Source organism: Schistocerca serialis, chromosome 10 (assembly GCF_023864345.2).
Source record: "Schistocerca serialis cubense isolate TAMUIC-IGC-003099 chromosome 10, iqSchSeri2.2, whole genome shotgun sequence".
NCBI lineage: Eukaryota > Metazoa > Arthropoda > Insecta > Orthoptera > Acrididae > Schistocerca > Schistocerca serialis.
In genome coordinates this window covers 209,217,873-209,338,577 of record NC_064647.1, presented here as the reverse complement: position 1 = coordinate 209,338,577, position 120,705 = coordinate 209,217,873, and the positions used below count along the sequence as shown (strand labels likewise).

Below are 120,705 nucleotides of genomic sequence, written 5' to 3'. Positions count from 1 at the left end.
CTTTTCATTCCGATTTTTCTGCTTTCTGTTGTTTACCTGCCGGTTCTCAGCTCATAGGCATGACGGTGACAAACAGCTTTGTAGCTCTCTCACAAAGAACTTAATCCTGACATTTCATTCAAAATTTTACGGGCGTGTGATCTGCTGGGCAGTGGTACACGCTGGCGTCTGAATAAAATCCATAACAAAATATTGCACGAACCAGTATATTACAATCCAGTATCCAAAAACAATGAAAGTCTCACATTCGTAGAAAGTACGAGGGCAGTTCAATAAGTAATGCAACACATTTTTTTTCTCGGCCAATTTTGGTTGAAAAAACCGGAAATTTCTTGTGTAATGTTTTCAAACATTCCCGCTTCGTCTCGTATAGTTTCATTGACTTCCGACAGGTGGCAGCGCTGTACGGAGCTGTTAAAATGGCGTCTGTAACGGATGTGCGTTGCAAACAAAGGGCAGTGATCGAGTTTCTTTTGGCGGAAAACCAGGGCATCTCAGATATTCATAGGCGCTTGCAGAATGTCTACGGTGATCTGGCAGTGGACAAAAGCACGGTGAGTCGTTGGGCAAAGCGTGTGTCATCATCGCCGCAAGGTCAAGCAAGACTGTCTGATCTCCCGCGTGCGGGCCGGCCGTGCACAGCTGTGACTCCTGCAATGGCGGAGCGTGCGAACACACTCGTTCGAGATGATCGACGGATCACTATCAAACAACTCAGTGCTCAACTTGACATCTCTGTTGGTAGTGCTGTCACAATTGTTCACCAGTTGGGATATTCAAAGGTTTGTTCCCGCTGGGTCCCTCGTTGTCTAACCGAACACCATAAAGAGCAAAGGAGAACCATCTGTGCGGAATTGCTTGCTCGTCATGTGGCTGAGGGTGACAATTTCTTGTCAAAGATTGTTACAGGCGATGAAACATGGGTTCATCACTTCGAACCTGAAACAAAACGGCAGTCAATGGAGTGGCGCCACACCCACTCCCCTCCCAAGAAAAAGTTTAAAGCCATACCCTCGGCCGGTAAAGTCATGGTTACAGTCTTCTGGGATGCTGAAGGGGTTATTCTGTTCGATGTCCTTCCCCATGGTCAAACGATCAACTCTGAAGTGTATTGTGCTACTCTTCAGAAATTGAAGAAACGACTTCAGCGTGTTCGTAGGCACGAAAATCTGAACGAACTTCTCCTTCTTCATGACAACGCAAGACCTCACACAAGTCTTCGCACCCGAGAGGAGCTCACAAAACTTCAGTGGACTGTTCTTCCTCATGCACCCTACAGCCCCGATCTCGCACCGTCGGATTTCCATATGTTTGGCCCGATGAAGGACGCAATCCGTGGGAGGCACTACGCGGATGATGAAGAAGTTATTGATGCAGTACGACGTTGGCTCCGACATCGACCAGTGGAATGGTACCGTGCAGGCATACAGGCCCTCATTTCAAGGTGGCGTAAGGCCGTAGCATTGAATGGAGATTACGTTGGAAAATAGTGTTGTGTAGCTAAAAGATTGGGGAATAACCTGATGTATTTCAATGCTGAATAAAACAACCCCTGTTTCAGAAAAAAAATGTGTTGCATTACTTATTGAACTGCCCTCGTATAAAATAGAAAATGTTACTGATTTGCGAGTACAAAAAAGCCGCTAGAGTTTTCCCTATATGCTATCTTTGGCGTAATATTTAACACACACTTACACGCTCGCACGCACGCACGCAGTTACACAATAGCTAAAAATCAGCAACTTACAAAAGCATCATAGATAGTTTATGAGATTGTGATGTGGGCGTATAATTAAATGTATTTCTATGAACATATTTTGTTCAGCAAATTGACGGTCACAATATGTATTGTAGCTACATATTACATAATCGCTTCCTTAAAGCCAATAAATAAATAAAATATTGCGTCACAGCTACCGAAGGTAGCATTCATTTGTTAGTTCATGCTTCTACTTCAGCTTCCTTTCCCAAAATTTCTTCGGTTCTGCAAACACTCTCTCGTAGTTACACGATATTTATGAGGCGTAATACTCATATCGCTTTTCCCTGAAACGCGTCAAAAGACGCTTATGCGGACTCGTAACAGATGTTGGCATTTTATCAACGATTCGGGCTAAAATAGTCCAGACGGCATTTGAAGAGATAATATTCACAGAAGCGCGAAGGGCGACCACTTGATACGGCAGAACGTTTGGAAACAGTCCCAAACAACACTTACGTCATCCCATTAATCTCCCACTAAGATCGAACAATTTCGCAGAATCCTTAACTTTTCCCGCATGTTTACAAAACCTGTTGGTTAACAGCAGTGCAGCATTTTTTTGTCATTTCCGAAAGATATCTTATATAATAAGTCACTGCTGCAAAATACTAACACGAACTCCTACAGACAAATGGAATAATAACTGGTAGAAGCCGACCTCGGGGAAGGTCAGTTTGGATTCCGTAGAAATGTTGGAACACGTGAGGCAATACTGACACTACGAGAAGATAGATTAAAGAAAGCCAAATCTACGGTTCTAGCGTTGGTAGACTTAGAGAAAGATTTTTGCAATGTTGATTGGAATACTCTCATTCGAATTCTGAAAGTGACAGGGGTCAAATACAGGGAGCGAAAGACTATTTACAATTTGTACAGAGACCAGATGGCAATTATAAGAGTCGAGGGGCACAAAAAGGAAGCAGTGGTTGAGAAGGGAGTGAGACAGCGGCGTAGCTCATCTACGATGTTACTCAATCTGTATATTGTGCAAGCAGTAAAGGAAACAAAAGCAAAATTTGGGGTAGGGATTAAAATCCATTGAGAAGAAATAAAAGCTTTTAGGTTTGCCAACGACAGCAAAGGACCTGGAAGAGCAGTTGAACGGAATGGACAGTGTCTTGAAAGAAGGATATAAGATGAACATCAACAAAAGCAAAACGAGGATAATGGAACGTAGTCGAATTAAATCAGGTGAGGGTGAGGGAATTGGATTAGGAAATGAGACACTTAAAGTAGTAGAAAATGCTTGGAATTTCGCATCAATTTTATATTATGTTTATGGAATTGTATTTAAAAATTATTAAAATTCTGCTATTTGATGTATTAAAAAAAACTTCACGATAGAAGCTTACTATATGCAAAGAGATTAAACAGAGAAAATCTTGTAGAAATCTCTAACAGTTTCTGAGAAAAGGCGTCATACATAATTTAATGAAATAAAAATTTTTTAAATTCCATATAAAAGTTAAATATACATAACGCAGGGAATTTCGTAGTAAATGTTTTTATTTCATGAAAGTATGGTACAAAATTTCATTGCCGTATCTTCGAAATTGTCGATTGGATGGTGCATCTTTTAAGCAGTGCGTGTTTTTCAGGAACAGTACATTGATTCTTTTTTGTCAGTGACAAATATCAAATAAAATGGGTCAAATGGCTCTGAGCACTATGGGACTTAACTTCTAAGGTCATCAGTCCCCTAGAACTACTTGAACCTAACTAACCTAAGGACATCACACACGTCCATGCCCGAGGCAGGATTCGAACCTGCGACCGTAGCAGTCGCGCGGTTCCATACTGTAGCGCCTAGAGCCGCTCGGCCACTCCGGCCGGCAAATATAAAGTAAGATACTAGATAAAAAATCTGAGATGGAATGGTGCTGCGTAAATATTAATGTCGCACTGACGTGTCGATGAATAGAGGCGGGTAACGAACTCTGAAACAGTTACTAGAAAGGAAAGAAATTCGTTTCTATGATGATACGTCAAGAGAAATGACAAAACAAATTAAACTGTCACATAGGACCACAAGTTTAAAGTAACATGGCGCTTTGAGTTTCAAAAATGGTTGATATCATGAGTGAAGGTAGCTCTCATAATGACAAAACTAACAGAATTAGACAGCCGGTGTGGCCGAGCGGTTCTAGGCGCTTCAGTCTGGAACCACGCGACCGCCACGGTCGCAGGTTCGAATCCTGCGTCGGCCATGGATGTGTGAAATGTCCTCAGGTTAGTTAGGTTTAAGTAGTTCTAAGTTCTAGGGGACTGATGACCTCAGATGTTAAGCCCCATAGTGCTCAGAGCCATTCGAACCATTAACAGAATTATCAGGGAAAAACGAATGCTCGTCCGATAAATATTAATTGCATAGAGCAGTTTTCTTTCTGAGACAGTTACACGAAACAACTTTGTCTCTATTTTCACTCGAATTCGATGTTCAAACTTTTTTAATCTATGCCTGCATTCTACTTCTGGCATATTTACTGATGCTTCTAAAACACCCCACGTCTACACATGCGTGATTCCACAGTTCCGACAGCATGCCTTGGGCGAACCATATGTGCAGCCCATCACAGCACTGTGGTAGGAACAGTGCTGCGACGTTGGACAGATTTGAATGTCAGATTGACAAACAAGACAAGTGTTTAATTAATTCGTTCTCGACTAACTTGTTTATACATTCAGTATTGCTGTCAGCGCACATGACATTTTATTGATTTACTACATGATAAACCTGGCATTGCCGGAGTTATCTTTTTGCGTTTTCTATTACAAATAAAAATAAGAAGCAACTCTGTTTTTAGTGAAGTACCGAAAACATTTCATTTTCGTGTATTCGCGAAAATACGTTTGAAATTGTGAAACACCAGTATAAAGAAATATGCATAATGTACAAATGTAACCGTACAATATTCAACTTAAGAAACATGATTTTCTGTACATTGGGTGCAGCTGCTTCGTCTGTCTACAACGGGATTTTATGAACGTCTGTATGGAAATGTTTCATTATAGCTCTATAGATAGTTATCGTTTTCTCCTAGAATCGTCTGCGCTTGCTAGTTGAAAGCTGTCAAAAGCGCTGCTAGGTATCGGGAATTTCCTTAAAGTCAACTGTAGGAGTGTCTTAGTAGTAAAAAATAAATAAGTTAAAACGTCATGCAAAATGCGGATTTTTTTTCATATATCTCATTGTTTATGACTAGAGTAGTGCAATGACACATTTGTGTAGGCACATTCAGTGGCATATTTGGATACTGTCTGCGAAATGTATTGCGAATAGTGGCAACGAATCAATAAATTTAGAAGTTATATACAATGCGGTAATTTTTCACGCGTCTCATCATAGGTTGGTGGTTCTTACCCCACAACGATTGTTCCCTGACTGCAAAGGGAAACGTGTACCTAGTTTGATTAAAATCGATCCAGTGGTTTAGGAGGAGGTGTGGGCGTGGAACACACACACACACACACACACACACACACACACACACACAGTACTTGCATTTTTAAAATGTGTATGAATTCCTTACAATGGACCTTGTTACCTCTAACTTAAACACAGGCTTCTGCTATAAATAGTCAATATTAATTTCAATACATCGCCAACTGATGAGAGCAGAGATGACATCGAAGAGCCATCTTTTGAGAGAAGTAGCGTTACAGCAGCTAAACAATGAGGCTCCTCACAGAACACTGGCGTTTAGAATTCCACACAGGAAGTGCCTTGTTTATCCTTCTTTTGTGGTTTCTCTTTCTCTATTTTGTACAAAGCAGTAAATCAAAAAAGAAGACTGTAAATTCAACCTACAGCTGGAAGTGATTTGTCACTTTGATGCTGAGTAGCAATCGTAATAATGGTGTAGTCAAACTGCGAATTTTGTTAAGGGTTACAAGATGGTGGTTATTTTATTCGAGCAGTTGTGCTTTTAAGCCATTTTTCTGTTCTAGGAGAATACAGGGTGGGGGTGGGGAGGGAAGTTACATGCTTTCAGGGGCGTTAGTATTAGCGATTCTGAACAGAAAGCTACATATGGACATAAAACCCATTCCGTATGGCTTCCGAGATAGAACATATTTAATATGACCTCTGTACGTTTTTCTTGAATACCTCGAAAAGCGCACCTTGCAGTGAAAACGTGTTGCAATAAAAAATGGAACTATATTAAATTTCCTACAAAAAAGGCGCTATTAATTTGCTCTCTAGGACTAGTAGTTTCGCGTGAAGCGCATCTGCCGTAGCTTAGGTAGTTTTTGTAGGCCAGTTCGAGGCTATTTCCCGACCTGATAAACCCATAGTGGCCTGTATCAAACTGTTCGTCTCGGCTTCCTCTTACAGTGCTGCGGTACGTTGTGAACAATGACCATATTTGAATAACACGGAAAATAAATAACGATATCATTAAATGTGTTCTCTATTGGAAACCATTCGGAAGAGGGCATACTTACATTTGAAATTTTTTGTTCAGAATGACCAATACTATCAGCTCTCAGAGCATGTATCTTTCCTCCTGACTCACACTGTGTAACAATAATGTATTAAGTCGTTACATTACGGAACACAGCTATTGATCGAAATATAGAGCATATTTCACTCTGTATTCCATTCTGACAGGTCCCACTTGTAATTCTGAGACAGCAGTGACGCTAATGGCATGTGCTTCAGGAATTTTAGGTGAATCAATCGTTCATAATTCACTTGGTTTATGAACCCAAATGGGAATCTCTGGAGGAAAGAAGACGTTCTTCTCGAGAAACCAGTTATCACTGGTTTTTCCGTCTTGAGCTTATTACAGTGTAATTTAATTAAAAAATGGCTCTGAGCGCTATGGGACTTGACTTCTGAGGTCATCAGTCCCCTAGAACTTAGAACTACTTAAACCTAACTAACCTAATGACATCACACACATCCATGCCAGAGGCAGGATTCGAACCTGCGACCGTAGCGGTCGCGCGGTTCCAGACTGTAGCGCCTAGAACCGCTCGGTCACCCCGGCCGGCTAATTTAATTAATTCTCTACCAAATACACAAGACACTTTCACTAATTTACACTACCCCACCGCCTCCCCCACCTCTCTCTCTCTCTCTCTCTCTCTCTCTCTCTCTCTCTCACACACACACACACACACACACACACACACACACACATACATACATGAATAAATAAAAAAAATAAAAAATGTAGTTCCACAGGTTTTCAACTCTCGCAACCTCTACGAAAACAAACGAACAGACATAAAAATTGTAATACTATGCAGAGTGAGAAGCACACATAACCTCAGTTCGATTTACAAAGGTGAAGCGTAAAAAACCAAAATTCGGCACAAGAAAGACTGCAGAATTGCAAAAACTGCGAAGTGTATATGTGAACTGAAGTCTTTCGACATCAACCGCTTCTATCAGGGAGGGGAAGAAGCACTGCTTCGGAGAATATGTAAAAAAATCCGTAAATAGTTGCACTCCAACTTCATAAACAAAACGCTGTTCTTAATTTATAACAACCAAAAATGTGCAAAAATGTATATCCGATTTGCAGAATAACCACGGAAGATGCTTTCTAAATAAATGCAAAGGCGTCTGGTGTAAAATCCTCCTTAATTTCATTGCAGTAAGTTCAAGACGGAAAAATCAATAATAATTGATTTTAACAGCTGCTGCGGAAGATGGCCGTGCAAACAAAGCTGTTAGGAAAATTGAGTGAAATAGCGTTTACGACACATTGCTGAGGAATCCTGCTGCCATCAACGTTCATCTCATGTAAGGATCTCGAAGGTAAACTAAATTAGGAAGCTTTTAAACAGTCGTCTTGCACTGTCCCCTTGGCGAGATGAACGGGAAAGAGAATGATTAGCAGTAGTCAAAATAGCCTGCGCCGTGCGTCGTGCGATGACTAGCCTAGTATGTGTGTGTGAAGCCGCTGGTTTACTCTGCAACAGTATCTCGCCAGCAGTGCTACGCGGATATGGGAAAATCGGAAATTTGTGGTAAGGTCATCTGGGACCAACCTGCTGGGGTCATCGGTCCCGAAGCTTACGCACTACTTAATCTAACTTGAACTTACGCTAAGGGCAACACACACACACACACCCACGCTCGAGGGAGGACTCGAACCTCCGACGGGAGGAGGAGCTCCGCAAACCGTGACAAGGCGCCCCAGAGCGCGCGGCGCAGAGACGGGAATATAAACTGTGTTGAAAGGCTTTCTCCAAATAGCGTCGCACATAAACACAAAGCTACTGGCGGAATGCTCCTTTCACAACAGTCCCACATTCTTTCTGTTTAGAATTCTGGTTGCCAAAATACACACTGGCCCACAACTGTTGTGGTTGTGGATGTTTTAGGTTTTGCGGCAGGCATGCACTACATACAGAATAGTTCACAGTGACAAAGACCATTTGCGCAGTAATGTCATTAATTTATGCAGTTTTATCCGATGTAAAAATGGTCAGGGAAATGTGAACATATGAAAAGCGAATCCTACAGCTGCGACTCACTGCGGAATCTATCTACAGCTTTTAATCGCACAGGTTTCTGCGACGAGAGACAGTTGATATAAAAGTTTCCTGAGTACGGTACCGCCTCATAATGAAGAAACTGTACTGGAGAAACCAAAGGTTCCACCACGGTTACAGTGGTCTTCTTCTGGGACTGCTGATGCGTTTTAGCTGTGTAGAGGCATTCATATTTTGTTATTATTGCTCACTAAGCGTAGAATTCCTTCACAGTTTTAAAAAGATCGTTGTTATAATTGGTCTCTTAGGGCAGCAGGAGTTAGAACTTTATTGTAATTGTCCGCACTCGCGGTCTAGTGGCTACAGTTGCTGACTCTGGATCACGGGATCCCGTGTTCGATTCCCAGCCGCGCCAAAAATTTGCTCCGCCCGGGGACTGCCTGTTTGTGTTGTCCTCATCCTCATCACTTCATCATCATTCGGGAAAGTGGTCAGACTGGACAGTGAAAAATGGTTCAAATGGCTCTGAGCACTATGGAACTCAACTTCAAAAAAATGGTTCAAATGGCTCTGAGCACTATGGGACTCAACTGCTGAGGTCATTAGTCCCCTAGAACTTAGAACTAGTTAAACCTAACTAACCTAAGGACATCACAAACATCCATGCCCGAGGCAGGATTCGAACCTGCGACCGTAGCGGTCTTGCGGTTCCAGAACTCAACTTCAGAGGTCATCAGTCCCCTAGAACTTAGAACTACTTAAACCTAACTAACCTAAGGACATCACACACATCCATGCCCGAGGCAGGATTCGAACCTGCGACCGTAGCGGTCTCGCGGTTCCAGACTGTAGCGCCTAGAACCGCACGGCCACTCCGGGCGGCGACAGTGAAAAGATTGGGAATTTGCACGGACGATGATAACTCCGCAGTTGAGCGCCCCACAAACCAAATATCATAATCATTTATTGAAATGTGGCGTCTGTTTTATTGGACGTGTCAGGGAGAACAGACACGACGCAAATATGTATGAGCATTGACCGTAATGGTAACTTCATTGCGGATGCACACTATGTCCATACTCTTGCGGGATACAGGTAAACCGGCCGAGGGGCCGAGCGGTTCTAGGCGCTACAGTCTGGCACCGCGAGACCGCTACGGTCGCAGGTTCGAATCCTGCCTCGAGCATGGATGTGTGTGATGTCCTTAGGTTAGTTAGGTTTAAGTAGTTCTGAGTTCAAGGGGACTGGTGACCTCAGAAGTTAAGTCCCATACTGCTCAGAGCCATTTGAACCATTTGATACAGGTAAAGCTGAGAATTTGGATTGGAACTGAAGCCTGTGTAGATAGCCAAAGCGCTTAATACAACAGCTCACGTAAAGTGGGAAATCCGGGTTAGAATCCCGGTCGGGCACAAATTTTCACTTGGCGCCACTGAACTAAAATGCGATGTCCACGTGCGGCTGTGATCTGTATTTCTCTAAAAACCGTGTTTATTGGACTAGGTTATTATGCAGGAGGGAGTGAAGATCAGCTGTTATCTATTGTTTCTCCCACAGTGTACCATGTCTAGTGGTCATCGACGGATGAGGTGTGGGCTCCTGTTTTCCTCCTACTGGACGGAGAACACCTTGCCAAATTTGTGGCGGTACGCTTTACCGTTACCACTTGTAAGTGGAATGGTAAGAACTGGACTCCGTTTCCTGGAGCCTGGGAGACAACGTACTTGATCCCATTTGCATACTTAAAGCAATGAGTGTAATAACAAACAGCGAATGGAAATGGAACGATCACACACAACACAACGAAAAGACGAAAGATAAACACATAACAACAATTGGTAACTATCCATTGTAGACACACACACACACACACACACACACACACACACACACACACACACACACACACACACACACACTTCCCTACAACACCATACTGATGAATCTTCGATGTCTGAGAATATGTCCTATTAACCAGTCCCTTCTTTTAGTCAAGGTATGCCACAAATTTTTTTCTCCGCTTTTCTGTTCAGTAGCTCTTCATTAGTTACGCGATCTACCCATCTAATCTTCACCTTTCTTCTGCAGCAGCACATTTCAAAAGCTCCTATTCTCCTCTTGTCTACATCGTTTATCGTCCATGTCTCACTTTTATTCGATACATGGATATACCCCAGGCAAATACCATCATAAAAGAGATCCTAACACTTGCATTTATATTCGATGCTAACAAATTTCACTTCTTCAGAAGCGCTTTCCTTGGCGTTTCCAGCCTCCGTTTTATATCCTGTCTACTTGGGTCATAGTCAGTTACTTTACCCCACAAATAGTGAAATTCATCTACTACTTTAATGTCTCATTTCCTGATCTAATTCCCTCAGCGTCGCCTGATTTAATGTGACTACATATCATTACACTTGTTTGGCTTTTGTTATTGGTCATCCTCCTTCCAAGACACTGTCTTTCCATCCAACTGGTCTTTCAGGCCCTTGCTGTCTCTGACAGACCTCAAAGTTTTTATTTCTTGTCCGTTATTTTAAATTCCTTCTCCAAATATTTCTTTGGTTTCCTTTACTGCTTGCTGACTGAACAGATTGAATAACGTCGGGGACAGGATACAACCCTTTCTCACTCACTTCTCATCCCTTCATGCCTCTCGACTCTTATACCTGTCGTCTGCTTTCTACACAAGTTGTAAATAGCCTTCCGCTATTTTCCAAATTTAAAACAGTGTACTGCAGTCAACACTGTCTTTCTATAAGCTCACAAATACTATAAACATAGGTTAGGCTTTTGTTAATCTATCAATTATGTTAAGTCGTATTAATGCCTCGTTGTTTCCACATTTTTCCACAGCATAAGCTGATCTTGTCCGAGGTCGACTCCTACGAGGTTTTCCATTATACTGCAAATAATTCGTGTATTGTTAAACGGATAGCATTATGCCTCCCTGCTCGTCGTCAGATATGGGATGTCTAGGAAACATGAGTTTCGGATCGCTAGACAACATTCAAACAAATCATTTAATGAGGAGGTTCTGTGCAGAATTGGAGAGGAAAGGAATATGTGGAAAACACTGATAAGGAGAATGGACAGGATGGTAGGACATCTGTTAAGGCACGAGGGAGTGACTTCCACGGTACTAGAGGGAGCTGTAGAGGGCAAAAACTGTAGAGGAAGACGGAGATTGGAATATAGCCAGCAAATAGTAGAGGACGTAGGTTGCAAGTGCTACTCTGAAATGAAGAGGTTAGCACAGGAGAATTCGTGGGGGGCCTCATCAAAGCAGTCAGAGGACTGATGACCCCGAAAGAAGAAGAAGAAAAAATCGCTGCTATACAAGTGCCTAATCTTAAAGCTGCTATTCAACTGGGATGCGACCAGTGGAGCGCGGCGCTACAATCGCACCAAAAAGTATTGGCACAGTTATATTTTAGTGGCTGCAGGTTAAACGAAATATATAACAGAAGCCAGACACGTGCCACCTTACATTACATAGGTTACAAGTATGTCCAAATTACGTGTCCGTAAAGTAACATACAGTGTTACGAAAATAAACATCGCTCTTCTGCATCCAAAAAAGTATTGGCACACGCGTATGAATCGGACAGTGCATTCATTTTCTTCATTGATGTTCACCTTCTAATAGCTAGTGTGCATCCCTTTAGCATCTACAACAGCACGTAAACGCCTAGGAATGCTTTGTATTAAATTCCTGGTGATATCGGGGGTAATTTTCGACCATTCCTCCAGGAGCGCTTTCTCCAGGTCGTTTTTACCGGACGGACGCCTTTTTCTGTCTTGTGTGTCAAGATCAGCCCACAGGTTCTCAATGGGGCATTGTACAGTAACCAGTATGTTTTGGGTAGTTGTATGGCAGGAAATGAAACACCCCAGTAAGGCCCAATGTGTGTGCACTAGCGTGTAAATTACCTCGCAACACGTCGATGTATCTCATATGATACATTGTACAGTGGATTACAGCTAAAGATCCAACGCCGGACTCCGCAATACAGCCCCAGACCATGATACCGCCCTCACCGTGTTTGATGGTGGGATGCATGTGTTTGATGTCGAGGTGCGTATTCGGCTCGGGCCAAACTTATTTTCTTGCCTCAAATCCGAACACAACGAACTTCGATTCGTCGCTAAATATCACAGTGTTCCAAAACTCCATCAGCTTGCTGATGCAGTCCTTGGCGAACTGCAGGCGTTTCTGCCGGTTAATTTCCGATATGTATGGCTTTTGCCTGGGACAACGTCCGTGCATGTCAGCCTCATTCAACACATTTCGTATTGTTTGAGCACTAACCGTCTTGTCGGACATTGTCTGAACAACCTCAGCAATAGTTGCTGCACTTGTTGTACGTTCCTTCCGAACAAGTGCGATGATACGGTGACGCTCTCGGGTTGTAAGCACTTCTGGACGTCCAGGACGACACTTATTTACTGTTGTTCCAGTCTCTTAATATTTATGAATGATGGCTCGTACCGTGGCGTAGCTAACAGACACCTCTGCTCCGATTTGTCGATAGCTTCTCCCTTGTGGATGGAGTAATACCACTCTCTCACGCAACGCCGCTGAACGTTGCTTCTTCTTCGGCCCCATGCTGAACACTATCGCGCAATACAGCAACACACTAGCGGCTGGGCCGTCAACAACACGCAGTGCCTATTGCGTCAGCAGATGGCGTTCCGGTACCTGAAAACCCAGCAATACACCGAGAAGCCACGCTCTGTGCCAGTACTTTTTGTGTGCAGAGGAGATACATGTTTGACCTTGTTGTTGTTGTTGTGGTCTTCAGTCCTGAGACTGGTTTGATGCAGCTCTCCGTGCTACTCTATCCTGTGCAAGCTTCTTCATCTCCCAGTACCTACTGCAACCTACATCCTTCTGAATCTGTTTAGTGTATTCATTTCTTGGTCTCCCTCTACGACTTTTACCATCCACGCTGCCCTCCAATACTAAATTGGTGATCCCTTGATGCCTGAGAACATGTCCTACCAATCGATCCCTTCTTTTAGTCAAGTTGTGCCACAAACTTTTCCCCAATCCTATTCAATACCTCCTCATTAGTTATGTGATCTACCCATCTAATCTTCAGCATTCTTCTGTAGCACCACATTTCGAAAGCTTCTATTCTCTTCTTGTCCAAACTAGTTATCGACCATGTTCACTTCCATACATGGTTACGCTCCATACAAATACTTTCAGAAACGACTTCCTGACACTTAAATCTATACTCGATGTTAACAAATTTCTCTTCTTCAGAAACGCTTTCCTTGCCATTGCCAGTCTAGATTTGATATCCTATCCACTTCGACCATCATCAGTTATTTTGCTCCCCAAATAGCAAAACTCCTTTACTACTTAAGTGTCTCATTTCCTAATCTAATTCCCTCAGCATCACCCGACTTAATTCGACTACATTCCATTATCCTCGTTTTGCTTTTGTTGATGTTCATCTTATACCCCCCTTTCAAGACACTCTCCATTCCGTTCAATTGCTCTTCCAAGTCCTTTGCTGTCTCTGACAGAATTACAATGTCACCGGCGAACCTCAAAGTTTTTATTTCTTCTCCATGGATTTTAATACCCACTCCAAATTTTTCTTTTGTTTCCTTTACTGCTTGCTCATTATACAGATTGAATAACATCGGGGAGAGGCTACAACCCTGTCTCACTCCTTTCGCAACCACTGCTTCCCTTTCATGCCCCTCGACTCTTATAACTGCCATCTGGTTTCTGTACAAATTGTAAATAGCCTTTCGCTCCCTGTATTTTACCCCTGCCACCTTCAGAATTTGAAAGAGAGTATTCCAGTAAACATTGTAAAAAGCTTTATCTAAGTCTACAAATGCTAGAAATGTAGGTTTGCCTTTCCTTAATCTAGCTTCTAAGATAAGTCGTATAGTAAGTATTGCCTCACGTGTTCCAATATTTCTACGGAATCCAAACTGATCTTCCCCGAGGTCGGCTTCTACCAGTTTTTCCATTCGCCTGTAAAGAATTCGCGTTAGTATTTTGCTGCCGTGACTTATTAAATTTATAGTTCGGTAATTTTCGCATCTGTCAGCACCTGCTTTCTTTGGGACTGGAATTATTATATTCTTCTTGAAGTCTGAGGGTATTTCGCCTGTCTCATACATCTTGCTCACCAGATGGTAGAGTTTTGTCAGGACTGGCTCTCCTACGGCTGTCAGTAGTTCTAATGGAATGTTGTCTACACCCGGGGCCTTGTTTCGACTCAGGTCTTTCAGTGCTCTGTCAAACTCTTCACGCAGTATCGTATCTCCCATTTCATCTTCCTCTGCATCCTCTTCCATTTCCATAATATTGTCTTCAAGTACATCGCCCTTGTATAGACCCTCTATATACTCCTTCCACCAGCCGGCCGTAGTGGCCGAGCGGTTCTAGGGGCTACAGTCTGGAACCGCGCGCCCGCTACGGCCGCAGGTTCGAATCCTGCCTCGGGCATGGATATGTGTGATGTCTTTAGGTTATTTAGGTTGAAGTAGTTCTAAGTTCTAGTGGACTGATGACTTCAGCAGTTAAGTACCATAGTGCTCAGATCCACTTTTTTTTTACTCCTTCCACCTTTCTGCTTTCCCTTCTTTGCTTAGAACTGGGTTTCCATCAAAGCTCTTGATATTCATGCAAGTGGTTCTCCTTTCTCCAAAGGTCTCTTTAATTTTCCTGTAGGCAGTATTTATCTTACCCCTAGTTAGATAAGCCTCTACATCCTTACATTTGTCCTCTAGCCATCCCTGCTTAGCCTTTTGCACTTCCTGTCAATCTCATTTTTGAGACGTTTGTATTCATTTTTGCCTGCTTCATTTACTGCATTTTTATATTTTCTCCTTTCATCGATTAAATTCAATATTTCTTTTGTTACCCAAGGATTTCTACTAGCCCTCGTCTTTTTACCTACTGGATCCTCTGGTGCCTTCACTACTTCATCTCTCAAAGCTACCCATTCTTCTTCTACTGTATTTGTTTCCTCCATTCCTGTCAGTTGTTCCCTAATGCTCTCCCTGAAACTATGCACAACTTCTGGTTTAGTCAGATTATCCAGGTCCCATCTCCTTAAATTCCCAACTTTTTGCAGTTTCTTCAGTTTTAATCTACAGTTCATAATCAATAGACTGTGGTCAGAGTCCACATCTGCCCCTGGAAATGACTTACAATTTAAAACCTGGTTCCTAAATCTCTGGCTTACCATTATATAATCTATCTGAAACCTGTCAGTATATCCAGGCTTCTTCCATATATACAATCTTCTTTTATGATTCTTGAACCAAGTGTTAGCTATGATTAAGTTGTGCTCTGTGCACTTGACCTTCACACTGCATTTCTTTGTTAATGATAGGCACTGTGGGCAGAATTGTAGTGTCTCGTATGTGAGGCAGCTCGTACATGTGCTGTGTACCGGAAGGTGCGGCGTTTGTAACCAGCAACGATAAATGCGCACGTGTGCCAATACTTTTTGGTGCGATTGTATGTCTTCCCGTAGTCGTCGCCTCTCTATCGTTCCAGACTGGGGGGCCGGCGCTTGACTTTACGCCGTAACAGGTAGTTCGGTAATATCCACACCTCTTAGCAACTGCTCGCTCTGGAACTGGAATGACTACATTCTTTTTCGAATCTTATATCACGCAAATTTTTTTTTACTTGTCTAGTGAGAATTTGTGGTCACAACTACCCTACTCGCAAAGTTTCCGACTTTGATAAAGGTCGGATTGTAGCCTATCGCGATTGCGGTTTATCGTATCGCGACATTGCTGCTCGCGTTGGTACAGATCCAATGACTGTTAGCAGAATATGGAATAGGTGGGTTCAGGAGGGTAATACGAAACGCTGGTTGGATCCCATCGGCCTCGTATCACTAGCAGTCGAGATGACAGGCATCTTATCCGCATGGCTGTAACGGATCGTGCAGCCACGTCTCGATCACTGAGTCAACAGATGGGGACGTTTGCAAGACAACAACCATCTGCACGAACAGTTCGACGACGTTTGCAGCAGCATGGACTATCAGCTCGGCGACCGTGGCTGCGGTTACCCTTGACGCTGCATCACAGACAGGAGTGCCTGTGATGGTGTACTCAACGACGAACCTTGGTGCACGAATGGCAAAACTTCATTTTTTCGGATGAATCCAGGTTCCGTTTACAGTATCCTGGTGATCGCATCCGTGTTTGGCGACATAGCGGTGAACGCACATTGGAAGCGTGCATTCGTCATCGCCATACTGGCGTATCACCCGGCGTGATGGTATGGGGTGCCATTGGTTACACGTCTCGGTCACCTCTTGTTCGCATTGACGACACTTTGAACAGTGGACGTTACATTTCAGATGTGTTACGACCCGTGGCTCTACCCTTCATTCGATCCCTGCGAAACCTACATTTCAGCAGGATAATGCACGAGCGCATGTTGCAGGTCCAGTACGAGCCTTTGTGGATACAGAAATTTTCGGCTGCTGCCCTGGCCAGCATATTCTCCGGATCTCTCACCAATTGAAAACGTCAATGGTGGCCAGCAACGCGCTCGTCACAATACGCCAGTCCCTACTCTTGAAGAACTGTGACATCATGTTGAATCTGCATGGGCAACTGTACGCATACACGCCATCCGAGCTCTGTTTGACTCAATGCCCAGGCGTATCAAGACCGTTATTACGGCCAGAGGTGGTTGTTCTGGGTACTGATTTCTCAGGATCTATGCACCCAAATTGCGTGAAAATGTAATCACATGTCAGTTCTAGTAAAATATATTTGTGCAATGAATACCCGCTTATCATCTGCATTTCTTCTTGGTGTAGCAATTGTAATGGCGAGTAGTGTAGCCAATGTGGAGAGAAGTGGTCTTGATATTTGTCTTATGGCCCATCTACAAAACGTACCTACTCCTGCGCCTGTACGCAAAATGTCTTGACAGTGAAATTTGTTGTGGAATATGAATTGTCCGTAATACGTGTTTAGAGTTATCAGAAATAGTATCGTTGTAAAATATTGCCATTACGCCGCTATCGTGCCATTTTCTTGTAAGTAGATTACACGTTTGCGCCGTTTTGCTGGTGACAACTAGATAAATACTAATTCCAAAAAGTTGCCATAAAGTTTCGACTTCATTGTAACTGGATAAAAAAAATGGTTCAAATGGCTCTGAGCACAATGGGAGTTAACTTCTGAGGTCATCAGTCCCCTAGAACTTAGAACTACTTAAACGTAACTACCCTAAGGACATCACACGCATCCATGCCCGAGGCAGGATTCGCGGTTCCAAACTGAAGCGCCTAGAACCGCTCGGAAACACCGTCCCGCCAATGGATCAAATACATACTGTATACAAAACAAAAACGGTGTTGTTTAAACATCCTTCGAGTGGTCGTATACCGTTCACAGCAGGTTTTAAATGCAGCTTGTTGTCTGGTGCTGCCTTGGGAAACCAACATCCTGCTGATATACGTAAATAGAAAAAGCGTCGGGTTTCCGTCCTGCTCTGCTGTGGCCACTACGCGTCTGCAGTCAGCTTCACAGCCATGCGATTCGTCCTTTCGCACTTGTTTTCCTAAGTCACTGGTAGTGAGTAAACAACTCTGCTGCCCCAGCAGTAGGGAACGAGACACAAAAAGTAGAATATGAGTTTTGATGCCGTGAGGGATTAGCCGAGCGGTCTAGGGCGCTGCAGTCATGGACTGTGCGGCTGGTCCAGGGGGAGGTTCGAGTCCTCCCTCGGGCATGGGTGTGTGTTTGTCCTTAGCGTGTGGGCTTAGGGACTGATGACCTTACCAGTTAAGTCCCAAAAGATTTCACACACATTTGAACATTTTTTTGGAGTTTTGCTACTTGTGCAAAATAAGTGACGATGGCCGAAGTAGAGAAGATGTAGAGCGCAGACTGGCTACAGCAAGAAAAGCAACTCTGAGAAAGAGGAATTTCTTGACGCCGGATACAAATGTAAATGTTAAAATATTTTTTTCTAAAGGTACTTGTCTAAAGTATATCCTTTTACGGAAATTAAAATAAGTACAAATGTGAGAGAAATCTTATGGGACTTAACTGCTAAGGTCATCAGTCCCTAAGCTTACACACTGCTTAACCGAAATTATCCTAAGGACAAACACACACACCCATGCCCGGGGGAGTATTCGAACCTCCACCGGGATCAGCCGCACAGTCCATGAATGACGCGCCCGAGACTGCTCGGCTAATCCCGCACGACACGGTAATGAAAAGTGGACGATGAACAAATCATCGTCAGCAGGAGAGTGCTGAAGATTTGAGCCGGCCGTGGTGGCCGAGCGGTTCTAGGCGCTACAGCCTGGAACCGCACGACCGCTACGATCGCAGGTTCGAATCCTGTCTCGGGCATGGATGTGTGTGATGTCCTTAGGTTAGTTAGGTTTAAGTAGTTCTAAGTTCTATGGGACTGATGACCTCAGAAGTTAAGTCCCATTGTGCTCAGAGCCATTTGAACCATTTTTTTGAAGATTAGATGGGTAGATAGCTTAACTAATGAGTTGGTACAGAATCTAAAAGGCGAAAAAGTAATTTGTGAACAACTTGAATAAAAGAAGGTATCGTTTGACGGTCACATGCTGAAGCATTGAGGAGTCTTTAGTTGGTAATGAAGTGGAGTGTATAGGGAAGGAGGGTGGGGGGGAGATGGGGGGAGGGAATCGTAGAGGGAGACCAAGATACGAACACAGTAAGCAGATTCAGAAGAAAGTAGGTTGCAGTAGGTACTGGAAGATAAAGAACCTTGCACAGGATAGAGTAGCATGGAGAGCTGTATCAAACCAGCCTTTGGACTGAAGACAATAACAAGAACCACCACCCCAGGAGAGGAACGTCATTGTCTGATCTCAAGTTTCGGAAAAAGCGATATATTTTCGTAATAATGGCCAAGAAGTGGTGATACATATTACAGGTGATTTTCTTTTCACGAGTTCCTCTGGTAAGTTATCCTGCTAGCAGGGCAATGAGGAAGTGACTGATAATGGAAGTTATTTGAAAAGCAGCTGAACGCAATTTAGGCTGAGTCTCAGTCATGGCTCTAAACTGTTGATTTAAAATAACACTCTCGGATAACAGTTATGATTCTACAAGTAACTGTGAAACATTCATTGCGGGAGACACTACTACTCGTCCGCATCTCGTGGTCTAGTGGATCACGGGGTCCCGCGTTCGATTGCAGGCAGGGTTGGAGATTTTCTCTGCCTGGGGACTGGGTGTTTGTGTTGTCCTCCACATCTACATCTACACGGATACTCTTCAAATCACATTTAAGTGCCTGGCAGAGGGTTTATCGAACCTCCTTCACAATTATCTATTATTCTAATGTCGTATAGCGAGCGAAAGGAATGAACACCTATATCTTTCTGTACGAGCTCTGATTTCCCTTATTTTATCGTGGTGATCGTTCCGCCCTATGTAGGTCGGTGTCAACAAAATATTTTCGCACTCGGAGGAGAAAGTTGGTGATTGGAATTTCGTGAGAAGATTCCGTCGCAACGAAAAACGCCTTTCTTTTAATGATTTCCAGCCCAAATCCTGCATCATTTCTGTGACACTCTCACTCATATTTCGCGATAATAGATACGTACTGCCTTTCTTTGAACTTTTTCGATGTACTCCGTCAGTCCTACCTGGAAAGGATCCCAGCAGTATTCTAAAAGAGAACGGACAAGCGTAGTGTGGGCAGTCTCCTCAGTAGGTCTGTTACATTTTCTAAGTGTCCTGCCAATGAAACGGCCTTCCCCACAACATTTTCTATATGTTCCTTCCGATTTAAGTTGTTCGTAATTGTAATACCTAGGTATTTAGTTGAATTTACGGCTTTTGGATTAGACTGATTTATCGTGTAACCGAAGTTTAACGAGTTCCTTTTAACACTCATGTGGATGACCTCACACTTTCCGTTATTTAGGGTCAACTGCCACTTTTCGCACCATTCAGATATTTTTTCTAAATCGTTTTGCAGTTTGTTTTGTTTTCTGATGACTTTATTAGTCGATAAACGACAGCGTCATCTGCAAACAACCGAAGACGGCTGCTCAGATTGTCTCCCAAATCGTTTATATAGATAAGGAACAGCAAAGGGCCTATAACACTACCTTGGGGAACGCCTGAAATCACTTCTATTTTACTTGATGACTTTCTGTCAATTACTACGAACTGTGTGACCTCTCTGACAGGAAATCACAAATCCAATCATATAACTGAGACGATATTCCATAAGCACGCAATTTTAATACAGCTGCTTGTGTGGCACAGTGTCAAAAGTCTTCCGGAAATCCAGGAATACGGAATCGATCTGAAATCCCTTGCCAATACCACCTAATTTCATCATCATTCGTGACAGGGGCTGGATTGGATTGGGTAAAACAAAATTAGACTGTGTAAAAATTGGGACTTTGTGCGGGCGCTGATGACGGAGCAGGTGAGTGCCCCACAAACCAAACACCACCACCACACCGCTACTCATGGAGCAGTGATTTCCGATCTTTCTGAGATCATTACCCCTGTGTGCAGCCAGATTTTAGCTAGTCCTCCCTCCCCCCACCCTCACCGACGTAAGCGCATAGCTAAACTCCGATGTGAGAAAGAACTTCGTTTGATCACTCATTTTTAAAATGACGAAAGAGAAATGACAGTGTTTGTAGGCATTTTATTAAACAACGAACTGATGACTCAATGAGACATATTGCTACTATTTACTTCTAACAACCCTTTCTTTCGTAGAATAATTAGCTGTATCCCGACACACTTTGCTGTAGTTCAATCTGCTTAAATGCAAAGACAAAGAAAACACAAAGCACAAATTTCTAATGTATAAGAGAATTGGATATACGTCATAATCTTCTTCTCACCTTTCTCCATCTGATCCTCCTGCCACCTCTCTCAGTTCATAAATTTCTCCCCTTTTTCTCTGTATAATACACTGGAAAGTGTATACAGTACTCTATATGTGTCTACAGTGTTATTACAGTAACGTGTAAAAATTTCAAGTAAATCGGAAAGGTATATTTTGAGATTTTTTGTAAAAACGTTCTCCCTTTATATATATAAGTTCATATTAGAATTGAACGTTGTTAAAAGCAAACAGTCAAGAACTTGAACAAACCAACATTTACCTTTTTATAACGTTTCCCCTTTTATGATGTACATGATCCGTATATAACAGACGGCGTTCCAGTCGATATATAAAAACACTTCTGTATTCGAATGCAACGTTGAGTCACAATTTCGAAGCTATTCATGAACAGCTTTCGGAGATTTGAAATTTTGAAGAAACGAACATCTATGTTTGTACTTATATACAAAATGCAGATGTTCCTAATCGTAGATCCCGAAAGTTTTTGACCGATTGCTTTGAAATTTTGACACAACGTTCCATTGGTACCGTGCGTATTTTTATTTACCTATCTTTAAATATACAGGGTGTTACAAAAAGGTACGGCCAAACTTTCAGGAAACATTCCTCACACACAAATAAAGAAAAGATGTTATGTGGACATGTGTCCGGAAACGCTTAATCTCCATGTTAGAGCTCATTTTAGTTTCGTCAGTATGTACTGTGCTTCCTCGATTCACCGCCATGATTTCATACGGGATACTCTACCTGTTCTGCTAGAACATGTGCCTTTACAAGTACGACACAACATGTGGTTCATGCACGATGGAGCTCCTGCACATTTCAGTCGAAGTGTTCGTACGCTTCTCAACAACAGATTCGGTGACCGATGGATTGGTAGAGGCGGACCAATTCCATGGCCTCCACCCTCTCCTGACCTCAACCCTCTTGACTTTCATTTATGGGGGCATTTGAAAGCTCTTGTCTACGCAACCCCGGTACCAAATGTAGAAACTCTTCGTGCTCGTATTGTGGACGGCTGTGATACAATACGCCATTCTCCAGGGCTGCATCAGCGCATCAGGGATTCCATGCAACGAAGGGTGGATGCGTGTATCCTCGCTAACGGAGGACATTTTGAACATTTCCTGTAACAAACTGTTTGAAGTCACGCTGGTACGTTCTGTTGCTGTGTGTTTCCATTCCATGATTAATGTGATTTGAAGAGAAGTAATAAAATGAGCTCTAACATGGAAAGTAAGCGTTTCCGGATACATGTCCACATAACATATTTTCTTTCTTTGTGTGTGAGGAATGTTTCCTGAAAGTTTGGCCGTACCTTTTTGTAACACCCTGTATATAATACATTAATTTACATAAATTTAATAATAAGGAAACGTTGTTACGAAACAAATTTCAAAGAGTTACGTATATAATGTGTATCATCCATTAAAGAAAGAGGCATTCAAAACACACCCGTATTAGAGCGTAACATTGTGTCCAAATTTCAAAGAAATCGGTGAACTTTCGGAGATACACGATTCTGAACAAATGTTTACATTTTTATTGATGTATATCAAACAATAGAGCCCCTTTGTTTTTATCCCTTGGAAAATCATTTATTGATGTATATCAAACAATAGAGCCCCTTTGTTTTTATCCCTTGGAAAATCATATATTACCCCTGAGAGGGTAATTACCCTCGAGCTGAAAACGACTGACGTAGTGAATATTCGGTTTCTGTTAGCAGTCACTTTTTAACTACCGGTTTGCTGCCCTGAGCTCACCGAGTTCAAACTTTCTTTTCTTATACATTTAAATTCAAAGAGCATGTATTCAAAAAATGTTTCAAATGGCTCTGAGCACTATGGGACTTAACATCTGAGGCCATCAGTCCCCTAGAACTTAGAACTACTTAAACCCAACTAACCTAAGGACATCACACACATCCATGCCCGAGGCAGGATTCGAACCTGCGACTGTAGCGGTCGCGCGGTTCCAGACTGAAGTGCCTAGAACCACTCGGCCACTGCGGCCGGCTACCATATGTTAATACACTGTTTTAAAGCAGCACATTCAAGGCAGAGGGATGAAACATAAACAATGTTCGATGCGTGATTTGCAGGATGTTCTTCTATTGCTATTTTTGTGTACTTTTAGTAATTTCATATGTGAAGTGTTTAGCTTTAGACATAACGACTTTGTCATGTTACTGTAGCACATACGGAGGTCTACACGACCTAATTCTGTCCATATTGTGTATCCCTCTATCCTCCATCAATGCCGTCACTTTTATTCAGTGACCTTAGAACGACTCATGAAAGCTGTACAGAACGCTTATAAGTAAATTGTTTCTCTGTAGCTACCATGGTTCCACATACATTTTATTAGATTAATTGGGTACACGTATCATGCCTTCTATCATCGTAGGAAGCAATCATCATAGCAGGCAACGAATGCAAGAAGAAATCGTCGAAAAGTAAACACCCAGTCGTTTTATGGAGATAGTTTAACTTTGGAATCACTGAGACATTCAGTTTTCAACAACCCATCATTTCATGCGATACGGCTGAAAGTAAATTCGCAGTTTTCTTAGGCAAAATTCCGCATTTCGAAACTTTCATGAGCTCTTACTGCCTGAAACTAACTATAGTCCTAAATAATATGCAGAAATGGGCCAAAATTTAATAAATTTTGTATCACAACTAAACATACTGGTCCAGTGGTTTCATTTCCATAATATTCATAAAATCAATGGTACAAACTCAAATTTACCGTTTCAGTAGCATTAAATATAATTATTTTCACTGTCAATGGTCTCCTCAATACGGTCACTATAAGAAATAGGATACCTCATGTCACAATCTCCAACCATCATATAGCACAATCCCCACCTCAACTGTTGCTTTGAACTCTGTAGCTGCTTCAATGCAGTACATTCGTAGAAGTACCTCAGTGTGCCACTGGAAGTCTCTGCCTTGCAATAAAACGGATAGTTTCATGCGAATGGCACTATTGTTGAAATTGTGGTTTCAGACAGAAACCACTGGGCAGTGTTGCCAATTTAGCGACTTTCTCGCTAGAAATGGCGACTTTTGCCTTCGTCTTAGCGACAAAAAAAAAACTTTTTAGTGACAAAAATTATTTAGCGACTTATCTGACGACTTTTGGAGTACTGACGACTTTTAAAGTACAAATCAAAACTACTTTGGGCCAGTATTTTCATTTACAAAACTAAGATTTTAACTATAGAATGTGTACTACACTGACTTTGTTCTAGATGTACTAAGTTAAATTAAGTTCTTAGCAGCTCATGTAGCATTGTTCAGCATTTAGTAAACCTGAATGTGGGAATTGCTTACAGAGTAAGAAAACCTTGACTATAGAACAATTCATTATTCATTACCCACTAGCCTGTTATCGTCGATAGCGATTCGATCTATAATTCTTCAACTTTTGAATTCCCTTTATTTTTCGAACTGACAAAAAAACATACGTAATATTAAGTATAATAAAATACATTTCTGTCCAGAAACCTCTAATTTTTCGAAATGTTAACTCGCAGTTAAATTATTACCACATGCGCAGTGGTAACGCAAGAACAATTCGGTGGGGGTATCTCAGACATTATTACGTTTTAAACAGTGAACAATAGGACTGATATCGAGTTACCGAGTGAGTAGTTTGTTTCATGACCTCTAGTTCGCCTGAGTTTTAATGTATTTTCAGTGATTATAAATTGGTGAAACTTATGTTGTGGTGGCTTACATAATGGATTTACCACAGAAGAAGAAGCAGTACGCTCAAAATTGTCGGGCTGCGTGGGAAGCAGAACCTGAATTCAATGGGTGGCTGAAACCAGTCGTTGGAGACTTATCCAAGGCAAGATGTCAAGTATGTGCGACAGAGTTTTATGCTAAATTGTGTGATATTAGTAAACATTCGAAAACTATTAAGCACAAACAAAAAATTGATTAAAAGAACGCAAACCACCTTACCTGTGAAAATTGTTCCGAAAACTACAGTTAGAATAGCAAGCAGAGCGGAAGGCGCCCTTTCTTTATTTATTGCTGAACATTGTTCTATTTTAGCTGTAGATCATTTAGGAATACTGTGCAAGAAGGTGTTTTCCGGTGATGAGGGCGCTAAAAACATGCAATTACATCGTACAAAGTGCACTAACATTATAACTGAAGTTTTGGCTTCATATTTTACACAATCCTTGGTTGAAGCTATAGGTAACCAAAAATACAGTGTACTAATAGATGAATCAATATCTAAAATGCTAGGTATCATTATACGGTACTATAATGTAAACAACCAAACCATTAGACCAGCATTTCTCAAACACGCTGTAGTAGAAACAGTAGATGCAAGAAATCCGGCTGCTGTTCTTGTGAATTCTTTGAAAGATCTCAAACTTCCAATCACTAATATCGTAGGAATTGGCACAGATAATGCTTCCACAATGGTTGGAATAAACAATGGCCTTTTGTAACAACTCAAGAGAGAATATGGTTTGAAGCGTTTGTTACTGATCCGTTGCATTTGTCACTCTCTTCAGCTTGCAGTTTCGCACGCCTCAGTGAATACCATACCTAGAAACATAGAGCTTCTTGTACGGGAAACCTACAATTGGTTCTCCATTTCACCCAAAAGACAAGAGAAATATAAAAAGGTTTATGAGACAATAAACTGTGGAAAACAGCCACTAAAAATTTTGAAGGTCTGTGCAATACGTTGGCTTTCAATTGAACCAGCAAGAATTCTGAAGCAGTGGGAAGAACTAAAGCTACATTTTTCACTTGCCATGGTTCAAGACAATTGTTACACTGCCGATCTTTTGTAGAAGATGTACTGTGACGACTCAAACCATCTTTACATGTTTTACCTTAAACATGCTTTAAAAGACGTACAAATAGCTATAAAAGCTTTTGAAGGAGAAGACAGTGACCCCACTAAATTACTAGATACACTTGTATTTTTCATGAAGTCACTCGGACAAAACATAGTTTTTCCACCTGTTGATTTGTTGACACCAGTTCCAAGCGAAGGTATGTACGCAAATCCGAACCTTGGCTTTATGTTTGAACACAAATTGTCTGAGTCAAGTTTGTCTGAAGAAAATAAAGTTTATTTGAAGAAGAGATGCATTCAGTTTAGTCTGAAACTCATAAAAGAAACTCAACAAAGACTGCCAAGTAACGTGACTATCTTGAAAAAAATGTCAATGCTGAATGTTGAAGAAACACTAAAAGTGAATAAAAATAATGCTGTAGCGGATGTAGCCAAATAATTGGGTTTTAGTGGCGATTTCATAGACTGTATGTTGCAAGAATGGCATAATATCAACTTGATTAGGTGGAATAACACTACTAACACTGTTCGATTTTGGAGTGAGGTTTTGCAGTATAAAAATGCCGCAGGGGAGAAACCTTTTTCTTTGATTTCACAGCTAGCAATGACTGTTCTATGCCTACCGCATTCAAATGCGGAAGTGGAAAGAATATTCAGTTCTATGAACATTATAAAAACTAAACAACGTAACAGATTATCGTTAAAGACGATTAATGCTTTGATCATATTGAGAGACCAGCTGAAGAAACAAAATAAAGATTGTGCATCTTTTGACATACCGTCAGACGTATTGGAGCTTATTGGAACGAACAAAAGTTACTCTTTTGCGACAAAACCAGTCGAACTGCAACATCATCTTTTGAGCGACGTTCAACCCTCTACATCAACTAAAGTTCTGTCAGAGCATGAAACAGAAGAGTTATTCGATCTTCTGAGTGACGACGAAGAATAGCTCACATACCGGTATGTATATATTTTGTAACCTAATTTGAGTTCTTGTTTTCTTTTGTTACAAATATAGTTGTATATTTCTAGTATATTTGACTACTGTGATTGAAACAACAATTTATGTGTTGCGTCAGTTATGATAACATATTTAATTAAACGTTAGCGCATTTTATATGTATGTTGTTGCAAGCGATGCGTCATTTAATTAAGACAATATAGCAATTACGTATGAGACAAATTTTATTAATATTTTATTACCCTCCCCCCCCCCCCTTACTGGCTTATTGCACCATTCAAAGCATGAAATTTCCCAGTACACCCCTAGTAAAATCAGTTTTAGCGACTTTTGATATTGAATCTAGCGACCCGTATTTTAGTTTCAGTGGGGTCTACAGCCACAAAATATGAGAACGACACCACAGCCTAACATACGAGGTGCATTCAAGTTCTAAGGCCTCCAATTATTTTTCTAATTAACTACTCACCCGAAATCGATGAAACTGGCGTTACTTCTCGACGTAATCGCCCTGCAGACGTACACATTTTTCACAACGCTGACGCCATGATTCCATGGCAGAGGCGAAGGCTTCTTTAAGAGTCTGTTTTGACCACTTGAAAATCGCTGAGGCAATAGCAGCACGGCTGGTGAATGTGCGGCCATGGAGAGTGTCTTTTATTGTTGGAAAAAGCCAAAAGTCACTAGGAGCCAGGTCAGGTGAGTAGGGAGCATGAGGAATCACTTCAAAGTTGTTATCACGAAGAAACTGTTGTGTAACGTTAGCTCGATGTGCGGGTGCGTTGTCTTGGTGAAACAGCACACGCGCAGCCCTTCCCGGACGTTTTTGTTGCAGTGCAGGAAGGAATTTTTTCTTCAAAACATTTTTGTAGGATGCACCTGTTACTGTAGTGCCCTTTGGAACGCAATGGGTAAGGATTACTCCCTCGCTGTCCCAGAACATGGACACAATCATTTTTTCAGCACTGGCGGTTATCCGAAATTTTTTTGGTGGCGGTGAATCTGTGTGCTTCCATTGAGCTGACTGGCGCTTTGTTTCTGGATTGAAAAATGGCATCCACGTCTCATCCATTGTCACAACCGACGAAAAGAAAGTCCCATTCATGCTGTCGTTGTGCATCAACATTGCTTGGCAACATGCCACATGGGCAGCCATGTGGTCGTCCGTCAGCATTCGTGGCACCCACTTGGATCACACTTTTCGCATTTTCAGGTCGTCATGCAGGATTGTGTGCACAGAACCCACAGAAATGCCAACTCTGGAGGCGATCTGTTCAACAGTCATTCGGCGATCCCCCAAAACAATTCTCTCCACTTTCTCGATCATGTCGTCAGACCGACTTGTGCGAGCCTGAGGTTGTTTTGGTTTGTTGTCACACGATGTTCTGCCTTCATTAAACTGTCGCACCCACAAATGCACTTTCGACACATCCATAACTCCATCACCACATGTCTCCTTCAACTGTCGATGAATTTCAATTGGTTTCACACCACGCAAATTCAGAAAACGAATGATTGCACACTGTTCAAGTAAGGAAAACGTCGCCATTTTAAGTATTTAAAACAGTTCTCATTCTCGCCGCTGGCGGTAAAATTCCATCTGCCGTACGGTGCTGCCATCTATGGGACGTATTGACAATGCATGCGGCCTCATTTTAAAACAATGCGCATGTTTCTATCTCTTTCCAGTCCGGAGAAAAAAAAATCGGAGGCCTTAGAACTTGAATGCACCTCGTAAGGCACAACACTGCGAGTTTTCTTTTCTTACCCACAACAATAGCAGCGCGCTAAGCGGACTGCACACGACACTTCTAAATACATCAAGTGAGGGCGAATACTATGGCTTATATTGATTTGTAACTTAATTTATATAATAGCGAGTGTCTGTAGTGCCATAAAAACTGACAACCACTAAAAAATGACGACAAATTAGTCATTCTTCAGTTTCCTAAGCACCCCGACAGGTATGAAACAGAACATTACAGGACAGTTTATTTACGGTTCTCTTATAACGTATAGATATTTACTGAAGAATATCGTTTTTCTTTAACAACAAAAAATTGCTAGTTAACACCAGAAAGCCTGATGTTTCGCATAAAGACATTCTATATCTTCCCAACAATGTCGAGGTTTATTAGATGCAGTTTCAGCCAAATCAATGAATGTGTAAAGTAGAAAACATGTATGGAATATAATACCTTCATTATTATGCGTTCCAAATAAGCCATCACATTTGAAGCTGAAGGGAAAACCATACAGACGTGATGATAAAACGTCACAAGCAATAAAACTGCTTCTGGACACAGAAGAAACCATTTCCACAACTATTGTTATATCTGAGGCACAAATGGCAAGATTCCCTTTTGAAGCAAAAGTAATTACGTTTAAAAAACTATTTGCATATCAGAAAATTGAGTGAGGTGAAAGAAATGGGCGAATCATTAGATTCTATAAAATTTCTTTGCATGGCAAAGAAAGCGTCTATCATCATGAAGAACAAACAACAACTGAAATATATACAGGGTGATCAAAAAGTCAGTATAAATTTGAAAACTTAATAAACCACGGAATAATGTAGATAGAGAGGTGAAAATTGACACACATGCTTGGAATGACATGGGGTTTTATTCGAACCAAAAAAAAAAAGTTCACAAAATGTCCGACAGATGGCGCGTGAAAGATATCTCGCGCGCGTCGTTTGGTGATGATCGTGTGCTCAGCCGCCACTTTCGTCATGCTTGGCCTCCCAGGTCCCCAGACCTCAGTCCGTGCCATTATTGGCTTTGGGGTTACCTGAAGTCTCAAGTGTATCGTGATCGACCGACATCTCGAGGGATGCTGAAAGACAACATCCGACGCCAATGTCGCACCATAGCTCCGGACATGCTTTATAGTGCTGTTCACAACAGTATTCCTCGACTACAGCTATTGTTGAGGAATGATGGTGGACATATTGAGCATTTCCTGTAAAGATCATCATCTTTGCTTTGTCTTACTTTGTTACATCAATTATTGCTATTCTGATCAGATGAAGCGCCATCTGTCGGACTTTTTTTTAACTTTTGTATTTTTTGGTTCTAATAAAACCCCATGTCATTCCAAGCATGTGTGTAAATTTGTACCTCCCTATATACATTATTCCGTGATTTATTCAGTTTTCAAATTTATAGTGACTTTTTGGTCACCCGGTACTTCTCATGCCTGAAATGTGTGTTTATTTTCTCTTGCTTTCAGCAAAATAAGCTTAAATGATACACATATTCGCAAATATTTCTTCATGAGTAAGTTGTAGTTTACATCACTGAATCAGAGAGATTCGAAATTTTCTACATTTATCTTGCTGTCATTCATTTCTTCTGATATTACAAAAACATTTGAAGGCAAAAAATAAAATTCGTATTTCGCAAAATCACATAAAAAAGCGATAAAAACAAATATTATCTTTACGGTGCTTGTGATTGTGCTTTCTCACCGTTTGGAGAGCTGCTGCCTCTCCCTCTCCAGTTGTCAAATCGCAACAACTCCCGTCGCACAAAGTGTCGTGACTGTATGTATTAGACTATGGCGACACCTCGTGGCCTATTGATCAGAGATACACTTGACCGGAAGGATAAGCTCTTTGTATATTCTTTGTTAGCCACGAAGAGAGATAATGCAATATTTGAGTTGACAGGAACTGAAATAAGGAATACTGTTTCTTTATTGTGTGCGAGATTCACAGAGACGCCAACAACCTAATTAACTAAATAGATAAAACGGTGCAGAGTCACAGCTACATCTACTGGCTTCTAGGGGTAACAAAATTTGATTTTCATTATGTCATCTAATTAGTGACCGAATTCAAAGAATAAAAACGCTGTCGTAATCTACCCATTAAGAGTTATACTTTTACTGTAAGGGTGACGGAAAATAACGCCAAGACCAAAAAATAATTAATGCAGCGTTACAAAATTTTAGCAATACGCTCGTCTAGGTAACATATTTAAGCGATTTACATTGCTCGATTACAGCTCAATATAAGCGCGAGATAAGCCATTGCAAATATAAAATGCTGATACATTGACAACCGGTGTAACCGCTACATTGTTGAATGCAAGCATGCACACGTACGTGCATTGAGTTGTACAGATGGCGGATGTCAGTCTGCGGAATGGAATTCCATGCCTGGTCAACTTTGTCAATCAATACAGCGACGGCTAATGCTGTTTGTGGATGGCGCCGGAGTTGTCGTCCCATTATGAACCATATGCGCTCGACTTGGAGAAGGTAACATGTCGATGCTCTGTGGAGCATGTTGCGTTACAGCAGCGGTATGTGGGCGATCGTTATCCTGTTGGAAAATACCCCCTTGAATTCATGAATGAGAGCACAACATGTCGAATCAGCAGACTGACGTGCAAATTTCCAGTCAGGGCGCGTGGGATAGCCACGAGAGTGCTCCAGCTGTTATACAAAATCCCACCCCAGACCACAACTCCCGGTGTAGGTCCAGTATGTCTAGCACGCAAACAGGTTTGTTACAGACCCTTAACTGGCCTCATCCTAAACAACACACGGCCATCAATGGCACAGAGGCAAAACCAGCTTTCATCAGTTCGAACAACACGTGTTACCAAGATTCTCGACGTTCTTTTCGAGAAACACTATTGAGAAAAATTAGTGAATTGGCATTTGAAGCCGACTGCGGAACGATTCTACTGTCGCCAATATACAGGGTGTAAATTTTAAGTTTACAAACTAGAATAACTCGAAAAATAAGCTTCACACGAAAAAATGTGTAGAATCCAAAATTGATTATTTTCGAGGGGGACATCTGCTGGTGCTAAAATTAACCCGCCACCCCGGCGCCTTAGGGGTGGGGCGGGAGGCAACTTTAAAATTTCAAATGGGAACACCCATTTTTTATTGCAGAATGAGATTCTACATAAAAAACTAAGTACATTTTGTCTTAAACATTTGTTTCGATTCTCGGTAGGTAGGTGCTGTAATTCAAGAAAATCCATTTTCTCATTTTTGGGTAAAAAATGGTTACAAATAAGTAAAAAATAGTTATTTACGTCGTAAATTTTGATTCGCTAAAATAAAACCCTCCCTCTCTCCCCATATTGGGATGATTTGTTTGATAATTAAAAGTTGTGTGGCCTCGTGACCACGAAACAAACAAAACTTATCCGAATCTGTGGAAAAAATTAAAATTTGGGTCAACATTTCTAAAACTCTAATTTCTCTCTCTCAAACCCCACCCAATGGGGAGAGAGGGAGAGTTTTACCTTTAGCGAATCAAAGTTTACGAAGTAAATAAGAATGTTTTGCTTATCTGTAACCATTTTCACGCAAAAATGAGAACATGGATTTTCTTGAATTACAGCGCCAACTACCAAGGATCAAAACAAACGTTTAAGACAAAACGTACGTAGTTTTTTATGCAGAATCTGATTCTGCAATAAAAAATGGGGGTTCCCATTTGAAATTTTAAAGTTGCCTCCCGCCCCACCCCCAGGGGGCTGGGGTGGCGGGCTAATTTTAGCACCAGCAGATGTCCCACTCGAAAATAATCAACTTTGGATTCTACACATTTTTTCGTGTGAACCTTATTTTTCGAGTTATTCTGGTTTGTCAACTTAAAATTTGCGCGTAAGGACATCGAAGATACGATGCGAGAAACTAGGTCTCATACGGAGGCAATATAGATAGTAGTTTTTCCCTCGCTCTCTTTGCGAGTGGAACAGTAGGGAAATGACACGTAGTGGTACAGGGTTCCCTCCGCCACGCACCGTCCCATTGTTTGGGGAGTATCGATGCAGATGTAGTGAAACTTCAGTATCAGGCACAACGTTCTAATTTATTACTTCTTTACTACTACCTCTGTTCGTAAAACAGTTCGGAGACAGTATTCGCATATCCCACTGACTGTACCTGCAAAATTATACTATAGTACAACACACAGCTCAGGAGATGTGACGTCATAAACAGATGCATAAAAAACTTCAAACGAGGCGCAAATTACATCGACCAAATTCATCACGTGTTTGATAATGAGAGCACTTAGCAACTATGAACGAACTCCAAGCAAAATCCGAAACACTTTTGTAAGCTACTTCTCACTTACAGCCGCAAAAGATAATGAAAGAGAAACAGTTTTGCGTCTGCAACCATAAACTTTTTACATGCTTAATTCTATCATGGGTTATGGGAGATTCCTTAACCAAATTTGTGATAATGCGTCGTACGACTTTTGCACGCTCCTGGCATCTAGTGGTCGTCTGCTGCACCAGCTCTGCTTTCTGTCTCTAGTGAAATACAGCGTTTAAAACCGTAGAAAGTATAATGTTGTCTTAAGTAGCTTTGGGAAATATGCTTACCACCAAAATAACTTCTTCAAGAGGCGTGGGAAGTACACTTACCATAAAATTAATATTTTTATGGGTTCTGGGAAGCATAATTACCACCTACTTAGTGGTTTCACAAAGACAGTGAGAGTATGTCTTACCGCAACTCGGTATGACTGACGCGGTTCCAGGTATGTGAACAATCCTACAACAATCAGTTTCCGTTCGTCGTGAGATCACTTGTAGGTCGTTTCTGCAGGACATATTATTGTGACTTGCATCTGCTCGTTTCTTTATTGTGTAGTAAATGATGTTTCAACGAAGTTTTTAAACAGTGATAAGTAAATTAAAACGCAAAATGCTGTTTTTCATTTTTTCACTATTAGTGACCCAAAAGATGATAATGGGATACCCACTTTTTCCGTACTTTAAAAGCTCACAAAAGGGCGGTGGGAGTTATACATACCACCGTAGTTTCTGATCCCAAATCACAAGAATAAAATTATCAAACAATAAATGCACCTGGTCATAACTGTAATACGACACATAAGAAAGAAAGAAAATTACTTTGATGAGTCGCTTCGAAAAACGTCCCCTCCAGAGGGTTAAGGCCAAATATTGAACACATTATCTCATTTGTACAGTAATGAGACGTTTGCACTGGATGGTAATAATTAAAGTGCAGCTATTAACGAAGGTCTAGTGTGGGCTGCAATTATCATATGGCAAAGAAACGTGGTAGACATTCCAGTGCGTTAATGTGGAACAGATATACGCTGGAAAAAAATTAGTTCCAATTTCGGGCACCAGGTGCAAATCTGGTGCCGTACTGCACCTCGCAGACGTATCCACTGAACAAACTGTGTAAGCTGCGGTTCATAATAAACTCAACATTATGCGTTTCTCACTTGTTTGACCTTTTCTGCCCACATCCCTTTCCTAAACCATCACGTACAGAAACATTTCTATACGTCTTTCTTGTATCCATTGCGAAATATTTGCACCCGGAGGCCAAAACTGCTAATAGTTTTTCCAGTATTACACATCAGAATGACTAGGAAGTTTCGCTGCCATACGATAATTACGGCCCAAAGTGTACATCTATGAGTAGTTGAACTTTAATTATAACCATCTGGTAGCCGTTCTGTACATAGTAGTTTGATTGTTTAAGGAGGGACGTTCATGAAATTGAACTAAAATGTTATTTATCAATTTATTTTTTTGTTTATTGGTAGAACTCATGCGCAATAAATTCCTTAAAAAGACATTAATGAAATCACATCCGAAGTACATGAAAAATAATTAAATGTCACCCAATTTTCGTGCCACGCCCACTTCTTGAAGCAAAACTTCAATACTGGCTTGGTGAACAACGATTCTGTGGATTACTTTCAGCCGAACTTGCACGGGAGTAATCTAGAAGGCTGCATTGGACACATCCAGAAGAGAATGGGCTCCCAATGAGGAAATCTGTGAGTGATATGAAGGACACAAGTTTGAAAGATGGAAACGGTATTGGTGGACACAACAGACTTCCAAAGATGATGATAGACACACTTCAAGTGCATTATGTAAAGGCTGTCAGACAGAACCTATCCAGTGTAAGTGACACGAAAATTGCGGTTTGTGCTACATATCTCCACATCATGTGAAGAGATGAACATCCCATTCATCATCTCTGTGACACATTAGCTTGCATAAATATCTACAGATTCATTCAGGTAAGAACTCCTACATTCACAGGAGGCGCTTCCAGATTGCATCCTGGATGTTGTCAAACCCACGTAATGATTTCTGGCCGATCCTGAACTTCTAAAAACGTGTGTTCATGGCAAATCCCATAACCCAAATGAGTCTGTAAGTTCACTCATATGGAAATGATGCCCTAAAACCACATTTTCATCTTCTACAGTTGTCAAAATTGCAACTTTAGATGCATTTCTTGTGATTAATGATGAGACGTTGGGAGGATGAAGGAATTGGAGAGAATGGGCTTCAAGATAAGAAATTTCACTCAAGACATTGCGAGCAAAATAGGTTTACAGCGCCTCTCTGCAGCTGAAAAAGTTAGTTGAAGACCTGGTAAAGGAAAGAAGGCTGAAAACAAGAAACCAGCCTTGAAAGGAAAGCGGATCCTGAGTAATAATCTACAGCCACCTGAAGAAGTGACATAACAAAAAACCTTAGGTTGAACTTTACATTGCATTTCCTGAAAATTATATTTTTTAAAGTTTATGTACACTTTTCCAATGCCTGGTTGAGTTTAAAATTGCATTTCCTGAAAATTGTAGTTTGCAAGGTTTATGTACCTTTTTCTCATAATCTATGAAGACTAGAATTACGAAATTTTGTACACTTATTTCTGCAAGCGCAATAAATGTTGTCTTAACAGTAAATTTAGAAATTCTGAGTGTATGCTGAAATATAGGACAAAGTGATTGGAATTGTGCGTAAGTTTTATATAGTAATTACGCAGTTATAATTTTTAAAAAAATATTAAAATTCTCCTATTCGATATATTTACAACACCTCATGTGTGAAGCTCACTACATGCAAAGAGATGAAACACAGAAAATATTGTAGAAATATCTTGAAAAGTTTGTGAGAAAAAAGGTACGTATACTATTTTTTGAAGATAAATTTTTTTAATTCCATAAAAAGGAGTTCAATATACAACCAACCGGTCGAAAATAGCTGTTTGGTACACTGACTTAGGTTTCGACACCTTTAAGGATGTCTTCATCAGAATGAAGTTCCGAGAAACCGCAAAAATTACATCGCGGGAAAGCAATAGTTGGAGTCAAGAGCAGCCTAGCTTGTTGTTCAAAGCTAGGCATACGTGCCAAAGTCTGGAACGTGTTTTATTCTATTTTTTGACTTGAGCGTATCTGCTCTTAAGTCTGACCATTGCTTTCTCGCAATGTAATTTTACGGTTTCTCAAAATTTCATTCTGATGAAGACATCATTAGAGGTGTTGAAACCTGGATCAATTCGCCAATCAGTTATTTGCAACCGGTTGGCTTTGTGATTTCTATGTTGAAGCCAATATACTGTTGCTGAGAAACAGTCATGTTTAAAGCTGGAAGTTAAATATATATAATCCAAGGAACTCAACTGTAAATGTGCTAATTTCGTGTTAAGTATGGTACAAAATTTCATTGCCGTACCTTCAGAATTGTGGATTTGGTGCATATTTTTAAATACCGTGCGTTTATCATGAACTTCGCCATAAAAGACAATCGAGCTGGGCGCACGGGAGGTGGGGGTACTGGTATCTATTAATTGCGACATTTCTGAATACAGACGGACACCTTCGCACGCTGGCGAATGAAACCACGTCGAGAAACGTAGTGCAGCTGGTGTAGAAGACAAAGGATGAGGAGGAGGAGGAACGAAATAAACAGTACGTCACAAGATCCAGGAAGCGGATGACAGCGTGCGTCACAGGATGTCGTGTGGTCGGACAACTGGGCAAGCCGGTTCCAGTCTTAGCGAGAGACGCTTCTCATCGCACGCTGTCTGCTCACCCACTGCTACAGGTAGGCTACAACGACTCGTCGTCATAGTCATCATCATCATCATCATCATCATCGTCATGAGTGTCATCAGCCATTTGATATTCACTTTTCGATGTATTACAGTATTCAGCTACCTTTTAAGAATTGGCATATCACCAAAAGGTAGTATGCGACATTTTAAATGTGTATATAACAACTTAATTAGGTAAAGAACGGTTAAAATTACTATGTTAACATTACACATTTCTGCAATTACCATCTTCAGATTAATTAATTCATAACAGCCTCGTCACGATATACAAGAATTTCATTTATGCGTTTTCAACATCACGAAATCGTCTAAAATATGTCAATGGATGTTGTTGTTGTTGTTGTTGTTGTTGTTGTTGTTGTGGTCTTCAGTCCTGAGACTGGTTTGATGCAGCTCTCCATAATACTCTATCCTGTGCAAGCTTCTCCATCTCCCAGTACCTACTGCAACCTACATCCTTCTGAATCTGCTTAGTGTATTCATCTCTTCGTCTCCCTCTACGATTTTTACCCTCCACGCTGCCCTCCAATGCTAAATTTGTGATCCCTTGATGCCTCAGAACATGTCCTACCAACCGATCCCTCCTTCTAGTCAAGTTGTGCCACAAACTCCTCTTCTCCCCAATCCTATTCAGTACCTCCTCATTAGTTATGTGTTCTACCCATCCAATCTTGAGCATTCTTCTGTAGCACCACATTTCGAAAGCTTCTATTCTCTTCTTGTCCAAACTATTTATGGTCCATGTTTCATTTCCATACATGGCTACACTCCATACAAATACTTTCAGAAATGACTTCCTGACACTTAAATCAATACTGGATGTTAACAAATTTCTTATCTTCAGAAACGCTTTCCTTGCCATTGCCAGCCTACATTTTATATCCTCTCTACTTCGACCATCATCAGTTATTTTGCTCCCCAAATAGCAAAACTCCTTTACTACTTTAAGTGGATCATTTCTTAATCTAATTCCCTCAGCATCACCCGATTTAATTCGACTACGCTCTATTATCCTCGTTTTGCTTTTGTTGATGTTCATCTTATATCCTCCTTTCAAGACACTGTCCATTCCGTTCAACTGCTCTTCCAAGTCCTTTGCTGTCTCTGACACAATTACAATGTCATCGGCGAATCTCGAAGTTTTTATTTCTTCTCCATGGATTTTAATACCTGCTCCGAATTTTTCTTTTCTTTCCTTTACTGCTTCCTCAATATACAGATTGAACAACATCGGGGAGAGGCTACAACCCTGTCTCACTCCCTTCCCAACCACTACTTCCCTTTCATGCCCCTCGACTCTTATAACTGCTATCTGTTTTCTGTACAAATTGTAAATAGCCTTTCGCTCCCTGTATTTTACCCCTGCCACCTTCAGAATTTGAAAGAGAGTATTTCAATCAACATTGTCAAAAAGCTTTCTCTAAGTCTACAAATGCTAGAAACGTAGGTTTGCCTTTCCTTAATCTTTCTTCTACGATAAGTCGTAAGATCAGTATCGCCTCACGTGTTCCAACATTTCTACGGAATCCAAACTGATCTTCCCCGAGGTCGGCTTCTACCAGATTTTCTATTCGTCTATAAAGAATTCGCGTTAGTATTTTGGAGCTGCGACTTATTAAACTGGTAGTTCAGTAACTTTCACATCTGTCAACACCTGCTTTCTTTGGGATTGGAATTATTATATTCTTCTTGAAGTCTGATGGTATTTCGCCTGTCTCATACATCTCTCTCACCAGATGGTAGAGTTTTGTCAGGACTGGCTCTCCCAAGGCCGTCAGTAGTTCTAATGGAATGTTGTCTACTCCGGGGGCCTTGTTTCGACTCAGGTGTTTCAGTGCTCTGTCAAACTCTTCACGCAGTATCTTATCTCCCATTTCATCCTCATCTACATCCTCTTCCATTTCCATAATATTGTCCTCAAGTACATCGCCCTTCTATATCAATGGATGATAAAGGAGTCTAAAGTCTTTCCTGGATTACAGAAAAGTATTTCTATGAAACTGTGCTAGATACAGTAAGATATCCGCTTAGACATGTGGAAGTGTATCCATAAACAAAACTTTATTATGAGTTAAGTTACCATTTGCAACATACTGCAGCACATTAAAGAAAAAAGTTTTGCAGTAAGGTAAACACATTATGTAGATCATGTCACACAGTCATTCTATTTTACGATGTGATGACATGACGTTGGGACTCAATGACATGTTTCAGGCGACTTCATGATGTTCAAAGTGCATGACTGGAATTCTTACGTATCATGATGAAGCTGTTAGGGGATTCATCACAACTGAAGAGGGCAATCACTTGCCGAAAGTGGTAATGTGAACAATGCAGTTATTAAGCTATCTTCAAGTAATAAATTATTACATACGGTATTGAACTACACTCGCCTCTGTTGCTTCAAGCACGCTTTTCAAATGCCATCTAAGATGGACGAAACGCCTAAAATAAGAAGACTGGTCGCTTTTGAGCGGAAATGAACTTACGCACCACTGTTTTCTTCCTTTCCGCCCAGTATCTCTTCACTCGTCCAATGTACTTCTTTTTACATTCACGTCTGAATTTTATCAGGTCGGCTGTTCATCAAGTTTTGCTCTGTGAATTATGGAGCTATATTTTCTTCTATCTTGAATTATTTCGTCGCAGATCTTGTGTATTTTATTTAAAAAAATGGCTCTGAGCACTATGGGACTTAACATCTGAGGTCACCAGTCCCCTAGAACTTAGAACTACTTAAACCTAACTAACCTAGGGACATCACACACATCCATGCCCGAGGCAGGATTCGAACCTGCGACCGTAGCGGTCGCGCGGGTCCAGACTGAAGCGTGTATTTTTTTGCTTAAGGGATTTTATTAAGGTTGATAAATTGTTACGGGCTTTCCAACAGCCACAATCATTGGCGTAACTTATCTTTTCGGTATTTTCTATTTGTTTAACGTTTTATTCTTGCTTGGGATTTGTTTGCAATTTTAGCGGCAGTCATTTGTAATTAATTTTACTGGTAACACTCAGTTTGTTGATCTAGTTTGCAGTCACACCTAGTTGGTGCGACTTCTTACTTGTATTTGGGGACATGTATATTCCTGGTCTTAGGCCCTGTTCTTAATGGTATAAATTGATAAAGGTTTTTGTTAATGAGTTGATCCTGTTCAATTTCTTTAAATTATTGTGTGTGTGCTTATTCATTTTTGACAAGGTTTCTAAAAATGGTTCAAATGGCTCTGAGCACTATAAGACTTAACTTCTGAGGTCATCAGTCGCCTAGAACTTAGAACTAATTAAACCTAACTAACCTAAGGACATCACACACATCCATGCCCGAGGCAGGATTCGAACCTGCGACCGTAGCGGTCACGCGGTTCCAGACTGAAGCGCCTAGAACCACACGGCCACACCGGCCGGCTGACAAGGTTTCTAATTTGTGATCATAATAATTGTTGTTATGCAATACAGTGTATTGAATGAAATGACAAATAACGAAATATGTGGTTCCATCTTACACGGATTTTTTCCTACAACTTAGCCCAACCTTTGTTTTTTTGGAAATTTGTGGTAAGGTCTTATGGGACCAAACTGCTGGGGTCATCAGTCCCTAAGGCTACACACTACTTAATCTAACTTAAGCTAATTTACGCTAAGGACGAAACAGACACTCATGACTCTCACCTGCAACGAGGGGAGCCGCACGGACAGTTGTTGTGAGGTATCAATTGCAAATTGTTGCTAATCTGTGTTTTCATCTTCTTTTGCCATAGCTGTTGCCTAACCCAAGCGGTACTTGTTGGTCACTCTAAGCTCATAAGCCCAAAACATCGGGAATCCGTACCATTTCTTATCCTAAATGGAACAAATATTAACTTCTCTCCCTCAGCAAAGAGTTTGGGAGTAATAATAGATGAAAATCTAAATTGGACAGAGCACGTAACTGCAGTGTGCAAAATAGCATTCATGTCCTAGAAAAATATAAAAAAAAACTCTTCCCTTTCGATCTGAAAAAGAAATTAGTACAAACGCTTATACTCCCAATCATTGACTACAGCGATATCATCCTACAAGGCCTCTCTCAGGAAAATTCGCGACATCTGGAACTAGTCATGAATGCCTGCGTCCGACATATCTGTGACGTTCGACTTTTTGATCACATTTCACCAGCATATGCAAAATTGTCCTGGGTGCGTACAGACAAACGCAGAGATTTCCATACACTCTGTCTTATCTACCGCCTCATAAATGTACATTGTCCCTCATATCTCTCCTCGTCCTTAACGCTTATGTCGGAACAACGTGACAGAAACACACGTTCCCATCATAACAAAACCCTCTCTGTTCCACTGCATCGCTCAGTCACCTTCACCAAGTCCTTTACAGTGCGGCAACCCGACTCTGGAATAACCTACCTCGTTATGTTAGAGAACTTAAAAACATGTCCGGCTTCAAAAAACAGTTAATGACGTATCTACTAAAGCAACAGTAATGCCTTGCTCTGTACATTAATACACTTCACCTCATTACTTCCCTCTTTCCCCCTCCTTAAATCTCCCTTCCACAAAACTCGCTATACTAGTAAACTCTCACCTGAAGATGGCGGCCAGTTGGACCGCGGAAATATTGTGTCATGATCCGGCAGCACACCCGAGAAGAATATTATCTAGTAAACATCCACTTTACAGACCAAGATATTAATGTACATCTGGACAAATCTTCATTACTATTGCCAATTTTTCTCATGTTTATCATTATTATTTGACTTTTTTTACTGTTACTATTATTGCTTTTATCATAATTTGTATGTATAGCACCTGTTGTAAAAATACTGCCAGCACTTACTTTGTTAGGTCTTAGTCATTACTCTTTATTCATATTGTCGCTAGAGTAATCTAATTTTCTTATTTAATCTATTGTCATGATGTAACTCTGATGTGTGAAATGCTGCATGTGTGGAACACTGGTCCGATGTAAGAGAGGGCCTGATGGCCCTAATCCGATCAGGTTAAATAAATAAATAAAATAAAATATTTGGCCCTGCGATAAAGCTGTAAAGTTGCTATATGCAAAGAAGTTACCTCATACCAGCAATTACACTCGGCGCTGAAGGTCCTCTTCCTGTTACATTTATATGTTTCACGTGAAGTGCTTTTAGTGAATACAACAGATAGTTTCCCTATATCGCATGACACAAATGCAGAGACGATATCTTGGAAAAGGACACGGCTGACAACGTTTCCACACGGGCTTGCACTCCGTCTCTAGTGACCCCGTCGTCGACGGTCCGGTATACGCTGACCCTCGTCCCTTATCGCCCGTCTCCTGTTTCAGGCAGCACGGTCGAGCACGATGGGCCTCGTTCCAAAGTTCTCCATGGGCTGCTTCTGCTGCACTCTCAAGACGGGCAGCTTCGTCACCGCCGTCTTCCTACTGGTAAGCATGTTCCCATGGTTTTGTGAACTATGCCGCAAGAACTTGATGTACTTCAAGGACGGCATCAATAAACCACCGGGCGATGATGTAATAGGTATGTATTTACAGGGTGTTACAAAAAGCTACGGCCAACCTTTCAGGAAACATTCCTCACACACAAAGAGAGAAAATATGTTATGTGGACATGTGTCCGGAAACGCTTACTTTCCATGTTAGAGCTCATTTTATTACTTCTCTTCAAAGCACATTAATCATGGAATGGAAACACACAGCAACAGAACGTACCAGCGTGACTTCAAACACTTTCTTACAGGAAATGTTCAAAATGTCCTCCATTAGCGAGGATACATGCATCCACCCTCCGTCGCATGGAATCTCTGATGCGCTGATGCAGCCCTAGAGAATGGTGTTTTGTATCAGAGCCGTCCACAATACGAGCACGAAGAGTCTCTACATTTGGTACCGGGCTTGCGTAAACAAGAGCTTTTAAATGCCCCCATAAATGTAAGTCAAGAGGGTTGAGGTCAGGAGAGCGTGGAGGCCATGGAATTGGTCCGCCTCTACCAATCCGTCGATCACCGAATCTGTTGTTGAGAAGCGTACGAACACTTCGACTGAAATGTGCAGGAGCTCCATCGTGCATGAACCACATGTTGAGTCGTACTTGTAAAGGCACATGTTCTAGCAGCACAGGTAGAGTATCCCGTATGAAATCATGATGACGTGCTCCATTGAGCGTAGGTGGAAGAACATGGGGCCCAGTCAAGACATCATCAACAATGCCTGCCCAAACGTTCACAGAAAATCTGTGTTGATGACGTGATTGCACAATTGCGTACGGATTCTCGTCAGCTCAAACATGTTGATTGTGTAAATTCACAATTTGATCACGTTGGAATGAAGCCTCATCCGTAAAGAGAACATTTGCACTGAAATGAGTATTGACACATTGCTGGATGAACCATTCGCAGAAGTGTACCCGTGGAGGCCAATCAGCTGCTGATAGTGCCTGTCTACACTGTACATGGTACGGAAACAACTGGTTCTCCCGTAGCACTCTCCATACAGTGACGTGGTCAACGTTACCTTGTACAGCATCAACTTCTCTGACGCAGACATTAGGGTTATCGTCAACTGCACGAAGAATTGCCTCATCCATTGCAGGTGTCCTCGTCGTTCTAGGTCTTCCCCAGTCGCGGGTCATAGGCTGGAATGTTCCGTGCTCCCTAAGACGCCGATCAATTGCTTCGAACGTCTTCCTGTGGGGACACTTTCGTTCTGGAAATCTGTCTCGGTACAAACGTACCGCGCCACGGCTATTGCCCCGTGCTAATCCATACATCAAATGGGCATCTGCCGACTCCGCATTTGTAAACATTGCACTGACTGCAAAACCATGTTCGTGATGAACACTAACCTGTTGATGCTACGTACTGATGTGCTTGATGATAGTACTGTAGAGCAATGAGTCGCATGTCAACACAAGCACCGAAGTCAACATTACCTTCCTTCAATTGAGCCAACTGGCGGTGAATCGAGGAAGTACAGAACATACTGACGAAAGTAAAATGAGTTCTAACATGGCAATTAAGCGTTTCCAGACACATGTCCACATAACATCTCTTCTTTATATGTGTGTGAGGAATGTTTCCTGAAAGTTTGGCCGTACCTTTTTGTAACACCATGTATAAACAACTTGTTTCGGTCAGGCGACAACACGTAATCTATGTTGTTGTTGTTGTTGTTGTTGTTGTTGTTGTTGTTGCGGTCTTCAGTTTAGAGACTGGTTCGATGCAACTCTCCACGCCACTCTATCCTGTGCAAGCTTCCTCATCTCCCAGTACCTACTGCAACCTACATCCTTCTGAATCTGCTTAATGTATTCATCTCTTGGTCTCCCTCTACGATTTTTACCCTCCACGCTGCCCTCCAGTACTAAACTGGTGATCCCTTGATGCCTCAGAATATGCTCTAACAACCGATCCCTTCTTCTAATCAAGTTGTGCCACAAATTTTTCTTCTCTCCTATTCAGTACCTCCTCATTAGTTATGTTATCTACCCATCTAATCTTCAGCATAGTTCTGTAGCTCCACATTTCGAAAGCTTCTATTCTCTTCTTGTCCAAACTATTTATCGTCCACGTTTCACTTCCATACATGGCTACACCCCATACAAATACTTTCAGAAACGACTTCCTGACTCTTAAATCGATACTCGATGTTAACAAATTTCTCTTCTTCAGAAACGGTTTCCTTGTCATTGCCAGTCTACATTTTATATCCTCACTACTTCGACCATCATCAGTTATCTTGCTCCCTAAATAGCAAAACTCATCTACTACTTTAAGCGTCTCATTTCCTAACCTAATTCCCTCAGCATCACCCGATTTAATTCGACTACATTCCATTATCTTCGTTTTGCTTTTCATGATGCTCATCTTATATGCTCCTTTCAAGACACTGTCCATTGCGTTCAACTGCTCTTCCAGGCCTTTGCTGTCTCTGACAGAATTACAGTGTCATCGGCAAACCTCAAAGTTTTTGTTTCTTCTCCATGGCATTTAATTCCTACTCCGAATTTTTCTTTTGTTTCCTTTATTGCTTGCTCAATATACAGATTGAATAACATCGGGGAGAGGCTGCAACCCTGTCTCACTCCCTTCCCAACCACTGCTTCTCTTTCATGCCCCTCGACTCTTATAACTGCCATCTGGTTTCTGTACAAATTGTAAATAGCCTTTCTCTCCCTGTATTTTACCCCTGCCACCTATAGAGTTTGAAAGAGAGTATTCATCTAATCTATACATTACCAAAAATGTATACGGAATAGTACATGTCACAATAATTAATGTGAGCTGTTGGGTATAGCATACACTAACTGATACCATTACATCGGTTAAAATAATGGTTCCCAGTCGATAAGTATAAGGAGCTTTCAAACGAAACGAAACGAGACAGACCGGATGAGGCGTGGCGTAGAGGTTGGTAACGGATGCACACGTGTTTTTACGGGTGGTTGTAATTAAAGTGCAGCTACTCTGAATACCGTGAATTCCTTCTTGGGGTGTTTACTTCGAAGACTTGTCAAGTCTTAGAAGCAAATACTCCAAAAACGAATTCACGGAATCCAGATGTCGATGGCTCCACTTCCGCAAGTATCGATACAGCAGATTGTTTACACATGGAGTGCATTCTGGCCTGAGGACGGCATTAATGAGATGCCGAAACTGGTCGTCTAAATAAAATAACTTATGAAAACAAACAGCTATTTGGCGATTGACGATTTCTTATAGAATAGTAAACAGTTTACATACTATTTTTTCAAAATGGTTCAAATGGCTCTGAGCACTATGGGACTCAACTGCTGTGGTCATAAGTCCCCTAGAACTTAGAACTACTTAAACCTAACTAACCTAAGGACAGCACACAACACCCAGCCATCACGAGGCAGAGAAAATCCCTGACCCCGCCGGGAATCGAACCCGGGAACCCGGGCGTGGGAAGCGAGAACGCTACCGTACTATTTTTTCATCTGTCTCGTTTTCATCCGGCTGCCGCCTGTGCATAATTAGCCAATGGCCTTGCTGCAGTGGTAACACAGGTTTCCATTAGATTACCGAAGTTAAGCGCTGTCGGGCTGGGCTTGCACTTGGATTGGTGACCAACTGGTCTGCCGAGCGCTTTTGGCAACCGGGGTGCACTCACCCTTGTGATGCAAACTGAGGAGCTACTTGATTGAGGAGTAGCGGCTCCGGTCTCGTAAGCTGACATACGGAAGGGAGAGCGGTGTGCTGACCACATGCCCCTCCCTATCCACATCCGGTGACGCTTGTAGCTTGAGGATGATACGGTAGAAGGTCGGTACCGTTGGGACTTCATGGCCTGTTCTGGCGGAGCTTAATTTTTATTCATAATTAATATTAGTATGGAAGGGTATAAATATCATTACGTAAGTGATTATTGTAGAATACAACGAAGTTCTACAGCGTACATATTATAGCTGTCGCCAACAATGCTTTGCAGAAAATACCTTAAAAGTAGAGGTCAAACGTGCCACTTCCGTGTGACTTCTCTCTATGTTTAATTGTGGCATAAAGCAATAGACAGTGTGTTCAAATGGCTCTGAGCACTATGCGACTTAACTTCTGAGGTCATCAGTCGCCTAGAACTTAGAACTAATTAAACCTAACTAACCTAAGGACATCACACACATCCATGCCCGAGGCAGGATTCGAACCTGCGACCGTAGCGGTCACTCGGTTCCAGACTGTAGCGCCTAGAACCGCACGGCCACTCCGGCCGGCTAATAGACAGTGTGTACTTTTGTTTATGTCTTATTGGAAGCTGCATTCTTCATTCGTAAATATTGTTTCAGTTAAAAGTATTTCATTAACATGATCTGGTCATTGTTCGATCCCAAAGTATATCATGAAATCGAAAGTATCCGGACACCCCCAAAAACATACTTTTTTATATTAGGTGCTTGTGCTGCCACATACTGGCAGGTACTCCATATCAACGACCTCAGTAGTCATTAGACATCGTGAGAGAGCAGAATGGGGCGTTCCCGGAACCCACGGACTTCCAACGTGGTCAGGTGATTGGGTGTCACTTGTGTCATACGTCTGTATGCGAGATTTCCACACCTAAGTATCCCTAGCTCAACTGCTTCCGATGTGATAGTGAAGTGGAAACGTGAAGGGACACGTACAGCACAAAAGCGTACAGGCCGACCTCGTCTGCTGACTGACAAGGACCGCAGACATTTGAAGAGAGTCGTAATGTGTAATAGGCAGACATCTATCAAGACCATCACACAAGAATTCCAAACTGCATCAGGTTCCACTGCAAGTACTATGACGATTAGGCGGGAGGTGACAAAACTTGGACTGGTCGAGTGGCTGCTCATGAGCTACACATCACGCCGGTAAATGCCAAACGACGCCTCGCATGGTGTAAGGAGCGTAAACATTGGACGACTGAACAGTGGAAAAACGTTGTGTGGAATGTTGAATCACGGTGCACAATGTAGCGATCCGATGGCAGGGTGTGGGTATGGTGAAGGCCCTGTGAACATCATCTGCCAGCGCATGTCGTGTTTTTCATTGAGGGTTCTTGCGCCCCTGGTTGTTTCGTGTGGCACTATCACAGCACAGGGCTACACTGATGTTTTAAGCACCTTCTTGCTTCCCACTGATGAAGAGAAATTCATGGATGACGATTGCATCTTACAACACGATCGAGCACCTGTTCATAATGCACGGCTAGTGGCGGAGTGGTTACACGACAATAACATCCCTGTAATGGACTGGCCTGCACAGAGTCCTGCCCTGAATCCTACAGAACACCTTTGGGATGTTATGGAGCGCCGACTTGGTGCCAGGCCTCACCGACCGACATCGACATCTCTCCTCAGTGCAGCACTCCGTGAAGAATGGGCTGCCATTCCCCAAGAAACCTTCCAGCATCTGATTGTTCGTATGTCAGCGAGAGTGGAAGCTGTCATCAAGGCTAAGGGTGGGCCAACACGGTACTGAATTCCAGCATAACCGATGGAGGGCGCCACGAACTTTTAACTCATTTTCAGCCAGGTGTCCGGATAGTTTTGATCACATAGTGTAGATCACCAAACTATATAAAGAGGAAATCAATTATACTCACCATAGCAGGTTTAAGAGTAAGGGAACGTGGGGCGCTTGCAAGGCGCAGGAGTTGGAAAAAAGGTTGACGAGAAATGCATGCTTGAACATAAATGCAGATGCCAGTCCAGCCTGCACATTGCATTGTTGTATTGGACCACGAACGGCAGCTGCGCAGTGTTGTCAATACGCTGTGCCATTCGTGGTCAGGGCGCTGTTCTGCGTATTTGTGAGTGCTTTATGTCGGAGCTAAGTGAACTGGAAGCGGGTACATCGTTGGTGCTAGTGTTGTAGATGCTTTCGTAACGAAGATACACGATGTCTGGAAAGTAGAAGACGAGATACTGGAAGAAGTAAAATAGTGGCGACGGGTCGTGACTCGTGCTCTGGTAGCTCAGGTGGTAGAACACTTGCCCGCGAAAGGAAAAGGTCCGGAGTTCGATTCTCGGTCCGGCACACAGTTTTAATCTTCCAGGAAGTTTTATAACAGTACACACTCCGCTGCAGAGTGAATATCTCATTGAGCATATGCATACTTATTTCCACGTGATGTCCAGAATTCCGCTGTATGAACTGCCTTATCATTGACGACAACCAGATCGTCCATCAAGACAGATGCTGCCACAGTTCCCTGCAGCTGAGTAGGTGCTCTAGGTCTTGAGGTTCGCAACACACACCTTGTCCTCCGAGATGTATCCATATTTCTTCATGTTTACCTAACACTGAGACTGGGTTCAAATGGCTCTGAGCACTATGGGACTTAACATCTGAGGTCATCAGTTCCCTAGATCTTAGAACTACTTAAACCTACTAACCTAAGGACATCACACACATCCATGCCCGAGGTACGATTCGAACCTGCGACCGTAGCGGTCGCCTGGTTCCAGACTGAAGAGCCTAGAACCGCTCGGCCACAGCGACCGGCTACACTGAGACTATTGAGCACCCTCCATGTCTCCTATGGGAGGTGGTGACCTGCAGCAAGTTCTTCTTTAGAGTCATCCCAATATTCCTCTGATGATGAACTACTCCACAGTTGTATTCTACGCGTTTCACGTAGTGTTGGTCCAAATGGTTCAAATGGCTCTGAGCACTGCTGTGGTCATTAGTCCCCTAGAACTTAGAACTACTTAAACCTAACTAACCTAAGGACATCACACACATCCATGCCCGAGGCAGGATTCGAACCTGCGACCGTAGCAGTTGCACGGTTCCGGACTGCGCGCCTAGAACCGCGAGACCACCGCGGCCGGCACGTAGTGTTGGAACTGATTGTGTTGTCTGCAGGCTACTTTTCCTCGATTTCAGTCTAGGTGCCTGATCTTTATGTCCAAAGAGGGTATGTTTTGTGTGTGTCTCCTGCTTCTATCTTTCCATTTCAGCTGCAGTTCCTTCGGATATCTGGAGGTGCTGCGCGCAAGAGAGAGTAGATTTTTTCAACCGTTTGCCCGCAGGCAGCCTGTGACAATGTGTCCTATTTCATTTAGGGCAATATTTACCTGTTTGGCATGACTGGAGTTCTGCCACACAGGTGCTGCATATTCTGCAGAGGAGAAGCACAAACGAAGGGCAGATGGCGGACGACATTCAGATGTGCTTCCCAGTTGTTGCCGGTCAGTTTTCGAATAACATTGCTGCTAGCACATTATTTCATTTTTATATCACTTTTTATATCTTTGTAGGTGAGGGAACGGTCCAACTTCACTCCCAGATATTTTGGAGTACCGCAGTGTGTGACCTCCCCAGCTTATGCTCAGTTTCCTCCTGGCCTCTCTGTTCCGTAAGTGGAATGCGCAGAACGGAGTTCTTGATGGGTTTGGCTTCGGGTAGTTACTATCACAATAGTCAGATAGTGTCTTAAGACCTGTTGTTAGTTTTCTGTGGAAGAACATTGACAACGATGTTTATTTCGTTAGATGCTGTATGACCGAGGCATAATTCGTCCAACCAAATAAAGTACCACACAGTCGCGGCAGCGGAAGAAGGCGCTGAATGCTTGAGTTTGAATACAAACCTGATGCGTCAAAAAAATGTTCAAATGTGTGTGAAATCGTATGGGACTTAACTGCCAAGGTCATCAGTCCCTAAGCTTACACACTACTGAACCTAAATTATCCTAAGGACAAACACACACACACCCATGCCCGAGGGAGGACTCGAACCTCCGCCGAGACCAGCCGCACGGTCCATGACTGCAGCGCCCAGGACCGCTCGCCTAATTCCGCGCGGCAAACCTGATACGTCAAGAATTTCTTGAATCATTTGTTCCAGAATGGCGCCGCGTTAAACTACGTTTTAGAGGGTGGTGTCTGTCATTTTGTTTCGCTTTTTTTCACTAATACCTATTTGCACGTGTTACAGGTGGGCAGCTGCGTCCAGGTCGGCTACTACGGTTTCCTGGTAACACACATGAATCCGCAGAAAATGTGCGTCCGATGTAAGTATCCGATAACTTTAAAACTACTCTTAAGTTTCAACCAATGTTACGAGCCGAAAGCGGGATTAGATCCATTACACAGGATTATTACAAATGATTGAAGCGATTTCACAGCTCTACAATAACTTTATTATTTGAGATATTTTCACAATGCTTTGCACACACATACAAAAACTCAAAAAGTTTTTTTAGGCATTCACAAATGTTCTATATGTGCCCCTTTAGTGATTCGGCAGACATCAAGCTGATAATCAAGTTTCTCCCACACTCGGCGCAGCATGTCCCCATCAATGAGTTCGAAAGCATCGTTGATTCGAGCTCGCAGCTCTGGCACATTTCTTGGTAGAGGAGGTTTAAACACTGAATCTTTCACATAACCCCACAGAAAGAAATCGCATGGGGTTAAGTCGGGAGAGCGTGGAGGCCATGACATGAATTGCTGATCATGATCTCCACCACGACCGATCCATCGGTTTTCCAACCTCCTGTTTAAGAAATGCCGAACATCATGATGGAAGTGCGGTGGAGCACCATCCTGTTGAAAGATGAAGTCGGCGCTGTCAGTCTCCAGTTGTGGCATGAATCAATTTTCCAGCATGTCCAGATACACGTGTCCTGTAACGTTTTTTTCGCAGAAGAAAAAGGGGCTGTAAACTTTAAACCGTGAGATTGCACAAAACACGTTAACTTTTGGTGAATTGCGAATTTGCTGCACGAATGCGTGAGGTTTCTCTACCGCCCAGATCCGCACATTGTGTCTGTTCACTTCACCATTAAGAAAAAATGTTGCTTCATCACTGAAAACAAGTTTCGCACTGAACGCATCCTCTTCCATGAGCTGTTGCAACCGCGCCGAAAATTCAAAGCGTTTGACTTTGTCATCGGGTGTCAGGGCTTGTAGCAATTGCAAACGGTAAGGCTTCTGCTTTAGCCTTTTCCGTAAGATTTTCGAAACCGTCGGTTGTGGTACGTTTAGCTCCCTGCTAGCTTTATTCGTCGACTTCCGCGGGCTACGCGTGAAACTTGCCCGCACGCGTTCAACCGTTTCTTCGCTCACTGCAGGCCGACCCGTGGATTTCCCCTTACAGAGGCATCCAGAAGTTTTAAACTGCGCACACCATCGCCGAATGGAGTTAGCAGTTGGTGGATCTTTGTTGAACTTCGTCCTGAAGTGTCGTTGCACTGTTATGACTGACTGATGTGAGTGCATTTCAAGCACGACATACGCTTTCTCGGCTCCTGTCGCCATTTTGTCTCACTGCGCTCTGGCGGCAGAAACCTGAAGTGCGGCTTCAGCCGAACAAAACTTTATGACTTTTTCTACGTATCTGAAGTGTGTCGTGACGATATGTCAATGAATGGAGCTACAGTGAATTTATGAAATCGCTTCAATCATTTGTAATAGCCCTGTATCAGCCATACTCCAGCAGTACAATTTTTTCCATTGGTAAAATCTGCATTGTTTTTCTAAAAATTAATCAAAAGAATGGCAGAGTGGGCCATAACAAGCAACTTTGACATAGCAACACATGTCCGCATAGCATCATCCGTCAGCGCACGGACCGTGGTTTCGAAAGTCAACGTTAAGCGTGCCCAGTTCAACGCTCAGAAACGATGCGACCTACACATATGATACGTGTGCCTCGGGGTGGCATACGCGATCGCAGCGCTTTCCAGCGGCAGTTGCCGGCTGTAAATGGCTCGCACCTCGCACTGTCTGTGAAACGGACAGGAGTAAAATTTCTACGTTAGCTGTATTAACCCTTTCAGATGCGATTTTTTTTCTGGAGGAAGGAATAATTTTAGTTATGTGGTAACGCTCTTAGGTAATATTTAATGGATTTTAGAGGCTAGATTTATACAAAAATATGTACCCATTTTCAAATCATACTTTGTACACTTGGCTTCATTTTACGGACTAAAATAACTAATTATAAAATATCATCTATCATAAAATGATCATTCAGTAACTACCAGACGAAATAAAAACAACATTAAAAAAATGGTTCAACTGGCTCTGAGCACTATGGGACTTAACTTATGAGGTCATCAGTCCCATAGAACTTAGAACTACTTAAACCGAACTAACCTAAGGACATCACACACATCCATGCCCGAGGCAGGATTCGAACCTGCGACCGCAGCGGTCGCGCGGGTCCAGACTGTAGCGCCTAGAACCGCTCGGCCACTCAGGCCGTCCAACAATATTCAATTATACAGTGGAATATAGTGCACCAAGCACATCCGTGTACTATGGTTGGTTGGTTGCTGGCGTCCCCCAGCGTTGCACTATACAGGGTGTTACAAAAAGGCACGGCCAAACTTTCAGGAAACATTCCTCACACACAAATAAAGAAAACATGTTATGTGGACATGTGTCCGGAAACGCTTAATTTCCATGTTAGAGCTCATTTTACTTTCGTTAGGATGTACTGTACTTCCTCGATTCACCGCCAGTTGGCCCAATTGAAGGAAGGTAATGTTGACTTCGGTGCTTGTGTTGACATGCAACTCATTGCTATACAGTACTAGCATCAAGCACATCAGTACGTGGCATCAACAGGTTAGTGTTCATCACGAACGTGGTTTTGCAGTCAGTGCAATGTTTACAAATGCGGAGTTCAAATGGTTCAAATGGCTCTGAGCACTATGGGACTTAACATCTGTGGTCATCAGTCCCCTAGAACTTAGAACTACTTAAACCTAACTAACCTAAGGACATCACACACATCCATGCCCGAGGCAGGATTCGAACCTGCGACCGTAGCAGTCCCGCGGTTCCGGACTGAGCGCCTGAACCGCAATGCGGAGTCGGCAGATGCCAATTTGATGTATGGATTAGCACGGGGCAATAGCCGTGGCGCGGTACGTTTGTACCGAGACAGATTTCCAGAACGAAAGTGTCCCGACAGGAAGACGTTCGAAGCAATTGGTCGGCGTCTTATGGAGCACGGAACATTCCAGCCTATGACCCCCGACTGGGGAAGACCTAGAACGACGAGGACACCTGCAATGGATGAGGCAATTCTTCGTGCAGTTGACGATAACCCTAATGTCAGCGTCAGAGAAGTTGCTGCTGTACAAGGTAACGTTGACCACGTCACTGTATGGAGAGTGCTACGGGAGAACCAGTTGTTCCCGTACCATGTACAGTGTGGGCAGGCACTATCAGCAGCTGATTGGCCTCCACGGGTACACTTCTGCGAATGGTTCATCCAACAATGTGTCAATCCTCATTTCAGGGCAAACGTTCTCTTTACGGATGAGGTTTCATTCCAACGTGATCAAATTGTAAATTTTCACAATCAACGTGTGTGGGCTGACGAGAATCCGCACGCAATTGTGCAATCACGTCATCAACACAGATTTTCTCTGTACATTTGGGCAGCACGTCATCATGATTTCATACGGTATACTCTACCTGTGCTGCTAGAACATGTGCCTTTACAAGTACGACAGAACATGTGGTTCATGCACGATGGAGCTCCTGCACATTTCAGTCGAAGTGTTCGTACGCTTCTCAACAACAGATTCGGTGACCGATGGATTGGTAGAGGCGGACCAATTCCATGGCCTCCACGCTCTCCTGACCTCAACCCTCTTGACTTTCATTTATGGGGGCATTTGAAAGCTCTTGTCTACGCAGGTCCGGTACCAAATGTGGAGACTCTTCGTGCTCGTATTGTGGACGGCTGTGATACAATACGCCATTCTCCAGGGCGGCATCAGCGCATCAGGGATTCCATGCGACAGAGGGTGGATGCATGTATCCTCGCTAACGGAGGACATTTTGAACATTTCTTGTAACAAAGTGTTTGAAGTCACGCTGGTGCGTTCTGTTGCTGTGTGTTCCATTCCACGATTATTGTGATTTGAAGAGAAGTAATAAAATGAGCTCTAACATGGAAAGTAAGCATTTCCGGACACATGTCCACATAACATATTTTCTTTCTTTGTGTGTTAGGAATGTTTTCTGAAAGTTTGGCCGTACCTTTTTGTAACACCCTGTATATCGGATACGTGACTTACGGTCATGGTAAAGACGTGTGACCACTGTAATCTCAGAAATAAAAATGGCATTCACAGCTGGTTGGTCGCAAAATAAGTCTGCACATGTAATTCGTGTTCAGCTTCGTTAGTCTCTTTCTCCATTTGAGTTTAACAGTGTTTCAAAATTAGTGTTCAAATATGTATGCTGGGAGAGAGAAATTATCCCCCATAGGCATTCGAAGAAACTGAACAGGCTCATCTCGCGACCAATCAGCTATGCTAAATCCGTTTTTATTTTTTGTGATTACAATTTTCGCACGCCTCTACCACGACTTTAAGTCGCGTCTACGATGCTAGATATTGCCCTGCATGCTCGGAAAGATTCCCCCACGTCCTTTTTCCCACGCTATGATGTCAGAAACTCGGCACGCCAACGTTCGAATCCACGGTCTGTATGTCGATGGCTCAGCGTTCGGCGCTAAGCGTCATTTAACAGCGCCATACGCCGCCGGGGAGGTAGCCATACAACCTGACATCCGAAATGGGGCGGAACATCGTCATGGAGTTTAGATTAGATTAGATTACATTACATTAGAATAGTACTTGTTTCATAGATCATGAATACGACAGTTAGTAATGATGTGGAACGTGTCAGGTTAATAAAAGGTGTCAAGATAAGATATTACATTACACAGAATATTATATGACACTTAATTTCTTTAATTTTTTTGGGGGGGGGTTGGGGGGGGGGGAAATTACCCACTTACTATATCCAAAAATTCATCTAATGAGTAGAAGGAGTTGGTATTCAGAAATTCGTTTTATTTCCTTTATATGCTATATGGTTATCTGTCAGATTTTTGATACTATTAAGTAAGTGACCAAAGACTTTTGTGGCAGCATAATTTACCCCCTTCTGAGCCAAAGTTAGATTTAACCTTGAGTAGTGAAGATCATCCTTTCTCCTAGTGTTGTAGCCATTTACACTGCTGTTACTTTTGAATTCGTTCGGATTGTTAATAATAAATTTCATAAGTGAATATATATATATTGTGAGGCTACAGAGAAGATTTCTAGCTCTTTAAATAAGTGTCTGCAAGATGATGTTGGATGAGCTCCAGCAATTATTCTGATTACATGCTTTTGTGCAATGAACACTCTTTTACTCAATGATGAGTTACCCTAGAATATGATGCCATATGAAAGCAGAGAATGAAAATAGGCGTGGTAAGCTAATTTACTCAGATGTATATCGCAAATTTTGCAATAACCCTAATAGCATAAGTAGCTGAACTCAAATGTTTCAGCAGATCCTCAGTGTGTTTTTTCCAGTTCAACCCCTCATCAATGCATACACCTAGAAATTTTGAATATTCTACCTTAGCTACCGATTTCTGATCGAAGTCCATGTTTATTAATGGTGTCATTCCATTTACTGTGTGGAACTGTATATACTGTGTTTTGTCAATAGTGGGAGCCCATTTGCTAATGATTTTCTGAAAAACATCGTTTACAATTTCACCAGTTAATTCTTGTCTATCGGGTGTGATAGCTATACTTGTGCCATCGACAAAGAGTACCAACTTTGCATCTTCGTGAATATAGAATGGCAAGTCATTAATATATATTAAGAACAGCAGAGGACCTAAGACGGAACCTTGCGGCACCCCATTCTTGATTGTTCCCCAGTTTGAGAAATCACCAGTTTTTTTGCATATTATTTGAACTGCTTATTTCAACTTTGTGCACTCTTCCAGTTAGGTATGATTTAATGAGTTTCTTCCGGCATTTGGTGGGATGCGAAGGCGTTGCGTATGGCAGTGCAAAATCCTGTTCTCATGCGGTCTGAGGTGTAGCAATACACTTTCAGCTTTGGCTCTTTCGTAAAAAGTTTGACGACCGCTCATGCTGGTAATCACAGCCTCGAGTACGGTCTCGTTCTGTGGGCTGAACAGCACGGCCAGTTTTCCCTACAAGACCATCCAGCCGCAAACGCATGACCACTGACCTATGCGCTGGGTGAAATGGCTGAAGTAAAGCAGATCAGAAAACAGGAATCATTGCAGTGAAAGTATAGTGCACAAGACATGTCTTTAGTAACACTTGGCTGAGAAAGTGTGACTTCCAGAGCGGCGTATTTTCACAACTTTAGCCCATACTACTTCCCACGTATAGAATTACCATTACTGCTTCACTCTGAAAACTTCGCTTCCCTTCAGGGATTCAAAGGTGTAACAATGCAATTGGTTGTGTGTGTGTGTGTGTGTGTGTGTTTGTGTGTGTGTGTGTGTGTGTGTGTGTGTGTGTGGTCGACAGAGCGAGAGAGAGAGAGAGGTTAACTAACTTATCTTTTATGTCCACAGTTGAAACAGTTATAGTAACAGTACGGCCACCTGTGCGCCGTAGCTATGACTATGACTACTATGACAACGGGATCTACAACCCACGGCAGGGTAAGTGTTCTATGCCATGTTTACACCGCTGCATTTATTGCCATCTTTATCCCGTCTGTTATTTTACTGGCATTCACTCAGTTAAGATAATTACGTATAATATTCTATTGGTAAAAAAACTGTTAGTGCATTGAAAAAAAAGAGAGGCACAGATCGAGGTGACGAAAGTCATGGGGTACTGCACAATACTGCGTCGGACCTCCTTTTTCCCGGCATACTGTAGCAACACTTCGTGGCATGGACTCAACAAGTCGTTGGACGTTCCCAGCGGAAATATTGAGCTCTGCTTCCTTTATAGCCGTCCATAATAGCGAATGTTTTCCCAGTGCAGGATTTTGTGCACAAACTGACCTCTACATTACGTCCCATAAATCTTCGATGGGGGTTCATATCGGGCGATCTGAACGATCAAATCGTTCGCTCGAATTGTCCATGACGTTCTTGAAAGCAATCACGAACGAATGTGGCCCGATGACATGGAGCATTCTCATTCACAAAACGTCCATCGTTATTTGGGAACATGAAGCCTATGAATGGCTGCAGAAGGTCTCCAAGTAGACCAACATAACCGTTTCCAGTCGATGATCGGTGCAGTTGCACCAGTGGACGCAGTTCATTCCATGTAAACACAGCCCATACCGCTATGGAGCCACCACCAGCTTGCACAGTGCCTCGTTGACAACTTGGGTCCATGGCTTTGTGGCATCTGCGCCACACTCGAACCAACTGATGTCGTGACTCGTCTGACCATGCCACGGTTTTCCAGTTGTCTAGGACCCAATCGATATGGTGACGAGCCCAGGAGAGGTTCCGCACGCTATGTCGTGCTGCCAGCAAAGACACGTCGGTAGTCTGCTGGCCTAGCCGATTAACGCCCCATTTCGCCGCACTGTCGTACGTCCCATATCGATTTCTGCGGTTATTTCGAGCAGTTTTATTTGTCTGTTAGCTGTGACAACTCTACAGAAGCGGTACTGCTCTCGGTCGTTAAGTGAAAGCCTTGGCCACTGCGTTGACTGTGCTGGGAGCTGGTGCCTGAAATTTGATATTTTCTGCACACTCTTGACACTGTGGACCTCAGAATTTTGAATTTCATAACGATTTCTGAATCAGGAAGTCCCTTGGGCCTTGCTCCAACTGTCAGTTCCTGTCGTGGAGTCATAATCACGTCGGAAACCTTTTCACATGAATCACGTAAATACAAGTGACTTGACGAGAAATCAACTGTCTCTTAATAAATTTTTGAATTTAACTTTTGAGTCAAAAGGGTTAAGCACTGCCCTTTTATACCTAGTGTACGCGGTACTACCGTCATCTATATACGCGCAAGTCGCTACCCCGTGACTTTTGTCATCTCAGTGTAACTATCAGTCTTGACAATGTTCATTATATCAAAGGTAATCATAAGGTTTTAACTATCACCTCGAAGGAAGGGAAAAAGAAGCATTAAGGCTTTCAAGTTCCGTCGACAGCGGGGTCATTAGAGATGGAGCACAAGTTCGTATTACGAAAGGTTGTGGAAATAAAATCAACTGCGCATCTTCAAAGGAACAATGCCGGCACTCTCCAGGCGCGATTTAGAAACCTAAATTTGGACCATCGTCCTTTGAAATACATTTCCAGTTGTGCTAACCACTGCGCCCCCTCGTTCAGTCCAATTATCACCTAGAAAAAATTGAGAACACATTTTTTCTCCTTTTTTTTGTGGAACAGGTGCGTTTCTGCAGTCCCAGTAAACAGTGAAAACCGCATGGCAAAGTATCGTAGCACATGACTATACAAAGTGTGTCCGAGTTCTGTTAGGGCTGTGGCTATGGAAAATAAAAAACGTGGATTATGTTCAAAAAATCACTCTATCTTTTCACAATACCCCTGAATCAATACAGAGCTGAAATCTTTTTAATGTTTCTCGAAATGATCATGTAGGTCTTGCTTTGGAACTGCGTTTACTCCTGCAGTACAATTTCCTTTTATGTCATTTCATTACCATCTTCAATCTGCCGACCAACCAGTGACCTCTGGTACCCATCGCCAGAATGTGGTCCCCAAAGTGCTCCTCCAGGACATCAAACACTCACCTGCTTCGGTGGGGTCGAGATCCGTCTTGTTTGAACCACATATTGTCGAAATCAGGTTGGTTGGTTGGTTGGTTGGTTGGTTGGTTGGTTGCTTTGTGGGATTGAAGGGACCAGGTTGCTAGGGCCATCGGTCCCTTTTTCCAAAAACTTCAAACACCAAAAAAGAATAAAAACGAACAATGGAACTTCCTGGCAGATTAAAACTGTGTGCCCGACCGAGACTCTAACTCGGGGCCTTTGCCTTTCGCGGGCAAGTGCTCTACCATCTGAGTTACCGAAGCACGACTCACGCCCGGCCTCACAGCTTTACTTCTGCCAGTACCTAGTCTCCTACCTTCCAAACTGTGAGACCGGGCGTGAGTCGTGCTTCGGTAGCTCAGATGGTAGAGCACTTGCCCGCGAAAGGTAAAGGTCCCGAGTTCGAGTCTCGGTCGGGCACACAGTTTAATCTGCCAGGAAGTTTCATGTCAGCGCACACTCCGCTGCAGAGTGAAAATCTCATTCTCGACGAACAATAGAGATGACAAGAGACGACACAGGACAAGAAAGACGCAGAGAGAGACCAGGCAAAAGGAATTAAAATCGCACAGTGTGACAGTAGTTGGCCGACCATAGATACAAAAAAGGCAAAGCTAAACACCAAGAAACACACGAAAAAATCCATATTAAAGTCGTAGGCCAAAGGCCAGACTCAACACAAAAAAATGACAAACAGATCAAGTGATAAAAGCCCCCTGCTCGAATAAAACGCAAAACTAAGCCTGCCATGGCAGTGTCATCTGTTAAAAGGGCAGGGAGCATATCAGGCAGCGCAAACGTCTGCCTGAGCACAGTTAAAAGGGGACAGGCCAACAAAATGTGGACCACCGTCAAAGACGACCCACAGCGTCAAAGAGGCGGGTCCTCAAGGCGCAGTAAATAGCTCTGCGTCATCCGGGTGTGGCCAATGCGAAGCCGACAAAGGGCAACTGATTCCCTGCGAGTGGCTCGCATGGATGACAGCCACATATTCGTCGTCTCCTTGATAGCACGGAGTTTGTTTGGTGTGGTCAGGTTGCGTCATTCAGTGGCCCAAATCGCGAAAAAGTTGCGGCTGAAGACTGCTCGCAGATCGGTCTCCGGGAGGCCAATGACCAGAGACGGTCTACTGGTGACCTGTTTGGCTGGTTAGTTGGTTGGTTGGTTGGTTGTTTTGGGGAAGGAGACCAGACAGCGAGTTTGGGGTTGGGTTGTTTTGGGGGAGGAGACCAGACAGTTAGGTCATCGGTCTCATCGGATTAGGGAAGGACGGGGAAGGATGTTGGCCGTGCCCTTTGAAAGGAACCACCCCGGCATTTGCCTGGAGCGATTTAGGGAAATCACGGAAAACCTAAATCAGGATGGCCGGACGCGGGACTGAACCGTCGTCCTCCCGAATGCGAGTCCAGTGTCTAACCGCTGCGCCACCTCGCTCGGTTGCCTGTTTGGCCAGGCAGTCAACATGTTCATTGCCCGGTATCCCAACGTGGGCTGGGGTCCAAAGGAAAGTCACTGAGCGTCCACTCCTGTAGAGAGCATAAAGAGACTGACGGATCAACAATACCAAAGGATGCCCAGGGAAGCACTGGTCGAGGGCTTGTAGACTGCTTAAGGGTTCACTACTAATGACGTAGGACTCACCAGAGCAGGAGCGGATATGTTCAAGAGCGCGATAGATGGCAACCAGCTCTGCAGTTAATACGCTGCAGCCAACCAGCAAGGAGCGTTGTTGTGTATGGTCAACGTGAGCGTAATCGAAATCAGGGTCGCTTTGGATAGTTGGGATGAAATCATCTTCCAAAACCTTCAAGTACCGTTCGGTAGTCATGGTGCCATCAAGGAATACCGCACCGATTATTCCGTATTTGTATATTGCACTCCACACAGTCACCAGTTGAGGGTAAAGAGACTTCTCGATCGCAAAATGAGGATTTACAGTTCGCCAAACGCGCCAGTTTTGCTTATTGAGGAACCCATCCAAATGAAAGTGGGCTTTTTCGCTAAACCAAACCATACAGCGCTTACTAATTCCCATAAAGCCCCGTGGCCAGCAGTGCAGCTTGAACGTCCTACCGCAAGCCGTTAAGAAGTTAGACGATTTTATTTCGTATACTTCAATTATTGTCATCCTGTACCTGACTCCCAGGCTATTGTGATCGCATTCGGCAAATTCTCGCCCACAAATACAAAACTTAACAAAAAACATTGATGCTGCCTAACTGTTCCGTCGCCATTTTTAGACGAGTGGCAGACATCTACTGTTACATTCGCAGCCAAGACACCTTCTGAAGTGACGCTAGAACTTTCGTCTCCTACACGGCTGTTGTTTATACTTCAAGGATCTTAAGGCCGAAACTCACCACGACATAGAATTGCAGTTTGGAATTACACACAAGCAATGCTAATGGAACGGAGACACATGGCATAAAATTTAAAAAAAATGGTAGCGCAGCCCAGTAATAAAGTAGGAGTATCGTGGGGTAATTCGTTGCAACAACAATCCAGGCTGAGCTGGCGGAAGTGTAGGAAAACAATGTACCATTATATGACATTGTTATCGGATAAGTCTGAAAGACGAAGAATCGCGTAAAACTCAGCTACTTGTCTCCGTCCACGAAACACAGAAGGAAAAAGATACCGGCGCTCAAGTTGATCACGAAGCCTTCCAGAAGGGTTACGACACTGTTCTGTACTTTCACTGAACGAATAAAATACGTGCGTATATAATATCGGACCGGTTTTGTGGCTGGTCTGGAGAGTTCCTAGTAAACAATTCCTACCCGTTTTTCAAGTAACACATCCTAATCAATGATCAGGTAAAAAGAGAGTATAATGGTCGTTTGTACAGAGTAAGTTTCAACCAAGTTAAACTTGTAAGTTGATGAACAATTAAATGAATTAAGATTACACTGAACCACTGGAAAGGTATCTCTTAGCAGTCAGTTAAATCCAAAATAAAGACTCTCAGATCAACACGAAATAAAATATTAAAGATAAAATAGTCACTGATAATCAGATGGCTGTGAAAAGCCACCCCGAAAAGGTGGGTCGGTTGCATTAGTAACCAACCTTATAATCGCAATTGAAAAACCACTGAACATTTGTTTACGGTTTAAATTACAGAGTAACATCAATTAAAAATCAAAATTGCAAAGGAATGCCAGTCATTCATAATACAGTACCCACATCATAAATCATATCTCAAGAGGCTGGCGGAATACAGGATAAGTAAAAATGAAGGAGTCATCAAATTACACTCACAAACAAATTCGTACTAACAATTTACACACACACAGAAGAAACCAGAATGATAAATCTCTACGCCAAATTTATACACGATGGTCCACAGACTAAGCAGTTTACCGGTTAACCGTGAGCTTAGTAACTCGCATAGAAATTCTCCACTTGGGAAGTACGAAAGATGCGGAAACATTGAGGATGGAAGCAACTGGCACACGATCTGAAATTCAGGCTGAAGAACGAACTTAAATAAACGATAATTTTGAGCTGAAGGAACCATTGGGGACAATCACATCCATCGATGTTCGTAATGCAAAGCCAAATTGATATTGACTGAAAGAATCCTCAGGAAATGTAGTACATCCACAACGGTGGTATGTTACAAAACCCTCGTTTGACCAACGTGAATACTGCTGGTCAGTCTTGAATCCATACCAGGTAGGTAATGTATCCGGTTCTACGGAGGTATCCACTAAAGAAGCAGGTAGTCACAATAACACAAGTTTATTTTCCTAACACAATGTTAACAAAATCATCAACGTATTATGGAGGTAAAATTGCTTTAAGTACGAAATGAAACGAAATTCTTTCGCGAACGAACAAACAACAGTTCTTCAATGAAAAACAAACTTAGAGTTCCTGAATCCTAAACAAAAATAACTGAGTTTCTGATCATGCGGAATTAATCACTGCACTCTTTAAAGATCAGCCAAATCTTAAAATCTGAATAAAATTCAACACAAAGAAGTTCCCTCAGTGCTTGGATTTTGAAAATAAAGTGCATATTCTAGTTTAAGTAGCGACAACAAAACACTTTCAACATATTTTTCAGTCGTAAAGCACAGGAAAGTACCGATGGTCCAACAGTTTAGGAAAAGTCCGGCAAGGATAGAAGCGCAAAGTAATGTCTTGGCGCTATTTCGTCGGTGAAGATTTGCTGATGACATTGCAACCTCGGTAAAAATGAAGCAGAATTGCAGGATATGTTGATTGCAGTGAAGAGTCTAATGACTACAGAATATAAAAGCACTCCGTCTTCAGACCACGAATGGCCCATCGGGACAAACCGACCGCCGTGTCATCCTCAGCTGAGTATGCAGATAGGAGGGACGTGTGGTCAGCACACCGCTCTCCTGGTCGTTATGATGGTTTTCTTTGACCGGAGCCGCTACTATTCGGTCGAGTAGTTCCTCAATTGGCATGACCAGGCTGAGTACAGTCCGAAAAAAATGGCAACAGCGCATAGCCGGCCAGATGGTCACCCATCCAAGTGCCGACCACGGCCAACAGCGCTTAACTTCGGTGATCTGACGGGAAAAGATGTATCCACTGTTGCAAGGCCGTTGCCCCTACAGAATATAGATGTAGAGTAAATCGAAGAAAGACGAAAGTAGTGAGAAGCGGCAGAAATAAGAACAGCGAGAAGACGAAGTTAAGGAATTTTTCTACCTAAGCAGCAAAAAAGCCATGACAGACGGAGCAAGGAGGACAGAAATAGCAAAGTTGCACTGGCGGGAAAGGCATTCCTGAATAAGAAAATTATACTAGTATTAAACATACAGTAGGACATAATTTGAGGACGAAATTTTGGATAATGTACGTTTGGAGGACAGGACTGTATGGTAGCGAAACACGGACCTTGGGAAAATAGGAATAGAAGAGAATCGAAGGACTTGACATGTGGTGCTACAAAACAGTGTTGAACATTACGTGGACTGAGAAGATAAGTGATGAACAGGTTCACCGCAAAATCGGCGAGGGAAAGAATATATGGCAAACACTGACAAGAAGAAAGGACAGGGTGATACATTTGTTATCACATCGGATCATGAGATTGAGGAGTAACTTCCATGATACTAGAGGGAGCCGTAGAGTGTAAAAATTTTACAGGAAGACAAAGACTGGGACACATACAGCAAAACATTGAGGATGTAGGTTGCAAGTGCTACTCTGAGATGAGAAGGCTCGTGGCGGGCTGCATCAAACTAGTCAGAAGCATCGATAGTCATACAGCCTCGAAAAGTCCGGTGAGGATAGAAGCACAAGTAAAGTCTTGGCACTATCTTTTCGGTGAAGAAAAAACTGTAGAAATTATACCACGTCGCAATTAGCACATTGCCGATGACACTGAGTCCAGACGGAGGAGACGGTGTGCTGTCGCGGACGATGGTGGAGGAGTCCAAAGGGGAACCTAGTGGAGACATTCTGGTTGGTTGCTCGGTACAATGGAACTGCTCCGCTAGCCTCGCGATCCGGCCTTAACAGCTGCCTTGAGTAAGGGATTAATGCATGTCCAATTTAGTCACTTGACCCTGCAGAGGCAGGAAGAGAGTGCTACGTGAACGACAACCACCTTTGCCATGAACGCCGCGTCCTGCTCTGGGAGTAACTCTGCCGTTGGCACCTGTCGGTCTGACCGCACCATCTGTTCCGTATGACGAAGCTCGCGGCAACCCAAACGACTTAGTAGATGTGCGGGGTGCCGTCTGCGCCTGATGTCTAGAGCGCCACATCCCAACGGTTGATACACTGAAGCGCCAAAGAAACTCGCATAGGCATGCGTATTCAATTACAGAGATGTGTAAACAGGCAAAATACGGTGCTGCGATCTACAACGCCTATATAAGACGATTAGTTTTTGGCGCAGTTACTAGATCGGTTACTGCTGCTGCAATGGCAGGTTATCAAGATTTAAGTGAGTTCGATCGTGGAGTTATAGTTGGGGCACGAGCGACACAGCATCTCCGAGGTAACGATGAAGTGGGGATTTTCCCGAACGACCATTTCACGAGTGTACCACGACTATCAGGAATCTGGTAAAACATCAAATCTTTGACATATCTACGGCCAGAAAAAGATCCTGCAAGAACGGGATCATGGACAACTGAAGATAATCGTCCAACGTGACAGAAGTGCAACCCTTCCGTAAACTGCTGCAGATTTCAATGCTGGGCCATCGACAAGTATCAGCGTGCGACCTATACAACGAAACATCATCGACACGGGCTTTGGGAGCTGAAGGTCCACTTGTGTACCCTTGACGACTGCACGACACAATGCTTTACGCCTCGTCTGGGACCCTCGACATTGACATTGGACCGTTGATGACTGGAAACATGTTGCCTCGTCGGAGGAATCTCGTTCTAAATTGTACTAGGGTCACTCCAAAAGATATTTACCCTATTTTTGTAAAAATAGTTTTCATTCTACATGTGCGAAAGTTTTACAGTGTGTAGTTACATCCTTCCCGCTTGTTTTCAAACTTAGTTCAACCTGTTCCCGTGAGTGGCGCCGGGACAGCAGGTCTTCAAGATGGCTGCTACACTTGACGTTCGTCAGAAGCAACGTGCTGTCATAGAATTCCTGTGCTGTGAAAACGAGACAGTGGGAAACATCCAAAAGAGGTTGAAAAAGGTGTACGGAGATGCTGCTGTCGATCGCAGTACAGTTAGTCGGTGGGCAAGCAGGCTACGCGATGAAAGCGGGCACGGGAATATTGAGGATTGTCCTCGCAGCGGCAGGCCTCGTACTGCACACACTCCAGACAATGTGCAGAGTGTTAACGAATTGGTGACTGCTGACAGACGCATCACAGTGAACGAATTGTCACGCTACGTTGGGATAGGGGAAGGAAATGTTGGCAGAATACTGAAAGTGTTGGCGTTAAAAAAGGTTTGTGCCAGGTGGGTTCCCAGGATGTTGACAGTGGCTCACAAAGAAACAAGAAAAACGGTATGCAGCGAACTTTTGGAACAGTATGAGAATGGTAAAGATGAATTTCTTGGAAGAATTGACAGGTGATGAAACATGGCTCCATCATTTTTCACCAGGGACGAAGAGGCAATCAATGGAGTGGCATCATGCAAATTCACCCAAGGAAAAAAAAATTGAAAATCACCCCTCCTGCTGGAAAAGTTATGGCTACGGTGTTTATCGATTCCGGAGGTCTCTTGCTTGTGGACATCATGCCAAGTGGAATCATCATAAATTCTGATGCATATGTGACGACACTGAAGAAACTTCAAGCTCGACTGAGTCGTGTTCGACCACATCGGCAAAAGCAGGATGCTTTGGTATTGCACGACAATGTACGGCCACGTGTCAGTCAAAAAACCATGGAAGCGATCACAAAACTCGGATGGACAACACTGAACCACCCGCCTTCCAGTCCTGACCTGGCTCCATGTGACTATCATCTCTTTGGGAAACTGAAAGACTCTCTTCGTGGAACAAGGTTTGAAGATGATGACTCCCTTGTGCACGCTGCCGAACAGTGGTTCCAACAGGTTGTTCCAAAATTTTACTGTGCGGGAATACAGGCGCTGGTTCCAAGATGGCGTAAGGCAGTTGAGAAGGATGGAAATTATGTGGAAAAATGAAAATATTGTTCCTAAAGGACGTATCTACACACTGTAACACTTTCAAACATGTAGAATAAAAGATGTATTTTTAAAAAAATAGTGTGCATTTGTTTTGGAGTGACCCTCGTATCGAGTGGATGGACTTGTATGGTTATGAAGACAACTCATGAACCCATGGACCCTGCATGTCAGCAGTGGACTGTTGAAGCTGGTGGAGGCTCTATAATGGTGTGATGTGTGAGTGCAGTTGGAGTGATATAGATACGTCTAGATATAACTTTGGCAGCGGCCACGTCCGTAAACATCCTGTCTGATCAGCTGCATCCATTCATGTCCATTGTACACTCCAACGGAGTTGGACAATTCCAGCAGGACAATGCGATCCCCCCCACACATCCAGTATTGCTGCAGAGTGGCTCCAGGAACACTTCGGCTCGCCACTAAACTCCCCAGACATGAACGTTAGCCGGCCGTGTTGGCCGTGCGGTTCTAGGCGCTTCAGTCCGGAACCGCGAGACTGCTACGGTCGCAGGTTCGAATCCTGCCTCGGGCTTGGATGTGTGTGACGTCCTTAGGTTAGTTAGGTTTAAGTAGTTCTAAGTTCTAGGGGACTGATGACCTCAGATGTTAAGTCCCATCGTGCTCGGAGCCATTTTGAACCATGAACGTTACTAAGCATATCTGGGATGGTTTGCAAAGTGCTGTTCGGAAGAGATCTCCACGCCCTCGTGGTGTTACGGATTTATGGACAGCCCTGCAGGATTCATGGCGTTTGTTCCCTCCAGCACTACTTCAGACATTAGTCGAGTCCACGCCACGTCGTGTTGCGGCACTTCTCCGTGCTCGCGGGGACCTACACGATATTAGGCAGGTGTACCAGTTTCTTTGGCTCTTCGGTGTAGAATAAACAGAGAATTACCAAAGGAGAGCAGCACATTCCTTCACAGATTTGTTTGGTAGGCGCGAAAGCCCAACGGAGATGATCATCCAACTCCAGTGGCAGACGCTGCATGAGAGGCGTGGCACATAACCGTGTCATGTAATTCTGAAGTTACGAGAACATTTGTTACTAGAACAGGTAACCTATATATTGAAACGTCCTGGCAGATTAAAACTGTGTGCCGGACCGAGACTCGAACTCGGGACCTTTGCCATTCACGGGCAAGTGCTCTACCACCTGAGCTACCCAAGCACGACTCACGCCTCGTCCTCGCAGCTTTACTTCTGCCAGTACCTCGTCTCCTACCTTCCAAACTTTACAGAAGCTCTCCTGCGAAACTTGCAGAACTAGCACTCCTGAAAGAAAGGATATTGCGGAGACATGGCTTAGCCACAGCCTGGGGGATGTTTCCAGAATGAGATTTTCACTCTGTATCGGAGTGTGCGCTGGTATGAAACTTCCTGGCAGATTAAAACTGTGTGCCGGACCGAGACTCGAACTCGGGACCTTTGCCATTCGCGGGCAAGTGCTCTACCAACTGAGCTATCCAAGCACGACTCACGCCCCAGATTATGCTTGGAAGAGGCAAACCGTCACAGGAACATGCTACCGAAACCTCATGACGAAGTTACCGAACACTGTGAGGACAAAGTGTTGGGGAAATCTGTCCGTGGGGAAGCTTTTGGTACACGACAGTGCCCTATTTCAGTTTGCACAGGACACAGTAACACACTATACAATGAAGGCCGTCGTAGCTGGATGCTTTAGTTGCTGGAGAATCTCCCGGGCTGTACGGCCGTGGTCGAAGAAACTTCTCAGTTCTTAACGTTTCGTCCAGAGCTACGCTGAACACTTTCTGAGGTGCTCCTGCCCACGCTGAGTCTCGTCGGCTAAAGAGTCGGATATCGGAGAGTGACATAAATACCGTGCAAAGTGGGCGCGGTCGAGTTTACACGTGATCAGCAGAGACAATCTTTGCCAAACTTAACTATCCATTGTCGGCTGTCAAGGAGAAAAATCTACCGAGTCCCTGTCCATACATCACAGAGTTTCATGACTCCTCCTTTTTTGCTGATATTGTCACTGTGCTTACACATTTGTTCGGCTTCTCTATACTGTCGTGGATAATAGTTTATTACAGTAGACAAAATTTTGGTTTTGGAAAACTTCATCATTTGCTGACTGAGGAGAATGCTCTGCTACTGCAGATTTTTCCGGTTTCCCTAGTCGGCAAGTACTTTTATTAACTTCTCATGGTTGGGATTCACGGTCATATAATATTTGTTAAAAGACATCATAGTCGCCGTTGACTGTATAAAATATTTATTGTTACTGTTGCAGTTTCGGCCTTATGTCCATTTTCAAGTAACACTGCAAAGTTACATTCTGTCGGAATATAAAACTATCTGACGTGAGTACGTGTCGTCGTCAAAATGCAGCCTTTTGACTGTGAGAGTTCCACAAGATCTGATGAGTACGACACTTACTACATCGTAGTATGGTGTTAAATATATACTGAACTGTCGTTGTTACCATCGTAGCGACTTAGCTCCACATGTTGTCAGTGCACCTGAATCTGTATGTGTGATAGACTATTAGAACGATGGTAACATCGACAGTTCAGTGTATATTTAACAACATATTACGATGTAATAAGTGTCGTACTCATCAGATCTTGTGGGACTCTCATAGCCAAAAGGCTGCATTTTGACGATGTCAGATAGTTTTATATTCTGACAGAAAGTAACTTTGCAGTGTTACTTGAATATGGCCATAAGGCCGAAATTTCAACAGTAAAAATAAATATTTTATACAGTCAACGGCGACTATGATGTCTTTTAAGAAATAATTTTATGTTCAGTCTTGTATTCACACATTTCTCGGTGATTCTAACGTACACTCTTCCACAAGTGGCTCTGAGCACTATAGGACTTAACATCTGAGGTCATCGGTCCCCTCGAACTTAGAACTACTTAAACCTAACTAACCTAAGGACATCACACACACCCATGCCCGAGGCAGGATTCGAACCTGCGACCGTAGCGGTCGCGCGGTTCCGGACTGAAGCGCCTAGAACCGCTCGGCCTACTTTCCACACGTACACAGAATCTTATATACTCCGCTTTCTCACAGAAGGGGGCATTTGTCCTTTCAGATAGGTGTGCTTGACAAATTTTCTTTGTTGGTCCAAAAACCTATCTGATGTCACGTTTCCGTAAAATCTTGCCGATCTGATCAGTTATTTGTTTGATAAAAGGTTGAGAACCTTTCTTTAATTTTTTTATTTAACACGTTTAGTTCCGCAGGACCAAACTGAGGAGAAAATCTGTAAGATCATGGAACCTGTCAGTACATGAAATTACAAAGTAATAACAGATAATATAAAATGTTTATGAACCCAAAAAAGACAAGTCATAAGTTTATGTAAACGGAATCAACAATATAACACAGAAAGCGGCTTAATTTTTCAAGGAACTCCTCGATAGAATAGGAGTGAGTCATGAGGAAACTGATCAGTTTCGATTTGAAAGCGCGTGTATTGCTGCTATTTGTGGTAGCTTATTGAAAATGGATGCAGCAATATACTGCACACCTTTCTACACAACAGTCAAGGAAGTGCGGTCCGAATGCGGATTGGATTTTTGCCTGGTATTAACTGAGTGAAAGCTGCGAATTCTTGGAAATAAGTTTATATTGTTAACAAGAAACGACAGTAAAAATGGATATATTGAGGCTAATGTCATAATACCCAGACTAGTGAACAAGGTTCGACAAGAGGTTCGCAAATTTACACCACTGAGTGCCCAAACTACCCGTTTCTGAGCCAAAAATATCCTTTGAGAATGGGAGGACTTACTCCAAAATATAATATCACGCGACATAAGCGAATGAAGATAAGCAAAGTAGATTACTTTTCGTGTCGAACTATCACTTACTTCAGATACCGTTCGAATAGAGAAAATGGCAGCATTAAGTCTTTGAACAAGATCCTGAACGTGGGCTTTTCCACGACAGTTTACTATCTATCTGAACACATGCAAATTTGAACTGTTCAGTTTCACTAACCATATGCTCGTTCTGTGAAATTAAAACGTCGGATTTTGTTGAACTGTGCCGTAGAAAATGTAAAAAAAATGAATGTTACTGTGGTTTAGCGTTAATTTATTTTCTACAAGCCATGAACTTATGTCATGAATAGCACTATTTGAAACAATGCCAATGTTGTGCACAACATCCTTTACTACCAAGCTAATGTCATCAGCAAACACAAATATTTTAGAATCGCCTGTAATACTAGAGGACATATAATTTCTATAAAAAAGGATCCCTGGGGCACCCCCCCCCCCCCCCCCCCCATTTGACTGCGCCTCACTCAGACCGCACAATCAGAGCCGTTCTCAACACTGAGGAAATGTCCTTTTGCAGAATCTGTGGGTAAGTTTTTATCCTTGGCAGGCGACAACTGATATTTAAGTTTTCTCTGACAAAATTATCTTCGCTGATCATCTGTAAATTCGACAACGCCCACTTTACGTAGTATTCATGTCGCTGTCAGATGTCCGACTCGTCAATCGGCAAGACTTAATGTCGCCAGCTGCATCTCCGAAGGTGTCCAGCGCACGTTTGGACGAAAAGCCAGGAGCCGAAAAGTTTCTTCGACCACGGCCAGACAGTCTGGAAGATGTCACCAACAGTCACAAATGCTGCTTCTTTGGCCCATCAGATTTTGCCTCGCCTGTATTCTACTGACATAACATCCAATGAGTTCTTTCTCTTTCCTTTGATGAAAAAACCATCTCACAGCAGGCATTTCAAGAATGACGACGAAATTATTTTCGAGGCTGAACGCTTCCTGAAGAGCGCAAATGCAAACTTCCACAACCAAAGTCTGCGCCAAGTCAACCATCATAGGGAAAAAATGTGTCGTATTGAAAGGTGAATGTGTGGAGGAATACGAACACCAACATTCATGGCTGCTTTTGATTTCTTTGAGGTGATAACTGAAACTTCCTGAGAACCCCTTGAATTTGGTTAAAACTGCTCCAGTTATTGAGATCAACTGTACAGCATACATGTATTTTCATTTATGTAGAGTGACAGTAAATTAGTACCTTTCTATTCCTTCCAGGGAGTCACAGCAACACACTTCTTAGGCTCTGGGACTATGACCCATATCCTCCCTCTGAGGAGAGTGGCAAACCATATGGAAAGGACGCAGCGAATACCACGGACGGTGGGCCAGCGAACTCTAGCTATGCAGCCAACACCACAGATGGCGAGCAGACAAACTCTAGCTACGCAGCAAACACCACAGGTGGCGAGCAGGCAAACTCTAGCTACGCAGGCAACACCACAGGTGGTGAGCCAACAAACTCAAGCTATGCAGCCGAAACCACAGACGCTACACCAACAAACTCAAGCTATGCAGCCAACAGCACCGAAGCTACGCCAACAAACTCAACCCAAGCTGGCTCTAAAGGTGCGTCCACAGAATGCGTTTTTTCATTCAACTTTGTGCGTCCACTTAGACTTCTAACAGAGCAAGCATGCGTATGTATTTGTGCATACGAAATTTGTTCAACATGGAGAGTATGCATCAGAACGCATTGCTTCCCATGCTTGTTAGGAGTCTCTCGCACTGTAGATGAAAGGCAGTTGGCGTCCAGTTGTGCAGTAAATTCAGATTACGCTTTAGGGTGATTTATTTACAGTTATGGTTGGTTGGTTGGTTTTTGGGGGAGGAGACCAGACAGCGAGGTCATCGGTCTCATCGGATTAGGGGCGGATGGGGAAGGAAGTCGGCCGTGCCCTTTGAAAGGAACCATCCCGGCATTTGCCTGGGGCGATTTTAGGGAAATCACGGAAAACCTAAATCAGGATGGCCGGACGCGGGATTGAACCGTCGTCCTCCCGAATGCGAGTCCAGTGTGCTAACCACTGCGCCACCTCGCTCGGTTACAGTTATGTATGGTGACTCCAAAGAAAACACGATGAAGTTTATAGACGGTTACAGATACAGAACGCCATTTCTATAGATAATTTGAATTAAAATTTGAGATATAATGGTCTGAGCGCCAAGTATTAACTCGACATTGGCGGGTACTAAAAATAAGATAAAAATAGATATTGTAAACAGTCACTTACATCCCGAAACAGGAAAACAGGGAAGAAGACGCTTAGAAATTTATGAGAAATCCACATGGATACTGTAGACAAACATTCACACTATTGCGACTTAATGTAACAGCAGTTGGGAAGCCTGATACAAGAACAAAAGAAAAGTATGGGATAGGTGGAACTCCGCAACGAACAACTAGCAACGAAGGGCAGTGAGGATACAAACAACACACAGTCTTTGAAGCTGAGGTCAATGACATCCTCGAATTTGTAGTCTTAAGATCTTAATCTATGTATAACTTTTTTCAGTACGTAAACAACGTTCTTCATAAAGTACGAATAACATGTTGAAAGTCACATAACGATCATGAATCGCCCTAAAGTATTTCTCTTTTTTCAGGGATAATCAATGAAATACATCGTTATGAAACGCGAAAAAAATAGCTCAAATTGGTATGCAGGTCGCCATTTACCAGCTAAAGAGATGTTATTGCTAGCCTTGTCGCTGAGAAATTGCATTACGCATAACAGTATCTTGCCTGGAGATCGTAGTAAGGTTCCCAAGCAGAAGATCAAAATCTTGCTGTTACCTCTTTCCGAAATTTGCAAATAAATCGTCGCCGTCAGTGTGTGTATCCGGCATATACTACCTCTAATGATTACATACTGCCTTACCTTTAGTGTTTTTTTAAGCAAAGATTTCGATACATAGCACGCTGCTTGAAAAATGAGGCACATACGGAAACGACAGCGCAGAAGCACACACTACAATTTATCAATTTTTGCGCGTGCGGTTTTCCACTGCGACAGAGAAAGAGCAGAGGGAAAGAGGCATTTTCAAGACATACACTCCTGGAAATTGAATAAGAACACCGTGAATTCATTGTCCCAGGAAGGGGAAATTCTATTGACACATTCCTGGGGTCAGATACATCACATGATCACACTGACAGAACCACAGGCACATAGACACAGGCAACAGAGCATGCACAATGTCGGCACTAGTACAGTGTATATCCACCTTTCGCAGCAATGCAGGCTGCTATTCTCCCATGGAGACGATCGTAGAGATGCTGGATGTAGTCCTGTGGAACGGCTTGCCATGCCATTTCCACCTGGCGCCTCAGTTGGACCAGCGTTCGTGCTGGACGTGCAGACCGCGTGAGACGACGCTTCATCCAGTCCCAAACATGCTCAATGGGGGACAGATCCGGAGATCTTGCTGGCCGGGGTAGTTGACTTACACCCTCTAGAGCACGTTGGGTGGCACGGGATACATGCGGACGTGCATTGTCCTGTTGGAACAGCAAGTTCCCTTGCCGGCCTAGGAATGGTAGAACGATGGGTTCGATGACGGTTTGGATGTACCGTGCACTATTCAGTGTCCCCTCGACGATCACCAGTGGTGTACGGCCAGTGTAGGAGATCGCTCCCCACACCATGATGCCGGGTGTTGGCCCTGTGTGCCTCGGTCGTATGCAGTCCTGATTGTGGCGCTCACCTGCACGGCGCCAAACACGCATACGACCATCATTGGCACCAAGGCAGAAGCGACTCTCATCGCTGAAGACGACACGTCTCCATTCGTCCCTCCATTCACGCCTGTCGCGACACCACTGGAGGCGGGCTGCACGATGTTGGGGCGTGAGCGGAAGACGGCCTAACGGTGTGCGGGACCGTAGCCCAGCTTCATGGAGACGGTTGCGAATGGTCCTCGCCGATACCCCAGGAGCAACAGTGTCCCTAATTTGCTGGGAAGTGGCGGTGCGGTCCCCTACGGCACTGCGTAGGATCCTACGGTCTTGGCGTGCATCCGTGCGTCGCTGCGGTCCGGTCCCAGGTCGACGGGCACGTGCACCTTCCGCCGACCACTGGCGACAACATCGATGTACTGTGGAGACCTCACGCCCCACGTGTTGAGCAATTCGGCGGTACGTCCACCCGGCCTCCCACAAGCCCACTATACGCCCTCGCTCAAAGACCGTCAACTGCACATACGGTTCACGTCCACGCTGTCGCGGCATGCTACCAGTGTTAAAGACTGCGATGGAGCTCCGTATGCCACGGCAAACTGGCTGACACTGACGGCGGCGGTGCACAAATGCTGCGCAGCTAGCGCCATTCGACGGCCAACACCGCGGTTCCTGGTGTGTCCGCTGTGCCGTGCGTGTGATCATTGCTTGTACAGCCCTCTCGCAGTGTCCGGAGGAAGTATGGTGGGTCTGACACACCGGTGTCAATGTGTTCTTTTTTCCATTTCCAGGAGTGTACATTAACGTTTTTAAAGTCGAGAAGAATGACCCAAATGAAGCGAAAATCGGATCGTGTGTACTATAAGCGACCTATACTGTAATTAATGGAATCATGAAACTTGTAAAAAAAATCATCGCGGGTAGCTCTAAATGTGCAAAAATGTAACTTAATGCAGATGAGTAGGAAGATCCATCCGGTAATGTTTAAACCTGTGAAGTTTGTATACAGTATTACTGGTGTCCTGCTCGACACGGTCAAGTCGTTTAAATATCTGAGCGTAACGTTGCAAAGCGATGCGACACGGAACGAGCACGTGAGATCTGTGGCAGGGAAGGCGAATGGTGCACTTCGGTTCATTATGATGATGATGATGATGATTATGACGACGTCGTTTTGTTTGTGGGGCGCTCAACTGTGCGGCCATCAGCGCCCGTACAAAGTATCAATCTTCCCATACTCCAGTGTTTTACGCAGTCTAATGTAGCAACTATCACGAATGATGATGATCATGAGATGATGAGGACAGTACGAACACCCCGGGCACAGCAAATCCCCGATCCGGCCGGGAATCGAACCCGGGACTCCGTAATCCAGAGGCAGCAACGCTATCCACTAGACCATGAACTGCGGACAGGTTCACTGGGAGAATACTAGGAAAGAGTGGCTCCCTTGTAAAGGAGGCCTCATATAGGACGCTAGTGCGACCTAGTCTTGAGTATTGGTCGAGTGTCTGCGATCCGTACCAGGTCGGATTGAAGGAAGATAGCGTAGCAATTCAGTGGCAGGGTGCTAGATTTGTTACCGGTAAGTTTGAACAAGACTTTAATGTTACGGAGATGCATCGGGAACTCAAATAGGAATTCCTGGAGGGAACGCGTCTTTCTTTTCGGCAAACCTGATCGAGAAAACTTAGAGGACGGCATTTGAAGCTGACAGCCGAACGATTCTACTGCCGCCAGCTTACGATGCGAGTAAGGACCACGAAGATAAGATTCGAGAAATCAGGGCTCACACGGATGCATACAGACAGTCGTTATTTCGTCGCTCTGTTTGCGACTAGAACAGAAAGGGAAATGACTGGCAGTGGTCCAAGACGCCCTCCACCGCGCAACGTACAGTAGGTTTCTGTGTGTCTACACTATGAGATCAAAAGTGTCCGGACACCCCAAAAAACATACGTTTTTCGTATTAGGTGCATTGTGCTGCTACCTGCTGCCAGGTACTCCATATCAGAGACCTCATTAGTCATTAGACATCGTGAGAGAGCAGAATGGGGCACTCCGCACGGACTCCCAACGTGGTCACGTGATTCCGTGTCACTTGTGTCACACGTCAGCACGAGAGATTTCCACACTCCTAAATATCCCTAGGTCCACTGTTTCCGATGTGATAGTGAAATGGAAACGTGAAGGGACACGTACAGCACAAAAAAAAAAAAAAAAAACGTACAGGCCGACCTCGTCTGTTGACTGGCACAGACCGCCGACAGCTGAAGAGGGTCGTATTGTGTAATAGGCAGACATCTATTCAGACCATCACACAGGAATTCCGAACTGCATCAGGATCCACTGCAAGTACTATGACAGTTAGGTAGGAGGTGAACGGTTGGGGAGCAAATAAATTTATACAGCATATAAGCGTTAATTGGTATTATCAAGTAATGTAGACTAGATACTTTTCATTCTTTTACTCGAATTGTGCCACAAATTTCTTTCACTAAAAAACTGACATCAGTCTTGACCATAGTACTCACTAATTTTATACAGCCTTTCGCGTTTCGGCCTTACACCATTCTCAAAGGCTCAAAATATCTGCAACACATTCTTGGTAAAACGAAACCGAATTTGTCAAGCAAGTATCAGGTCTACATTACTTGGTGACATCACATTTGTGAAACATGGATACCAAGTGTCTGGTCTACATTTCATGATGTCATTAGCATCCAAGCCGGCCGCTGTGACCGAGCGGTTCTAGGTGCTTCAGTCCGGACCGCGCTGCTGCTACGGTCGCAGGTTCGAATTCTGCATCGGGCATGGATGTGTGTGATGTCTTTAGATTAGTTAGGTTCCAGTAGTCTAAGTCTAGGGGACTGACGACCTCAGATGTTAAGTCCCACAGGGCTTGGAGTCATTTGAACCATTAGCATCCAAAACATGGATACAAAGGGTCTGTTTTATGTAATGACATCAGTATGCAAAACATGGGTACAAAGTATCTGTTCTACATAATGACATCAGTATGTAAAAGATGGATACAAAGTATCTGGTCTTAATGTGTTGCAGATATCTGAGCCTTTGAGAATGGCGTAAGGCTAGAACGCTTAAGGCAGTACAAAATCAATAAATAAAGTGGTCAAGACTAATATCAGTTTTTGAGTGAAAGAAATTCGTGGCAGAACCAGATTAAAAGACGCAGTCGGTTGATCGATTCCGTCCTGAAGGATTAAGAAATCATCAGTTTAATACTGTAAAAAAGTAAGTTTGTGCGTGTCTGGTGCGTATGGGCGCGTGGGAAGGGGGAGGGGGGACCGGATGTAGGCTGTAGTAGTTTCGCAAAATGGCTCTGAGTCGTATGGGACAACTTCTGAGGTCATCAGTCCCCTAGAACTTAGAACTACTTAAACCTAACTGACCTAAGGCCATCACACACATCCATGCCCGAGGCAGGATTCGAACCTGCGACCGTAGCGGACGCGCGGTTCCAGACTGTAGCGCCTAGAACCGCTCGGCCACTACGTAGTTTCGCAGAGACGACGTGTCTTACACAGGACAGCCTAGCGTGCAGTGATTCAGTCAACCAGTCTTAGCAGTAAACATCAAAATAACCACAAAGCTTTCTTTTCCAGACCCTTATCCCTTTGAATGTAAGCCCACGGGCGTCCCCAAGTTATGCAGCTGGCGCAAAAGCATTTCTGAGGATTTTATTCTGACGCACAGTTTTCTTGCAGCGGGCGGTGGCAGGTCGCATTGGCCGCGCAACCATTGGGGACGTCGTGGCTGGTTTGGAGGTTATTTGGGATTCCCGTTCTTCCCGTCATACCCCCGATACCAAGCTGAAACGAGATCGTACCTGAGGTGAGTAGCAACAGAGTGCGGCAGCGGTTCAGAACGCTATGCTTTTTGGCGCTGTACGAGCACTAGCCAAAATTTGTGAGACCTGAGTTTCTCCAGGCGTGTACAATGTTCAAGTGACTTACGGGAATGCAAGCGGGTGGCGTCGTCGCCAACTGCCGATATTTCAAGAGGGGCCCAACCTGCCAGTTTCAGGGCAAAATTCCAGGAAGTAAGCGCCATGCAAGGGAATTTAAAACGTCTGTTTTCAGAGTAACTCCGGAAAGATGACACACAAACACGCTGTAAAGACTAGCCCCATCGCAAACCAAAGGTGACCGACGTCAGAAGTTATCGATAGCCAAATTAATAACCAACGGGTGAGGAAGCATAAATTCTGTAGCTTTCTTTTCTGACACGGGAGAGAGCAGGAGTCTATGCACAATTTAACCAAAAACCATCATTTCCATTTATAACGTTACTTGCTAGTTCTATTTCAACAGTGTCAAATGGTTCAAATGGCTCTGAGCACTATGGGACTTAACTTCTGAGGTCATCAGTCCCCTAGAACTTAGAACTACTTAAACCTAACTAACCTAAAGACATCACACACATCCATGCCCGAGGCGGGGTTCGAACCTGCGACCGTAGCAGTCGTACTGTTCCAGACTGTAGCGCCTAGAAGCACTCGGCCACTCCGGCCGGCTCCTTAATAACACTATCCCAGTAGCTGGAAGTGCATGCCATAATCTCTGTATTGTTATATTCCATAGGATGATCGGTGCCAAGACAATGTTCTGCAATGGCGGATTTCCTCAGCTGTCGTAAGCCGCTTATGCTCGCCAACCCCCCCCCCCCCCCGCCCCCCTCCCCTCAGATTTATTGCTAAGAGGGCCCCAGAGACAGCCCATCAAAATCCACAGATCAAGCGTGAAAAAAAAAAGGAAAGTAGAAACAGCGCACGGTCCAAGAACAAGAAGTCCAATATACAGCAGCTGGGAAGACAAGTGGTTACGATGTTCGACTGTCGAACGGGCGAGCCATGTTGAAAACTACATCGTGCCACTTTCTTTTTTCCGTCCACTCATTGAAATGTTTGTATGCCTGGCAGTGGTCATACTATATAATGGTTATAGAATATGAGTCATGGTTTAAGAATACGTTACCGTCGCAAATAAATGTGATGACTGGTGAGAGAAGGCAAGATATTACATAAACGTCTCACAGGAATGATAATAACGAATAAACGGTTTGAACTATGTTACATGAAAGGACCTCAACAGTCAAGACTTCCAAAATGGAACGCAACTTCAAAAGCGCCTAAATAATATGTTTTGACAGAGCGCAGAGGGATTGTGAGGTTGTGAAACCGTTGCGTTCATTTCTTGCGGCTTGACAAACTATTATGTTTTCATCATTTCCTTCGGAGTGATCACGATCAAATTCATACGAGCACCTGTATCGGGCAAGGAGTCATCACTCATTCACCAGCCGTACAAATTAGGTGCGTTGATAAAGAGATTCCTAGCATACGACACACGTACCGTCACTAATGCCGTGTATGACACACCAGACGTGGTTTCTGGTGTAGTTTTTGCTTGATTTCTCGCCCATTCGAAAGCCAATTTCTTTCGGCTGCTAATGGAGTAGTTCTGCAGAATGAACCGTTATTATGTGTCCCTACCTTACACTTAACAGTTGCAAACGGACGCTACACTACCACAGAGACACAAATTTGAATAAACCGAATAGCGAAAAAAACAAAAAAGAGGTACAAGGGAGGTTTTAACACGGGTCGCCAGCATGGCAGTCCAATACCGTAACCACTTCGCCATGACGCCCTTTTCCTTCCTACCTGATCTATACTGCACTTCTTGTTCTTGGAAAGTTCACTATTTCTATTTTGCTTTTGTTTTTCACAGTCCAGTACACTATCTTCCTCTTTTCATGCTTGGTCTGTGTTCAGTTTTTGATAGGCTGTTAACTGGCCCCTCTTACCACTAAATCTGAGGGAGTGTGATGGGGATTTTCCCTTGTCAGTATACCTGTCCTCTACAGTCTTGATACTCTGACTAATATATAACACGCTACAGCTGCAAGGAATACAGTAAACACCAGCCTTACGCAAAACCAAAATCATCCTTTACGGGATCTAGAAGGGCATGATCTTTGATGGTGGTAGCAAAACACACTTCACATCATATTTCCGCAAAATATGACCTGTACTTTCCGAAATGCTTCCTGCGTAAGACTAAAGGGCCGTAGATGTTGGTGTCTTATTATTAAGGCTCGAAGTGTGAGACTCAATTGTTAATTTTTTAGGCAAGCACAGTTTACAATCGAAAAGTATTTGTTCTCCCGGTCTGCATACAAAATTAATGTAATCAGTTAAATGCACCCTCGGATTCTCATCGGTTGTGTACCTAGAATCCGATTACATGATACAGTCTCCACAGACAATCCAGTAAGAAGTATCAGTACTTAAAATCGGTAAACAGCGAGCACCCATACTCTCGCTCCCACTCGTTTGTTTATAGGATAACAATTATTCAACTATATGAAATAAAAATCGTCATAACTTCTGAACAGTTCAAACTACATGTTTTGCCGCGGGGCATGATGGGAATTAGTATGCGCATGCATGGTTTGGTTTAGCGACGAAGCCCACTTTCGTTTGGATGAGTTCGTCAATCAGCAACACTGCCGCATTTGGGGGACTGAGAATCTGTATTTCGCGATCGAGAAGTGTCTTCACCCTCGACGCGTTTCTGTGTGGTGTGCACTGTTCAAACACGGAATAATCGGTGCGATATTCCTTGTAAGAGTGCAACGGGAATTCCACTGTTAAATGCAGAGGAGAGAGCAGATAGGTGGAAAGAATACATTGAAAGCCTCTATGAGGGGGAAGATTTGTCTGATGTGATAGAAGAAGAAACAGGAGTCGATTTAGAAGAGATAGGGGATCCAGTATTAGAATCGGAATTTGGAGGACTTACGGTCAAATAAGGCAGAAGGGATAGATAACATTCCATCAGAATTTCTAAAATCATTAGGGGAAGTGGCAACAAAAAGACTATTCACGTTGGTGTGTAGAATATATGAGTCTGGCGACATACCATCTGACTTTCGGAAAAGCATCTTCCACACAATTCCGAAGACGGCAAGAGCTGACAAGTGCGAGAATTACCGCACAATCAGCTCATGCATCGAAGCTGCTTACAAGAATAATATACAGAAGAATGGAAAAGAAAATTGAGAATGCGCTAGGTGACGATCAGTTTGGCTTTAGGAAAAGTAAAGGGACGAGAGAGGCAATTCTGACGTTACCGCTAATAATGGAAGCAAGGCTAAAGAATAATCAAGACACTTTCATAGGATTTGTCGACCTGGAAAAAGCGCTCGACAATATAAAATGGTGCAAGCTGTTCGAGATTCTGAAAAAAGTAGGGGTAAGCTATAGGGAGAGACGGGTCATATACAATATGTACAACAACCAAGAGGGAATAATAAGAGTGGACGATCAAGAACGAAGTGCTCGTATTAAGAAGGGTGTAAGACAAGGCTGTAGCCTTTCGCCCCTACTCTTCAATCTGTACATCGAGGAAGCAATGATGGAAATTAAAGAAAGGTTCAGGAGTGGAATTAAAATACAAGGTGAAAGGATATCAATGATACGATTCGCTGATGACATTGCTATCCTGAGTGAAAGTGAACAGGAATTAAATGATCTGCTGAACGGAATGAACAGTCTAATGAGTACACAGTATGGTTTGAGAGTAAATCGGAGAAAGACGAAGGTAATGAGAAGTAGTAGAAATGAGAACAGCGAGAAACTTAACATCACCATTGATGGTCACGAAGTCAATGAAGTTAAGGAATTCTGCTACCTAGGCAGTAAAATAACCAATGACGGACGGAGCAAGGAGGACATCAAAAGCAGACTCGCTATGGCAAAAAAGGCATTTCTGGCCAAGAGAAGTCTACTAATATCAAAAACCGGCCTTAATTTGAGGAAGAAATTTCTGAGGATGTACGTCTGGAGTACAGCATTGTATGGTAGTGAAACATGGACTGTGGGAAAACCGGAACAGAAGAGAATCGAAGCATTTGAGATGTGGTGCTATAGACGAATGTTGAAAATTAGGTGGACTGATAAGGTAAGGAATGAGGAGGTTCTACGCAGAATCGGAGAGGAAAGGAATATGTGGAAAACATTGATAAGGAGAAGGGACAGGATGATAGGACATCTGCTAAGACATGAGGGAATGACTTCCATGGTACTAGAGGGAGCTGTAGAGGGCAAAAACTGTAGAGGAAGACAGAGATTGGAATACGTCAAGCAAATAGTTGAGGACGTAGGTTGCAAGTGCTACTCTGAGATGAAGAGGTTAGCACAGGAAAGGAATTCGTGGCGGGCCGCATCAAACCAGTCAGTAGGCTGATGACCAAAAAAAAATAATTCCTTGATAGCACGATGACTACCTAACGTGAAGGTTTTTGAATATGATTTCATCCCCATTATCCCAAGTGACCCGGATTTCGACAAGACGTGGTTCATTCAAGACGGAGCTCGGCCCTATCGAAGCACTAGAGTATTTGATGTCCTGGATGAGCACTTTCGGGACACCGTTCTGGCTCCGGGGTCTCCAGAGGTCACTAGCATGGGCCTCGATTGGCCCCCGTATTCTCCAGATCTGAATACACGCGACTTCTTTTTGTGTGGCTGTATTAAAGACATGGTGTACAGTAAACCCAAAACCATTACCGAGCTGAAAGTAGCCATTCAGGAGGTCATCGACGGCATCTATGTTCCGACAGTCAGCAGGTCCCGCAGAATCTCGCTATTCGTCTGCGCCTCGTCATCGCCAATGATGGCAGGTATATCTAACATGTAACGCAAATCAAAATATCTTTAGTGACATTTAAATGTTGAATTATTTCGCAACTAATTTACGTTTTTTTTTTCGTATAGTTCTATAATTGTCCCCCTGTACATAACCCCAACTTGTCAGAAGACGATTTCCGTGGGCGATGCGGCGTTTACTGTCATAAATAGTAGGTGCCTAATTAACAATTAACGGACTCGAAGTTAATCGCAGTTAAAAAGTCCGTTAACATTTTGCAAAGTTAACTTAAAAATTAATCCGTTACTCGAAAAGTTAACTTAAGGGGAGGTTTACTATCTTTGGCCCGAAAAAACATGTTCTTTGAGAATTTTTTTCTCGGGATGTGTTATAAATATCAATGTCAAATTTACTCAAAATGTTTATTGATATTTCCTCTACAAACTGGAATTTTTTCGACCGAAAATGTCGAAGTCAAAAGGCGGAAGTGCCGTCAGAACGAAACAAAATTTCGATGTAGACCTCCACGCGCGGTATGTCACAGGTCAGCCGGCTCGTCTGAAATCAAAACTGAGTTGACGTTAGCGAAGTATATAAGACTCTCTAGGAGCTGTACCTCGCTTAAGTTATTTGGACCATAGGAAACAAAATGGCGGCCATTTGAAAAAAATAGGGTTTTTTTCATCGATTTGTCGACTTCGTCGGCCAAGTGAAAATATTTATAGTTGATGGATCGGAATAAAAGTGATAAAACTCCTAGACAATTTAGTTAGCTTCGTCGGAAACAAAGAATCATGCCAATCGGTTCAGTAGATTTGAAGTTACCATACCGCGCGATAAAAAGAAATCATCATTTCGAGAAAAACGCGTTGGAAGTTTTGACTACATATAAATGCAATATTATGCAACGTGCGTTCGATCTGCTATTCCGGGTCCATGAACTAGTCCTTCCTCTTCCTCATAGAGGGCGTTCTGCTCGATCTGGGCCATCCTGCGCTGCTCCAGGGCCGCTCGTACGGCCGGTGGCAAGCGGTTTTCGGCCGCTTGAATCCGGTGGTCGTCCGAATGCTTGGCGAACTGCGTCGAATAGAGTCCCAGGGTGACGTCCATCGTTGTCATGGTCTTCAAAATTGCTGAATACCCTTCGTTGAAGCTGCTCACTGCCAGGAAAGTCGCAATCTCCGCAGTCTTCGCACCAGAATGCAAATGCTTGGTGGCTAATTTCCAAACAGACGTGTTCAAACTTTGATTTGAATTTTGTGTGTTTCCTCCCAAGCACCGGCACAATAACTCGTCCGCCGCAAGGAAAAAACTGGTGAGTGAAAAAGGTCGATTTCAGGCATGTGCATTTTTTTGTTCAACCGCGAATAACAAACATTTCCGTTCTGTATTAGGAAAAACCGTTTGGGGGTCGATTCTAAACGCTTTTATCGATCCAAAAATGAAATTTAAAAGAAATCGATTTTTTGAACCAAAAGATAGTAAACCTCCCCTTAACAGTCTTGTGCACAGCTATGCTCTTAAGAAATGCTTTCATCGCAGCCGCCGTTCACTTTGTAAGGATTACAACTTCTAACAAACTGTGTATTGGACTGGTACTGTGTTACAGGCCCTGTATTCGGAACTATATGCCTTTCGACGCGGATAACGGCGTTCTGGACTTCGACCTGAGAGGACAGTGTAAGTACTGTTTGAAATTTGAATACCACTGAATAGCAGTTATCATTCGACAGTAGCTCGAAGCTAAGGACTTCAACTTACGAATGTGAAGACTTCTCTATCTTTGTATTCACACCAAGATGACACTTAGCCCTTGTAAAATATGTATGTAGAACTGTAAAGAGATCCTATCCAAGGCTCGACATACGTTACGTACCTAGAATAATGGAGATGTAACCCTTGTGCGCAATTTCTGGTTAAGCCAGCTCACAAGGACTATTATAAACTTAAAAATTACGGGGTAGCCACCAGCCCAAGCCCTTTCTAACAATTAAGAAAAGACCGAACTGAAAATGAGTTTAATTAAATTAAGAATTTAATTAGAAGAACGGATTTTTTTAAAGTAACTAACAAGATAAACAGCGTTGTATGTCGTGTATCAATGAGCTTGTTTAATTAAATGTGATAATTTCTTGATTTTGAGACAGTGCACCGTTTACTTTGATTTTTCCCCCCATTTTTGTTCATCACAAGCAAACAGATTAACTAAAAAATCACGGAATAAAAAATTAATTTGAAAACTGGCAACAATGAGAAAGATAAAGGACGCAGTGTTTATATTTGACGTAGCACATATATTTCATTGCTTAATTTGATGCACTTCCTATGAATACACATGACTGGCGCCTGAATAAAATAGTTTAACGAAATAATTCGCAAAAAAAAATCGTATAATCGTGCAATTAAAAAGGAAAAACACACAAAAGGGAAGTGGAACACAATAATTCAATCATTCCATCTACATACCCACGGCTGTCCGAAAGGAACAAAGCAACTTCCACACTTTTAATTTCAACCACCATTTTAACAAAATAATTATGCCACATTCCGAAAGTACACAACTACACACGCTTCAGTTAAGCTTAAGTACTTAAATATGCCATGAATTTAACATAGGAAAGTTCTAATTCGACCTACTTCCTATCAGCAGAAACCCTCTCTAGGAGCTACGAAATGTACTTACCATCCGCTAGCTGCAGAGTGTCCTTTCTCGACCGAGCTTCGCCTAACTACCGGTGCAACGGAAGCTACCAGAGGGGTGGGCTTTCGCCACCAACCTGGCAGACAAACTAACCCCAGACTAAAAGGGGTAAACGTCTCTGTCCAGGTACTGGGATCCTAAGTTGGTCATCCTGTGCTACCCTCCAAACGAGAAGCAAACATCATCTGCTCCTAGCAGACGACAACCAACTCACCGTCCCCCACAAAAGAAACCCGAAACCACTCGTAAAAACACTCATTCAGACACATTCACGCACACACAGGGTAGATGGAAGGGAAAAATGTAATAAATACAGTTCATGATTTCCTATGGAACACGAAAAAATCAAACATATTATCATTTAATAAGCCTTAGTTTGATTGCTCAGTCTTTCTGGGAGAGTTAGTAAATTACAACGCAATGAGACGGTGAACAGATTAGGGTGCACAGAATCCAGTGAGATAAGCGTCTTACGAAACGACTCCACAGAGACGTTTCACCCTTGCTGCTGAGAGTTACAGTTGGACTTGGGATAGAACAGGGGCAGATACAGTCTCTCTTCCTCTGTATATAGTACCCATCAGTAAAAGAGCTGCACATAGTAACACTTCCTCTCAGAAGTCGAGGAACGAAGGATAGGGACTTACTCCTGTAAACAAGACAAATGTACAGCATGCAGGGTGTCTCAGGAGGAATGATCAATATTCTGGGATATAACAGGACGTTCATTCGAATCACAAAAGGTCTAGAAAACATAGACTCTGAAGTGCATACGTTAAGAGCTGTAAGCACTTGTTCAAGTTCGATACTGTGATACACATCTCTTCTACTAAACAAGTGCTGGGACCTCTTAAAATATCCATTTTAAAACCCATGTTCACTGGACATTTTTCCTAATTTTAACCGATACCACCTCCTTCAAAATATGGAATGAAAAGAGCTTGCACTAGAAGAGGTTCGTTTCACTGTATCGAAGATGTGTAAGTGTTCATAGTTTCTTACGTATGCATTTTAGAGCCCATGTTTAAAAGACTATTTTGCTTCGAATGAGCGTTCCTGTCATATCACTGAATACTGACCTTTCCTCCTGGGAGATATATATATATCTCGGTTGACATCACAGCAGCTGAGAAGAGTGCTCCATCTACCATCTTCTAAGGATGCCTTGGGTCTGATGATGGTCATATGATATTGTAGCATACGTGGTGCGATCAAAACTGAATTTTAAAAAGAAAAAATTTTTAAAAACTGTCTATATGCCTCCGGATGACCCCTAATTTCTCGTATCTTATCTTCGTAGTCCTTACAGACACTGTATGTTGGTGGCAGTAGAATCGTTCAGCGGTCAGCTTCCCTCCACGGATTCTCATTTGAGTTCGCGAAGCATCTCCGTAACACTTCCGTGTTATTCAAACCTACCGGTAAGAAATCTAGCAGTCCGCCTTGGAGCTGCTTCGATGTCTTCCTTCAGTCCCACCAGCTACGGATCCCAAACACTCACCAATACTCAAGAATAGGTCGCACCAGCGCCCTATATGAGGTCTCCTTTACAGGTGAACCAACCTTTCCTAAGACTCTCCCAATAAACCGAAGTCGACCATTCTCCTTTCCTACCACAATTTTCACATGCCCGTCCCATGTGCTGAAGCAGGGTACAAGTAACACTGTATCCAAACATTACAGGTTTGTCCCTCCTACATATCCGCATTACCTTACATTTTCCCACATTTAGGACCAGCTGGAAATTTTGTCTGAGTCTTCTTGTATCTTCCTACAGTCACTCAAAGCCGACGCCTTACTGTACACCACGGTATCATCAGGAAAAAACCACAGACAGCTGCCCATCCTGTCCGCAAAATCATAGCTCGCTACGTAAGCACGTTCTGCTAGCTTGACTACCCTCCGCAATGCTCGATAGCCCCTCTCCGTCAGTACATTAGGTCCGCCTAGTCTCGGATTATCTGTGCTTTTTCCTTCGCGTGTCCACAATCACATCACCAACGGCCGATATGGGCAGTTTTAGAGTGGTTTAAATGCCCCTGATGGCTTTATTACTCGGGTGACATTCAATGACTGGTCTAGTTAGAAGGCACTGTGCTCTCCGACCCACGCAGCTGTCACTACTCCTCTACTTGCAACACAACCTTCCCCGTCTCCTTTTACAAAGGCAGGTCCACCTCTGGTGACATCTCGTGGGAAATTCCGGATTACACAGTGGCGTCCGGACTTTTATGATCAGTGTACTTGCGCCATCCGCCTTGTTGGTAGACGAGGCATGAGCTGTTGCATAAGCATAACTAAAACACTGAGCAGATGTTTGAACAGCACTTGACAGTGGGACCGACGTTAAATCTTTCCCGATGTTGTGTTGCAGTTGACAAGTCAATCCTGTACTTCAACATCGGCATATGGGTTGCCACGATGGCTGCCACACCACTGCTGATGGCGGGCGTCTACAAGGTAAGAGTGGCCATTTTCAGATCCAATTTCACAGGCAAATGGGCAGATTATTATTATTATCATTATTACTACTGTGGATATTTTAGCCACATTCACCAAATAAAGGTCTTTGATCGTCACACCTCTATACCAATTTTATCTGGCAGAAAAAAGATATATAAATATGAAAGTAAATAAGTAAACTTTCGACTTGTTTCCCTCTCAGTTGAGTGTTAATCACTGTACGTTCACTGATAACTTTAGTCTCATCATTCAACGTGAGTTGTTTCAACACCGACTCAAAGGAAGGCCTCGGCGCTTGTTGGTGACGTCACGTCAGCTAGGCACGGCGAACGCCAGGTCTGTTGCAGGCAGAAACGCCTCGGCGTGCTTATCACTGTAAATCTCTTATTTTAGGACAAAATGTTTAGTATTGTTTTGGATTCTGCAGTTTTATTTAGATGAAAGATTTTCTTACTATCGTAAAGCTGCAAATGAAGATCATAGTTCTGTATTACTGAATCCTGTCGAAACGTAGATCAATATGAGAAGATGCTTTGCCCCATTGCAAGCTTCGGAAATTTTACAATCAAGTAACTATATTTACTTGATCCACTTTGTTATAGAAACTTACCCCAACCCCTTTACAATGAACTCGTTTCTTTTATTTGTTTATTTATTTTCGTTTGACATCGTCACTGGAAATGTGAACTAATTTACTTGTGTAAATGTCCAACTGTTGCCAGTCATTAGATTACAGTCGTTTTCAACGAAAGGAATTATAAACAGGAAACAAAATAGCTTCATACATCGAAAATACTGCTGAGCTTTAACTTTTTTAAACATGCACATTAGAAAAGATAAATATTCCCCTCTTGCAACTGAAAGGAGAAACTTCATAAGATAAAAAAGTTTTATTTGATAAAACGAGTATCTCTCTTTTGCCTCTTCTTCTGTCCCCCATCCCGTCCCCCAACGTGTACAATCGCAAGATATTTCATTAACATTCAGTGCTCCTCACCCCATAGTCAACCAAAGAAGAGCACCAATATGTTCACAGTTTCTTGTAAAAGCAACCCAGTACAAACGTAACTTCCTCAGATTTACAAATAAGGTAAAGAAGCACGAATTCTGTTGCTGCTGGACCATGAAGTTGTTTTTGTATGTCAATCCTTAAAACAGGTGGAAATTTAACTTCAGGAGTACACTATTTGTTAAGAAGTGTAATGAAATGCACAACTAATTGATTGCAGAAATCTCTCAGAACAATGTGTGTTGGTCAACTACCGCCAATAGTTCCACATTTTCCTGTGTCAGAGAGGGAGACGCCAGCATTATGAGTATGCCTGCAACAGACCTGGCGTTCGCCGTGCCTAGCTGACGTGACGTCACGAACAAGCGCCGAGGCCTTCCTTTGAGTCGGTGTCGGTTGTTTCAGGGTATGAAGCAAGGCTCGCAGCTTATTATTGGGGATAGTGTTTAGATGTGTAATCAGTTCCTTCTTTCGCTGGCCAGGAATCGGCGACCATGGTGACGGCGTGGCTCGTGGCCGAGGCTCTGCTCCTTACGGTGGCCACGGCGAGTACCTTGGCGACAGCGACGTTGATGTTCCACGTCATCCCCGTCCAGATCCCCATCGTCACGCTGCTCAACATGGCCATACATCTCGGTAAGCACAACAACTGACTCGGCATGTAGGAAAGTCAAAATATCCCTCGGTGAAATTAAAAGTCGATTTAGAACAGATAGGGCATCCAGAGAACGACTTGTATGAATATCAAGAGCTCAGATGGAAACCCACTTCTAAGCAAAGAAGGGAAAGTAGAAAAGTGGAAGGATTATATAGAGGGTCTATACAAGGGCAATGTACTTGGGGACAATATTATGGAAATGGAAGAGCATGTAGATGAAGATGAAATGGGAGATATGATACTACAAGGGCGATGTACTTGAGGGCAATATTATGGAAATGGAAGAGGATGTAGATAAAGATGAAATGGGAGATATGATACTGCGTTAAGAGTTTGACAGAGCACTGAAAGACCTGAGTCGAAACAAGGCCCCGGGAGTAGACAAGATTCCATTAGAACTACTGACAGCCTTGGAAGAGCCAGTCCTGACAAAACTCTACCATCTGGTGAGCAAGATGTATGAGACAGGCGAAATACTGTCAGGCTTCAAGAAGAATATAATAATTCCAATCCCAAAGAAAGCAGGTATGGACAGATCTGAAAATTACCGAACTATCAGTTTAATAAGTCACGGCAGCAAAATACTAACGCGAATTCTTTATAGACGAATGGAAAAACTGGTAGAAGCCGACCTCGGGGAAGATCAGTTTGGATTCCGTAGAAATATTGGAACACGTGAGGCAATACTTACTCTACGACTTATCTTAGAAGCTAGATTAAGGAAAGGCAAACCTACATTTCTAGCATTTGTAGACTTAGAGAAAGCTTTTGACAATGTTGACTGGAACACTCTCTTTCAAATTCTGAAGGTGGCAGGGGTAAAATACAGGGAGCGAAAGGCTATTTCCAATTTGTACAGAAACCAGATGGCAGCTATAAGAGTCGAGGGGCATGAAAGGGAAGTAGTGGTTGGGAAGGGAGTGAGACAGGGTTGTAGCCTCTCCCCGATGTTATTCAATCTGTATATTGACCAAGCAATGAAGGAAACAAAAGAAAAATTCGGTGTAGCTATTAGAATCCATGGATAAGAAATAAAAACTTTGAGGTTCGCCGATGACATTGTAATTCTGTCAGAGACAGCAAAGGACTTGGAAGAGCAGTTGAACGGAATGGACAGTGTCTTGAAAGGAGGATATAATATGAACATCAACAAAAGCAAAACGAGGATAATGGAATCTAATCGAATTAAGTCGGGTGATGCTGAGGGCATTAGATTAGGAAATTAGACACTTAAAGTAGTAAGTGAGTTTTGCTATAAGGGGAGCAAAATAACTGATGATGGTCGAAGTAGAGAGGATATAAAATGTAGACTGGCAATGGGAAGGAAAGCGTTTCTGAAGAAGAGAAATTTGTTAACATCGAGTATAGATTTAAGTGTCAGGAAATCGTTTCTGAAAGTATTTGTATGGAGTGTAGCCATGTATGGAAGTGAAACATGGACGATAAATAGTTTGGAAAAGAAGAGAATAGAAACTTTCGAAATGTGGTGCTACAGAAGAATGCTGAAGATTAGATGGGTAGATCACATAACTAATGAGGAGGTATTGAATAGGATTGGGGGGAAGATAAGTTTGTGGCACAACTTGACTAAAAGAAGGGATCGATTGGTAGGACATGTTCTGAGGCACCAATGGATCACCAATTTAGTACTGGAGGGCAGTGTGGAGGGTAAAAATCGTAGAGGGAGACCAAGAGATAAATACACTAAGCAGATTCAGAGGGATGTAGGTTGCAGTAGGTACTGGGAGATGAAGAAGCTTGCACAGGATAGCGTGGAGAACTGCATCAAATCAGTCTCAGGACTGAAGACCTCAACAACAACAACAAAAGGGCATCCAGAATCAGAATTTATTGGACGACTTAAGATCAAGTAAGGCAGAAGGGATGGATAACATTGGGAGAAGTGACAACAAAACGAATATTCACGTTGGTGTTTACCGTCTGACTTTCGGAAAAATATCATCTACACAATATCAGGACGTTATCCATTCGGTTACGCTGTAGTGGTACGATTTCCGTCTTTTGTCTTGGGTATCCACGCAATTCCGAAGATTGCGAGAATTATCGCTGAATCGGTTTAACAGCTCACACATCCAAGATGCTGACAAGAATAATACACAGAAGATTGGAAAAGATAATTGAGGAGCTGTTGGATGGCGATCAGCTTGGCTTCAAGAAAAGATAAAGGCAACAGAGAGGCAATTCTGAAGTTGCCATTGATAATGGAAGCGAGATTAAGAAAAATCAAGACACGTTCATAGGATTTGTCGACCTGGAGAAAGCGTTCGACGATGTAAAGTAGTGCAATATGTTCGAAATGCTGAGAAAAATAGGGGGAAAGCTATAGGGAGAGAGGGGTAATGTACAAATGTGTACATTAGTCAAGAGGGAATAATAAAAGTGGACGACCAAGAACGAAGCGCTCGGATTAAAAGGGGTGTAAGAGATGATGACGATGATGATCACGATGATGATGTCTGGTTTGTGGGGCGTTCAACTGCGCGGTCATCAGCGCCCGTACAAAGTCCCTATTTTTACACAGTCTTAATTTTTACTCAGTCCAATGGAGCCCCTGTCATGAATAATGATGATGAGGATAAAATGATGAGGGCAGCACAAACACGCAGTTCCCGGGCAAAGAAAATCTCCAACCTGGCCGAGAATCGAACCTGGGATCCCGTGATTCAGAGGCAGCAACGCTAGCCACCAGACTACGGGGTGTAAGAGAGGGGCATAGTCTTTCGCCCCTACTGTTCGATCTGTACATCTAAGAAGCATTGATGGAAATAAAGAAAAAGGTTCAGAAGTGAAATCAAAATTCAAGGTGAAAAGGTATCAATGATACGATTCGCACATGACATTGCTATCCTGAGTGGAAGAAGAATTAAATGATCTGCTGAATGGAACGAACAGTCTAATGAGTACATAATATGGATTCAGAGTAAATCGAAGAAAGACGAAAGTTATGAGAAGTACAGAAATGAGAACAGCGAGGAACGTAACATCGGGATTGTTGGTCATGAAGTAGATGAAGTGAAGGAATTCTACTAGCTAGGCAGCAAAATAACCAATGACGAACGGAGCAAGGAGGACATCAAAAGCAGACTAGCACTGAAAAACAGGCCATTTCTGGCCAAGAGAAGTCTACTGGTAACAAACATAGTCCCTAATTTGAGGAAGAAATTTCTGAGAATGGACGTTTGGAGCACAGCATTGTATGGTAGTGAAACGTGGACTGTGGAAAAACAGCGATAAGAGAGAATCGAAGCATCTGAGATATGGTGCTTCAGACGAATGTTGAAAATTAGGTGAACTGATAAGATAAGGAATGAGGAGGTTCTGCACAGAATCGGAGAGGAAAGGAATATGTGGAAAACACTGACAAGGGGAAGGTACAGGATGATAGGATTTATGTTAAGATATCACGGAATAACTTCCATGGTAGTAGAGGGAGCTGTTGAGGCCAAAAGCTGTAGAGGAAGACAGAGATTGGAATACATCCAGCATATAATTGAGGACGTTGGTTGCAAGTGCTTCTCTGAGATGAAGAGGTTGGCACAGGAGAGGAATTCGTGGTGGGCCGCATCAAACCAGTCAGCAGACTGACGACTCAAAAACAAGGGGGCAGAAGCCCTACATGCCCGTCGACGGCAGCAGCTGGCTGAAGTCGACCTGTAGTCTGTGACGTCACTGCCACAATCGCCATTGGCTTCGGTACGTTATCACAGCCTGCAACGTTTCTGGACCTGCTGTGAGCGGAACGCAAAAAACCGAAGTCACCAGATAAAACTATTTGACACATGATCACAGCTCGACTAACAACGACTAATACACTCCTGGAAATGGAAAAAAGAACACATTGACACCGGTGTGTCAGACCCACCATACTTGCTCCGGACAATGCGAGAGGACTGTACAAGCAATGATCACACGCACGGCACAGCGGACACACCAGGAACCGCGGTGTTGGCCGTCGAATGGCGCTAGCTGCGCAGCATTTGTGCACCGCCGCCGTCAGTGTCAGCCAGTTTGCCGTGGCATACGGAGCTCCATCGCAGTCTTTAACACTGGTAGCATGCCGCGACAGCGTGGACGTGAACCGTATGTGCAGTTGACGGACTTTGAGCGAGGGCCTATAGTGGGCATGTGGGAGGCCGGATGGACGTACCGCCGAATTGCTCAACACGTGGGGCGTGAGGTCTCCACAGTACATCGATGTTGTCGCCAGTGGTCGGCGGAAGGTGCACGTGCCCGTCGACCTGGGACCGGACCGCAGCGACGTACGGATGCACGCCAAGACCGTAGGATCCTACGCAGTGCCGTAGGGGACCGCACCGCCACTTCCCAGCAAATTAGGGACACTGTTGCTCCTGGGGTATCGGCGAGGACCATTCGCAACCGTCTCCATGAAGCTGGGCTACGGTCCCGCACACCGTTAGGCCGTCTTCCGCTCACGCCCCAACATCGTGCAGCCCGCCTCCAGTGGTGTCGCGACAGGCGTGAATGGAGGGACGAATGGAGACGTGTCGTCTTCAGCGATCAGAGTCGCTTCTGCCTTGGTGCCAATGATGGTCGTATGCATGTTTTGCGCCATGCAGGTGAGCGCCACAATCAGGACTGCATACGACCGAGGCACACAGGGCCAACACCCGGCATCATGGTGTGGGGAGCGATGTCCTACACTGGCCGTACACCACTGGCGATCGTCGAGGGGACACTGAATAGTGCACGGTACATCCAAACCGTCATCGAACCCATCGTTCTACCATTCCTAGACCGGCAAGGGAACTTGCTGTTCCAACAGGACAATGCACGTCCGCATGTATCCCGTGCCACCCAACGTGCTGTAGAAGGTGTAAGTCAACTACCCTGGCCAGCAAGATCTCCGGATCTGTCCCCCATTGAGCATGTTTGGGACTGGATGAAGCGTCGTCTCACGCGGTCTGCACGTCCAGCACGAACGCTGGTCCAACTGAGGCGCCAGGTGGATATGGCATGGCAAGCCGTTCCACAGGACTACATCCAGCATCTCTACGATCGTCTCCATGGGAGAATAGCAGCCTGCATTGCTGCGAAAGGTGGATATACACTGTACTAGTGCCGACATTGTGCATGCTCTGTTGCCTGTGTCTATGTGCCTGTGGTTCTGTCAGTGTGATCATGTGATGTATCTGACCCCAGGAATGTGTCAATAAAGTTTCCCCTTCCTGGGACAATGAATTCACGGTGTTCTTATTTCAATTTCCAGGAGTGTATATCTGATGGAATAGAATGACCATGAGAGTAGTTGTTTTTTAATTTTTATTTCTGTGACAATGATTTTATATCAGCTGGTCTGCCTCATGTATCGTTATATACAAATGATTTATGCATGTTAAGCTACATTCAGGTATGTAGTGCTGTACTAATAGTAATGTATATAGTGTAACTCATGTAAGCCCTTCCTTAAACCTGTTATATCTTCACAGATCTGATGATGGCACCTTTAGTGTGTTGAAACCGATCATCTAGTAAACAGTTTTGAAGCGATCTTGGCTTTTGAATTAGTATACCGGTACTTAAAACCACTGGTACTCAAATGGTTAAAACTAGAATTATTCAATCTTTTCTCATGGTTACCTCCTTGGCAGTCCCCTCCTGGAGGTCCAGATGGGGGACTAGTCTGGAATATTTTGCCAGTGGGGAGATCATCATGATTTTTCAATTACAGGCCACATGTCCTGAGGACACAGGTTATGTGTCTTTAATTCTGTGGTTTCCGTTCCCTTCTGCGTCCTTATGGCGTTGGTCATTGCTGATTCTTCCGCCTTCTAGGGGCAGTTTCCCATCCCAATGGCAAGAGATTGCCTTAAACATCTGTCCGCTCCTCCGCCCTCTTTGACAAGGCCATTGGTAGTATGAGGTGACTTCTTATGCCGTAAGTCTTCGGCCGCCAATGCTGGTGATTTTTATTGAAAAATTAAGCAGCGAGAACGTTTTTGATTACTAATGAAAGGCGCTGCCCCTCTACCACGGTGTAGTTATGCTAGGAAAGCTGAACGCCACTAATAGCAAGACGGGAAACGGTAGTGATGCAGTGACGTATTGGCTCATGACACCTGCCTCGGACGTTCAGTTCTGCGACGCGACTAGTAGCTGAAGCCCTCGATGACCATTCGTCTATCATCCGAGCTATTCTGTTCTGTTACAGGCATTAACGTCTACTACTGGATGGTGGTGGTCAACTTTCGCCGACAGCTGACAACCAAAGAGGAAGACGAAGAGGACAACGACGACAAGCGGGTTGAACAAGTGATAGTGTGACAACGAGGCAGAAGGCAGGGTGCGTTCGAACTGGGCACTTGGGCCTGGTATGAGGTCCACCTAGGTTTCGTTTCTGTCTCAACAGCTATGTGTACGTAGCGTGTGTAGGCATGCAACGTGAGTGCTGGCTACCGACGATATACCAATGAATAATGTAGCATTATAAATCTGATATAATTAATTTTCCCTTCAGACGTTTGAGTTTCATCTTTATCTACGATAATAATGGAAGCTGAAAAAGGCAGGCATGCCAACCATTGCACCACGACAAAACTATAGTTAACGTAACTCTACGGACTACCCCAGTTAGCGAGGGCATTGTACAAACGGGGTCCCTGCAGGTATGTTAGCTATAGTGCTGTGGTGATGTGATGGCTACTGTGCCTGCCTAGTAAGCAAGGAGGCCCGGGTTCAAGTCCCAACCATGGTACAAATTTTAATTCATTTCTTCAGCTTCCATCATTAATGTAACATTAGTTCTGCAATATATGCTAACATATTTGTAAGTACGAATTCTTAAAAGATTACTCTACAGAATGTCTAACTCCTCATGAAACTGCATATATAAAGAATTTTAAGCTCGAGTGTATCAGTTTCTTAGTTATTTATTACTTTTTACTGTTAACTGAAATCAATACAGCGGGATGGGCCACTTCCAAGACGTGACTGAAATTACATGAGAGCTCGTCGAGTGTGAATTATCGCACTGTTTGGGACTAAGAAAGTTTCACACAGCTTATAACACATTTCCAACGAGATCGGTAGTAACATCCTATGTTTCGATACTGGTGAATGCAAGCGTTAATGCTAAAGCTTCATGAGAAAGAATCCGAGTAAGGAGATTACATATATGTAAAGGTGGACGAAGCCTTCAGAACGTCCAACTACGAAAACGAAGAAGAAATACATACACCACCAGGTAGCATAAGCTTATTTAAACAAGTTAAGGAGATTAAGTTATGCAAATCCGATGCATTTTTAAGACAGATCGGAGATGTGGAAGCACCATGTAACCTATCTTCTAGAAATTTATCTGACTATTTCTCTAGGGCATTATTTTATTTTCGTCTAGTTTAGTTACTAATGTCCTAACATCAGCGTTGTAAAAAACACTATATCTTTAAGGCTTGTGAAATTACTAATTACTGAAGAAAATGTATTTGAAATTAAAACTGCTAACAAAGAAGAAGTATTTTTCTTTTCTATTTCATTTGATTCATTTATACATAACTGCATGAAATAAGCAAAAATTTTAGTGTCTGTTGAAAAAAATGCAATAACAATTACGAGATAACTATGAGGATTCCTACACATGATTAATCATGCCAGCGTTTCTTAATCTTTTGGGTAAGTGGAATCATTTCTAATGCCCACTTTTATCGTCTACACTCTGGTTTGTTTCTACAGTACGTTATTAACGCTACGTTATGTACTCTGATTATCTGTGATAAAAACGGCAAATTTGCTTGAAAACTTAATTTCAAAATTAAATCAAAAAATCTCAAACAATTTAAATTTAATATAACATAATCCAACAGGACATTTCAATTTTAATTTTTATATGATGGTTGATGGCTGTTCTTATTTTCGCCGATATGCTTAATATTACGCTTTGTGAAATAAAGTAGAAGTTTGTTATCAAGTTTGTTGTGATATTTAATTTTTGTCGAGACACAGGCTGAGAAACCTCTTTCGCCTGTAGTTGCGAATGGTAAATGAAACAAAACGGGCTTTTACAACCAGATGATAAACAGAACTGTAGATGTTGCATCGTGTCGACTGTTCAAATTAATAAGTAGAATTTGGACTTAGTTGTTGTTCCGTTCTTTTAAAAAATTTTCCGCAAAACTTTTTCTTGATTCTTCTAAAAAAGGCATCTAAATCTGGTAAATCTCCTGAGTGAACTCTATGGGTCTCCAGGGTCCCACGGAGCAAGCCACAAATGAGAGCGCCTGAATACTCTGCTTGCCGTTCAACAAACAAGTGATGAGGTTTGCCAGCCAGCAGGTGCTACGTTGACAGTAGCTAAGTTTGGCGTTCTGCGAATCGTGTGGACTGCAAGCGACTAGCGGACTATCAAATCTGAATCCAAAGGACAGCTGGCTGAAAAAAAAGTGGTACAAAGTGCCTAAAACTAGTTGAACTATCAGTGAAGACAACTGAACGGGTCTATGTAATAATGAGAGAGAGAGAGGTGCACGTTGGTGGCTGAAACGTGGAGCTAATATGAGAAGGGTAGGGTCTACTCTGCAAAAAAAATCTGGAGAAATACAAGTTCATGAAGGACATCGTACTGGTTTCCCCCCATAATTGAGTACATGCGCAAATATCTTATTGTCTCTACAAATGTTTCACTAATAGAGCCGAACTACGATATAATGGATGGCGAATGTTCTACAGAAACGAAATCAATAACGGTTGACCCCATGGGACGTAACAGACATCTAATAGCCAGTTTTGAATGTTGTAACTGTTGTTATTTTGCGTGCTTGCTTACAGTACTTTGAGAGAAATTCGACCTCATGCAAGAATACTATACAGCTTCAGCACTTTATGTGCTATCTCCAGTGAGAGTTTTTGTTTACTTTTCTTTCTAAATCATTACTTTCTATTGTACTGTTCATTGCCTATTTTACACTACGAATCTCTGTCACGTTTTTTACCTTGTTACTTTTTTGATGCTATGATCTTGCGGCGCTTGTTTATGGCGGGTCAAAGCATTTATTTATTTTCCTGTTCTCATTTCTTGCTGTCACATACGCATTTGATCTAATTTAAGAACGAAGCACGATTATTCTATTAGCATTTCAGGTACTATTTGCTATTCCCCCCACTCAGACTCGCGCGCACACACACACACACACACACACACACACACACACACACACACACACACACACACACACACACACAAAAGCTAAACACCTGACTCGTCAACAACACTTTGAAAACTGCATGCCAATCTCCACACAAGTACGAAACGAAATAACTGGATATCATGTGGAATGGCGGTAGAAATCTTGTGCTTTTCTGATTAATCGAATTAAATGCGTGTGCAACAGCAAGAAATGGCTATCATTCATGAGTTATTTTGCTTCCCAAGTAGCAAAACTCATATACTATTTTAAATGTCTCATTTCCTAACCGAAAGCCCTCGTCATCATACGCTTTCATTCCACTACATTTCATTACCCTCGTTTTGCTTTTGTCGCTGTTCATCTTATATCCTCCTTTCAAGACACCGTCCATTCCGTTCAGCTGCTCTCCCAAATCCCTTGCTGTCTCTGGCAGAATCACAATGTCCTCGGCAAACGTCAAAATTTGTATTTCTTCTCTCTAGACTTAAGTTATCAGGAGAAGGAAAACTGGCGTTCTACGGATCGGAGCGTGGAATGTCAGATCCCTTAATCGGGCAGGTAGGTTAGAAAATTTAAAAAGGGAAATGGATAGGTTAAAGTTAGATATAGTGGGAGTTAGTGAAGTTCGGTGGCAGGAGGAACAAGACTTCTGGTCAGGTGAATACAGGGTTATAAATACAAAATCAAATAGGGGTAATGCAGGAGTATTTTTAATAATGAATAAAAAATAGGAGTGCGTGTAAGCTACTACAAACAGCACAGTGAACGCATTATTGTGGCCAAGATAGACACGAAGTCCATGCCTACTACAGTAGTACAAGTTTATATGCCAACTAGCTCCGCAGATGCCGAAGAAATTGAAGAAATGTATGATGAGATAAAAGAAATTATTCAGGTGGTGAAGGGAGACGAAAATTTAATAGTCATGGGTGACTGGAATTCGACAGTAGGAAAAGGGAGAGAAGGAAATATAGTAAGTGAATACGGATTGGGGCTACGAAATGAAAGAGGAAGCCGTCTGGTAGAATTCTGCATAGAGCATAACTTAATCATAGCTAACACTTGGTTCAAGAATCATAAAAGAAGGTTGTACACATGGAAGAACCCTGGAGATACTAAAAGGTGTCAGATAGATTATATAATGGTAAGACAGAGATTTAGGAACCAGGTTTTAAATTGTAGGACATTTCCAGGGGCAGATGTGGACTCTGACCACAATCTATTGGTTATGAACTGTAGATTAAACTGAAGAAATTGCAAAAAGGTGGGAATTTAAGGATATGGAACCTGAATAAATTGACTAAACCAGAGGTTGTACAGAGTTTCAGGGACAGCATCAGGGCACAATTGACAGGAATGGGGGAAAGAAATACAGTAGAAGAAGAATGGGTAGCTCTCAGGGATGAAGTAGTCAAGGCAGCAGAGGATCAAGAAGGTAAAAAGACGAGGGCTAGTAGAAATCCTTGGGTAACAGAGTTTGACAGGGCACTGAAACACCTGAGTCGAAACAAGGCCACGGGAGTAGACAAGATTCCATTAGAACTACTGACGGCCTTGGGAGAGCCAGTCCTGACAAAACTCTACCATCTGGTGAGCAAGATGTACGAGACGGGCGAAATACCCTCAGACTTCAAGAAGAATATAATAATTCCAATCCCAAAGAAAGCAGGTGTTGACAGAAGTGAAAATTACCGAAGTATCAGTTTAATAAGTCACGGATCCAAAATACTAACGTGTATTCTCTACAGACGAATGGAAAAACTGGTAGAAGCTGACCTCGGGGAAGATCAGTTTGGATTTCGTAGAAATGATGGAACACGTGAGGCAATACTGACCCTACGACTTATCTAAGAAGAAAGATTAAGGAAAGGCAAACCCACGTTTCTAGCATTTGTAGACTTTGAGAAAGCTTTCGACAATGTTGACTGGAATACTCTATTTTAAATTCTAAAGGTGGCAGGGGTAAAATACAGGGAGCGAAAGGCTATTTACAATTTGTACAGAAACCAGATGGCAGTTATAAGAGTCGAGGTGCATGAAAGGGAAGCAGTGGTTGGGAAGGGAGTGAGACAGGGTTGTAGCATCTCCCCGATGTTATTCAATCTGTATATTGAGCAAGCAGTAAAAGAAACCAAAGAAAAATTTGGAGTAGGTATTAAAATCCAGGGAGAAGAAATAAAAACTTTGAGGTTCGCCGATGACATTGTAATTCTGTCAGAGACAGCAAAGGACTTGGAAGAGCAGTTGAAAGTAATGGACAGTGTCTTGAAAGGAGGACATAAGATGAAAATCAACAAAAGCAAAACGAGGATAAAGGAATGTAGTCGAATTAAGTCGGGTGATGCAGAGGGAATTAGATTAGGAAATGATACACTTAAAGTAGTACAGGAGTTTTGCTATTTTGGGAGCAAAATAACTGATGATGGTCGAAGTAGAGAGGATATAAAATGTAGACTGGCAAGGAAAGCGTTTCTGAAGAAGAGAAATTTGTTAACATCGAGTATAGATTTAAGTGTCAGGAAGTCGTTTCTGAAAGTGTTGTATGGACTGTAGCTATGTATGGAAGTGAAACATGAACAATAAATGGTGTGGACAACAAGAGAATAGAAGCTTTCGAAATGTGGTGCTACAGAAGAATGTTGAAGATTAAGTGGGTAGATCACATAACTAATGAGGAGGTACTGAATAGGATTGGGGAGAAGACAAGTTTGTGGCACAACTTGACTAGAAGAAGAAATCGGTTGGTAGGACATGTCCTGAGGCATCAAGGGATCACCAATTTAGCATTGGAGGGCAGCGTGGAGGGTAAAAATCGTAGAGGGAGACCAAGAGATGAATACACTAAGCAGATTCAGAAGGATGTAGGTTGCAGTAGGTACTGGGAGATGAAGGAGCTTGCACAGGATAGAGTAGCATGGAGAGTTGCATCAAACCAGTCTCATGACTGAAGACCACAACAACAACAACGACTTTAGTTCCTACTCCAAATTTTTCCTTTTGTTTCTTTTACTACTTGCTCAATATACAGGTCTAATAACATCGGGGATAGGCTACAACAGTGATAGACGGTAAAGAATGTGTTGCTATATTCGTGACGCTACGTCCAGAGAATTCAATGATATCTATAAGATGTTCCTAAGACCGATTAATGAAGATCGTCGCTACGTGCTTGGGTACGGGTTTTTGAATGTTGCTTGCGCGCAGCTTACAAATTAGAAATACGAAAGGCAAAGCTGCAAAGAGGATAAAGAAAATTCTGATAGAAGGAAAGACACGTACAACAAGACTTTCGTGACAAATCAGGGCTTATTGTTGATCAACCGAGACCAGACTATGGAAGTTCGAATGACGGAAGTACAGCTCATAGATCCTTCGAAAATTCGGAAATTTCCGCTTCGATAACGGGGATTAAGAGGGAAATGATAAAGCGATTTAACATAGTATTGCACGTAATTTCTTGTGGATTCGAAATAAATATACTCAAGTTTCGCAAATACAGCGAAAAACTGCTAGTAAATTTATCGAACTTTATTCGTGGTACTTCATGCAAACAATGGTACATAAAATTCTTACTCAAGGTCACCAAATTGTCTAATCTTCGTTACTTCCAATCAGACAAATGTCTGAAGTCGCTCAGGAATCACGTAACAAGTTTATGAAAGTATTTCGGGAAGATTTTTCAAGAAAGTGTGACCACATAAAAAATATGGAAGACTTTTCTGCAGCCTTTTAGTGTCGTCAGATCCAATAGTATCCTGTTTACGGAAACTTCCTCCAGAAAAACTGAGATCGTTATCCCCATACGCGGTTGAACTATTGGTTCCACCATCATTTATAAAGTCAGATTTCTTCAAATAATAAGAGCGACGCATGTGACGACGATGATGAGTCACATGATAGCGATTAATTGTAAGAGATGGTAAGATTATAGATACTAGGAACGTAAGAATGAAATATAAGTCCATTGCCATTTTAATAATGATTAATTACTGTACTGCAATCCTCTTCTTCCCAAATCTTAAAATTTTAACCGTCGTTACATTTTCTATTTAATTTATTCACAATTATAATTTCCATAATTTGACTTTACTGGATTTTCCCATATTTGAATGTGTACAAAAACTAATCTTTCGCTGTTACCAAGGGTCTAGAGTAGCAGACTGTTTATTGTTGTTCATTACCTGAGTTTCAGTATCTCGATTGCTTGACTCAGGCGTTTTATGGCAGAAAAATTTTGCCATAGGACCTTCGGCGAGCCGACCGGAGTGGCCGAGCGGTTCTAGGCGCTTCAGTCTGGAACCGCGCGACCGCTACGGTCGCAGGTTCGAATCCTGCCTCGGGCATGGATGTGTGTGATGTCCTTAGGTTAGTTAGGTTTAAGTAATTCTAAGTTCTAGGGGACTGATGACCTCAGATGTTGAGTCCCACAGTGCTCAGAGACATTTGAACCATTTGAACCTTGGGCGAGTTGTGTGATAAAACAGGAATGATAAGAACACTTTGTTATTTCCCTTTTTCTCCACATCCTCACTCTCGCAGATTTCTCCAAAAGAACCAGACGTGCCTTCTGAATGCATAGAGAATAAAAATTTGAGAAATTAAAACTACTCAGAAGCGTTATCTCATTTCGTAGATACAGGACCTAATGTTCCAATAGACTTCGCTATTAGCAACGTAGGACACTCCTGAAAAGTGGATTCCTTGGGAATCGAATTGACGCTCCACAAAGTAGTCGCCCACATCAAATCCACCATTTTGTTTTTTGAGATCCTATTTATTTCTTCGTAATCAGTGATAATGTACTGGTGATGATGTGCACGTACCGACAGACAAATGATTACAGCTTGAGGAACGATGAATGATTTATTAGACAGAATTAGCCTCACAAACTGAACTAGTCAATAGCGATTTGGTCCATCTCTGGCCATCATGTAACCTGTTATTTGGCTTGGCACTGACAAAATCTGGATGTTCTCCTGAGGGATATTGTGCCAAATTCTGTCCAACTGGCGCCTTGCGTCGTTAGAATTCCAAGCTGGTTGGAGGGCCCTGCGCACAATGCTCAACACGTTTTCGATTGCGGAGAGATTCGGCGACATTGACGGGAAAAGCACGAAGACAAGCAGTGGATACCCTCGCCATTTGCGGGCGGCCATTTTCTTGCTGAAAAGGAAGCCCTGGGTGGCTTATCATGAAGGGAAGCAAAACGGAGAGTAGAATATCGTCCACGTACCGCTGTGCAGTAAGGCTTCCGCGGATGACATTCATTTTTTTCTGAAAGTGCATATTTTGTCTGTACATGCATATCGCATCTACCGATTTCCATCTCACGGGATAATTTCTTCGGGGTGCGTTATTTTTTGTCTTAGAGTGTACTTATACGATATGAGGTGCTCAAGACTTTCCCCACTAATCTTTTAATCATATGGGCATACTATATCTCTCTCTTTTGGTATTATCTTACATTTGGCCAAATGTAAAGAGAGCAGCCGTCCACTGCACCAAGTAGAAATTTTGTGTTAGTCGACAGACCAACGACAACAGTTGCCTGCACACAACGGCGTCGCAGGCAAACACTGATACAGCGATGCTGAACCTGTGTGACTTAACTTTTATGTACAGGGTGGTTAAAATTAAAATTTCGCCATTTGAACCAGTGTAGACGAAAGCTACACTATGTGATCAAAAGTATCCGGCCACCTGGCTGAAAATATCTTACAAGATCGTGGCGCCCTCCATCGGTAATGCTGGAATTCAATATGGGCCCACCGTTAGCCTTGATGACAGCTTCCATTCTCGCAGGCATAAGTTCAGTGTGGGGCTGGAAGATTTCATCGGGAATGGCATCCCATTCTTCACGGAGTGCTGCACTGAGGAGAGCTATCAATATCGGGCACGTAATCGGCGTTCCAAAACATCCTAAAGGTGTTCTATGGGATTCAAGTCGGACTCTGTGCAGGCCAGTCCATTACAGGCCCAAGCCCCCTCGATGAAAAACACGACCACACCATAACACCACCGCCTCCGAATTTTACTGTTGGCACTCCACCACAGGCCGTGCATTATGAACAGGTGCTCGATCGTGTTGAAAGTTGAAATCTTCAACAGTGGGAAGCAAGAAGGTGCTTAAAACATCAACGTACGCCTGTGCTGTGAAAGTACCGCGCAAAACAACAAGAGGCCCAAGCCCCCTCGATGAAAAACACGAACACACCATAACACCACCGCCTCCGAATTTTACTGTTGGCACTACACACGCTGGCAGATGACGTTCACCGGGCATTCGCCATACCCACACCTTGCCATGGGATCGCCACACTGTGCAGCGTGATTCGTCACTCTAAACAAGATTTTTCCACAGTTCAATCGTCCAATGTTTACGCTCCTTACACCAAGCGAGGCGTCGTTTAGCATTTACCGGCGTGATGTGTGGCTTGTGAGCAGTCGCTCGACCATGAAATACAAGTTTTCTCACCTCCCGCGTAACTGTCATAGTACTTGCAATGGATCCTGACGCAGTTTCGAATTCCTGTATGATGGTTGGATAGATCTCTGCCTATTACACATTACGACCCTCTTCAACTGTCGGCGGTCTCTGTCAGTCAACAGACGAGGTCGGCCTGTACGCTTTTGTGCTGTACGTGTCCCTACACGTTTCCACCATCACATCGGAAACAGTGGACCTAGGGATGTTGTGTCGCGTATAGACGAATGACACAAATGACACCCAATCACCTGACCACGTTATAAGTCCGTGAGTTCCGCGGACCGCCCCATGCTGCTCTCTCACGATGTCTGATGACTACTGAGGTCGCTGATATGGAGTACCTGGCAGTACGTGGCAGCACAATGCATCTGATATGAAAAACGTATGTCTTTGGGGGTGTCCAGATACCTTTGATCACATAGTGTATTTACTGTATGGGTACCAAACTTGATAGGAATGATGTTCAGAAAGTGTGGCCGTGCGATTCTAAGCGCTTCAGTTTGAAACCGCGTGACCGCTACGGTCGCAGGTTCGAATCCTGCCTCGGGCATGGATGTGTGATGAAGTCCTTAGGTTAGTTAGGTTTAAGTAGTTCTAAGTTCTAGAGGACTGATGACCTCAGATGTTAAGTCCCATAGTGCTCAGAGCCATTTTTTTTATGTTCAGAACGTGCACGGAAGGAGTTCTTTGCAGTATCACTGTGGTGACTTGCCGTTAGGCGCCGGTACTGCCAGTGCGACGTAGGGTTGAAACGAGTGTCAGTGTACATTACAGCTGCATACAGACAAGAAGTGAGTAGGGCTTTGCAAAGCTGTTTTATAGCGAGTAGCAGCATGTTAAAGGAATACGGCCAGATCCTCTTTCCGCGCCGCGATTGAAGAACACGATTCGGAAGTTAGAATCAGCTGGCGATTTGGAAATAGCTCCTGAGAGAGGGAGACGGCCAATTGCTCCATAAACTGTTCGAGACGCTACTGATGTCGTGGCTGAGAATGCTGGACGCAAAGTGGGGTCTTCAAGCCGGGCACGAGTTGTGTGACGACAGCTGAACGTTCTATGGTCCTCTTGAAATGATTCGGGTAGCAGTAGAGTAATCTCTACGATTACAGGCTGTCGTGGACGCAGAGCAACATTTGTGCCCTGGCATGTAAACACGGTACGGAGTTAACAAATGTTACCCCGTCATACGGAAAGTAAAGTGTGTTTCTTTCCGTGTGTTATTTGTTATTTCTCTTCCGCCTGTCCTCACAAACGTTTCCACGAAATTTCATTGTCCTACAAAAACTCGTTTTTCATGGGGCCCCTCTCAAGCAGCGGAAGCTTAATTACAACCACCCTGTATTTTCTGAAGGTAATCGTGTGGAGTGTAGCCATGTACGGCAGTTATAGACGATAAGCAGTTCAGAAAAGATGAGTGTAGAAGCTTTTAAAATGTGTTGCCACGGAGCAATATTCAAAATTTGACGGACAAGTCGAGTGACTGGTGAGGCACTGAATCGAATCGACGAAAAAAGAAATTTGTGGCACAATGCGATTAAAAGAAGAGATCGGTTCACAGGACACATACTGACGCATCAAGAAATTGTCAGGTTGGTAACTGGGGGAGGCGGGGGGAGGGGGGCGGGGCAATAGTGTGTGTGTGTGAGAGAGAGAGAGAGAGAGAGAGAGAGAGAGAGAGAGAGAGAGTGTGTGTGTGTGTGTGTGTGTGTGTGTGTGTGTGTGGAGGGGGAGGGGGGGGCGGCGAGGATTACAGTTGGAGACCAAGGTTTCGCTACGGTAAGCAGGTTCGAATGATTGTGGATTGGAGTGATTTTGGTACAGCACATAAATGACGACGTAAATGGTACGACTACCGGTAATACTGGTAGCACTGGTAGAGAAAGAAACATAATTGAACAGAGAGGGAAACTGGGAATCGACAACTTCTTTTTCATTTTTGTTCGTTCGTTTTGCACATAATTAGAACCACACACCGTTCAGTGTTAGTTCAATGTGTATTTTGCGTCCTCAGAAATAAATATAAAAATTAGTTGATCGAGGAAATTCTACACTTTTATGTAACGAAAGCAGTTACTTTTGATAGAAGTAAAGTTTACAGGCACAAACACAAAAGATCTACGTAATTATTGTTTTTATTTTGTGCTCAATAGAACGTTCCTCTTACGATCAAAGACAAGTTTCTATTGTTATTTTTCGTAAGTGGGAGAGTTGATTATCAATAACAGAAACGTGTTTTAAATGACGTCAACAAAGTACTGAAGCGATGTTTGATATGTCTTTGTTCAGCGTTTCTTTAATTTTGCTCTGTCTTTGAGGAAGTAGCATTTTCTAGCGTTATAGGATAAATCTTTTTTTCCTTCTTCTTCTTCTTCAACATCCCTATGTTTCACGTTACAGATTAACAACTTTTGAATAAAACTTGAACTGAACAGTGACAGTTTGAGTTCTGCTATAAATACTATTTATCTTTTAGTAACAGACATGGGGATAACATAAATGTCTCGTAGATTACGCGGCCCTTTATATATCCTCAGTTTCTAGACGGTTCACCATTTCTGGTTTCAAGGGAATCTCGTAACACACTGACCGCTTACGTTAGCAAAGGGATCTAAGCGACGTGAAGCCCGATATGTATTAAACAAACATAACGGAGAAATGACACGTTTACGACCTTAACTGAGCAATGTTACTAGGTAAACTGCCGTGGTTTATGCTTAAGACAGTCCACGGTACCCTAAGGTAGTTTTACAGCTCTAGGTAGTTATGCAGAGATGAAGAGAGTTGTGCAGGTTAGACTACCATGGTGACCTGCATCAAACCAGTGTTCGGAACAAAGACGACGACGACGACGACGACGACGCCGACGACGACAACAACAACAACAACAACGACCATCTTTCTCCTGAAGAGAGCACATACAGAGCCACTCATCTGGTCTCACGTTCCAGTCTGCCGTCTCCCTACTTATTGTTTTTTACAAGCGTCCAGGCACCACCGTTGACTGGCGCCAGTTCCAGCGTAACTCCGCTCACGCACGGCGTAGGCGGGCCACGCCGGCATACTCTCAGCCCACACTCCCACGCATGCATCCTACAGAGAGCACTAAGCCGCCTGAATTGGCTCTGCCTTCTGCTGCGCGTGTACACGACGAAAAGTTGAGTTACTCGAGAAACCAGGCTAATTCACACGCGTCAAAACAGCACCTTCTTGAATCCCGGTATCATCTTTGTGAACTCATGAAGAATACGAGGGATGGAACTTAAATAGTAAATAAATGCAAATGTCTTGTGACGAGGGCCTCCCGTCGGGTAGACACTTCGCCTGGTGCAAGTCTTTCGATTTGACGCCACTTCGGCAACTTGTGCGTCGATGGGGAGGAAATGATGATGATTAGAACAACACAACACCCAGTCCCTGACCGGAGATAATCTCCGACCCACCCGGGTATCGAACCCGGGCTCTTAGGACTGACATTCAGTCGCGCTGACCATTAGCTACCGGGGGCGGACACTTAAATAGTGGCAACTATTTATTCACAACCGATACAAAAGAGTTACATGTTTGCACCTGTTACTGTCCTTGTGTAGAACCCGTTGCCAGCGATGTGGAAGGCGTAGTATACCATTAGCAGAGCCTGTTCTGTTGATGGTGCGAATGGACCGGTCTACTGCCTGTCGAATCTCTGGAACAGTTATGAAGCGAATGCTACGAAGTGGTTCCTTTAGCTTCCGAATCAAATCAAAGTCACCAGGACTGAAGTCCGGGGAGTATGGTGGATGGTACAGTACTTCCCAGTCCCATTGACCGAACAGAGCAGCCACAGCTTGCGCTGTATGCGCCCGCGCATTGTCGTGCAAAATGATGGGTGGGTTGTGCAGAAAGTGTCGCAGCTCCTTTCGCAAAGCTGGTCGCAGGTGATGCTCCAGAAACGAAGAGTAATACTGTGCATTGACGGTCTGCCGTGGAGGAACGTAATGCGTTATGATAACACCATATCACAGTCGTACACGATAATCATAACTGTCTCCATATTGGGGCTCTGACGCACTTTCTTTTCGCGGCGACCCATAATGACGCCATTCGTTGGACTGGCGTTTCAGTTTTGAGTCTTACGATGTAGCCCATGTCTCATCCAGTATTACGATACGGCGTAAAAAAGCCTGTCCTACGCGCTCATAGCGCTCCAAGTGCTTCCGAGCAGCGTCGTAAAGCATCCATTTCTGCCTTTCCGTCAAGTCATGCGGAACCCATCGTGATGCAATTGTTCGCATGCCCAGGCGTTCCTTCAGGATGCGCAGCACAGTCGTATGCGCTAATCCGGTTTCGTGAGCGAGCTCACGAATCATATGACGTCTGTCACTGTCCACTAACGCGGCAACAGCATGCACTTCTTCTTCAGGGACGCTAGGACGACCTGCCCGATGCATGTCTGCCACAGTTTGGCGGACTTCGTTGAAGGCTTTTACCCAAAGTGCCAATTGCATAGTGTCCCCACAGCAGTGTTGCCACTATTTAAGTTCCAACCTACGTAAAAATCGCAACAATCCCAAAGCAGGAAAGTGCTGAAAACTGTGATTATTACTGATTACTGAACCATCAAGTTCATGAATTATCGGCTCAGACAACAGGTTTTCCAAGAATTGTGGCAGTAGGGTACTTTTTGCATCCCTGAAAAAATTGAAAAAATGCAAAATTCGTAAAATGTTGTTGACTTACATTAAAAACATAATTTTCAAAGGACTACACGTGTCCTGACCGTGAAAGTATCTTTTAGCACTCTCTAAGCCACAATACGCACTTTCAATAACGAGCACTACCGAGGGGGGGGGGGGCGGGGGGGTGGAGCGGGGGGGGGGGGGGGGAGTCGCCTTATGCTAACTCTAAAAAGAAGTTTTAAAAATGCGTATTTCCTTAACAGTTGTTGACTTTTACTCACAACATACTTTTCAAAGAGATATTGATGTGTAAGTACGCTCCTCACCCTCAAGATACTGAACATGACTTTCACTGGAGAAAGTGAATACTACGAGTTTGACTGAAAAATTATAAATATTTATGAAATTTGGTAGAAGAATTCATAACAGACAACATTTTTTTAAGAATTGTAAAATATAATGTAACTCATTAAATTACAATATTTTCAAAAGGTTCGCACAGAGTACCCGCTCCCCGTCCCCCGCTTTGATATCGCGAGGGTTAAATGTCGATAATCTTTTAATAATAAAACTGTAACTCTTCTTGAGAAATGAGAGTGTGCAACATATTAAAAATAAGATTAGGCAAGTCAAACGTGTTATTCGACAATTACAATAAATGCTTAGGAATGATACAGTCACAAACAAAAAGAAATATACAGGGTGATTCAAAAAGAATACCACAACTTTAAAAATGTGTATTTAATGAAAGAAACATAATATAACCTTCTGTTATACATCATTACAAAGAGTATTTAAAAAGGTTTTTTTCACTCAAAAACAAGTTCAGAGATGTTCAATATGGCCCCCTCCAGACACTCGAGCAATATCAACCCGATACTCCAACTCGTTCCACACTCTCTGTAGCATATCAGGCGTAACAGTTTGGATAGCTGCTGTTATTTCTCGTTTCAAATCATCAATCGTGGCTGGGAGAGGTGGCCGAAGCACCATATCCTTAACATACCCCCATAAGAAAAAATCGCAGGGGGTAAGATCAGGGCTTCTTGGAGGCCAGTGATGAAGTGCTCTGTCACGGGCTGCCTGGCGGCCGATCCATCGCCTCGGGTAGTTGACGTTCAGGTAGTTACGGACAGATAAGTGCCAATGCGGTGGCGCTCCATCCTGCTGAAATATGAATTGTTGTGCTTCTTGTTCGAGCTGAGGGAACAGCCAATTCTCTAACATCTCCAGATACTGTGGTCCAGTTACAGTAGCACCTTCGAAGAAAAAGGGACCAAAAACTTTATTGGCTGAAATGGCACAGAAAACGTTCACCTTAGGTGAGTCACGTTCATACTGAGTTGTTTCCCGCGGATTCTCAGTGCCCCACGCTGAACAACTATCGTCGATTCACTTCTGCCGTACTCAATAACACAAAAAGCTTTCTGTTGAGCGGTCGCCATCTTAGCATCAACTGACGCTGACGCCTAGTCAACAGCGCCTCAAGCGAACAAATGTACAACTAAATGAAACTTTATAGCTCCCTTAATTCGCCGACAGATAGTGCTTAGCTCTGCCTTTTGTCGTTGCAGAGTTTTAAATTCCTAAAGTTGTGGTATTCTTTTTGAATCACCCTGTATTATACACACTACAATAGTAGAAAGAACGCATATGAGTGAGTCTGAAGTTAACAGTTTTGCTTTAAGTAAAAAAATAAATAAATAAATAAAAATAAAAAAAAATCAACGAAGCATCATCAATATGGGCTTTCGGAGTCGAAGGCCCACCCGTGTACCTTTGATGACTGCACGGCACAGACCTTTATGTCTCGCCTGGGCCCCTCAACACCGACACTGGACTGCTGTTTACTGGGAACATGTTCCCTAGTCGGACGAGTCTCGTTTCAAATTGTGTCGAGAGGATGGAGGTGTACGGGTATGGAGAAAATGTCATGAATATGTGGATCCTGCATGTCAGCAGGGGACTGTTCAAGCTGGTGAAGGTTCTGTAACGGTGTGGGGCGTGTGGCAGTTGGGGTGATATGGGACCCCTGATACGTCTAGATACGACTCTGACAGGTGACACGGACGTAAGCATCCTGTCTGATCACATGCATCCATTCATGTCCATTGTCCACTGTGCATTCCGACGGAGTAGGGCAATTCCAGCAGGATAATGCGGCACCCTATAGCCCAGAATTGCTACAGAGTGGCTCCAGGAACACTCTTCTGAGTTTAAACACTTCCACTGGCCACCAGAGGCACCATACATGAACATTATTGAGCATATCTGCGATGCCTTGCAACGTGCTGTTCAGGAGAGATCTCCACCCCGTCGTACTCTTACGGATTTATGGACACCCCTGAAGGATTCATGATGTCAGTTACCTCCAGCGCTACTTCAGACATTAGTCGAGTCCATGCCACGTCGTGTTGCAGCACTTCTGCGTGTTTGCGGGGGCCTTACACGATATTAGGCAGGTGTACAATTGTCTTTGCTTCTTCAGTGTATCTCTCCGACGTAAAACCGTAATTTGTCATAGACACTAAACTCGTGTAGTAAAACCGCATCTCAAAATATAATGGGTAAGTACACTACTGGCCATTAAAATTGCTACACCACGAAGATGACGTGCTACAGACGCGAAATGTAATCGACAGGAAGAAGATGCTGTGATACGCAAATGCTTAGCTTTTCAGATCATTCACACAAGATTGGCGCCGGTGGCGACACCTACAACGTGCTGACATGAGGAAAGTTTCCAACCGATTTCTCATACACAAACAAAATGTGACCGGCATTGATTGGTGAAAAGTTGTTGTGATTTCTCGTGTAAGGAGGAGAAATGCGTACCATCACGTTTCCGACTTTGATAAAGGTCGGATTGTAGCCTATCGCGATTGCGGTTTATCTTATCGCGACATTGCTGCTCGCGTTGATCAGCATCCAATGACTGTTAGCAGAAAATGGAATCGGTGGGTTCAGGAGGGTAATACGGAACCGTGCTGGATCCCAACAGCCTCGTACCACTAGCAGTCGAGATGACAGGCATCTTATCCGCATGGCTGTAACGAATCGTGCAGCCACGTCTCGATCCCTGAGTCAACAGATGGGGACGTTTGCAAGACAACAACCATCTGCACGAACAGTTCGATGACGTTTGCAGCAGCATGGACTATCAGCTCGGAGACAGTGGCTGCGGTTACCCTTGACGCTGCATCACTGACAGGAGCGCCTGCGATGGTGTACTCGACAACGAACCTGGGTGCACGAATGGCAAAACGTGATGTTTTCGAATGTATCCAGGTTATGTTCACAACATCATGATGGTCGCACCAGTGTTTGGTGACATCGCGGTGAACGCACACTGGAAGCGTGTGTCCGTCATCGCCATACTGGCGTATCACCCGGAGTGATGGTATGGGGTGCCATTGGTTACACGTCTCGGTCACCTCTTGTTCGCATTGACGGCACTTTCAACAGTGGACGTTACGTTTCAGATGTGTTACGACCCGTGGCTCTACCTTTCATTCGATCCCTGCGAAACCCTGCATTTCAGCAGGATAATGCCCGACCGCATGTTGTAGGTCCTGTACGGGCTTTTCTGGATACAGAAAATGTTCGACTGCTGCCCTGGCCAGCACATTCTCCAGATCTCTCACCAATTGAAGACGTCTGGTGAATGGTGGCCGAACAACTATCTCGTCACCATACGCCAGTCACTACTCTTGATGAACTGTGGTATCGTGTTGAAGCTCTGTTTGACTCTATGACCAGGCGTATGAAGGCCAGAGGTGGTTGTTCTGTGTACTGATTTCTCAGGATCTATGCACCCAAATTGCGTGGATATGTAATCGCATGTCAGTTCTAGTATAATATATTTGTCCAATGAATACCCGTTTATCATCTGCATTTCTTCTTGGTGTAGCAATTTTAACGGCCAGTAGTGTAGTTTAAGAGTTGTGGGACGGTGGTGACCTTTAACTGGACTTTGTATTGTTTGGAGTCACGCTTCGTTTTCTAACAATTCGCTGGATGTTTACTAGTTTCTGGCTAGCAGTGGCTGTTACTCCACGCAGAGCCTGTTCGTATGTGCCTTCCAGGAAACATAGGCAGAGAAGAGTCGGGGCTGTGGAATTTCTGGCGCCGAGCGGCGTGCAGGCGCTATCGGCCGCGTCGCAGAAGACAAAAGCTGCTCGCCCAGAGCGTGTTACGGGCGCCGGAATTCCGAGAACGCAATCAGCAGAGAGGTGCTAGCGCAGCGACGGCCATGTTGCGAGCCTGCAGCAGGCCGGTTTTAAGGGCGTCCGCTTCCGCCCGAACGACGGCTCGCCGCCGCATTATTTACGACGCAGCCACTGCCGGCCGGCGAGAAGACTATAATAATTCACGTGGCGCGACCGACACGGCCAGGCTGCCCGCCCCCCACCCACGCGCCACGTCCTTCCGTTCTATCTGCGACTGCGACTCTTCTGACTGTGCAACAGCACCGACCGCGTGAGTCACCCGGAACTTGCACCAAGCTTATTTCCCGAATCGTCCGAGATTTCGAAACGAGGTTTCTTGCATGCGGTACTACGCAGATTTTTAGTTGCAATGATAAAACTGTCCCACGCATCTGATACGGTACAAAAATCTGTTAAGACATCACGAAATGAGTTCCATGGTACTAGAGGGGGCTGTAGAGGGCAAAAATTGTAGAGCAAGACAGAGATTGGAATAATTCCGGCAAATAATTGAGGACGCAGGTTGCGAGTGCTACTCTGAGATGAAGAGGTTGGCACAAGAGAATAATTCGTTGTGAGTTGTATTAAGGGGGGCAGGACGTCAAACGGGCCGACTTGGAACAGGAGAGGCACCACTGAACATTTTAATTTCCCCTGTCTATACTTTTACAAATAAATTGATAAAACTTTGTCAGCATGACCAGGAAGAATTCAGCAGTGGAAGTTCGAAAACATACGAAATAATTTTTTTTTTACATGTGAAATTTCTTCATTTTTTTCACTTACTAATGGCAGCATTTGTTGCTGCAGGTACACTTTTCTTCATAAGCAAGAGAAATTCTTCGATTAATTTTGCACAGCATACAAACCATACTTAAAGGTGTATGAAACTCTAGAATTTTCGAAATATATTAAAAACTGTGGTAAAAATTGAGGTAATTAACTATAAAATTTGTGTTTTTTCTAAACACGAAGTTTAAAATATAACAGTTTATTCGTTTTTTCATAAATTAAATAAATTCTAGAGTTTCCTACACCTGAGAGTATCGTATGTATGCTGTGCAAAATTCATCTACGAATCTCTCCAACTTGTGAAGAAAAGTGTACCTATAGCAACAAATGCAGCCATTAGTAAGTGAAAAAATGATGAAATTTCGCACGTAAAAAAAATTATGTTGTTATGTTTTCGAACTTCCACTGCAATGGGTGTGAATCCTGAATCCTTCCTGGTGATTCTGACAAAGTTTGATGAATTTGTTTGTAAAAGTATAGACGCTGGAAATTAAAATGTCCTGTGATGCCTCTCCTGCTCCAAGTCGGCCCGTTTGACGTCCTACCCCCCTTAAACCAGACAAGAGACTGACGACTCAAAAAACCTTTCCGAACCAAACTTGAAAAAACTGACAAAAATATGGTTTAAAGTTTTGAAAAATAATTTGTCTATAATTAACATATAAAGCAGAGCAGAGAAACAGTTGCACCTTTGAACAATACTCGAAATCATGTAAAGCAAACGAGGCACATGATATGTTTTTCTAGTCTCATTTTCTTACTTGTTGACAAATCATTTCCCAAAACGTATGACCGTATTTTTTGCCAGTTTTTTTCAAGTTTGGTTCAGAAACCGCTTTTTTTAAAATTTTGCGTGACCAGTCTTCGGACTGGTTTGATACGGCTTGCCACGAGTTCCTTTCCTGTACTAACCTCTTCTTCTCAGAGTAGCACTTGCAACCTACGTCCTCCATTGTTTGCCAGATGTATTCTAATCTCTGTCTTCCTCTACACTTTTTGCCATCTGCAGCTCCTTCTGGTACCATGGAAGTCATTGCCTAATGTCTTAACAGATGTCCTATCATCCTGTCCCTTCTCCTTATCAGTGTTTTCCACATATTCCTTTCCTCTCCGATTCTGCGCAGAATCTCTTAATTCCTTACCTTACCAGTACACCTAATTTTCAACATTCGTGTGTTGCACCACACCTCAAATGCTTCGATTCTCTTCTGTCCCGGTTTTCCCACATCCATGTTTCACTACCATATAATGCTGTGCTCCAAACATACATTCTCAGAAATTTCTTCCTCAAATTAAGCCCTATGTTTGACACTAGTAGACTTTTCTTGCCAAGGAATTCCCTTTTTGCCATTGCTACTCTGCTTTTGATGTCCTCCATGCTACGTCATTGGTTACTCTGCTGCCTAGGAATAGAATTCCGTAACTTCATCTACTTCGTGACCATCAATCCTGATGCTAAGTTTCTCGCTGTTCTCATTTCTGCTACGTATTATTAGTTTCATCTTTCTTCAATTTACTTCAGATTAAATTCTGTCCTTATAGGACTGTTCATCCCATTCAGCAGATCATGTAATTCCTCCTCATTTTCACTCAGGACAGCAATGTCATCAGCGAATCGTATCATTGGTTTTCTTTCACCTTGATTTTTAATCATACTGCATAACCTTTCTTTTATTTCGTAAATGTTTCTTCGATGTACAGATTGAACAGTAAGGACGTAAGGACGGAATACTACATCCCTGTCTTACACCCTTTTTAATCCGAGCACTTCGTTCTTCCTCGTCCACCCTTGTCATTCCCTCTTGGCTTATATATATATATATATATATATATATATATATATATATATATATATATATATATATAGTGTGTTACCCATCTCTCCCTATAGCTTATCCCACTTTTCTCAGAATTTAGAAATTTAGAATATCTAAGAATTTCGAACATTAAATATGAAATATTTCAATGCCGATCGATATTCCATCGTTATTGAATGTAGTTCTAGGGAAAGCAGAGGAATTTCAATTTACGCTATAATTTAGATTTTTTTTTTATTTTTCAGCATGAAGGAAAGAATTCCACAATTTCTATACCAATGTTACTTAGGCCTTGAAGGGGTTAACTTATTGACAGTTCATTTACATCATTTCACAAAACATATCACCGTATTTTCTCGTAAGTTTTTTCAACTTTTGTTCAGAATGCATAGGATATGGTAACTGCTGTTCGTGAAATATTTCAGTTTCATCTCAAATCATGATGTTTTCTTTAACTACTTTCAAGCAGTTAAAACTTTTTCTGCAAAGCTAGACCTCACGCTACTCAATTCGATAGCCTATTTGTCTATTTCCCACTCTTCGTTTGGCTATGAAAAGTCGGACAAAAATCCATTACCTAACTTATGTGCCTTGGAGTGTCTTTTTATCGCTCCACTCAAACATTTGACCAACTAGAAGAATTGTTTATCACGCCTACTTTGAATCTGTTGTAAGATACGAAATACTCTTTTAGTGGAATGTAGTTAGTGTTAACAGTTTATTGTCACTACAAAAGCTATTATTAGATAGATGTGTAATACTCAAGCCTCGAGAATCATTCTGAGCAGTATTTAAAGGTCTAAGCACGTTAACTATTGCGCATATTTATATTTATGAACTACTTATCTTTATACATAATAATCCAGACTTATTTATGGCAAACCCTTTCCAACATAACGTGCGATAATAGCAACAAAGACAATTTCAGGTTACCATCTCTTAGATTAAAAATCTTCTCCCACGCGCCTCAGTAGATGTATACGGAAATTTACAATAAATTAAAAATGAAAAACCTTCGAAATTGGATGTAAGATTTCTGAAAAGAAAATTACATGCCATCCTTTTGCCGTCCTTATGCAAAAATGTTATTATTCAGCCAGGGAATTTTTGAGTGATGAGAAAGTATTCTTTCTGCAGAAACGTAATAAAATCGCACTGATGATTGTTAATTCAGATTAACTTAATTGTTTTACACACTATATATGTTCAATTACGAGGTGCATTCAAGTTCTAAGGCCTCAGATTTTTTTTCTAATTAACTACTCATCCGAAATCGATGGAACTCGCGTTACTTCTCGACGTAATCGCCCTGCAGACGTACACATTTTTCACAACGCTGACGCCATGATTCCATGGCAGCGGCGAAGGCTTCTTTAGGAGTCTGTTTTGACCATTGGAAAATCGCTGAGATAATAGTAGCACGGCTGGTGAATGTGCGGCCACGGAGAGTGTCTTTCATTGTTGGAAAACGCCAAAAGTCACTAGGAGCCAGGTCAGGTGAGTAGGGAGCATGAGGACTCACTTCAAAGTTGTTATCACGAAGAAACTGTTGCGTAACGTTAGCTCGATGTGCGGGTGCGTTGTCTTGGTGAAACAGCACACGCGCAGACCTTCCTGGACGTTTTTGTTGCAGTGCAGGAAGGAATTTGTTCTTCAAAACATTTTCGTAGGATGCACCTGTTACCGTAGTGCCCTTTGGAACGCAATGGGTAAGGATTACGCCCTTGCTGTCCCTGAACATGGACACCATCATTTTTTCAGCACTGGCGGTTACCCGAAATTTTTTTGTTGGTGGTGAATCTGTGTGCTTCCATTGAGCTGACTGGCGCTTTGTTTCTGGATTGAAAAATGGCATCCACGTCTCATCCATTGTCACAATCGACGAAAAGAAAGTCCCATTCATGCTGTCGTTGTGCGTCAACATTGCTTGGCAACATGCCACACGGGCAGCCGTGTGGTCGTCCATCAGCATTCGTGGCACCCACCTGGATGGCACTTTTCGCATTTTCAGGTCGTCATGCAGGATTGTGTGCACAGAACCCACAGAAATGCCAACTCTGGAGGCGATCTGTTCAACAGTCATTCGGCGATCCCCCAAAACAATTCTCTCCACTTTCTCGATCATGTCGTCAGACCAGCTTGTGCGAGCCCAAGGTTTTTTCGGTTTGTTGTCACACGATGTTCTGCCTTCATTAAACTGTCGCACCCACGAACGCACTTTCGACACATCCATAACTCCATCACCACATGTCTCCTTCAACTGTCGATGAATTTCAATTGGTTTCACACCACGCAAATTCAGAAAACGAATGATTGCACACTGTTCAAGTAAGGAAAACGTCGCCATTTTAAGTATTTAAAACAGTTCTCATTCTCGCCGCTGGCGGTAAAATTCCATCTGCCGTACGGTGCTGCCATCTCTGGGACGTATTGACAATGAACGCAGCCTCATTTTAAAACAATGCGCATGTTTCTATCTCTTTCCAGTCCGGAGAAAAAAAATCGGAGGCCTTAGAACTTGAATGCACCTCCTATATTACTTACATCGATAAGTCTCCTGCATATTAACTCAATGATTTATGTATCTGCATAATCAGATGAGGAAATTTCGATTCGGTTCTGATTCAGTTTTTTATCAGCCGAGATATTGAAACAAATATGTCTTTTTTAAAGTAACTAAAAACTTGAAACTTCCTGGTAGATAAAATCACATCAAATGACACAGTCGGTACGGTACCTTCAACAAGATCAGGTTCTTTTCTTTCTAATCCTTTACTATGAGGCTCTCAGCGTTAACTAAGATTTTTCCATTTCTATTTTGCGAAATAGTTTTGAATTTCGCAGTAATTTTTTGTTTCGTTGTATGCGACGTTTGACTACAGGACCGTTTTAATTTGCGGTTATGGAAGCTTTAGGTGATTCTCTAGAGTGCACAGACCTATCGAATGAACCCTAAAGAATATTGATGTATCCACTGAAATTAGTGTACCGGCATTTTGGTATTAGAGCACCGCATGCAGCCTTCACATCGCTATAACCGTTTCAGGACGCTTTCAATTTTAGCTTATTTTTCTGATATTCTAGTGGGAAGTTTCAATGCAAACTTCAACTAACATTGTGTCTTTTCAAAACCTTTCGAATACGGTAAAAAGTGCTTGGTTCCCAGAATGAAATTTTCGCTCTGCAGAGGAGTGTGCGCTGATCTGAAACTTCCTGCTAGATCACAACTGTGTGCCGAACCGAGATTCGAATTCGCGACGTTTGCCTTTCGCGAGTAAGTGCTCTACCAACTGAGCTATCCAAGCGCGCCTCGCGACCCGTCCTCACAGCTTTACTTCTGCCAGTACCTCGCCTACTACCTTCCAAACTCTGCAGATGCTCTCTTGCGAAAACTGCAAAATTAGCACTCCTTGAAGAATGGATATTGTGGAGACGTGGCTTAGCCACAGCCTGGGGGATGTTTCCAGAATGAGATTTTCTGTGCAGCGCACACTCTGCCGTAGAGTGAAAATTTGGGGAAGAGGACCAAAACAGCGAGGTCATCGGTTCCATCGGATTAGGGAAGTATGAGGAAAGAAGTCGGCAGTTCCCTTTCAAAGGAACCATCCCGGAATTTGCCTGAAGCGATTTAGGGGCATCACAGAAAACCGAAATCATGATGGTTGGAAGCGTGTTTGAATCATTGTCCTCCCGAATGCGAGTCCAGTGTTCTAACCAGTGCACCACCTCGCTTGGACAAAAAGGTTGGAAATTAAGGAGATGGCATCTGGAAAAGTTGAAAGAACAAGAGGTGGTTGACAGCTTCAGAGGGAGCATTATGCAACCGTTGACTAGAATAGGTAAGAGGAATATAATAAAAGTCGAGGCACGAAATAGTGAAGGCAGCAGAGGATCAAAAGAAAGACAAGGCCTGGCAAAAATCCTTGGATAAAACAAGACATAATGGATTTTAACTTATGAAAAGAAAAAAAATATAAAAATGCAGCAACTGAATCAGGCGAAAGGAAATACAAACCTCTAAAAATGACGTTAACAGGGAGTGGAAAATGGGAAAGTAGGAATGGCTAGAGGACAAATGTAACGATTAAAAGGGAAAAGACAGATACCGCCCACAGGAAAATTAAAGACCCCTTTG

At 43.1% G+C, this 120,705-nt stretch overlaps 1 protein-coding gene across 2 annotated transcripts; it reads left to right on the top strand.

Annotated features, from left to right (window-relative positions):
* Nucleotides 1-36,638: 36,638 nt before the first annotated feature.
* LOC126425063 (uncharacterized) lies at nt 36,639-96,953 on the top strand. 2 transcript variants are annotated; one of them, XM_050087973.1, is made up of 10 exons: nt 36,639-36,764; nt 42,097-42,198; nt 50,199-50,274; nt 56,628-56,717; nt 71,484-71,834; nt 77,673-77,799; nt 84,229-84,299; nt 87,695-87,780; nt 89,275-89,428; nt 95,641-96,951. In XM_050087973.1, exons 1-10 carry the CDS (start codon nt 36,654-36,656, stop codon nt 95,751-95,753), a joined length of 1,281 nt encoding a protein of 426 aa, XP_049943930.1. In that variant the 5' UTR covers nt 36,639-36,653; the 3' UTR covers nt 95,754-96,951. The 2 variants fall into 2 exon arrangements, with proteins under 2 accessions (XP_049943930.1, XP_049943931.1); XM_050087974.1 differs by lacking the exon at nt 71,484-71,834 and having other exon boundaries at nt 95,641-96,953.
* The last annotated feature ends 23,752 nt before the right edge of the window (nt 96,954-120,705 follow it).

Bases quoted from the DNA above. Each gene is read 5' to 3' on its own strand.
- LOC126425063 (XM_050087973.1), top strand. From the start codon at position 36,654: ATGACAGCGTGCGTCACAGGATGTCGTGTGGTCGGACAACTGGGCAAG. The intron at 42,199-50,198 runs GTAAGCATGTTC...CACGTGTTACAG, and splicing joins TCACCGCCGTCTTCCTACTG to GTGGGCAGCTGCGTCCAGGT. The intron at 84,300-87,694 runs GTAAGTACTGTT...GTTGTGTTGCAG, and splicing joins CTTCGACCTGAGAGGACAGT to TTGACAAGTCAATCCTGTAC.